This window comes from Felis catus, chromosome A3 (assembly GCF_018350175.1).
Source record: "Felis catus isolate Fca126 chromosome A3, F.catus_Fca126_mat1.0, whole genome shotgun sequence".
NCBI lineage: Eukaryota > Metazoa > Chordata > Mammalia > Carnivora > Felidae > Felis > Felis catus.
Window position 1 is genome coordinate 90,911,030 of NC_058370.1, and position 143,017 is coordinate 91,054,046.

General features: G+C 44.8%; 3 protein-coding genes across 7 annotated transcripts; all 3 read left to right on the top strand.

Moving 5' to 3' along the window:
* The first annotated feature begins 31,083 nt into the window (after window positions 1-31,083).
* On the top strand, window positions 31,084-93,617 carry HK2 (hexokinase 2). 3 transcript variants are annotated; one of them, XM_045054458.1, is made up of 19 exons: window positions 31,084-31,617; window positions 50,642-50,804; window positions 53,718-53,816; window positions 66,625-66,773; window positions 71,560-71,679; window positions 72,297-72,392; window positions 73,203-73,302; window positions 73,589-73,772; window positions 76,578-76,733; window positions 77,997-78,230; window positions 79,218-79,522; window positions 80,860-81,008; window positions 81,240-81,359; window positions 85,122-85,217; window positions 85,672-85,771; window positions 85,869-86,052; window positions 87,303-87,458; window positions 88,698-88,931; window positions 91,309-93,617. In XM_045054458.1, exons 1-19 carry the CDS (start codon window positions 31,555-31,557, stop codon window positions 91,451-91,453), a joined length of 2,853 nt encoding a protein of 950 aa, XP_044910393.1. In that variant the 5' UTR covers window positions 31,084-31,554; the 3' UTR covers window positions 91,454-93,617. The 3 variants fall into 3 exon arrangements, with proteins under 3 accessions (XP_044910393.1, XP_003984207.2, XP_044910394.1); XM_045054459.1 differs by lacking the exon at window positions 31,084-31,617 and adding an exon at window positions 31,987-32,150; XM_003984158.6 differs by lacking the exon at window positions 53,718-53,816 and having other exon boundaries at window positions 31,086-31,617.
* A 22,700-nt stretch (window positions 93,618-116,317) lies between these two features.
* LOC123384218 (60S ribosomal protein L12-like) lies at window positions 116,318-120,364 on the top strand. The gene has a single exon (XM_045053332.1). It carries the CDS (start codon window positions 116,628-116,630, stop codon window positions 117,123-117,125), a length of 498 nt encoding a protein of 165 aa, XP_044909267.1. The 5' UTR covers window positions 116,318-116,627; the 3' UTR covers window positions 117,126-120,364.
* A 6,316-nt stretch (window positions 120,365-126,680) lies between these two features.
* Window positions 126,681-138,921, top strand: POLE4 (DNA polymerase epsilon 4, accessory subunit). 3 transcript variants are annotated; one of them, XM_019827486.3, is made up of 5 exons: window positions 126,681-126,945; window positions 127,525-127,609; window positions 128,234-128,275; window positions 128,717-128,863; window positions 138,558-138,921. In XM_019827486.3, the coding sequence occupies exons 1-4, from the start codon at window positions 126,736-126,738 to the stop codon at window positions 128,818-128,820; spliced, it is 441 nt and encodes a 146-aa protein (XP_019683045.1). In that variant the 5' UTR covers window positions 126,681-126,735; the 3' UTR covers window positions 128,821-128,863; window positions 138,558-138,921. The 3 variants fall into 3 exon arrangements, with proteins under 3 accessions (XP_019683045.1, XP_019683046.1, XP_006930287.1); XM_019827487.3 differs by having other exon boundaries at window positions 128,721-128,863; XM_006930225.4 differs by lacking the exon at window positions 128,717-128,863 and having other exon boundaries at window positions 126,688-126,945.
* Window positions 138,922-143,017: the final 4,096 nt, after the last annotated feature.

Genomic DNA, 143,017 nt, shown 5'->3' on the forward strand with positions numbered 1-143,017 from the left:
TGCTGTGTTAATCCTCAGATCAGTTTTTTAGGTGTGCAGGATGGTTTAGTGTTGGTCTGGCCATATTTCATGGATGGGAGACACATAAAAAACTTCCATACTGTTCCGCTATCTTGGCTCCCTCCGAGAAGCATTTGTCTTTTTAAAACACTCTGAAACCAGATGTATTTATTACTGTGAATAGTCCCAAAGAATTAATCACTAATGACTGAATTCCAATATCTTTCGAAATATACAATAAAGGCAAGGTTACCCAAGACCCCATTCAGCTGCTGTTTGCTGGGACTGAGAGGAGATTTGGGAATATTACATCAGCAGGGTGGTTTTTAGTCTGAAACAGCAAGTTAAATCAGTAACTTCTGTTTCCTTGAAAGGAAAAACTTGGGGGCTGGGCACACTACCTGTCTTGTGGGGGGCGGGGAGAAGGAAGTGGCTCAAAGTGGCACACAGCAGACCCATGTCTAACACAGTCCACGCCTTCCTGTTTTCCCAAAGCTTGAAAACTTTTCTCAGCACTGGAAATTTGCATAATTAGAAATTCTTTTGCAGACTGGGTCTAGAAATGAAGACATTTTCAATTAATAATGGTGTCGCATGCAGCCAAGATCAGAAATTAGGAGTTTGGATAGAGAAGTGTTCTTTACTAACAATTCTACGTGTAATGAAACATGTTCCATCACTTGTACTGGTCCGGGCTCAATCAGGGAAGTTGAACAGGGTGAAGATTGTGGAGTAAGGACCTTGGAGAAAGTAGGTCTTTTCCAATTGTGGGAGATACTGGGAGAGCACGAGCCTGGAAAGGGGATTTGAGGTATCACAGAACAGTTCCTAACCAGCCCTAGTGCTGGTAGATGAGCTGAAACTTGCAGGGAAATCTGGAGGCAGGGCACACCCTGAAGCTGGAGTTACCCCATGGTGGAGGCTGGTGTAGGAGTGTGTGGAAGGTAGAGGGTTCAGCGTGGTTATTGCTGTGCGGGTTTGAAGCAAGGTGCCTGGTGGTGGGAGGTGGCATCACTACTGGTCCACAGGACTGGCAATAGGGACAGAGAGCTACAAGAGAAGCTGGTCGCGGAGTGGGAAAGCCGCCTGTACCTTTGTGGGTATCTCTCACCTCTTCTAAGAGATGAGGCAATGGCTGCTGCTTCTGCCCCTGAGACCCATGACCAGATCGTCAGGAAATTTTGTGATACAGAGTTCCCAGCACAGCCAGGTTGATGACAGAACAATCAAGTACATGTGTCACCAAATGTTATTATTCTTTAGAGTTCCTTTTTCTTTCAATCATTCAAATGTGTAAAAATTCTTAGCTTGCCTATAGCTGTACAAAAACAGGCAGCAGTTTGGGTTTGACTCATGTGCCATGGTTTGCTGACTTCTGCTTCAGATGATCCTCCATAAAGAGTAATTTTTAACTGATTAAGAAAGTGAAAGGTGAAGGGTTTGAGGTTAGTTTGGAGAACACTAGCTATAACTGCTATACTGCTAACCATGATTCCCATAACAGAAAGCCTTCAAAGTCTCCAGCTTACCAGAAGTGTCTTTCTGCTACTGTACTGTCCAAGCAGGTGTTCCTAATGAGTGGGCGGCTCTCCTCCAAAGGGTGACTCAGGGACTTGAGCTCTATCCATCTGGTGGCTCCACTCCCAGGCAGCAGATGGGGGAAGACAAGATGATGGTGCACTTCCTTCTCAACCACAACAGCCCAGAAGGGCACACACAACTGGGCCCCATTTAGACACAAAGGGTTGTGTGGGGGAATGCTGACAAAGACAGTGGCTTTGTCATTTGTCTGGCAATGGCGCTCTGTTGTGGAAGAGAGTGAGAGTCTGTGTTGGATTATTAGCAGACCCTGCCACATGGATGTTCTTGGGCAATATCTTGAGTGTAGATAGGGAAGCTGATTAAGGGTGATTCTGTGAGCCAAGCTGAGGACAGAGAGGACATTCTTCTATGAAAGTTAAAGCTACTAATCAGGCCATATGCCTGCCATACAGGGGGAGTCAAGATTCCCCTCCGAGAAGTACCCGCCCAGGACAGTCTCCACATGTAGGTGGAGTAAGCTTCAATGTTCTTCACACAAATGCATGACTGTAACATATTTTGTCTGGAAAAGCTTCAAAGAGATGTGACCAATTGCCTAATATAGCATTAAAAAAACATCAACAAAGAACTCAGGGAACTTATAATATTAAGTAATGAAATCTCCTGTTGAATCTCCCAAAATACAGTCATCTTAAAATGTATTTCCAGGTAAATCAAGGATTTTCCACGTTGGCACTCTTTACGTTTTGGGCCAGATAATTCTTTGTTGTGGGGGCTGTCCTGCTCACTGTGGATGTTAGTAGCTTCCCTGGTCTCTACATACTACATGCCGGTAGCATCCTCTGCCCTTCTCCCCACCTGTGACAGCTAAAAATGTCTGGACATTGTCAAGTGTCTCGGGGGGGGGGGGGCGCAAAATTGCCCTGGATTGAGAATCACTGAGTAACTGAATGATAGAACTTACTGAATACAATTATTGAAAATGAGCCAACTAAGTGTAGGAGTGCACATAAATGACAATGTTGATTCTGTTTGGGTCATACTCTCTGACAATAATTAGGAATTGGGCTGATTTGGTAAGACCTCTCTTGGTAAAAGATCAGCAGCATAGACAAGAATATGTTGCCTTCAATTCTCAGTAGCAGGAGGGCATTCAGCTACACATCCCAAAGTGGTTTTGTGTCAATAATTTAAAGTAAATAAAATAAAGGGTATGGAATTGGGGCTAAAATATGCCAGAATTAACTTGCTTAAAACTATCTTATACTCTAGGAATTTGTTCCTACCAACTCTGACCCTGGAGGTGGCTTTAAGTCACAGGTTCCAAATATATGAATACTGCCCAGAGCCCCTGACCTTTATGATTTTCTGGCTGCAATCTCAAAGGCCAAGATATGATTAATAAAGGCTGAAAGCTGAGTGCTATAGAATGATGGAGAATGCACTTAGCCTCATAGCTGAAACAAAATAAAAGTGGTTAGTTATCATTGTCATTATTATTATTATCATTATTGTGATAACAATGGCCAGTCACAGAGTGGCTTTGCCAAAAGCTTGCATGATGGATGTGTAGACTATCTCCCTCGTCTCGCCCTGCTCTTTCCCTGGCTCACTGAACTCCACCCCCTGGGCTTTGTCAAGCTCCCTCCAGTTTTGCTGATTTGGCTTCAGGAGGTTTGAGGTGGGTCCAGGAACAGGTACTTTTTTAGGGTCCCCCCATTGGTTCTGATGGGACCGACAGATCTGCAAGTTGTAAACACGAGTTGTGCTCGGCTCACACCTCACCTGGCTCCAAAGCCAGGCAACTGCTAAGTAAGGTAAAAAGCAGGTACCCTTTGAAGCCAGGACTTTCTGTCCACGGATGGGGAGGCTGGTGTTAAGTAGCAACACGGGCTAAGGTTGGAGTTGTTGAGTGAGGGAGGCAGACGGGACATGTCCCGGAAAGGCAGAATCTCTACTGGGCAAAGTGAAAAATGCAGTTTCCCCTCAGGACATCCCTCTCCTAATTGTGAAGGATGGGGTGAGCTCAAGGCACTGGCTCAAAGCCAGACACTCGGAGTAGGGAGGGGAGTGGAGTCTCATGGGTGGGGGGTGGTTAGCACTTAAAGTAAAACTTTCCTGCTGTGAAAACACCTTGATAAGGCTGTTGTAGGGATTAAAGAGAGAGTTAATAAATGTGAGGCTCTAAAGCTGTGCCTTACGCATAGTCAACTCTTTATGTGTGTCTTTTGGATTAAAATCCTTTGACCCATTTGACTCCCTCATTCCTTCTATAACCTTCTGGCATCACTGGTCCCCATCACAAACTCTCTTCCAGTTCCCTTTGGGGTTGCTTCCATCCATCCCCTGTTTCTTCTACTTCAGAACCTCCAGCCTTTGCTCGTATTGGGCCCTGGGAAGGCGCTGCCCCATCAGCCTCCCTCCAGTCTCCTGCTGCTTTAGTGGGGCTGGGGTGGAACCTGCTGCTGCTACTTGAGACCAGTGCATCTTGCACTTGCTTTTAGGCTTGAACTAGCCCAAAACTTGACCTGGAGAGCCCAGTGGGCAAATGCATGTTAGTAATGAAAGCAGGACTTTAGTGACTAAAAAGCCATAGGCGGGGGAAAGAAGAAAAGAAGGAAGGGAAGAAGGGATGAATTAGAAGTGTAGCTGAGGCTGTGGAAGAGGCTGGTGACAGTGGCAGAGATGCAGCGCTCAGAGGGCCTGGGAGCCAGCTCAGCCAGAGACTAAAGCAGGTCATTGCCACCCGATGTCCTCTGGGACCTTCTAGGACACGTCAAAGGAAGCTCAAATGGGGGTCTAAGGTGGGTGGGGAGGAAGCCCATTCTGCAGGGAGAATGATGAAAGATGTCCTAAGCTAGAAGGAGACCAAACACATAGTCACTGCTGCTCAGTGGGACCAAGAACCGTGTCTCACTCCTGACCTGGACACTTGTACTGCAGTGTGCTCTTGGAATTGGCACCTGGGAAGCTGTCAGCAGTGCAGAACCTCAGGCCCTGCTCAGACCTGCGGAATCACAAACTCTGGGGTGGGGCTCAGGAACCTGTTTTAACACACCCTCCGGTGACTCTGATGCTACTCCTGTCTGAGAGCTTCTCAAACAGCAAGTGAGGTGTATAGAAATGTAGGGCCATCTCTCGACTTCATGATTCTTAACCAGCGCCCGATAGCAAAATACAGAAAGAACAGTTGGGGAATGAATGAGCTGTTGAACAAAAATTACTGTATGATTTATTCATTTATTTAGCAAATGGTTATCGGGTCCGGCATTCTTTTAGCACTGTGTCAATAACTGTGAACAAAATAGACAAAAGTTTTTGCCTTAATAGAGCTTACATTCTTGTAGGGGGACTTAATCATTAAGATGAGAAATAAAATATGTAGTATTTAAAAGGTGAAACATGCTAAAGAGAAATAGCAGGGGAGAGAAATGGGCAGTATATGGTGGGGGCAGTGAGAGCATTTGCTATTTTAGACAAAGTGGCCAAAGAAGGCCTAAGTGCAAAGGAGCACTTGAATAAAATCTTCCAGGAAACAAGTGAGGAGCCATGCGTATACCTAGAGGAGGATCATTTCTGGCAGCAAGGAAGCAGCAGGTACTGTGTGTGCATGCCGAGGTGCTATCTGTGTGTCTGTCTGCTGGGAGGAGGCTGGGGGAAGGGAGCAGGGACATTTTATAAGTAGAACGGGGAGAAGAATGTATGACATTGTGACACCTTCACAGATCACCTGGACCCAAATCGCCTCGGGAGTGTTAAGGGCCTGCTGATAATCAGTTATCTTTAGCTCTGACTACCTTCATGACCATTTTTCCCCTATGACTCCAAAGCCTCTCCCCTGTCACAAGCTTATCCTTTCTCCTTGGTCTGTAAAAATACTAATGAGAGTTGCTTAAATCTATTGCATGCTTCCTCAATGTCACACCCTTAGAATTATCCACAGTGTACAGATAAAGAAACAGGTTTCTTGCCTCAGATTACTCACTGAGTGGGGGGATGGCTTCCAGGCCTCCAGCTCCAGGGTCCCTGGGGCCAGATGGTCCCCATAATTTCCCACCACCCCTTGCTACCTGGTAGTTTAATCGTGACCACCTATCAAGGTGAGGAGGAGAATGGTGGGAAGGAGAGAGGGACTGGCAACAGGGCACAGAGGTGACAAGGAGATAGTGTCTTGAAGGTGAGGATTTTGACCTCCCTGCAGTCTCTGCAGTGGGGACAGTGGGGACAGAGTGGGGGAGGGTACACTTCTTCTAGAGAAGAAACTGCTAGAAGTGGCAGAGAGTGTGTCTGTTGTTGCCAAGAGACCACTCCAGGAAATGGTCAACCATGCTGTGGTCACCACTGTGAGACCTTGGTAGGAAATGTTACCGTGGAAGAGCAGATTCTGGAGCCAGAAGACCAGAATTTGTCTTTTTTTTTTTTTTTTAAGTTTATTTATTTTGAGAGGAAGCAGAGAGAGAAGGAGAGAGAATCCCAAGACTCCATGCTCAGTGCAGAGCTGGATGCGGGTCTTGATCCCATGATCATGAGATCATGACCTGTGCCAAGTCAGATGCTTAACTGATGGAGCCACCCAGGCACCCCAGAATTTCAGTCTTGACTTCTATTTGTTAAACCTTGAGCAAGTCACGAACTGTCTCAGCAAATCCTTAACCCAAATAAGACAACATATGCTGAAGTGTTTTGTAAAATGCCACACAAGAACAAGACATTATTGCAAAAATTGGCAGACCTTCATTTAGGAGGGCAATCCTTGTGAAGTGAGAGAATGTCTTATACCACCTTTCCTGAGGCAATGGTGCTACTGCTTATGCTTGAGCATTTACAAGCAGGCACTTGAGAGATTTATTTGTAAGATTTGCTCCAAAGTAACTTGCTGGCAACTCAATTTTGTTTTCTTACCAGACATACCCAAAGGTCTGTGGCAGTTATCTCTGGGTACAGAATTAAGTTGATTCTTACTGTATTTTTATATGGTTCTGCATCTTTTAATGTTTATTTATTTATTGTGAGAGAGAGTGAGTGAGCAGGGGAGGGGAAGAGAGAGGAAGAGAGAGAGAATCCCAAGCAAGCTCCACACTCACAGCCTAGAGTCCATTGCAGGACTTGATCCCACAAACTGTGGGATCATGACCTGAACTGAAATCAAGAGTTGGACACTTAACTGACTGAGTTACCCAGGCGCCCCTATATGGTTCTGCATTTTATAAAACAAAGGCATAGACATCTGACATAGTGAAGAGGGTTTGGGTAACCAAAAGATGTCAGGTGTGGCTGGAAGGCAGGGTGTGTGGGGAAGTCATAGATGGGGCAGGAGCCTGATGATAAGAGACTGTGTTTGTAGAATCATTTTGCCAAAGGCCCTATACTGTTTTGCTCCCAGTTTAAAGCTGTCAGTCTCAAAGTGTGCTCCCCAGACCAGCAGCATTGACCTCACTTGGGAACTTGTTAGAAATGCAAATTCTTAGTCCCATCCCCCAGATATATTACATCAGAAACCCTGGGGATAGAGCCCAGCTCTGTTTTATTAACGTGCCAGGTGATTTTGGTGCATGTTGAAGCCTGAAAACCACTGGTTTAAAGTGGTCCCAAGTTGGGACAAAGCTCTCTGCCCCCAGTGATCTAGCAAAAAAGACCCAATTTCTTTGATTATTGATTAGCCTCTTGTGCGGGTCCCCTGGGTTGGTTGTCTAAGCCCTAGAGAGGTGCTTTTCCTTGGCATGGCAGCAGTGAGGTGAGGACTTGGCTCTGAGTGATTAGTTAAGGTCTTATTTACCGTCAGAGAAGCATCTGGGAGGAACAGGTTCACAGTGCTTGCTTAAATGAGTTGCTTCTCTCTTTGAGTTAAAAAGATCTAGAAGTTACCCAAAAGAGGTCCTCAGAAGGCACTGGGTCATCTGGTTCTGAGGTGTTACATTGTGTTTCCTGATGGTTCTCCAGACTCTGTGGCTGTTCTCTGCTTGTTCCCATTATCCAAGGACGTAGCCTCCCACCTGGCCTCCCACAGAACAAGGAGGCCAGCAGTGTTTTGAAGTGCTGACTCACTCAGGGACAGTCCCAAACTTTGGACTCTCAGATCCCTCACCTGGAAGGCATCTCTGCTTCACCTATACCTACTTTACTCCCAAACTACCTGGTATTATAACCATCTCTGTATGTCTTGTCTTCCTTATACTATGAAGTGCTTAGCAAATAATAAAAAGCTCATTAAATAATACTATTATTATTTTTGCTATTATTTTGTATTAAATAGGAGGAGAAGAAGGGAAGGGCATCCCAGACAGAGGGAACAGGGGTAGGCTATATAGTTTTCAGATCTTGGTGCAAAGTGAGAATGTGAGGTCTGGCTAGGGAGCTGGGAAATCAGTCTTTCCTTCCCATGGGCTCACTGGCCCACCCAATGTGTGATGGTGACCCCCTCCCCCCACTCTCAAGAGACTGTGATCTCTGCACAGGGCCATGTTTGAATCCTGGATCAAGGATAGGTGAGAGACCCCCACTGAGTTACCTGCCAAAACCCAGCCCAGGACAGGGAAGGCTGCTTCCATGTCCTGAAGGGATTATGCACCTGGGCCCTGGCCGAGGATGGGGGGCAATGGAGGAATGACTCAGTTGTCACCCAGGCAGAGGGCAGCAGCTGCCATGGAGTGGGAAGGGGGATATCAGACCTGAGGGGCAGAGAGCAGGTGGTCAGAGAGGTGGGATCACACATGAACTGAGGCTCTAAGCCCCTGGCGTACTTTTCATTGCCCCGTTTGGCTTCCCTTATAAATTCAGAGACAATTAAAAAATTTAAGGCAGCACTTATAGAGCATTACACTCCAAGCACAGGGCCCTCTGAGTGTGGAAACTTGTGTGACGACACTGGTCCACGTGCTCATGAAGACAGCCCTGGGGGCCAAAACATGTAAAGACATGGCATATTAGAAGAACTGCAAAATGACACTTTGCACGAAAACAGTAAGAGTTAATTCTGAGGTAAGGAGGGGTAGGCAGATAAGAACACAAAATTTAACAGGTAGGCAAAAGGAGAACTATAAAACTTTTATTTTCAATTTAAAAGAGTTATATATAATTGATACAGAAAAATTTGAAACATGGGACTGGATTAGTTTCCTAGGGCAGTCATTACAAATTACCACAAACTGGGGAGCCTAAAGCAATAGAAATTAATTCTCATAGTTCAGGAAAGCCAGAAGTCTGAATTCAAGGTGTGGGAAGGTTTGGCTCCTTCTGGAGTCGCTGAGGAAGAAACTGTCCGATGCCTTTCACCAAGACTTCCCAAGTCTCCTTGTTGCCTGCAAGGCTTGGCTTTTGTTGGCTTGTAGATGTGTCACTCCAATCTCTCTGCCTCTATTCGCATGACCTTTGACTTTGTGTCTCTGTCTCTATCTCTTTGGCCTACCCTAAACCCAGGATGATTTCATCTCAAGATCCTTAACTATTTACATCTGCCAAGACCTTTTTTCCAAATAAGGTCTCATTCTGAGGTTTTGGATAGACATGAATTGGGGAGGCAGGCATTATTCAAAGAATAAAATCGCAAAAGAATAAAATCTCCCATGCTTCTGCTACCTAAAGCTAACATTGGTGACTACTTTAGAGTATATCCTTCCAGTGCATTCTATGTATAGATTTAGCTTGCATATTTGTTTTGTTTAATGATGATCCAGTGTGCAGACTTTGCTGAGAGGAATTTTTAAGCAAGGAAGGTGATCTGCTCAGGTACAGTGGTGTGTTGGAGCAATTCATCCTGGCTCCCAAGAAAAGAATATGCCCATCTCGTCTCAATTTCCTTTTCAGTGAACTCATGTGGGTAGCTTGCAATCAGACATGGTGGGAGTATTTATACTACAGAAATAAGGAAAAGGTACAAGTCAGGCCTTATTTATTTTTAAGAGAGCCAATTTACTAGTACATCAGTAGATTCTCACCTGGCAGAGTAAAGAGAAGAACATTCTAGGCAGGAATTATGAGAGACAAAGCAGGTAGGTATGGAGGCACCGGCTTGTTTGGGAAAGCCAATCCTCTACTGTCCTACAGGGCTGACTAGTCAGTGGCAGGCACTGAGGCTGGATGGAAGGATGGGTGGCTGCATTGAGATGGGCCTTGTGAGTCATGCAAAGGTACTGGGGATTGTATTTCAGGAAGACAATAACTGGTAGGAAACTAGTTGGTGGATGAGCATGCAGTGGGACTGGTGGCAGGAAGACTGGTTAGGAGATACCTATGAGAGTTCACAGAGCCTCACCAAGTCTTTGCTTGTGTGGGTCAAGGCATGTCCAACAGCACGATTTCTCTTTGGACTCAAGCCTAACTAGTCCAATCAAGCCTCAGATGTCTGTTAGACTCAGAATTCAAGTCCCATTCCAACATATCTCTGGAACCCTTAGTTATGGTAAACAAACCTCCTTATGGCCCAAATCTCTTTAAAAACAAACAAAAACCTTCCCATGCTTCCCTGATATCTGGTTCTTTCTGGAGAGCACTGGGCTGTTCATTGACCAATTCCCATTTAGGCGGTGGAGGCAGGTTGTCAGAATTCTTCTAGTGTTTTGCTGCTTTTGCCCCCAAATTTTCCTCTGCCTTGTCTCAAACTCTCTGTCATTTGGCGAAGTACCAACCTGTTTTTCCTGCGTGGTCTGTGGATCTTCTGCCTAGTCCTCGAGGTCACAGTGTTTTCGCCCAGTTCAAGTTCTGTGTCATCCTGGAAAACTTTAACTATGCAGTTGATCTACCCTATATCTGGACTCAAAGTTCCCTGATCTCATGATTGATTTAATAGATCTATTTTAAATTTTGTATCTTACAGAGAATGTACTGTATTATCTGGCATTCCTGGGGGTATTTACTAGGAAGCAGAAGTTATCACTGTTCTTCAAACTCTTTCCTAACATAGCACTCCTCCATTGTCTCCTTTGTTTTTCAGAAACCAACTCTTTTTTTATTTCTTTTTATTAAAATTAAAAAAAAATTTTAATGTACATCCAAGTTAGTTACCATATAGTGCAATAACGATTTCAGGAGTAGATTCCAGTGATTCATCCCCTATGTATAACACCCAGTCCTCATCCCGACAAGTGTCTTCCTTAATGCCCCTTACCCATTTAGCCAAGTCACCCACCAACAACCCCTCCAGCAACCCTCAGTTTGTTCTCTATACTTAAGAGTCTCTTATGTTTTTTATGTTTATTTATTTTTGAGAGAGACAGAGACAGAGACAGCACAAGCAGGGGAGGGGCAGAGAGAGAGGGAGACAAAGGATCTGAAGCAGGCTCTGCACTGACAGCAGGGAGCCTGAGGTGGGGCTTGAACTCATGAAGTTCGACATCATGACCTGAACCAAAGTCGGACACTTAACCAACCGAGCCACCCAGATGTCACTAAAAATTTTTTAAAAGTAATCTGTGTTTCTAATGTGGGGCTCAAACTCACATTCCCAAGATCAAGAGTTGTGTGCTTTTCTGACTGAGCTAGCCAGGGGCTCCAGAAACCAACTCTTTTGAGGATCATGCCATCTGATTCTGCCACTTTGTCTCATCACTGACATCAGTGTGACCTGGGTAGTCACCCAGGGCTCCACACTCAGAAGAGTCCCCCAATTGGTTTAATGATCTACTGTTGCTATCTTGAAGCTTTTGTTTTTGTTTTTGTTTTTGTTTTAAGCAGGCTTTACATCCAATGTGGGTCTTGAACTCCCAACCCCGAGATCGAGAGTCACATGCTCTACTGAATGAGCTAGCCAGGCACCCCATCTTGAAGTTCTTAATAATTTTGTCTTTGAACTTGTGTTTAGCAAGTGAAGTCCAATATGTGAACATGCAACCTGTGGGTCTGCCATTCCTCACTGCCCCATATGTATTGCACTCATGGTGCCACATAAAAAAGGAATTTGGGGGACACATGATGTGTGGGAGTTCTGTGAGACTTAAAATGAATACTAGGTAAGTCTGTTATTTCTGTGTCTGAATAAGTGGGATTTTTATAGCCCCACAGGCCACACTTCCTGTTACACTAGAACTTGCTTCAAATGCAGGAAGAAGGTACTTTAGGGAACAAAAACAGTCAAGGACCCCTAATCATATCCTTTCTTATTGTATCAGCCAGCCACTTATTCTGCAAATGATGACGCAGAAGGAAAGGGAAAGATCAGGAGACCCACAGTTCCTTTTCTTTCCAGTCCTTCTTTACTCCTTGGGAAGACTAAGGTAGAGAATGTTGATAGATTGATATGTACATTAAGAAGTAAAATAAAAATGGGTAAGTTACTTTTATTCTGGTAAGAATGTGTTTGTGGGAGGGTTTGTGTCAGGAAGGACGCATGGCAGAACAGGGAGAGCAATGAATACAAACTTAAGTAGTTTGGACCAGATTTTGTGGGTAGTGAGTCTTGATCAGAACAATGATATGGTTAAAGCAAGCAAGCAAGCAAACAAACAAACAAACAACTTCAGGTGATATGAGTGTGGGAACAGTGGCTCACATTAGGACTTCTGAGGGTGGGGGAGTAGGGCACTATCATGAAGGGCTTTGAGTGATAAACTAAAGGTTTTAAGTGTTATCTTTTCAGCTAGCGTTTTTTTTCAAAAGGTTGTAAAGCAGTAGAACCCTTTTTACTAAAATAATCTTAGCAGAAGTCCAACATATCAAGCAGACACAAGCAGCCACCAGGTTTGCCTGTCTTGGAAGCCACTGGTGGAGGTGACGGGGATCCAGACTGGAGGGGGAGAAGGCAGAAGAGCTGGGGTCAGGGTTAGAAAGAGATGACGAGGGGTGCCTGGGTGGCTCAGTTGGTTGAGCATCCAACTCTCAATTTCGGCTCAGGTCATGATCCCAGGGTTGTGGGATCAAGTCCTGAGTCAGGCTCTGCACTGAGCATGGAGCTTGCTTGAGATTATCTCCCTCTCTGCCCCCTCCCCTGCTTGCATGCACTCACATGTGCATGCTCTCTCTCTAAAAGAAAGAAAGAAGGAAAGAGAAAGAAAGAAAGAGAGAGAGATACTGGCTTATGGAGGAGGCAGCAGAGATGAAGGGAACAAGGTGGACTTGAAGAACTTAGCAGGGAGAAGCAATAGGCAGGGGAGGGGAGAACCCAACCTCAGGCAGGATGGAGGAAGGAGGGGTTTTGGTGTGGTGGGATGTGGCTCTTGGCTGCCACCAGGGAGCAAGACTTAGAAAATATCTGGTCCAGCTGTGTGACCACTGTCACAGATAGTCATTCCTGCCCGTACCCCTAACTTTGTTCAGTGCTGGGACTTTTTTGACGAATTTGTGGAATAAACTTTCAAATTTAGAGTCTTATGAGAATTGTAATACTATGTTCATGCAGTCTGACAATCTGCAGAAGTAAAAGGATCCCTCCACTTGGGCTGTTGGGGAGTTGGAAGATCCAACTGGCCTTGAGTCCTATTACATACACCATGGGTGCCTGACTGTCAAGAATTGTGAAGGGTTTGAGATTTTACTTTACCTGCAAGCTAATAAGCCTGCCTCATGGATGCTGGCAGAAGACACAAGATTCCTGTGTCAGAGATAAAGCACAGCTTATTACTTATAGCAAGAGCAGTAACTCAAGTAACATCACTTTTGCATTTGTTCCTCAAACCTCAGTTTCCATAGGGTAATACATGAAAGGACCAGGTAATGCTTGCGCAGGTAGGGGACTACATTATAAGAGAGGAATCCCAAGTTTGGGGAACTTGAATATTTTATAACAGACACTAAGCCTACCTGAACTTTGCCCTGAAGGGAGATGCTATCTTTATTACACCAAACAGTAAACAAACTTGCCAGTGCTCTAGAGGGAGACATTATCTCTGTCTTCCAAGGTGGTTTGCTATACCAACATCCTTGAAAAGATAGTCTCAAATAAAGTCAGGTAGTCCTCTGACCCCAAGATATGCAGAAATGCCAGAAAACTGTGGAGAGTTATTTCCTAAAATGACAAGGCTCTGATAATGATGACCTGGAGGGATGACAACATCCCTTCACTCCCTATCTCTTTCCTCCTGGACACTATTAGGCAGTTGAAGAGAATAACCTTCCTTTAGGAAGGTTTAGGTTTAAAAGGTCCTTCTTTTTTTTAAAAAATTTTTTAATGTTTATTTATTTTTGAGACTGAGAGAGACAGAGCGTGAACGGGGAAGGGTCAGAGAGAGAGGGAGACACAGAATCCGAAGCAGGTTCCAGGCTCTGAGCTGTCAGCACCGATGCGGGGCTCAAACTCACAGACTGTGAGATCATGACCTGAGCTGAAGTCGGAAGCTCAACCGACTGAGCCACCCAGGTGCCCCTAAAAGGTCCTTCTAACCACCAGTCTTGTTCCTTTATAACCTAGCCAGACTGAAGATTCATACTTTGGCACTTTCAGATGAGGATGAATTGTGGCAATAGCCTGCAAGATGGGACCTGGAACTGTAGTTACTTCAAGCCAGTTCTCTAAAGGGTATATTCTCAGCTCCTTCAGAAGCTGGAAGACTCAAACAGAGGCTGCATTTGTTGTAGTGGTTCAGGCCTGTACACTGAGGGAAACTAACCTCATTTCCATCACAGTGACTGGCTGCAATGGGGATCATTATCCATTACTATAGGCAACTAGGTATAGATTGGATGTCATGGAGCTCAACTTATGGCAGGTTGACTAGAGAAAAACTTAGCTCAGGACCCATATTGGGTGTGACAAACCAGCCCAAACAAATCCTCTCTATTGAAGAGTATGAATGTCATATCCACAGACGGATGCTGGCATACCCTTGGTAAGCAAAGCTATGGGTCATCCAAGTCCAGGATTCACTGGAACCCAGGAAAACTAAAGAGTTAAGGATAAACAGATCTTGCATGCCCTCACATTCCCTTGTACCGTCATCTCTGTTTCTGATCTATCCTTGAAATTTTGTACTGTAATATCATGTCCTAAGATAATTAAAAGGCCTTTTAATCAGTGTGTGACTAGACCCAGAGTCAGAGGTAGGGAATAAATGAAGGATTCCTACATGTGAATGAGCAGAGATGCTGGGAATGAGGCATTATGCTCTAGCCAGGACACCACAAATACTGAGTTGATCAAGCATCTGCTGGTAAGGAGAGAAGTTAGCTTCACTGTCTGCACTGTTAGAGACAAAGGTGAAGACTTGTTGCTAGCTGCTCCTGAAAAACTACGTGGTGTGGTCCTCAATGTATGGGAGACCTTGAAAAATTTTCAAGCACATTAGAAAATAAAACTCCTTTGTGCATACTCCCTCACTAGGGGATCTCACCCTTTCCCAAGGCTTTAAATGCAACCTTATATTGGAGTACCTGAGTGGCTCAGTTGGTTAAGCGTCTGACTTTGGTTCAGGTCATGATCTCATGGTCTGTGAGTGCAGAGCCTGCTTCAGATCCTCTGTCTCCCTCTCTCTGCTCCTCCCCTACTAGCACACACACTCTCTCTCTCTCAAAAATTAATAAACTTATTTAAAAAATAAAATAAATGCAACCTTATGCTAACAACTCCCAAATGTATCTCCAACCATATTTCTGATATGAACACAAACTCATAAAACTGGTTACTTGCCATCTCTACTTAGATTACCATAATTATTTCAGTTTAGCGTGTCCAAAATGGAACTCGGGATCTACCCACTAATCCACTCTTCCCCATGTTCCCCTGTCTCAATAAGTGGTACTGCCCATTTGCTTAAGTGAGAAACCTGGAGTCATTCTTCGCCTCTCACATCCAGCCTACTAGCAAGTGTTCTCACTTCTATCTCCAAAACGTCTCTCTACTCCATCTATTTGTCTCTCTTTCTGCAGCTATCTTTGACCAAGCCACTTTCATTGTTGGCCTGGTTGACTCAATGGCCCCCTAACTGGGTACCCACTTCTACTCTTTTCCAACCCATGCTCCAGATGGTAGCCAGAGTGGCTTACAAACCATATACATTGAACCATGTCACTCATCTGCTTAGTATTCTTTAGAGTCTTCCCACTCAATTTAGAATAAAAATTCCACTTTCCTCTCATGGTCTCCCGTATTCTCCATGAATCTGAGGCTCATCTCATGCCTCCCTTCCCCTATGCTGCCCTCATCAGTACTTCTTGCAGTGGCTTGTGCTTGCCAAAATGTTTCCTATTCTCATGCCAGTGAGTATGCTTTCCCCTCTCCTGCAAGGCTTTTTGGTCCCAGTCTGCGTGGTTGATATCTGGGGATGCCAGTGTTTTCCATGTGCAATGTCCCCTAGAACTGTACATCAAGGCAGCCCTCTTTCCTGACCACACAATTATATTGGGCTGCCAGCTTCTCACTCTCAGAGCACATTTTTTACCCTCATAGCATATGTCATAATTTGTATCACATACTTATTTGGATTTTGCTTTTGAACTGTCCATTTCCTCCCCAAACTGTAAGCTCCATGAAGGTAGGGATCATGTTTGTCATGTTAACCACTATCTCTCTGGGCTTGATACAGTGCTTGATGTTGAATGAATAAATGAATGAATGAATGAATGAATGAATGAATGCGAGTCTATAGGAAAAGTGGCACAGGGTGATAGGGGGCTGGGTAAAGACAAATCAAGCAGCAGCACGGCACCAATACTGAGGGAAACTTGAAGCTAGGGGGCACGGTATGCTGAGTGCTGCTCTGAGAGTCCTATCCCTGAAAGCTCTTAGAACTGTGTGCTGATCGTTTTCTAAGTGGGGATAAATATTAACATGCTATCATTACCCTGAATGTGAACTCAAGCTGTGCAGTGCTAGTTGAAGGCTTTATCTCATGACATGATCATCAAACACACAAAATGAAGAGAGATCGGTAGTCTCTGCCTCAGTCACATTGAACCCTTGCCTTTTCACCCACTCCTTACGCCCCCACTCCAAACCCTGATATTCTTTGCCTTCTCAAGCCACTGTGTTCTGTCTCTGCTTTTTATCTATCTTTTTTTTTTTTTTTTTTTTTTTTTGGTGCTCCCTTCTCAATGCCCAGAAGGCTACCCTTTCTTTTAAGTAAACTATATTCCATAGGGGTCTCAGGCATTCTGGACCTTGACTTGTTGTTGAGTCGATAGCCTCTATGCTCCCATCTTTCCCTTTGGTCTAGCCAATTATCTTGGCTAGAGAGCCCCTGCTGTCTGCCTGCCCCCACTAATCAGCACGGACTCTCACTGATCCCTGTGTCATGTTGGCAATCTGACACCTTCTCTCAGAGGCTACACATAGCGATCTCTCAGGAGGGAGGGAGAGCCACTCCTCATGCTCCTGTGGTTTGAGAACATTACTTCATTAGTAAATACCTAGAAAAACCAAATTTCTGGTTTAAAACAGACCCTTTCTCTACAGTTTCTTTCTACTTCCTTTTAAACTTCCTTTTTTATTTGTTTGTATATATAGTCCACAGATGTAAGAACCAAAACATTTCTGCTGAAAAAACGTAGCATTTGATATATTTATTTGTTATTGTTATTTAAAATTTTATTACATTTTATAATGATGCCCATGCTATAAAATTGAATTGGTATGAAAGGTAAACACAAATGTTAAGTTTCCCTCCCATGTCTGCACTGCCCCACTTCCCTCTAAGTTTCTTTCTTAGCCTCCTGGAGATCTTACATGCACTTACAAGCAGGCATGTGTTTTCACTCTCCTCCTACCCCCACTCTACATTGTTCTGTATCTTGCTCTCTTCTCTAAATGCCGTGTTCTGCATCAATAATCCAAAATCTCCACCACTTTTTATAGCTGTGTAGTATTCCATTACTTGGACAAATCATAATTTACATTAATAAAATACACATATGATGCCACATATATTCAAGTATACTTGTGAACACATTCCTAAAAGTCAAAGGACATTTTTAATTTGATAAAGGTTTTCAAATGATCCTCTGGAGAAATTGGTGAAGACACCTCTTTCCATACATCTTGTCAGCTTAGTTTCTAAATCTTGCAATGTTGTCAGTCTGTGAGTTGAAGAATGCATTGCCATTGTGATTATCATTTTTCTTTTTGTAAGTGATCTCAAGTATTTTTTCATATATTTAGAGCACTTATGTATTTTTTTCTATGAACTCTTCATATTCTTGCCCCCTCCTTTTTTTTTCAAATAGGAGGATGGTCTTTTTCTTATTGATTTGTGATTTATTATTTATGTTCTAAGGAAGTTTATTTATGGTGGGTTTGTCTTGAGGAATTAAAATTTTTTTAATGTACCTAAATCCATCTTTCTTTTGAGGTATCTGGTTTTTTGTGTGATGCTTTTAAGCTTTAATTGGTGATTATCACAAACATTTTCCCAAGATTTTTTTCTAATAATTTAATTTTTTAACATACAAATCTTTGCTTCATCTGGAATTTATTTTGCTATAAGCAGTAAGATAAGAATCCAAATTAATTTGTCTGCCCAGATGGTCACCCTGATGTTGAACATTTACTAGTTAATCCATCTTTTCCTTGCTAATTTGAAAAACCACCCTTAGCATATGACACCCTTCGATGTCTCTGGGTCTGTTTCTGGGCTTTTTACTTTGCCCACTGGGGTCTGTCTGTCTAATCAAGTCTGGCTGCGTGTTTTAAGCCTTTTTACTTCTATCTTTATATCAAAGGGGTTGCAACAATATTTTAGGCTAGTGTTAGGGGTGTTATTCATATCTGGCAAAACTAACTGGGCCATATGGAGACTGAATCCTTAATCCTGGCCTAAATCACTCTTTATTTAGTCCATTGCCAACTATAACAAAAGAGGTTCTGACATTAAGGGGCAACGGGCCTGGGAAGTCTAGACGCCACATTTTGTTCTCAGTTAAGCCTCACAACCACCCTCATGAAGTAAGGTGTTCCTTAGGTTATTTTGGTTGCAAGAACTGGGGCTGGTTCAAATAATAAGGGATGCTTTATTTTCCTATATAAATAAGAGGGACATAAATGTCAGCCACCTCCTCAGGAGAAGCCACACCATAAGACCTTATAGGAAGCTCTTTTATTTTGTTTTTTTTTCCTGTTTCTTTCTCTCTTTTTTTGATAAGTTGCTTATCATTTTTGTGATTTAAAAACATAAGCATACAAGACTCATTTTACAAGGTTGAATGCATGCATATTTAAGGACCTATGTCAAACATATTAGAGTGCTGACTTATGACAAGGATTGGGGAAGAAAAAGAAATCAGTATCAAGGTTGAAGGGTTACAAAAAATGAAAACAAAAAGAAATAAACCACGAGTAGAGGGGCATTTAATGGGCTGATGAGAGTGTGCTATGCAGTGAAGATCAGTGAACCATTTGCATTTGAGATACTTTAAAAACTTAAAAGTCAAAATGTAAGACTCCAGGCAGAACTCATAGTTGTGTGGACTCCCTGAGACAGGGCTCGGGTTGTTGGGTAGGTTCCGAGGGGACTGAAGAGAGCTCGGAGAGGCAGTGGCGGGCTCTTCTCAGAGGAAGATTAGGAAGCACAGGACAGCCACATCTCATGGACACTTCACTCATGTGACTCACAGTGAGGTCCAGGGGCATGGCCATTGCCTGGCAGCTAGTCAGAAATGCAGAAACTCAGGTCTGACACCAGATCCACTTAATCAGAGTCTGACTTTTCACAGGATCCCCAGGTGATTAGACTAAATCATTAAATTTTGAGAACCTCTGCTCTAGGACATTGTTTGGGAAGTGGAAGGTTGCTTCGGATCCAGTGCAGTTCAACCTCCTGAGCCACCTCACTGTCCCTCCACGGTGGCCATCACAGTTTTGACTGCAGAGTGGAAGCAGTCCTCAGTGGTGACAAGGTTTAGGATGTAACCTCAGAGCACAAAGAGGGTGGAGACCACTGGACTTGGAAAAGTCAGGAAGCTGGTGAGGCTAGGGCATTTTGTAATTGTCCCTAGGGTCACTGAAGTCTCCCAGGATTCTGTAGGACTTGGAGAAGAGAGGAAAACTATGATCCAGGCACCCAAAAGGGCAGTGAAAGAGGAGGAGTGACCAGAATGTGAATTTCACAATGAAATGTGAAAAGGCCTGGGGTGATCCAGCTGGTGGCCATGAGTCTTACAGGAATGGACCTTTTTCTTAAGGATAAAAGCAGCATTGACACTGGGAATACCAATATCACCTCCCAACCCTCAGGTCTGAGGTGTGGGAGAGGAGAAGCCTCTAGAGGAGAGCCAGGGTTCAGGTAAGGCCCAGAGGTGAAGGGCACACTCTGTGGAGAAGCTAAGGATGCAGGGTAATTTGTTTGGTGCAAATCTGGGGCTCCAGAAGGCACACTGTATTGGGATGTGAAAAGAGAAATAGAAAGTTTGGTTCGAGAAATACAGGGAGGAGATGGAGGACACAAATGACTGGACAGGGGTCAACATGTGGGGAATTGTATCAGTCAGTATACAATAGGCTATCCTGCTTCAACAAATGACCCCAAATCTAAGCGGCTGAAAGCTACAAAGGTTATTTCTTGCTTATACTACTTGTCCATTATAGGTTGATGTGGAATCTGCTCCATGTCATCCTCATTTAGGGATCCAGGATGACGGAGGCTGTGTGTCTGTTCTTCCATGATAGCCAAAGCTCAATTCTTTTGTGTGTGGGCTTGTTGGAGTTTTCATTGACCAAAGCAAGTCACGTGACCACATCTAAATTTAAAGGGACAGGATTGTGCAAGTCCATCCTATCATGGACTTAGAGGGAGAACTAGAAATATTGGGTGGCTAGAATTAATGATTACCACAGGTAGTGACTAACTTATAGGGATGTGAGACATAGGGTGAATTAACCTGACTTTAAGTTTCAGAAGACAACTCTGGGATAGTTATGTTGGCGTGCAGACCTGCTGCTGTCCACTGGAGGGTGACTGAGTCCTGATGACACCAGAAATCTGTGCCCATTCCATGGGCATGAATTAGTTCTCAGTATATTTCCAGAGGCTTAGTAATCGGAAATCTACACACATATATACGGTTCTTGGGATGGCATGTCAACCCTGCTCTTTGCTCTAAAAAGTTGGTCTTTGTAATTAATGGTTTTGTTTTCAAGCCAAAGAGATATTGGATAAATAATTGTCTCAGCAAAAAACAAAGAACAGGGATATATTGTTCTTCTGGGTATTTTAGCTGATACTTTAATCTTGACTCCCTGAACTCCCATGTCTCCTTCAGATACCAACCAATGTTGTGAAAGGGAGCAGCCAGCCTCACATTTTTCCTGATTGCTAAAATCCATCTGAAAAGATTTAGAAAAGTTCATTTAGAATGTTCTTCGATTGGCCAGTGAGCAAGTATCCTGTGGCCATTTTGAGTGCCTAGCCTTCTAGTTCTGCAGAAACATGCATATTAAATCAAGAATGTTAGGGGTATATGGCAGTGGGTGAAAAGGGTGAAGAAAGTCAAAAGGTACAGACTTCCAGTTATAAAATAAATATCATGAGGATGTCATAAACAGCATGGTGAAATACGTAATAATATTGTATTATATTTTGAAAGTTGCTAAGAGAGTAGATCTCATCACAAGGGAAGAAATTGTGTGGTGGTGGGTGTTAACTAAACTTATTGTGATGATCATTTTTTTTTTTTTGCAATATACACAAATATTGAATCATTGTGTTGTGCACCTGAAGCTAATATAATGCAGGAAGTCTATGCTCGACCGCAATACCTATGAAGCAGCAATGTAAGGAAGATTGTTAGCTGCCTAGCACATCCTCTCTTCTCCCTAAAAAAAACCCTGATATTGTTTGTGAGCCATCAAATGACTAAGGGAAGGGGACCCCATCCTCAGCTCTAGGGCTGGGCCCTGATTAGTCTCAGCCAGGCTGTTTCAGTCCTGGCAATACTGACATTTGAGCCTGGTAATTCTTTGTTGTGAGGGCTGTCATGTGTGTGTTATAGGATGTCGAGCAGCATTTCTGCCAGTAGCACCCTGACTACAGTTGATACAAGAAAAGTGTCTCCAGACCTTGTCAAATATCTCCTGGGAGGAAAAACCACCCCTAATTGAGAACCACTGGTGTGAGCCAACCATGATAATCCTATTCTTCTTTCTAGATAACTAGTGTAAGAGTGGGTGTGTGACCAGGCGCCTGGATGGCTCATTTGGTTAAGCATCTGACTCTTGGTTTCGGCTCCAGTCATGATCTTAGTTTGTGGGATCAAGCCCCGCTGTTAGCACAGAGCCTGCTTGAGATTCTCTCTCTCCTTCTCTCTGTGCCTCCTCTGCTTATGCTCTCTCTCTCCAAATAAATAAACTTTAAAAAAAAATGGGTATGTGACCATTTGGCTAATGAGATTGGGGGAAGGAAAGCTGCTAAGGGTGGTGGGTTGAGGAAATATTTTCTTCCTTACAAAAAAAGACTCAAGAGGAGATAATCCCTTTCCCTTTCTCTGGACTTGTAGTTTGTGGCTGAAACCCGGACATGTTTGTAGCCGTCTTACTACCAGCATGAAGATGAAGCCAACTCAGGAAGTGAGGCAGAGCCAAGAGATTCTCAGAGAAGTATGGCCAGAGCCTTGATGCACCCAGCCAGGAGTCCAGTCCACCATTGGGGTGGCTTTTCATTTGACCAACAAATATGTTTTTGTTGGAGTCAGAGTGTTCTGTTCCTTGCACCTGAAACCATCCAACTGGCAGAGAGAGAGGTAGGGCCCTCACTCATTCCTGCTGGGACAAGGGCTCTCTTAAAAGTAATACATTTCCCATCACTGAAGTGACAGGAGGTTAGGAATTTAATTGGGTTTTGGCAAGTTGATAAGAAGAAAACTGAGCTCCTACTGTCTAGAGGGGAGGAAATGAGGCATCTATAAAGATAAGGACCAGATACCACGGGGCCAGGAAGGAACAGATAAAAAGATCAGAGAAGTAAGTGCAAAGAGATAGTGCTTAGTAGGTGGAGGAGTCAGATTTAGATGCAAAACTGATATAGGTTCAGGAGATGTTCCAAGCACTGAGACTAAAATACCCAGAGCCACGATGCAGTCATGGTTTTTGCGATTGGCTGCACATTGGAATCACCTGGGGAGCTTTAAAAAATACTGATGCCTGGGTGCCACCCCCGGACATCCTGATATAATTGGACTAGGGTGTGGCCTGGGCATTATTTTTTTAAGTTAAAATTTTTAATTTTTTGGTGGGTTCAGGTGTCTCGCCCCATGTCATTTTTACTCTATTGTTTTGACTTTGATGCAGGCTGGCTGGGTCTGAGGACCTAGAGTGCAGTCTCACAGAACCAGCCAAGAGGGTCCTCGGCTTCATGCAGGATAGAAATCAAACTCAAGCCAAGAGGAAGTGAGAGCAGAGTTTATTGAATACATAGAGAGAGCTGATGCAGACAGGACATCTGGGAGACTCAGAAAGGAGAGTGAGTCTCATCTCTGCTTTGGGTCTGGGGTTTTTATTGAGGACTGTGGTCCAGTTCGTGTGTCTTCTCAGGCATCCAGGGACACAGATGAGTATTTAGGTGTCCTCCATAAGTCACTTATGCTCTGGAGCCAGGGGTCTTGGTGAGTCAGTGGTCTAGGAAAATGTTCCTGACAACCCTGCCTGGTCACTCCTTAGATGTTATCTATTGTGCTGGAAGCCTCCAAAGAAATCATTAACCCTTTGATGTTTACAAGGAGGACATACATTACCTGTTTCATAAGGTGTGTGTAAGGCAGGGGTGCAGGTCCTAGGAAGAACAGAATCAGGAAAAGGAGAAAAAAAAGCAGTTTTTCATGATGTCCCTTTATTTTATTTTTTTTAAGGTTTATGTATTTATTTTGAGAGAGAGAGAGAGACAGACAGACAGACAGAGAATCCCAAGCAGGCTCTACACTGTCAGCATAGAGGCTGATACGGGGCTCCATCCCACGAACCCAAGAGATCATGACCTGCACCGAGATTAAGAATAGGACACGCAACCAACTGAGCCACCCAGATGCCCCTCATGGGGTCCCTTTAGTTTCCCAGTAGATTCTTTTCTTAATTTCATCCCATTTTTTTGTGAATACTTGTACCTGGTACAGATGACTACTACACAATACAGTCTTCTCCCATGCTTGTCTTCCAGTCATTCAGTTCCTCTACCTGAGGATAGTTTAGAACTAACACAGATAATACGTTTATTTTATTTCCTATTCCTTTTTATCTGAAAGGACTTTGTATGCACACTTTTCTACATCTTCCATTTTGACTTAACTGTATCTTACAGATTATTCCATTTTAATACTTAGGGAGTATCTTTTTCTTTTCTTAATGTGCAGCCAAGTTATTCTATTATCTGGATGTGCTTTACTCTACTTAACCAGTCTTCAAATGATAGGATTTAAGTTGGTCCCAGTCTTGTTTTGACAAATGATGCCCCAGTGAATAACCTTACACAGCATGTGTAGGTATAGTTGTAAGAAAAATGGGCTCTCAGGGTCAATGGGCAGGTGTACTTGCAGTTGGAGAGTGTCAAGCAGACCTTATGGAGGCCGTGTTTTTCCATTAATAATGTGCTGGGTGAAACGGCATCTCTTTCCTCATTGTAAGGTGTATTATCATTATTTGATTTTTGCCAAGCTGATGGGCGAAAAATGGTCTAGCAGTATGTTTTAACTGTGTATTTTCACCATTTGGAGTGAAGTTTATACTTTTTTCATATGTCAAATAGCCATGTATTCCTTTCCTGTGAACTCTGTCTGTATTCTTTACCCAAGGGTTTTTTAAAATTTTTCTTTTTCTTATTAATTTGAAGAAGCTCTTTATACAGTAGAAAAATAAGCCTTTTGTATCTGATATGTATTTTTGTCTTGGTTGTCTTTTGACTTTACTCAATAGATACTCTTTTATGGGTCTTTTCTCTCATGACATTTAGATTTTCAGCCTTTCTCAGGAAGGACTTCACTACTCTGACATTAAAAAAGCAAATGAACAAGCTTCTTCCTGTGGTTTCCAGAATTTGGAGGATAGTTTTGTTTATGTTTCCATATGATGCTAGAATAAGCCTGTTTATTTTTTTAAAATCCATTACTTTCAGTTGGATCACATTTAAAGGCTACAAGTTTACCAGAGGAATTGAAATCCAGGGAAGCAACATTAAGCCTCCCTACCTGTTCTAGGCATCCTGAATTCCTTGTAATTTTAACTCCTAGACTTTTTGCCTTTTTGTTTACTATTACGACAGAGGAAAAGTTGCCATTAACATCTGTTGATTGTTTATATGGCATCAGGATTTGTAAAAGCTCTCCAGAGGATTCCAATAGAGTGGATATATAAGGGCAGGAAGAGGGGTTGCAGGGAGGGCGGTTAGCTGTAATCAGGAAGGCATACTTTGTCACTGCCATTGTTTAGAATTGCCAGCCCATGGAGATAATAAAAACCCAGACAGGCTAAAGGTTTATTATTATTTATACACTCTCTACAGCAAGGTACCCCTTGTTGTCTGTCCCCAGGGCCAACGGCCCCCACCCCTCAGTATACCATTCTTCCAGAGAGCAGCCAAGAGTGAGAATCGCCATTTTAGAGTCTTTCTTGTCCCCACCCCTTGCATTCAGTTATCTCTCATGTTCTATTTGAGCTACCTCTTACTTTTCTCACTTCTTTCACTTCCCCAACCTTTTGCCATAAACAGCGTAGAGGCTTTCAGCATCTTTCCTCAGGACTCTGGTCTCACTCTTCACCATCTGTCCTCCATGTTGCTTCTAGGCCAGGTGCTCTGACTTTGAGTGCCAACAGGATTCTAATATTTTCCTTTTTGTGGAACACTCCTTGCCTACCTGCCCAACCTTCCTCCTGTCATTCCCCACTGAGATCAGCTCTTTAGACCAGAGTGCTACATACCATTTGGAACAAACCAATCTCTCCCATGTCCCAGAGACTCTGCATTCACTATTCTTGACGTCTGGATTTGTTTTTTTAATGTTTGTTTGTTTATTTTTAAAAATATTTATTTACTTTAAAATACTTATTTACTTATTTATTTTGAGAGAAATAGAAAGAGAGAGAGAGGAGGGGTAGAGGGGCAGAGAGAGAGAGGGAGAGTGAGAATCCCACTGTCCAGGCAGAGCCTGGTGTGGGGCTCGAACTCATAAAACATGAGATCATGACCTGAGCCGAAGTCGGATGCTTAACCAACTGAGCCACCCAGGTGCCTCTGGAATATTTATTTATTTATTTATTTATTTAAACGTTTATTCATTTTTGAGAGAGAGAGAGAGAGAGAGAGAGAGAGAGAGAGAGAGCATGAGCAGGGAAGGAGCAGAGAGAGGGAGACACAGAATTCGAAGCAGGCTCCAGACTCTGAGCTGTCAGCACAGAGCCCAATGCCGGGCTTGAACTCACAAACTGTGAGATCATGACCTGAGCCAAAGTCAGACACTCAACTGACTGAGCCACCCTGGCGCCCCGCCCCTGGGATTTTTTTAATCATTGAACTCTTCTTGCGTAGAAGACTTGATTATTATGAGTGATGTGTTTAAGAAACTGGTATTCAGGATCTACTGTGTATCAGTTTCTGAACTAGAGTCTTTGCATATTCTATCTCTTGATTTCCACTTTGCATATGAGGAAACTGGGACTCAGAAAGGTCCAAGGCCACACAGTGTTGTCATGCGAGCCTCAGCATGTCCCCATGCTCTTCTCAAACTGTTTGGGGGATATATAGCTCTATGGCTTTCAAGATGAGAGCATCAGACTCCATAGCTCTCATGTTTGGGATGGCACTGGAGGGGGGCCTCCTGGCAATATTTCCTATTTTCCTTATTTGCTGGGACACTGAATACATCTGTGGGCAGGGACTGAGTTACAGAATGTGTGTGGAGAGGGTGAATTATCCAGCACGTGTCAATTTATTTATAATTGTTTTCCTGGTGCCATTTGGCCTACTACCTATTTTCTGTCTAGTTTAACTCCCGTCCAGTACAGATGTTCCATTTTTTAATTGTTTTGATATATTTTGGACTTTTAGGAAGCCAATTTCTCGAAGGGTCCTCTAAACTCTATCATGTAGCATATTCAGTGACTGCTGGGTGTGGTGGATGTTTATAAAGCTTTGGGCCCATCCAGCCCTTTTCTCAAAGTTAAGATTCCTGACCCTCAGGGCTGCTTTCCCAGCTTCCCTTGCAGCTAGGGCATGGGCATGTGGCTCAAGCTCTGACAACCAGCTGCAAGATGTCAATTTGGATGCAAATTGCACCAGAAAGGAGGTGCTGTGCAGAATTCCTTCTAGCAAGGATGCTGAGGGACAGACATTCAATTGTCAAAGATGGCTGTGGCCTGTCCTGGCTAATCCTGTGCCCAGCATCAGGGGTGTGGGCAGAGATGCCTGAGCCCAGTGGCCAGAGCAAGAACATTTCCACTAGCAGAGTCTGATGATATAATTTGGGCATCACTCTTGAATGGCAAGAGCTTGATTCTCTGGCCCTCCAGAAGATCCTGAAAGGGGCTAAATATACATCAGTTAACTATTTTTCTGCTTAAACTAGCTTGACTAGGTCCTTTTTGTAGATCTGACTGATAAAATGAGGTAGTTGTGTATCTTGTGGCTTACATTTTTCTGTTTTAACTGCTTTCAATGCCTTTTTTCCTCAATCTCCCAAATTCATACATTATAACTACGAAACTATGAACTATGAAACACAAGCGATTATGGAAATAATTAGGGCCCAAAGTTAAAGACAACACAATGCAAGTTTCCAAGTATTTACATTCAGGGAAGGACCACCCTCAGTCTTAAAATCCTCTGCATAACCTCATCACTTATAACTTGCTGCAAACTTGATAAATCCTAATAAGAAAAAGAAATATTTGGGAGATAGAGATCTTTTGGCAAAGAGGTCCCTTCCCAGGACGGCTCCCTAAAGGCTGATGGCCAGGCTCGGGTCAGTCCTATGTGAGGCCTGATATAAAAGCTGACATTTGTGTCCATCATACCACCCTTGGCTGACTCTGTCTCTGTATTGCAGCTCTGTCTCTTCCTCTTCTGAAACTCATATAGAAACACATACATGTTTAGCTCTCAGCAATCAACCTTTCCATTCTGCACTAATTGTTTTATGTGTTGGTTTTATATCTCTGATTAAACAATTAATCCCTCAGGGGCAAGGACCATGTCTTGTGTTTCTTTTATATTTATTACAGCATTGAACAGACTGTCCTGAACATTATAAGGGTTTGCTTAATAAATATTTGCTGATTGATTTCTCTCTTGGAGCTGTGGAGTGTAAATTAATGGATATCTCATGATTCTAAAATGTCTGTGAGTGTATGTGTGTGTGTCTGTGTGCGTGAGAAGGGGAGAGAGAGAAAGAGAGAGAGGGGTCTGAGAGTTAATAAATCATAAACTCAAGGCATGGATTTTGGAGCTAGAAAAGTCAAAGACACAAGTCTTAGCCTTGTGAGCAAACCACCATTAGTTTGTCATGTATAAATTGCGGCTTATAACAATACCTACCTTAACTACCTCCTGAGATTGTGGGCTTCAGAAGAGATAGTTTGTATTTGAGACACCCTGTGATTATTACCTGGTCCACATGAAGTGGGACCAGAGAGGGGAGTTGAGAAGAGGCTCTAAAGTTAGTGTACAGAGAAGGGATCAGAGCTGACTTGACCCACTGGGTTTAGTCCCACTTGCCTGGGGCTAACAGGTTTTATAACACTGGACTATTGGGTTTCCAAGTATTTCCAGGTAGCAGGCATCCTCCTCTTTATCCTCCACTTCTAGCCAAAGGCATCAATTCTACCTCAGACTTTAAAACATCTAAACCTGTAGCCTGTTACCTTGTATCACTCCCACCTTGGTTCAGGCCCTGGTCCTACCTTACAGCTTAGGGCTCTTTCTGCCTCTGGTCTCTAACCTCCTCCCCCATGGCCCCCACATGGAGGACAGTTATTGGCCTAAAAAAGCAAATCTGATCACATCACTTCTCTATGAAGCTTTGTTGGATGTCTAAACCTATTTTTTTTTTTTTTTTGTTATTTCTATATCTAAAGAGGGAAGCCCAGTTATGAGGCTGTTTCAGTCAGGTGAGAGATGTTGGGTATGTGAACTAGGAAAGATCTAGAGGTAGAAAAGATTAGACAAATAAATATTTAAAACTATAAACCCTTTCTGTGTATGCATGTGTGTACTGTTATATAAAACATGAACAATGGTTATTTCTAAAATTTCTTCTATTCATTTAGATATTCAACAAATATTTATTGTGTGCCCACCATGTGCTGGGAACTATTCTAGGCACTGCAGATATGAGGGAACAACATAGATACAGGTCTTGCCTTCTAACAGCTCACTGTCTAGTTAGTAAAGAAAGAACACACAGAAAATCAATAGGAAATCCATCAGGACCATGTGAGTGTGACTGGGGGAACCACTTGAGATAAATTGGTCAGGAGAAAGTCCTCTGAAGAGGTGATATTTAAGCTGAACTTCAATGAGGAGCAAGAGTCAGCTAAACACAGATCTGGAGAAGGATATTCCAGATAGAAGAAAAACAAAGAGTAAAGGCCCTTGGATGGGAAAAGAGTTTGGCATTTTTGAGGACAACATGCCCGTGTGAATGCCAGGCAGTGTGCTGGGGCAAGTAGTATGGGATGGGGTGAAAAGGGAGCCGGGGGCTATATCATACCATTGTCAGGATTTTGAATTTTATTCTAGGGTTAGAATCCATTAGATGGCTTTGAGCCAGGGAGGGAGAGACACAGAATGGTTTATCCTTTAAACAGGTCACTCTGGTCCCTGAGTAAGAAGACTGTGTAGGGGTCATGATGGAGGCAGGCATAAATGGAAGCTGCGACAAAATTGGCTGATGTAGTGTTGGCACTGGCTGGGTTGTTGATGGCTTGGCTAGGAGGTATCCAAGGACATGGAGAGAAGCGATCAATTACAGGGTTTATTTTATAGGTCAGACTGACTGCTTGCTGATGGACTGACTGGATATGAGGGTGAGTGGCAGGAAGGAATTAAGGATGACTTAGGGTGGATGGTGATGTCATTTGCTGAGACAACTGGGAAAGGCATAGATTAGGGGAAAATAGTTGTGTTTGGCTTTGGACATGTTAAGTGTGAGATGTAAGTCATTCAGTGGAGGTGACAAATGGTTGTTGGAGAAATGTCTGGAGCTCCTGGAGAGCTATAGATTTATATCTGTGAGTTACCAGCATGTAGATAATGTAACAGTCATGAGGCTGGGAGGGATCACCCCGGGAGAGAGCATAACCAGATCAGAGGGTGGAGGACAGCCCTGGAATATTCCAGCATTCACCAGTAGAGAAAACAGGGTCTGAGGAGCTGGAGGAACACCAGGAGGGTGGAGCTTCCTGAACTCCCACAGAGGAAGGTGTGTCCAGATATCTGGAGGATGTGGTCAACTATGCACAGGTATCACAAGAAGTGCAGTAAGACAAGGGTAGAAGTGAGATAAGAACACAGGATTTGGCAACATGCGGGTCGTTATGATGAGAATGACAAAAGCACTTTGGGACCCAGGCCTGAAGTTGGCAAGGGTACATAGCTTTTAAGAAGTTTTGCTGAGAGGATGGATCATGGATGTTTTTGTTATTTCTGTCTCTGTATTCCAACCATGAACATTTAATACCTACATAATACTACAATAATACATACTTTGCAGATAGCACCCCACTCTTTGGGAGAAGGAGAAACTCCTCAGTACAACACGGAAGCCCTTCATCTCCCCTCCCTTGCTACCTCTCCAACCCCAGGCTCACTATTCTCCACAAGCACCAATCTGCTGTCTGCAGCAGTCTATATTTCATTCTCCCTAGCTGCCACCGCGTATATGACCTCCCACTCCTCTCAGCATCTGTAAGCCACCCCATCCCGCCCCACACACGGATTCGGTTACACCCACCCAGTTTCACCCACACGTCCGTCCCACAGATGCAGATAAAGCTCCTTTCCTGCTTTCTCCTTCCCCAGGCCCCTTAGAGAGGCAGGATAGGAAACTAGGGAAGAGAATTGGGCCTCAAAGTCAGGCGGGTGTGGGTTCCTTCCTGCATCTGCCACTTACTAGCTGTCTGACTTTGGGCAAGTCTCTTAACGGCTCGTGCCTCAGTCTTCTCATCTGTAAAATGAGGTTAGTAAAAAACACACCCTATCCGTTTTGCGATGCCTGAGCAGCAGCTACGGTGCCAGCTACGGTGCCTCATTTTGCTTCACCGTTGCTCCCTGTTGAGCCACAACAGGTGAGGACTGAGATGCTTCAGAAATGTGACCCGGCAATGGGGGCCCCTCACATGACCCCGAGATACCAGAGGTGTCTCTCTCCCCGAACAAGGCACGTGCGGGCCGGGTGACCTGTCTTTCCAGTAGGCCCACACTCTGGATCTGTGATCACGCGCCCCCCACCCATAGCTGAGCCTGACGCGGCGGTGGCTCATGCGCCTTTCCGCCCCAGCCTCTAGCCACGGACCACACGTCCCATCCCTGCCGCCCGGCCCCGCCCCCTGCCCCGGGCGCGCCCCTCCAGTTTGCCGGCTCGGGTGTCGGAGGGGCCGCGCCCGCGGGCCGCGGGCGCGGATTGGCTGCGCCGCGGCGGCGGGCGGCCCGTGGGCGCACACACCCTCCCCGTGCAGCCAATGGGAGTGCGCGCGTCACTGACCGGGAGGCCCGCGAGCCGGCAGCCCCTCAATAAGCCACATTGTTGCACGAAACTCCGGAGCAGGAGTCCCGGGCCGCCGCTAGCGCCGCCGTGTCATCAAGCGAAGATCCGTGGGCAAGAGCAGCACGCGTGTTGAGCCGGAGAGGTCCGCTCGCTCAAGTGAGGCCGGACTGAGATTCTTCCCAAGTTGAGCCTTTGGTGATTCTGTGGTGAAGTTAGCGCCTTGGCGGCGGGGCCACCCCGACACGTCGCCAGGAGTGATTTTTGGGCGCCTTCTGGGAATTCGGACTCCCCAAACCTGTTTCTGGAGACCCTAGACTCTCCTGCCAGGCGTGCCATCGCCTTCTTTTTGTGCCGCCCGGATTCACTGCTCCCGGCCGGGCCGCCAAGCCCGGATACAAAGCGGTCGGACCGCGCTGCCCTCCGCCCCCGCACGCGCTCCAGCCTCGGTTTCCCAACTCGGCGCCGACGGGCCGCGGCAGGATGATCGCCTCACATCTGCTCGCCTACTTCTTCACGGAGCTCAACCATGACCAAGTGCAGAAGGTAGGCAAGCGCGTGCAGGGGCGGCTGGCTCGCTTCTGACAAAGTTGTGCGGTCCCCGGCCGGCCGCGGACTCTCCGTCTTGACCCTGCGGGGGACCGCTTCCACCCCATTCGGGGCCGTGGGTGCGGAAAAAGTCAGGGCTACCGGGAAACTCCAGGGCGCGAGGAGCCACGTCCGCTAGGCACCGGCAGGCGTGTGCGCGCGTGCGAGGCGCCTGGGCTCGCGCTCCGCGCGGCTCTCCGCCTTCCTGACACCCTGCGCGCGCTCGCGCTTTTTTCTTTTCTTTCTTTCTTTTTTTTTTTTTTTTTCCGCTGGAGGGGCGGGTCAGCCAGCACGTAGTCTGAGACTGCGGAGTCCACGTGGGTGGAGCCCCCCTTCGGCCGCCGGAGTTCCGGCGAGAGCACGTGTGGAGAATCTTGGCTGCGGTGGGGGAGGCTCCTCTGCCACGTGGGACTGCCAGGGGGCTCCCGCGCCGAACGAGCGCGTCTTGTGGACGTGCAGTTCCCCTCGGCGTTCCTCATGGCCTCGCGCAGGTGGGCTTGGGGAGAGGCCCCCTCCCCCGCCAGAGGGAGTTGGGACGGGGGCCAAGTAACTCCGCCCGCCGCACCCCCTCCCCGGAACTGAGGCCCCGCGAGGGGCGTACATCCCCCACCGATCGGCCTCTGGACCGCCAGGCCTGGAGTGGCCGGGGCCCGCCTCCAAGAAGAGGGCGAACTTTGGTTGATACTTCTGGTGCTCCTAAAACTTGCTCGAGGAGGATCTCCCCCCCCCCCCCCCCCCACTTTTCCGTCTTTTTAAGAAAAGTTTTTGTTATGTAAACGAGCTTATTCCTGCCTTAGGCTCCGACACGTCTGCCTACCTAGTTCTCGGCAGGTTCATATTCTCTCTCTTTTCTCTCTCTCTCTCTCCCCCCCCCCCCCCCCCCCCCCCCCGGTCTCTCGCCAGGTCATTTCCATAAGAAAGAGCTTCTGGCCCTGCCGGGACCAAGCTCTAGGTGCTTCGGGATAGGGGGTGGGGGTGGGGCCCGGCCCAAGGTGCAATCACTCTAGGGAGAATTGAGTTTCTGAAATCCTGGGGATTTCTGGATTGGCACCTGACCATGCACCTCAGCTGGGACTTGAGAAGAGGGGATGGGCTGAGGCGGAGGTAGGGGTGTCCAGACCTGTGAGGCAATGACAGTGTTGCTCAATTGCATACTTGAAGCTTCTGTGTCTTACAGGGAACACAATTTTGGGAGAATGTCTTGACATAAATTCGGTGCGGGGACCTGCTCTTACTCCCATTCTGGGGATTGTGAGAGCAAAGGTGGGCTGCCGTTATGGTGCTTTCAGAGCAGAGACACATGAACCCCCATATAAAACATGGCCATACTCAGCCTCAGACTGGAGTAGCAAGCAGCGGGAGGCTGGTTTAGTTGAGTTTTACTCTGCTTATAAAACGGCTGTTGCTCTCTCATTCCTGGGATGTAGCTCTGCTCTGCACTTTAATGCAGTTTATTTAAGAATGTGTCTGTGAGCCGGCAGGATCTTGGCAACTTCTTTCGGCTTCTCTGCCCAAGAAGTGAGTTAACCCTTGGGGAAGACTCATCCCTTGGCAAATTCTAAAGCAGGAAGCTGGAGGATTATTAATCCAGGGGAGGTCTTCTTGGATGTGTGAATATCAGACCAGGACATTTTAATTCTTTTACAAATTGTCTCCTACTCCAGGGGAGGGAGGCTAAGACCTGAACCGTGTCATGGAATGGATTGGGGGCCATCTCTTTGGTCCCAGAGTGGAGAGATTACTAGCCAGGGTATCTGGAAATGAGTTCTAATCTCTGTTTTATGGTTTATTAACCTCAGGACCTGAGCAAGTCACTTTGCCTCTTTGGCCTGCTGATTTCTTTTTGTGTCTTCAGCAGGCTCCACGCTCAGTGCGGAGCCTGACATCATGACCTGAGCCAAAATAGAGTTGGAAGCTTTAACTGACTGAGCCATCCAGGTGCCCCTGGTTTCTCTTGGTAAAAGGGGAATGACAGCAGTGGTCCTGTCCACTTTATAGAGTTGTGATGATTAAGCACAGTAATGTAGAAATGTCTTTCTTGTAGGTTACTCTTACCTGCACTCACAACTTCTTTTACCCTGTGAAGTATCTGGGGGGAGACAGGTGTATTTCCTCTAAATTACCAATGGGGGCAGAATAGAGTCAGGCCCTTAACTTACCAGGTGTCAGAACCTGGGGCTTGGCCTCCTGGCTTAGGTGAGCAAAGCTGTTTGATTCCAGCTGCAATTAGATGGGAAGTAGGAAGAGGATCAGAATATTTTGGAAGCATCTTTTCAAGTTGCTGCTACAAGGTTGAGTTAGGAAAGAAGGATGAAGCTTGAGTTTAATTTTAGAGTCTTTTGAAAAGGTCTTGATTTGGACTCTTCTGAAATCCCCATTATCTTACATATTCTGGGTTGTGGTCTGAGGCATGGAAAACATAGATTCACCTGCCCAGAACTGTCACCCGCCTCCCTTCCCCCACCCCCCGCCTCCAATTTGTATCCTGATGGACAAGCCCAAAGTTTTGTACCATTAGGAGGAGAGTAAGCGTCGTTTGCTCACTTTTGCCGATTAATGCTTTGAAACTCAAGAGCAAATACTTATAGCATCTACTGTGTACCAGGCATTGGTTTAAGCTCTTTACATTTGTTAGCTTATTAACATTCATAACAACCTCACAAAGTAGATGCAGTTATTGACAGCATTCCTGTTTTATTGGTGAGGAACGAAGGCACAGTAACTTGTCCAGGGTCACTAGCTTTTTTGTAAAACGTGGGAATTAAAGCCTTGCAGTTGGGCTCCAGAGTCCCATGCTCTTGACCACATTCACCTGCTTCTGGGAACAATATTGGACTCCATCCTAGCCTGTGTCTGCATTCACTCTTGGATGCTGGCAGCACCCTCACTTAGCATGCCCAGAAATGCAACTAGCTCTTCTCTTGGTTGCATTAATGGCACCAGTACCCTCTGGCCATTCTGGCTGGGAGCTTTGGACTCATTTCATTGACTTTCCTTTCTGATTGCTACACATTTGTCAACCGGTGTCTGGCTTACTTCAGAGGCCTCCTAGGGTTTCTCTGTTTCCACTCTCTTTCTGGAGCCAGACTGGAACATTTCAGAAGCCTTTTAACATCGCATGCTGAATGCCCCCTGACTCCTTCATATTCTGTATCTTCACTCCCCAAGGACTTGCCTGGCCATTCCTTTGAATGCCACACTCTTCACACTAGGGGCTTTTGCCTTATCATGGCATTTTTATCATCCCACTATGCATCAGAGTTGGTAGTTTTCAGTTCCAGTTCCTTCCTCAGGACAGGGAGAATCCTGGCTGTTCATCTTTGTAGCCACAGTTTCTGGCTACTGATGTACTCAATGAGTGTGAGGATGAGGGAGGGGACCTTCCTGGAGACAGCAGCTCAGCAAGGGCTGTGGGAAGGGGAGGAGGGTGAGAGGCAGATTGGGGGATGGCTAGTTCTGGGCTGAAGGGATGGGTGGATGGGGAGACATTAAGAGAGAAAGGCAGTGGGCTCTTCCTTCGTCAAGACCCAAGGTTGATCCTGAGAAAAGGTGGGGGGCTGGGGGGCACGGGGAAAAAGGCAGAGAGTAAGGGTGTTTCCTGTCTTCCAGCAATCAAGGCTTTATGCTCTGTCTGTGGAGAGATAGAGGATTCTTTTTATTAATTGTGGTATAATTAATATTCAAGATACAGGGTTTTTGCCGCTTGGGAATGAGAATCAGTTTTAACCATGGAAGTGAAATGAAGTGTGCATGCCTGCCTTTAGCCATTGGCCAAATTATTTAACATGCACAGACTGGTGACATATTTTCACTCCAGTTATGGCATATAGATAGCTCATTCGGGCTTCTTTCTGTGTGAGTGAAGGGTGGCTTTCAACTCTGGACTTAAGAGTGGGAGGAATATCTTGGAAGCAGAAAATTCAGCAGAGCCCCTAAGAGTCAAGATAGACAAGAGTTTTAATGTTTTCTGAGAACTTATTGTGGGTACCAAGCCCTCTGGCTCCTACGTGGGAAACTGAAACTAAGACCCCTTTCACTTGTCTGGTGAGATAAGTTAGTAGTGAAGAGAGGGTGCCTTACCATGGGGTGAGGAGTTAGAGACCTCCAGAGAACCTTGATGAGTATGCCTTGAGCACCTGCTATGTGCCACTAATCTTCAGATAAGGGGTTAAAATACCAGGAGTTCAGTACTGATCACAACCTCACTGAGATTAGTTTTGGCTGAGTTAACTGACATTCACAGGTACAGTTTTGCGTTTGTTCAGCTTGTATGTACTACTTAGCATCCTAATACTGTCTCTTCCCTGCTCAGGAGCAGTTGATGGTGGTAGGAATATTTTGTAACTTTTGCTAATAATCCATTTTTTTTTGTATCACCAAATTTCTATTTCAGAGAGCTCCGGGAAGCACTTTTCTTTACCATTGAACTAATTAAAATTCCCTTTGAGGCTCCTCAGATAAAGCCAACTTTTTTTTTTTTTTTTTTTTTAACATCACTTTACAAAGTTGAACTTTTCCAGCACTGTGAGGAGGGTGAGGGCAGTTAGGGGCCCTTTTCCAAGGGGAATCAAAACAACACAAACTGCAACAGTTTTCTCAAAATCTGGCAGCCAGAGTAAGGAGATCTGATGTACTAAAAGACCTCAGGAACCCCAGAAAACTGGCTTCCTTTGTTCAGATACTTCTTTAAAAGACGACTCTAGATAATGGGTTCCTCATTATCATTGTTGAGTTTTGCAGTCAGCAAGTTTGGTTTGTTTTCCAACACTGTGTGTTGTCTGTCTTTTCCTTTCCAAAGCAGTGGGGGGCTGGGGGTTGAACAGATCAGATCCCAGAGTTCATTGGCTGAGTCTTAATATCGCACACCACAGATCACAGGCTATGCTTTCTTGTACTGGAGTGGTTGTTTCTGCTTGCTTCTCAAGCAGGTCTTTCAACTGAAGTGCTGTTGGCATTTTGGGCCATGCAGTCTTTTGTGAGGGGTGATCCCAATCTATAGTAAAGAGCAAGGATTCCCACTGTACCCAAGTTGACAGGGGCAAAGCCTGTGTTTTATTTGTTTCTTTGTTTGGTTTTGTTTTTGTTACTACTTCTTTTGAACCATAGTTTTCAACTATTGGTGATTTTGCCCTCCAGTGGACTTTGGTAATGTTTGGAGACATTTTTGTCTGTCACAGGTTAGGTAGGTGAGGATACGTTATTGCATCTAGTAGGTAGAAGCAAGGGAGGTGCTCAATCCTACAACACACAGGACAGTCCCCTTGCAACAAAGACTTTTTTGGCCCCAGATATCTGTAGGTTGAGAAGCTGTGTTAGAAGAGCATAGTTCATCCCCTCCTTCAGTTTTATAGTGCATTGTTCATGGTCATAGAGCTACTTAATAGCATCTGTAACTAGGACCTTGGCTGTCAGCTCTCAGGGTGCCAGGACATGGGACAGTCATGGTAGGAAGTGGTCTTTTACAAAAGTTGAATTTGAGGTGAAGCCTGCAGACCATGGCAGTCAGCAGATGTCCATGACCCCTGGATAATGGGTAGGTTACCTGGGTTACTGTTTTTCTGTATTTAACCAGAAGAATGTGGGCAATGTAAGCACTCCAGGAAGCCCATGGGAGAGAAGTCTGCTCAGTTATCCACAAGAGAATCTCACTCTGGTTGTTGCTGGGATTTTCATGGAGGCCAGGCATCCATCAGTCTTCTGAACAAAGCAGGTGGATGAGCTGACAGAACATGAGTAAAGGAGCTACTATAGCTGGGGGCAGAAGAGAGAGGCCAGTGATACCCACCAAGGGCCAGTCCAGCAGTCATATTGGGAGAAGCTGTGTGGTGAGTGATAGAGCCAGTCTCCTAGGGTTGAGTCCTGGCTTATGTAACCAGCTTTGTGAACTTGGGCCAGTTAATTTAACCTTTGTAGGGCACTGTTTCTTCCTCTTGTAAAATGGAGAGTTTTGGAATTAATGCCTTAATAGGGTTATTGTAGGGATTAAAGAGAGTTCATATATAGGAAGCTCTTGGAGCTGTGCCTGACACATAGTCAGTTCTTCATGTTTTAAATATTAGTACATAGAGAACTACAAGCATATAGTACCACACTCTTAGATATCCTACTGTGCTGTCATCTGGGCAGGAGCAAAAGAGGCCCTTTTTCTTTTTTCCCCGAGGGCTTTTAGGGCATATGGATTCTGGAACATTGGTGCTTTCTGTCAGATGTTGGGTTGGAGTAGAAGATAGGGAGGGCAGAAGGATAGGAAGTCCCTAAATATGAGGACTAAGATGCCCTCTCTGCCATCTAAAACTGTGTCTTTCCTGGGCATAGGAGAACCATCCTTAAGTTCTTTGTCTAACTTGCTTTCCTCTGGGAAGTAGCATCTCCACTGGAGGGTCTTGGGGATGCCATGGCCACTGGTGTACCACAGCTTGAAGCAACCTCCGTGGAAGGCATGACTGATCACAGCATCAGTTCCACCCTTTTCACTGTAGAAACCTAGTCCCCTCCTCTTTAGTCCCTCCCCCATAGGGCAGAGGCTCCCGGGGCAGTTGCTGAGACCACTTATGCTGCAGTTGGCCAATGAGATGCTTGTTTACCCTTCCTTACATCTGCCCCAGACTCTGACTTCCCACTGGGAAACCGCTTGGGGTGGGGGATGCCTTGGGCTGTTGAGTCATGGTAGGTTTTGGTCCCACTGATCCCTGGAGTTTCACTGAAAGGAACCATCAATCTCATGTTATTTTGGCACATCGGGTAGAGGATCTGTGGCCATCTTGGGTCTCAGCAGAGAGCTCTTTGCCCCTCATATACAGACTCTGGACTGTCTAGTGTGGCCCTTCCTGACACTTGGGTACCCAGGGCCCTTTCTTGACAAAGCCCAAGGCAACCTTCTTTGTGGAACCCACACTTGCCTTCCCCGATCCCTGTATAGGCTTTGTCTTGTCCAAACCCAGTTGGGAGTCTTGGCTTTGTTGCCCTGAAATGCTGCTCTCTTTTAAGGATGGCCATGCTTTTTGCACTTTTGTCTATGGGTCTCTAAGCATTTCCTTGATGTTCCTTCCTAGGAGTGACCTTGGTTAAAACTTACCTTGGAGTTAACCAAGAGAGTGAGTCAGGGCTGAGACCTTGGTCCTTGGTGCCCACCCATCCAGCCTTCCTGCCTCTTCTCACCTGAGCTCAGTGACTCCACCCTGGAGGTGGTTCATGTGCTTCAAAGGCCTTATTCCCAGATTCTTCCTTCTGGCATCTCATATTGTCTGATAGAGGAGTTAAGACAGATAAGCCATCAGGGTTAAATGAGGGCATGTGAAGCTATACTTTTCCTTTTTCCCATTTGAGAGACTTCCTCCTCCTGCTTCCTCCCAAATTTTCCTGTCTCAATCCCTTCCAGGGAAGCTTTCTAGCCACGTCTCATCAGTTCCTCCATCAATACCTATAGCTCTTAAAATAAGAAACATTTCTAAGTGCTGGGCTTTGTCTATGCACTCACACTCAGGCCATCCTGAAGCAGCCCTCTCAGGTAGACATTATTATTACCTATTGTTGAGATAAAGACAGTAGGGTCCAGAAAGGGACAGCACCTTCCTTGTTCAAGGGCCAGCCAGAATTCAAACCCAGGCAGCCTGACCCCAGAACCCAGACCCTTAAGCCCAGCCTGGGGCTGCCTGGAACAACTGGAGATGGCCACTTGTGTTTCAGTTTCATGGGGCTGTGAGTCAGGTGTCATTTGGGACCTTTGGATCATCTAGTTCCAGTTCTTCATTTTATAGATGAGGAAACCAGGTGCTGTGTGTGTACCGAGTGACCAGCCCAAGTTTATATAGGACAAGCCCCAGAGCAAGAACCCAGTTTCTTGGTCCCTGTTTCCCTTTTGGCACCAGTTGTGCAGCATGAGCTCTTCCCATCAGTCAGGCGTGGGCTCCTCAAGAACAGAGGCAGGATTTGCCTTGCGGCCTGTACCTAGAGTAACCCTGTAATTTATTGTCCAAACTGGGCCACTTTGGGTAAAAGGGGACACTGTTAATACTTACGCTGCTACCTCAGTGTAAACTGAGCTCGTTCTAGGCTAACTGGACATATGGTTGCCCTGTCCGTGGTGGCTGTGATTGTGGGGTGGGCGGGCAGACTGGGAAGGTCTGGGGCAGGACATGGTGCGCAGGGACAGATCCACAGGGGCTCAGTGCAGCAGGTGGACACCTGGCAGCAGGCAGGAGTAGGTCATTCAGACACGAGGCTCAGGGGTAGACTCAGGTCCCTGGCATGGGGCTATCCAGGGAAGGCAGAATCTGACACTTCGGGGACCTGGGGGACTGACCAGGGCAGCCAGGTAGCTGTAGAGGAAACCATGCTACCGCCAGGGTCATGTGCCGTCAGGGCTCAGGTGAAAAACAGGGTTAGGCTCTGAGCCCCTAGGTATTCTAGAATGGCTAGCTCTCCTCTTTAACCCAGGTTACTCTCCCACTGCTTCGTCACACTGTAGCCCCTTGTATGTGACTGTGACATATGATTTGAACACCTAGTGTATCTCAGTACTGAGATAACTGTTGGCATCACAAGTGTGAAGTTGGGAACCTGTGTGAGTGCCCTTAGTCCTCTGGGACCAGTGAGGGTGGAAAGACACAAGGTATCAAAAGTGTTTTGGCAGCTGGGAATTTGGGGAGACGCCATTTGTTCTGGGCCCTGAAGGGCAAGTGGGAGTTTGTTAGACCAGAGGAGGAGAACATTCTAGGTGTGGGGTCAACATGTATACCTTTGTAACCTTTTTGAGGCACTCCTTAGAATTCTATTGATGTGTGCATGATTTAAGGGATTGTAAATCTGTATTTTATTACGGTGAAAGGAACTGCCTACTATCTGCCCTTACTTTCAGTTTGTAATTACTTGCTGACATATTTGCCTCCTACCAATCGACTGAACCCCTTGCAGGCAAATACTGGGGTCTCCTTTCCCCTGGCGTCCTCTGCCCCTAGCACACTCCATTTAGCACTCAATTAATGTGTGTAAATAACTGTGCCAGGGTCATGTACACCTGGGACATATCATCACCATTCTGCCCAACAGCTGGAACAGAATGTCTGAGGACAGGAAGGTCCCGAGACCCATCCATGTCCCAAATCCCATCTCCTGGACCCCTGACGGGTGCTGTTGCCTGAGGTCTGTCTGTCTGTAACTCCAGGCAGCTGAGGCAAGAACTGGAAGAACAGGAAACCCTGTGACTCACGGAGGTGCAGCAGGATCCCGGAGGAGTGGCCTATAAGCCTCTAGGTCAGCTCCACACTTAGCCTGGCGCCCCAGGCTTGTGAGTGCGTGGTGCGTCAGCTGGAATCTCCCTGAGGTGGCATGGTGGCCCCAGTGAGGTTCTGCCTTGTCCCATCCTGAAGAAAGTGTTCTGGCAGATCTGTTACTTTTGGTTGGCTGCCTTTCAGACGAAGGAGCCTTAAAGAATCCAGGATCTGCTGTGTCTTTGCCTCCTCAGTTTATCTTTTTTTCTTTTCTTTTCTTTTCTTTTCTTTTCTTTTCTTTTCTTTTCTTTTCTTTTCTTTTCTTTTCTTTTCTCTTCTCTTCTCTTCTCTTCTCTTCTCTTCTCTTCTCTTCTCTTCTCTTCTCTTTTCTTTTCTTTTCTTTCTTTTTTTATCAGAAACATCTGGCCTTGGCTTGGCAACATTACAGGATAGACTTGCTGCTCTTTGCACAGCCTTGGTCCTCCCAGGAGAAATTTGTGAAGGCATTATTATTAATGAGGTCACTGACAGTAGTTACCTGGGTTTCCCAGGATGGGCACACCTGTGCCCTAGGTTAGGGCACTCAGCTGACCACTGGATGTTGTGGGGCCTGCCAGGGACTTGGCCTGTGGTTTGGGGAAGCTTCTCCAAGCCTTGGTTTCCTTGTCAAAGATTTGAGGTAACACTGGCAAAGGAATAATGCAAAATAAATTCTTTTGAAACTAAGTTGCAAGCCTGTGTCAGCCTGTAGAGTCACTGGAAGGCTGTGTGTGGCTGCATTTAGATTATGGCTCCCCCCTCTGGTCTGACCTCTTACAGACTTCTTTGATCTTCTTGGGCCCTCTTGACCATGAGTAGGGGGTAGACCAGGGCCTTGACCTTTATTCCTCTGTATTTTAAAATTAAAGTATAATATACACAAGAAACTGAAAACACCAGGTAACCACCACCCAGATACAGTAACCGATCATTACCAGCACTAAGTGTAATCGCTGTCCTACCTTCTGTCAGCATAGATCTGTTTCTGTACTTCATATAAATGGACTCATAAGGTATGTCCCTTTCAGTGTCTAGCTTCTTTCGCCCAACTTTATTATTTTTTATTTCTTATTACAAAAAATTTTTTAAATGTTTATTTTTGAGAAAGAGAGAGAGAGAGAGAGAGAGAGAGCTCGAGTTGGGGAGGGGCAGAGAGAGAGAGAGGGAGACACAGAATCTGAAGCAGGCTCCAGGCTCTGAACAGTCAGCACAGAGCCTGACACGGGCCCAAACCCGAGAACCGAGAGATGATGACCTAAGCTGAAGTTGGATGCTTAACCGACTGAACCACCCAGGCACCTCTCTTTCACCCAACCTTATATTGTGAGATTCATCTATGTATGTTGCTATATGTGTGGTAGGTGGTGTTTTTTGTTTTTGATTTTTTAATTTAAATCCAAGTTAGTTAATATATAGTGTGATAATGATGTCAGGAATAGAATTTAGTGATTCATCACTTACGTATAACACCCAGTGGGTAGGTGGTGGTTCTTAACAATTGCTGTATAGTATCCCTTCTCCTCTACCCCCAACCCTGTTTCAACTGTCTGATTTAAAGCAGGTGAGACCAGTCAGAGCCCTTCAAGAGGGTGCAGACTTTCTGAAATTTCTTTTCAGAAACTTGTATATATACAAATATACAGGTCATCTGTGTAGATGGCCTGATTATATCTTTGGGACAAGAGCGTGAGTGCTAGGAAAGTTAAAATTCAATCAGTTGGTCTGCTTGGGGTCTGGAAGAGGCTAAAGAGTAGCAGTCAGCTGCTGTCCCTCCAGCACCTCCTGGAGCCTGGGGACAGAATGTCCAGCAGTGCTTCCGGGTGGCCCTGACGTTACATGCTTGTGGAGTTGCTTTCTTATTCAGTTTATTCATTTGAATTCACACTTCTGTTGAAGAGGATGTGTCCTGTAGGGATGGCTGATGAGCATTTGTTTGATCATGTATTATTTATTATTTCTGCTTACTAAAAGGATTAGGTGATCTAGTTCAGCTTTCAGTAAAAGGAATAGACAAGGGTGACTACCAACACGCATGGAACCAGGGACGGTTCACTGGAGTGGAGAGCAGAGCTCTGAGTTTCCCGGCAGTCTGGGCAAAAAGGACAGCTGTCCTTGAAGCAGTTGTTTCCATTTCACTGGCCTGTGGCAGGAAGCAGTGACTCTGGGCAGCCAGACTTTCTCCTGGCACCAAACCCTACAGAAATGTAAATGGTCAGTAAATAACACAGCAACTTTACACAGTGGGGTGACCTTTATGATCCTTCCTTCCCGTGATCCCATGACTAAAAGTGGTAGGTTTAAATCATACTAATATGAAGACATTGTAGTAGGGAGTTAGTGTAATACAGTGAGGTGAGTAGTTTTCTGGTCCTAGAATTCATAATGTCTTTCCAAGATCTTGGCCCACACCTTCTGAGCCTTTTCACATAATATCCCTACTCTCCAGGTCAACATCTATCCACTGAAATGTATGTTGGATATATGTTCTTAGCCCAGAACAGTCTCCCCTGCATGCCAGTCTCACCAGCCACTTACTCACACCTGTGACACTTCTGGGGCTGCCTTGCATTGTGCTCCCTTTGTTATCTACTGGGATCCATCCTCCATTCATTTCAGAGACATTCATTTGTTGGGTCTAAAATACGATTTGAGTTCTGTGCTATCTTGTAAAGTCTTAGAGAATAGGAATCTTGAGTTCCTTTAAAAAATTTTTGTTTGTGTGTGTATATATGTAATGTACCATACAGTGGCATTCAGTACATTCACGTTGTCGTACAACCATCATTACTATTCATTTCCAGAATTGATTTCTTCTATTAATTAATTTATTTTTTAAAAATTTTTATTCATTTTTGAGAAAGAGAGAGACAGAACATTAGTTGGGGAGGGGCAGAGAGAGAGGGAGACACAGAATCCAAAGCAGGCTCCAGGCTCTGAGCTGGCAGCACAGACCCTGACGTGGGGCTCGAACTCAGCGAACTGTGAGGTCATGACCTGAGCTGAAGTCAGACGCTTAACCGACCAAGCCACCCAGGTGCCCCTGATTTCTTTTAAAATCATGTTCCTGTACACTGTAGTGCTTTGCATGTAACTGGTTTTCATCACAGGCTATACAATGGGAGAAACTGGGGTTGAAGCAATGGCCAGAGTTCTGGGGTTGAATGATACAAATCTTACAGAGACAGATGTTGAAATTTAAGGTTTCTTCCACACTTCCCTCTGAAACCTCTTAAGGTATTCAACTTAGGATTTGTAATACTTTGTATAATCAACTGTCAAAATTAGAATATTGTTGTCTTCTGGATCTGACCAGTTTGGTCAGGATTGTTTTCCCACTGGGATCAGACAGGGCGGCTTTAGGATGTAGTCAGTGGCCACCAGCCATTCAGTTGGAATTGGCCTGCGAGATGACATGGGCCCTTGTGGACCAGCAGCAGGATTGTCATTTATTGTTTTTGACAATAGAAGAAGGTGTCTGGGTGATTCAGATCATAGTCTCAGCTGTGTGACCTTGGTCAAGTCTGCCCCCTTGGCCTCAGTCTTTCCAAGGTCCCTTTCTGGCTTCCACCTGTAGGCCTTTCCTTTCAGGACTTCCCCATGCCTGGCCGGGGCTGTGTCTCCTCCACCCAGGACACTGCACACTTTTTGGTGGATCTTTTGTGAGGGTGACCTGCTCTCTCCATTCTCTGCATCATTGCTGTGCCATAATTTCCCCTCCTTTTAGGGCTAGTCTGGAGGAAAATGTGGACACTGAAGGAGACAGGCTTCTCATTTAGGGTGTTACCTCATTTCATAAAGAGTATGGTATTAATTTCTCTTTAGAACTTCTCCTGCCTCTACTCACAATCCTCTAGAGGAAACAGGGATGTTGGACTGGTGTGTTAGCAGAAGAAACTGACCAAAATTGCCCAATGAGGAAGTTCTAGTCTCAAGATTGCTAAAGAGATGTCATTTAAAACTGCTATCAGGGCGCCTGGGTGGCTCAGTTGGTTAAGCATCTGACTTCAGCTCGGGTCACGATCTTGCAGTTTGTGGGTTCAAGTCCCACGTTGGGCTCTGTGCTGACAGCTTAGAGCCTGGAGCCTGCTAAGGATTCTGTGTCTCCCTCTCTCTCTGCCCCTCCCCTGCCCGTGCTCTGTCTCTCTCTCTCTCTTTCTCTCTCTCTCTCTCTCAAAAATAAATAGACATTAAAAAATTTTTTAAACTGTTACCACTTTTTCTTTAACACACGTGCTTGCCTCCAGGCAGGCAGGTGGCCTTCTAATACTTCAGCCAGGCTTTGCTTTCAGCCTGCCTCTGTTTCCCCAGTTTCTTCTTTCCCTCTTTCTCCCTGCTAGAGTTTTAAAGAGAAGCAGCCCAGTGTTGTAGGTCACACATCCACCACAGAAAGAGAAGGAACAGTTTGGGGAAACAGCCTCTCCTTTTGTTAACCCTGAATGTGACTAAGGTAGGGTTAAGAAGTGTCACTGATCCGCTGATGGTGCCACTGGCCAGTGGGGAGTCTAGGAGAAAAAGAGAACGGTTAGATAGAGCTTTAGGTCCATCGTAAAGCCATTTATGCCAGTGACTGCTGTGTGGCACATTCATCCCATTTTACAGGGAGGAAACTGGGTCTCAGAGGGTGACTCATCCAGTGTTACATACCTGTACATATGCTACAGCCAGGATTTGAATGATTTTTCTGATGCCACAGCTTGGCTAGACCATCTCTAACTATGAAATGAGGGTTGGCCTGAGTGATTCTGCTTTGATAGTTTCCAACCACCTGAATGTTTCCAACAAGTATACAGGGTTTAATCTTTCCAATTCCCAGCACCCAGGATCAACACAGGATTATTTCACACTTGGCCTAATGTCTTATTAACTACTGACTTCCAAAGACTGCAGGTAGAAAAATGGTAGAAATGACCTTAGGCAGTGTTGACCGGAATATAGCCCACCATTCTCACATTATTGGCATGGTGGTACCAGCCTAAGGAGAGGGGAAGATGTTTGAACTTCTAAAGGTATCAGTCAGTTTGGTCAGTCTGGAATGAATCTCTGGAATTCTTAATGTTTTTAAAAAGCTCCTCATGTCAGTCATGCTGATGTGTCACCGAGTTTGGGAACTCTTATCCCAAGTGGTAGAATGGAGACTAGACAGAAGTTCTCAGAAAGTAGATTTCTCTCAAATTGAGGAAACATTTTTTAACACCTAGAGCTGACCAATAGTAGCAGCTAACCACCTTAGAGTACTGAGCCTGTCATGCTTGGAAGCATTCAAACCTAGGCCTGATGGTTGTTGGGGTAAGAGAGACAAACCTGCAAACTAGACAAAACAACAACAACAACAACAACAAAAACCACGTGATGCCCCAAGGGCATTTTTAAGGGTACTTTTTAGTTGCAGTCCTACTGCCCTGCGTCCATCTGATACCTCTTAAATGACTTTGTCCGTGATTTTGGGCCTGGTGCTCCCTCCCTTTGGCTGCACAGTGGGAGAGGTTGGCAGGATCTTGCAAAGTTGCATTCACTTTCTTCCCAATCTAGGAAAATCATCTTTGTATGGAAGCTGTTTTTTTTTTTTTTTTCTTCTTTTTTTTTTTTTTAAACGTTTTTTATTTATTTTTGGGACAGAGAGAGACAGAGCATGAACGGGGGAGGGGCAGAGAGAGAGGGAGACACAGAATCAGAAACAGGCTCCAGGCTCCGAGCCATCAGCCCAGAGCCTGACGTGGGGCTCGAACTCACCGACCGTGAGATCGTGACCTGGCTGAAGTCGGACGCTTAACCGACTGCGCCACCCAGGCACCCCTGGAAGCTGTTTCTTGTTTCTGGCTCTTAGCTTCCCTCGGCCACCCTTCACCCAACCCAGCAGTGCCAGCCAAGGCTGGGCGGTCCCCGCAGAGTGTTTAGGAAGCTGTAACTTTAGGCGATTAAGCATTCCTTCCTACTAAACTCAGGGTGGCCATATCATCGTGCTGTGAAGAAGGGGAAGTTCGGGCCAAGGTGCTCTTGTTGCATTTTTCAGAGCTGTCCCATATCCTTTCTTTGGTCTCCTGTGTTAGAGAGGAAATCAAGACCCCAGGGTCATCCAAGAAACCACAGGACAGGTGAAGTAAAGGTGGTGGTCCCAAGTGCCCAGCTTTAGAGTCAGATGCACCTCAGTTTGAATCCTAGCTCTGCCCCTCACCATCAAGTGGCTTGTAAAACAGGGGTGTAGAAGTTTTACAAAAGGGCAATGGCAGTCAAGTCAGTAAAGTCGTAGGATGGTGTCTGGCAGGTAAGAAATATTCGGTACGTGTTTAGCTACTGTAACAATCATCGTCATTGTTTTCGTCTGTCACTGGACACTAAAAGATGACTATACTCTTAGGTAAAAGGCAGTGTGACTTGAATTAAGGCTGTTTACTTGTTAGTCTTTGAGGGTTAAGGATGAGAAGTATAGACTGGATTTCCAAGCAGCCTGTCACAGCTGAAGCATCAAAGTTAAATGAACAATGGCCGCTGTAGAACTGTGGCCAGTCCACCTTTGCTCTTTCGTGTACATGACCTCGCCCTCCGAGGTCGTGGCCATGCAGCCTCTTAATAAAGCAGTACAGGCTTTGCTTTCCTGGCTGGCTTCCTTTGTAACACCCAGAGCCATCCGTGCTGGCGGTGGGGCCAGCCGGGGCGGGGTGGGGAGTAGGGGAGTGGGTCGCAGTGAAGCTTCTGACACTCTACTTCTCTCTTTGCAAAAGTAGTAATATGGGAGCTCCAGTTTTATCATGTGGCAAACTCATGACAATGTCCAGAGACATGTCTGCTGCCTCTACTGCCCTCTGATCTGCCAGACCATTCCCCTGGGCCATGCTCTTTGCTGTTTGACCTTTGTATCTGCATCAGGGGATGACTGAATAGAAGATGGCCTTTTTAGTGGGCATGGCACTGTAGTGCCATTTGGCCTGTATAGTCTAGTCCCAGCCTAGCCCTTTGCGTCTCTGTGACTGGGCACATTGCTATCCCTTTCTGGTAGAGTGGAGGTGATAACATTGCCTACCTCACAGGGTTGCTGTGAGGGTTACATGAATTCATGAATGTAAAACCTTGAGAACAGCGTCTGTGCCACGTATGGGTTTACTGTTATTACTCAGGCTGCTCTTGGACATGGCCTGGCGTTGGTCCGTGGTCTGGTGGCCCTGGGTTATGTACATTAGCTTTATCAGCCAGGAGGCAGTGTTCTGGGCCAGCCCAGGTGTCCCCGTATCTGGAGCAGGAGGCCTCTGGGGTGATTAAAGTTGCCCTGGGCCCAGGGTCACCGGGGATTTGCCTCCCACCAACAGGGAGGGGACTTGAATGGTGTAGGGCTGAGGTTGTGCCCTTTTACCTCCTGGGGAGCCTCAAACATTGTGAGGGAGGCCAGGTATCTCAGGAGCACTCTGGCTGTCCAGTGTTATAGGATACCCGGATCAGTGGTGGGGGTGGTGTCCACACAGCCCTGAGAGGCTGAGGCTGATGGTGGGCTCATGGCAAATGACGTGCCAGGGGCCTGAGGTCAGCAAACAGAATGGGCGATTGGGTTCTTCCTGATTTAGACCAATACGCTTGGATAGTCTGTGGTGGCTTTTCAATAAATGCTGGCCACAAGCATGTTCAGGGAAATCCTCATTTCTGCAAATTTGAAACCCAGCCTGACAAGCTCAGTTTCTCTCTGTTGGCTGGGGAGGGAGAGAAGTGGCTGACTGCTGTTCTCTACTCCTACCTTGCTCTTGCCCACCCTGTGTAGGCAAGGGTCGCGTCTCAGTGTTGTGTTTTAACCACACGGTGGTTGTGGGGCAAGGTGGGCTGACTCACCAGAGACTCTTGGCCTGGCTTGTGGCTATTTTTAGCGTTTTACTCCACACTCTGATCTTTCACCTTTGGGGATTTTATTTATTTTTAATTTGTCACCTTTTGGGATTTTTGAAGAATGATCAAAGATGAGTCTTGAGCAGGATATTTGAAATGATCCAAGGAGGGCCAATCTTTTTGTTCTACAGGGGCAGAAAGAGGCCCAAAGGGGAGGATGTGCCCCAGACCCCATAGGGAGTTAGGATATAGCCTGGAATAGAGAAGACGTGAGTAGGGGGACTGTCTCTGCTGAACAGACTGAGTTCTTTTCTCAAAGGATTAAGCACCTTTTGCTGTTCCTCTGGAAATCTTAGGCTGCAAGTTTGGTTAAAAAAGAAATTCTAGACGGCCCAACAAAAAAGGCTGGAAACTGTAACAGGCTATAATGCTAACAAGCACATTTGTCTGGAAACTCTAATTATAAAAATGTGTGCTTCTTTGTCAAAGTTGAGCAAGGGCAGGGGCAGGCGGGTGCTTACTTGTCTCCCACAGGAATAACAGGGGCAGTGGTCATCAGCCAAGCTTTGCCCTTGGGGACCCTGACATTTCAGAGCAGGGCATAGCAGGGTTGCTTGAAGTCTCTCAGTTTGCTGATGATGCTGAGAGGACCGTAACCTTCACCCCTTGAGGGGGCAGCTGGGGCTTGATCTGAGGTCCCTGATTGTGTCTGGTCTACCCTTCCATGGCCAGCAGTGTCACCTGTCCTGGACACTGCTGAGGATAAGGGTATTGCGGAAACTTGTGTGCCTCCTTGGATGGAAGTCTATCAGACCTTTTCCTGATAAGAGAAAACTGGGACCAACCATGGCCAAGGCAGACTAGAACTTCCAAGGAGGAAACTGTGAGAGGGACTCCTAATGCCTCTTTGAGTAGTAAATCAAGTACATGTAGCTTTATGTTGGGAATAAGATCAATGACATAAATAGGGAGAGCTGTCTCTGCCTCTGAGGACAGGAGAGCTTGTGTTGCTATTTATGTAGAGGCTCTATTCTGTGTCAGCCACATGCCAGGGATGCAGGGGTGAACACACAGATGTGGTTCTTCTTGGCCTTGGTGCTTATGGTTTGGACACCAAGAAATTCATATTATGGATGGTGTTGTGAAGGGAAAATTCTGAGTTTTTGGAATAATGGGAGGCCTGACTGTTTCATTAGAAGGATGGGAGGCCTCCATGGAGAGAGGTCTGGAGGGGGCTGAAGAAATGGGATGGAACAAAGAGCTGTGAGGGCCCCTGTGCATGGGTTCCGAGGCAGGGAAGGACTGAACCAACGGTAGGGTTTGCACAAGGAGTGCAGAGACATGCAATGAGCTTAGGAGGTGGCGAGAGGCCAGATCTTGTGGGGCCTTGGAAGGATTTCAGGTTTGGTTCTCATCGGAAGCCACTGGAAGGTTCAAGCAGGGGAATGGTTAGAGTCTGGCTGGGGGTAGAAATTAGATGAAAGAGGTAAAGGCAGAATTGGGGATTGTGTAAGTGAGGCAAGAGGAGCCGGCTGCTCGGCCTAGGGTGGGGAATAATAGGATTGCCATGACTGGCCTTGAGGTGTGTGGGGGTCAGTAAAGAACCCCAGCTCCCAGGATATTGTCACAGACCTTTAAACTCAGCCTTTCTGGAAAGAACTCTTCCTCTTCCCCAGTGTGCCTTTCCCCTCAACTTCACCACTCTCCAGAAATAAAGTTAAACCTATTTTTTTCATTTGAGAAATTTGAGTTTAGTATTTTTTTTTAACAGTCTTGTCAAATAGATTCCAAGTAAATGGTCTTTAATAATAATTTTCTGTACATAATAGACTTTATTCTTTCGAAGGACTGAGTGATGTTCTACCACATAGATGGCTGTACCAACTGATTTAAACTACAGGTCTGTACTCTTGTTTCCCCCTTTGCAGGTCGACCAGTATCTCTACCACATGCGTCTTTCTGATGAGAACCTTCTGGAGATCTCTCAGCGGTTCCGCAAGGAGATGGAAAAAGGGCTTGGAGCCACCACCCACCCCACTGCTTCAGTGAAAATGCTGCCCACCTTTGTGAGGTCTACTCCAGATGGGACAGGTACTGCCCTGGGGTAGGGGGTGTTGGCTCTGGGTGCTCCATTGCTTGGGGAAGATTTGGGTGGCCTGGCTCAGGGTCCCAAAGAGCAATGTATCAGTGAAGGTTCTTTGGTTTCACCCATCAGAAACTAGACCTGGCTAGGTTAAGCATACAGGAAATTTAGTGAAGTCTGTAGGGTGGGGTAGACAGGAAAATGGGGCAAGCAGGCAACCATTTGTTTCCTGTCCATGTGCTGAGACAGGCTGATTGGCACACTCTGTCCTCAGGGTGATGGAGGACAAAAACATTTAAGGGGGTCACAGCCATGGGCCAGGGCAGTCACTCTACGTGGCACATTCCACAGCCTTGCTGGAGAAACAGTACAGTACAGTACAGATTGTCCTAGATTGTTTCTTGAACTCTGTGAGAAAAGAATACTTGAGGTCCACATACACTTGGGACAACGTGAAGAGCCACAGTGCAGCTTAAGGTATTAAGGGCTCTGAAGGTGTGCGCATGACCCCGCCAGGCTTTGTTTAATCCCCTTATTTGGATATAGACCCTAGCTTTCATGATGCAGTATCCAGGAAACCAGAGTAAAAGATCATGGTGAAGGTAGAAGTTGGAAGGTAGGTTGGGCTAGATCACAGAAAGCCTTGCGTGCACACCTGAAACCGTGAGTCTTTCTTCAGTGAGCACTAGGGAGTAACCAAGTTCTCGCGGGGTGTGGGCAGAACGGCAGCAGCAGCAGTGGATGACGGGCAGCTGGTAGAGACAGAGTGTGGCCCTGGTGGGATGTGCTGGGCAGACACAGAGGACTCGGAGGTGATGCTGGGATGTCGAACCCTGCTGTCTAGGGGCGGCAGCATCCTCAGAGAGGGGACGCAACTCAGTTGTGTCAGCACATCCACACAGCTTGTTTCACTTACTGCTCACAGTATCTGTTCATTTTAGGGATGAGGTACCTGTGGGGGCCGCGAGGGGTGAGCAGTGTAGGATAACTACCCACATGTGGAGGGTTGGGAGAAAGAGCCCCAGGGGCAGCTGCCAGGGCAGTGGAGGAACCAGCAAGCACAGATTCCCGAGAGCCTGAGGGAGGAGAGGCTTATACATGCACCATATGCCTTCAGATTTTCTATCCCATGTGGGCCCTTGAGGCTAACCTGCCTGAGAGCCTCTGGGGGCCTGGTTTGTCTGACAAGACTTTGTACCTTCCTACGATTTGTAAAACAAGTATGTTTGCCCTGGGACTCAGCCTGGACCCGGCACCGAGGGTGTGACCTTGTTCAGGGTTGTTCTGAGTATATGTCTCAGCTCTTCCATGAGTTCCTTGAGGTGAGTGGCCTCCTCCAGTTCTTGGGTATCCCTCGTATACCCTCCAGATTGGCACTGTTTACTGTACCTGCCCCTCCCTCTGACCTGCAGCCACACCCGCTTCTATTGTTTTATTTGACATTCTGATAAATTTACTAGCTCCTTCAGGCCAGGGACATTGTTTTATTTCAGATAACACCACAAGGAAAGTACCCTGAATATTTACTAAATTTTTGTGGGCTAAGAGCTTTTCTGAGCACCTACATGCAGTAACTCATTTACTTTTGATAAAACCCTATAAGGTAAGTCCAAATTTTGTCTACTTTTTTTTTTTTTTTTTTTTTTTTAAGAGGAGGAATTTGATGCTTGGATGGTCAAATAACTTGCCTAAGGTCACACAGCTAATGAGAGGCTGAGTCAGGATTCAAACTCATATATGCCAAAGGTCAGGCATCAAGACTGCACCCAGCCCATTGTGTGTGTGCGTGCACGCGTGAGCCTGTGCACTCAGCACCAGAGAACACAAGCGCAGCTGAAATTGTTTGAAATGTGGTTGGGGCTGGATGTCTGGCTTAAGTATAAGTAGGTGAATAAATTTGCTGAGGAGAACTAGGTTTGAGACCGGCGTTTAAAATTCTCACTGCTTTCCTGAGCTTGGAGGCCGGGACACCTCCCTCTGCCTCAGAGTTTGCATCGATTACTGTGCTATGTGGTCACTGACTCTTCTTCCCTGACCTCAGGCTGGAGTCCTGGGAGTCCCTTCTGCGTGCCAGGCCGAAGCAGCAAGCATGTACTTAGCCTCCGTGAACGTGAGGTGCCTGGACTGAGGATAAGAGTCAGAGGCTGACTCTCGCAGCCTTCTGGAGCAGAAGGATCTAGGGCAAGATCCTTTTTGCCTGACCTCCTTTCCACACGGAAATGGAGATTTTACGTGACTTTTGTGATACACAGAGTGCCTCTTGATAATGTCAAACTCTACAGGGTAAATGGGGATGACGTGTATTGGAATGTTTTATTCACTTAAGCAGAAGCAAGTTCCACCTAAGAGTGCTGTAGACCAGACTGTAGAAACCCCAGCCCTCAGCCCCTTCGTTTCTCACTTGCTGGGGTCCTTGGGCCAGCTCCTCACCTTAGCTCTCCAGGACTCGGCTTTTTCTCCTTTGTAAAATTAAATGGTGGATCTGGCAGTCCCAATCTGTTCTACATTTGTACTAGAACCAGTGTGCTAGTTATCGATGCGCAAAAAAAGTTCTCTGAAGTAGTGTGATTGGGGAAAACCCCTTAGTGTCCCTCAGTTGGGCTCTGGTCAATTCATGCAGAAAATAGTCCTTTGCATCCATTATAAAGCATGAGATAGACTTACCTATATTCATACTCTGTAAACTCACATATATTTATGTGTGTGTGTACAGGTACATAAAGTCCCAAGGACGCACACTGAACTATTAATAGTAGTTTTCCTGGTACACGAGGTTGGCAATAACTAGTCAAGTTGACGGTATGTGTATTTGGTAACTCAGTAATACTATGTCCAACTATATTGTCACTTGAACAGACTTCCATATGAACCCAAGGAGGCATGTTCAAGAATGTTCCTAATACTGTTGCTTATAATGACAGCATATTGGAAACAGTTTATGGAATATCCCTGTGGATGGAATAACTATGTGGCATGTTACATAAATGAACATACATTAATACAGATACTTCTAAAAAACGGTGAGTGAAACATTGGGGAAGGACACATACCTCCTCCTAGTTGGATGTAACTTTAAAAAAATCCCTCAATGTCGTGCATTGCTTATGGACAGACACACATCGTGAAATTATTAGGCTGTAATATGGAATATATACACAAGATGAATGATAGGGGTTGCTTTTGGAAATCAAGAAAGGAAAATGAAATTGGGGAGGGGAACATGAGAGAATGCAATTTAAAATGGTCAACATCAAGGTTTTATGCTTTGTTAGTGCTGGCTCAGAGTTATGGAATGTGGCATTAAGGACTGACTTCTTCAGTAGGTAAAGCCTATCAAAAATGAAATTTCTGGGGGTGCCTGGGTGGCTCAGTTGGTTAAGCATCGACTTCAGCTCACATGATCTCATGGTTCGTGAGTTTGAGCCCCACGTCAGGCTCTGTGCCTGACAGCTCAGAACCTGGAGCCTGCTTCAGATTCTGTGTCTTCCTCTATGTCTGCCTCTCCCCCGCTCATGCTTTCTCTTTCTCTCAGAAATAAATAAACATTAAAAAAATATTTAAACAATGAAATTTCTGCTTTGTTATTGGCACCCCAGTGAAGGGCTGAGAGGGGAGACCTTGGGGTCAGTTGTTTATAGGGATCTCTGCCTCTCCCCTAGATTGGTCACACAGCCCATGGGGCCTTGCTGCTGTGTTTGCTTCCTGGCCCAGGACACAGCCTGGGTTCTGTTGCTGCTACTGGTGGTTGTGTGTCTCTCCCACAGAAGGCTAGGGGCTTTACTCAAGTGATGACTTTTCCACAATGTCTTTCCACAGCCTGTTCCTTGCCAGTATTATTTTTTGAATCTGGGTGATTAAACCTGGAATCTAAATCTCTGATCTAGAAGGACCTAATCTTTAAGTCAGTGGCTGTCTAACTTTTCTGGACTACAGGCTCATACCAAGAAACACATATGTATAATTATTTGTGTACAGCTGGAACAAGTTTCAGGGGCCAATGTCTGTTGCTAAGTGTGATGTAGTCAGATACATTGCAGTCCATTCTTTAAAAAAAGCTGCTAGTCAGGAGCTGCTGAGTTTTTTCCAGCTTGCAGTTTGAAAGCTACTGCCTTAAAGGCTCCTCACCCAGTCTTGTCCTAGACTGGCATTTGTAAAATTGACTACTTGGTGGGGAGGGAGGTGGTTTCAGGGCACTGTGTCATGAGGGGTGAGGATAGAATTCTAGTTTAAATGGGGTTGAATTCAAGCTGTGTGCTTTAGAGCAGCTTAGAACAGGTTAGAGCAGTGTGTGCCCTGGTCCTCCATTTTCTCACTTGTAAAAAGAACCATCAGGGGGTTGGTGATCCATGAATTAAGGGGGAATTGGATATGTGACCATCTCATGTTCTGTAAACACGATTCTGTGTGGCCACAACCCACCTCTGTGAGGCATGGCCAGCACCAAGTTCACTGAGAGAGGGCCCTGCATTTTGGAGCGAGGACCAGGTTCCAACTCTTGTTTGTATGGGCCCGAGCTGTCTAACGGTAGTGAAACTCATGGTAGAAAGTGTGGGAGAGACTTCAGGAAGTTTCAGGCCATCCATTTATGATGGAGGCCTCCATTAACACTAAAGAAAAATGAACCTCCAAGTCATGGTTTGAATTCTGTGTGAGAAGGAAGGGAATGCCAGTGGCCAATGAGCCCGTGGGGACTGATACTAAAACGTCTACACTTCATAGATTGTGTGGACCATGCAATGCAAAGAAACATAGTTGGCACAGATAAAGATGAAATATATGTAGATGGGCCAAGAATATCTTATTCACATGACTGTCAGTCAGGGTATATAAAAAAAATTCTCTCTCTTCCTCTGCCTCTCCTTCCCCCTCCCCACCCCCACCTCCCATAAATAGTTGAAAGATTTCTATAACAGACATCTATATACGGACTATCTAGATTCTTCTATGTTGGTATTTTACTAGATTTGCTTTACCAAACTCCTCAGTCCTAACCCATCAGTCCCTCTTGTTTTATTTGATGCATTTGCAAAGTAAATGACAGAAATCAGTTTATTTTCAACCCTAAAACTTCAATATGCACATTACTAACTAGATTTCAATATTTGTTGTTTTTAATGTAAAATTTACATACAATGAAATGACAAATTGTAAGTATCATCTGATGAGTTGACAAATACATAATACTTGTAATACAGTGTATATATATCTAATACAACCTCCACTGAGATAGTGGGTATTACCATCAGCCCCGAAAGTTCCCTCGTGTTCCTTCCCAGGCAATCCCTGTCCTTGACCCCAGAAGCAATAACGTTAAAATTTTCCATGTGTATTAGTTTTGCCTATTGAACAACTCTCCATAAATGTAGCCATTCGGTATTTACTCTTTGTGCAAGGCTTCATTTATCCATTATAATGTCGGCTTTATCCATGTTGTGTAAATCAGTATTTCATTCCTTTTGGTTGCTGATTTCATGGTATGATTGGAATCCTATATGACATGCATACTGATGGACACATGGGCTGTTTCCAGGTTTCGCCTATTAGAACTAAAGCAGCTGTGGACATTTTTGCACGAGCCTCTTTGTGGACTCACGTTTTCATTTTCTTAGGTCAAAAACTAGCAGTGGGATTTCTGGGTCGTAAAGTTTGGTGTATATTTAAGAAACTGCAAGACCTTCCCCAAAGTGGTTGAACCCCATTCCATTTTATATTTTACACTCCTACCAACAATGTGAGAGTTCTGCTTTTCCCTTATCCTTACCAATATTTGTTTTCTATACCCTTCCCCTCCCTTCTTTTGTTTTTTGCAGTACAGCATTGAATAAAGAAAGCATTCATTTGTATCTGCCAGGGACCCCATCATCTCTGACGTCTCTGGAGGCAGCCCTAACCTAAACTATGGCTGTGCTTGTGTTGTGGTGCAGCCCCACCCACAGTCCTGTCGGGGGGCCTACTGCATACATCACAGGGATGTGGCTTTCAGAGGACAGTTCCATCTTAAGAGTTAACGTAAGAATAATTGATACCATTTAATGAATATCCACAATGTCTGTGATAGGCTATTCACATAAATAATCAGTTTTATTCTCCATGCAAACTCTGTCAGAGAGACATTCCAATTTAAAAATAAGGCAACTGAGGCTAAAAGAAGGTTGGTGATTGCCAAGGTCACACATGGCCAGTGAATGGCAGAGGTGAAGAGTTTGGGTTTAAAGATTTAAGCAGATGTAGTCCTCACTCCATGCCCATTAGGTTCATAATTTACATCAGCTCATGTTGCTGAACAAAAGTTTCTAGAGCAAATTGGACTAGCATCTTTGTAAATACATCATAAATACAGGTTGGCTTTGTACCATCAAAATAAGAAGCTCAAGTACAACCCACACGAGAATCTACGAATTTTTCAGATGCAAGTCCCAATTTAGAAATAAAATATCTTTGTAGTGTTTTTATTACCCTCTTGTTAGGCAAGATTGTTTAGATATAAAAATGCCTTGTAAGGCAGAGTGAGTTGAAGGCTTTGCTGTATTGATCATCTGATAATTCCCTACTTCCCTAAATTGTTAATTATTTTCACAGGTGACTACATCTTTACTATCTAGCCAGATTTAACTCCTTGGAGAGTAGGGGATGATGATGATGATGATGATGATGATGATGATGATGATGGTGATGGTGATATTACAACTGTAGGCTTATTAAATGCCAACTACTGTGCTAAGCACTGTATTTGAGCAATCCCATTAATTCTGACAGTGACCCAGTGGGAGGCACTATGAACCCCATTATATGGAAAAAGAAACCAGATTTGTTTGATTAGCCAACTTGCCCAAAGTCACATAGGGAGCAAATGGAAGGGTTTGATTTTAAGCCAGCCAGCTGTGTGCCAATGCTTGGGTACTTAGGCACATCCCAAGCAGTGCATTTTATGCTTATCTGCCACCTTCACCCTCCACCCCCTGCTAGCACAGTGCATTCATTTTCCTAGTAACTCAGGTCTACCTCTTCAGTTTGGCTCCAAAGAGTCCCCACCGAGTCTGGTCCTCTGTGAGGCAGCGCTGTGCTAAGCTGCCTTGTGCCCTGCCTCTGAAGAGTGAAAATCGTCCTTGGAGAGGTAAGGCTTACACAGATGAAATGATTATAGAATGATACTCAGTCATGTAATGCAAGCACATGATATGATAAAAACTAGGCTGCTGATAGGTTGCACAGAGGCTGTTAAAACCCGAAAGGAGTCCTTATCTTGGTTGCTCAGCGTTATATCAACAGGCGTGCAGTGGAGTCAGATCAACCAGCACACAACACAAGTTAGTGGATTTTTATGGTGCCTGGAATAAGCCAAAGATTGTATTGATAAGAGGCCTTCATATAATATAGTAGCTAGAGTTTATTAAACATTTACATGTGGCCGGCATTGTGCCAAACACCTCACACGTCCATTGCATTGAATCTTGGCCCAAAACTGTGTGTGTGTGTGTGTGTGTGTGTGTGTGTGTGTGTGTGCGCGCACGCGCACATCCCTGTGCCTTGGGGAGTGGAGAGGTGGTGCTGGCTAGAGAGAAGGTTATTGCTATTCCATTTTAACAGATGATGAGGGGCGCCTGGGTGGCGCAGTCGGTTAAGCGTCCGACTTCAGCCAGGTCACAATCTCGCGGTCTGTGAGATCGAGCCCCGCGTCAGGCTCTGGGCTGATGGCTCAGAGCCTGGAGCCTGTTTCCGATTCTGTGTCTCCCTCTCTCTCTGCCCCTTCCCGTTCATGCTCTGTCTCTCTCTGTCCCCCAAAAAAATAAACGTTGAAAAAAAAAATTTAACAGATGATGAAACTTGAGTGTCAGGTTTCTAATAATTTACTTGAAATTGTATGACTAATATACGTTAAAACCGGATTTGAACCCCTGGTCTGCCTGCCTGAAAATCTTAACACACTCAAAGCCTACAAAGTATTGAAACATATTTTAATCCTTTGAAGGGTGGTTTCACATCTATGGAGTGAATGCAACACTTCTGTGACTGGAACATATTTCGAGCTTAAGAAACGTTTCCTGAGTATCAAAACACCAGGATGGTGCTTTCCGGTGGTGTTCTGGGAGGTTTGGGGGGCACCTAATGTGTTTATGTCCTCCAACCCCTTTCCTTTAATTGGTGCAGCTCTGTTTTTCTCCAGTTTTACATTTTGGCATTTGGCATCTTATTGCTTAAATGATTAGAAGACCAATGGCGTAGAAGATCAGATTACCCCATTCCTTGATTCCTGTAGACCCAGCATTGACTGTGTCATTTGATACCTTTAATAACATGGAGTTACTTTATTTCTGAGCTATTGAGTGGGGTCCAGCATTGTATGGTAATGGGGTAGCAGGGATCTTGGGGCTTAAAAAAAGGCTGCCAGATGTGGTAGTGGCTGTGGTGGTTCCAGGTACATGGGAAATAACATGCCTCAAAACCTGTGTCTGCCAAAGATAGTTTTGCTGGATTACCTATCCAGGACCTGGGTTGGAGACCATGCCATACATTCTTAGAGCAGTCTATTGCCCTTGAAAACTAAAGAATAAACAGGATCTCCAACCCAGGGCTAGTCCATGGAAGAAGATTGAATGTTCAGTGCAGTCATCTGGGGCCCCTGGAGGTGTTCTTGCTATGGCAGGGCAGGCAGGAGCTACTCCCTTTTGGGGCATTGAATTATGAAAGGGCCATTTCAGGGACTGGATGTGAAAGTGTGGATATGTGTCTTTGACCTACCTCATGGTTCAAGGCTGCATGTGTCTGGCATTAGATGACAAGAGGGGATGACCTTATGGTTGGATATAACATGGCCCTGGGGTGACCAGCCATCCTGGTGTGCCTGGCACGCTCCCAGTTTTAGCACTGAAAGTCCCATGTCAATCTTGAGCAAACAGAGGTGGTTGACTATTGTACATAGTCCTGGAAACCAGGGCTTCATCATTGCTTGGCCCAAGAGTCTTGTGGCATCCTCCTCACCAGCTCTGGTTCTAGACCCGTCGTCCACAGTGCTACTGAAGACCTCTTGAAAACAAAGCTAAACCTGTGCTTAAAATCTGGCGTTCTTAGCATTGGCATTTGCTACATGTATGTAGCCATGCTGTAGGATCCCTATGTTGCAACCACTCCTGATGTGCCATTCCCTGAACACACCATCAACTTCCGCACCCTTATGTATGTCCCCCTTTCCATGTCTGGCAACTTCATCCCATCCTCTCAGACCTGGCTGTCTTGTGTTGCTTCCCAAGAAGCCAATCCAAGCAACCAATCATTCCTTCTTATTGGTGCTCCTACCATGTACTAGCCACAGTGCATCTAACTACTTCCTTTCTCCCCGTCCGGTCAGGTACTGGGTTGCACACAGCACCAGGTAGCCGAGAAGCGGTGAGTGTTGTGTTCAGTGCCCAGTGTTGAAATAGCTAATTGCAGACTGGGAGGCACTTTGTTGGCAGGGCCTAGAATAGATTTTCAGTGTTTGACTCTCAACATAGTGATTTTTTAAATGTTGGTTTTAGTAGTGGACCCCATTCCCAACCTTAAACAAAATGAAATCTTATGTAGAAGCCCATATCTAAGACAGTGAAAGTAGAAGAAAGAGATATAATTGGAAGTGAGGAGGTGGGGGGTGAGGTTGTACCTTGATTGTCCTTCCTTGACCCACTGAGGCCAGACTTCACCACCTTCAAGGATCCCAGAACTCTGGGAATGCTGCGTAAAAGCCGCTTATTCAGAAAGAGGCTTCTGGAGCTTGTGGTTCTGAAGAAGCTCTGGGGTGAGGGGACTGGGCTCTGGCTCCAACCATAACCCTGCAGGGCACTGCCCCTTCTAAACGAATGTGGTTGCCTTTGACGAAGGTCACTGTTGCTTCAAAAGACAAAACCAAACCAAAGCTGTTTGTAAGTCACTGTTAGAGCACTGGTGGGCGCAGTGCTGCAAGTGCTGCTGGGAGGAACAGGTGGTGGAGCTATTTTAATTAGTGACAAGTACTTAATGATTGAAAATAGATCCTGTTGGAAAATTCAGTTGGCCCTTGCCTTTCGTTCCTCAAAAATTGTGTGGACATTGCCAGGTACAGGCCACGTATTTGTGTGCTGTTAACAATGAGGGAGTTACGGCCTGCTCCGACACATTCTGGTGTCTGATCCACCAACCTGATGGGGACTGTCACGTTCAGGTGGCCAGTCTAATGCCATTTTAGTTTTCCTCAGCCTTTCCCTGAGACAGGTGAGTTCCCAGGAGAAATTGAAACCCTTTTATCTTGCTGACCTTATGTATTTGATAAGAGCCTCACTGCAAGTGGGCAGAATGGTAGTCCAGGATGGGAAATGAGTCAGCAAACACACTCTGCCAGACAGAACACCTCGGATCTTAACTGTTGGGCAATTTGATGGGGATTGGAGGGTGGTGTGACTTAATGCCCCTGTCGCCAGTTTCTCTTCACTGGGTGCCAGCAGCTCTTCTTTGAGTCCTTGTTTTCTTTCAGAAGAGGGTTGGTATCTCTTCTCTTGTCTGCTTTGGAGGGAAATGCTTTTAATTAGGAGGACCTTCAGCAGAGAGGGCCTGGTGGGAACAGAGTTTCTATGTGATTGTCTGAGATGGCAGCAACTTGTGGCTACAAAAAAGCCTGCATCAACAAGCTTTGGAAGGTTCTGGGCTCCTGGGGGAGAAGGACGCTTCACCTCTGGCCAGAGGATGTGTGTCTGCCAGCTCCCATTCAAGTCTGAGAGCACTTGGCCATCCAGTAGGCCTAGGGGTGGGGGGTGGAGATGGACTGCAGTCACTGATAAAAGATTAGGGTGTCTTTGCTTTCTTTTTCAGGCTTTCTGAGGCTTATTTGCCTCATCCTGGATTCTGTGCCAGGTCCTCCTCAGCTTCCAGGAACGAGAGACATGGGTATGGTGCAGTGGGATAGGCACGGGCTCTGAGGTCAGATGGACCCAGCAGTCATTTATCCCTGCGTGACCTTAATCAAATGACTCAATTTATGAACTACAGTATCACTTCCTCTGACACCCAGGCCAGCTTGGAGGTTGCTGGTGACCTCTGGCATTATATACTTTTGGCATTATTAAAGAAGAATTCCTTATTTGAGGATTTACAACTTTCCCATGAAGGAACCTCCTTGCTCATCACAATAGAAAACTTTGCTAGAGAACCAGACCTGAATTATGTATGAATCTTGGTTTCAGTTACTTGACCTGAGTCTTGGTTTTTTCATCAGGAAAATTGGGATTTTAATGCCCCATAGGGTTGCTGAGGTAATTAATGAGCTAATGCTTATAAACAAAGTGACCATCACTTAACAAATGTTAGTTTATCTTCCATTAAAAACACCTACGTGTTGGGCTCTCAGTCAACTCAATCTCCCTTATACCTGCCTCTGCCTTTCCATTGTTTCATTACCACAGTCATCCAGATGCCAATGATGAAGTCTGAACTCTGTCCCAGGGACGAGAGAGATGAAGATGGGGTTCTGTCTTCATTTTGCTATAAAATCACCTTAAAAAAAATAGAGCGGGAGCTGAGAAATTAGCTCAAATGGTAGAGTGCTTGCTTAGCATCTGAGAAGTAGTGGGATCAATGCCCACATTCTCCACAGCTGAATTTTATGAAGGGGGTTCTCCCACCTGGGCCAATTTAACGAAAATGGTGGCCAAGGGAAAATGGTGGCCATGTGGCGAGCAGCTGGGTGCCCCTAGCAATGTGCCTACTGTGAGCGATGGATGGGGTGGGGGAGCTTCAACAACAACAACAACAACAACAACAACAACAACAACAACAACAAAGAAATACAGAAGATTAATTTGATCTTTCAAATAAACCTCAAGTGGAACTTCACTTCCTTTATTTTAGCAGCGGTGGTGGCCACATTTAGGAGGAGTTGGGGGGTGTTAGAAAGGGAGGGCTACTACTGTAATCTTCAGAATTTCTATGGACAAAACCTAAAACCCAGAAACCACAAATACTTTGACAACATAAAAATTAAAAAGTTCCTGCATGCCAAAAATGCTGCAAATAAAATGAAAAGACAGATATCCAACTGGAAAAAATAATTATAAATATACAACCAAAAAACTATTTTATTTAATATACAAAGAGCTCTTTTAGGCTATTAAGAAAATAATGAATGTATTTTAAAAAAAGGCAAAAGATGTGACTAGAAAGTTCACAGAACAAGGAATTCCAAAGGCCAGTTAACAATTCAAAAAGTGTAACCTTACACAAAAGAAGGAAACCAAGTTTAAAAAAGGAGATACCACTTAGACCAAAGAAGTTGGCAAAGATTAATTGCCACATAACATGAGACCCTGGCGAGAACAAAACTTAGCTGTTGGTTTGTGTGGAAATTGTTGAGAACTTTTAGGCATGAACTTGTAGGCAATGTCTTCCAAATTAAAAACACAACATCCTTAGAACCAGCAATTCCAACCCCTTTCTTTGAATGTGTCTGTTAACAGCCTCCACTGTCTTTATAAAATAAATGTACCTAAGGACACCCAAGAAACATTAATAGTGATTATTTGGAGAAGAAAAGAGATTTGCTTTTTGTTTTTCCCACTTTTGTACTGTTTGAGCTTTTTTAGAAAAAAAATCAGATGTTCATATTTTATTATTTTTAGAAAGTTAAATTGCTTTCCAGACATAACAGCATGCTCAACAATGAAAGAAACCTTACCTCTGACCTGATGGTCTCATGTATAAACCGGTTGGTATTCAGACATTTTGTTTAACAAATGAACCATCAACGAGCAAATGCAATAGGAGATGTTTTCTTAATATGTTGCCTCAAATATGTTACCAGCTATAATTCAGCAGAATGATTTCTCTGGACCTTATTGGGTCCTCTGTCACATGGCTGTGCACTTTAAGAAACCTACTGTGGGCATGTTTTCTGGCCCTAGAGCCTTGCTCCCACCCCCACCCTGTCTAGTCTGACGGTGCCAGGCCCATAGATGTGATGCTCCTTCATGCTCCATCATACACTCCTCTGTCTGCTCTCGACTTCTGGAATGTCCTAGAAGGTTCACAGTGGAGGTGGGACTTGAGCCACTTGAGTGGGTGTAGGTAGGGATTGGAGGGCCTGAGAAGAACTACGTAATCAACAAAAGAATAGAACAGTAGTTTTATTGATGGTTTACTGTGAACCTACATATTTGTGCATAGTGTGTTTGGTATTTCATGTCCGCCTCACAACCCCTGGGAGAAGTCAGCATTAGGGGCCATGTTCTGTAGGTGAGGTGACATGCTCAGAGGCCATGTAGGTAGTGAGGAAGCTGAGCTGGAATTCAAAACAAAGCCTGTCTGCCCATCTCTGAAAGCCCAGCCCTTCACCACTGCTCTGTGGGAGCCTCTCACGCATGGTGTGGGGTGAGCACTAGGAAGGGTCTGTCCACTGTCCCACGAGGTCACCTTAGGATTTAGCTCCAGGAGTCCTGGTGCTGGGTCTGCCTCAGAGACATTAGACCCTGGAAGGAGTACAGTCCTTGGCTGTGGTAGTTGTGATCCCATGTGTTTGCAGAAGGGGTGCCGGGGAGGAGGGATGCAGAGGAATGTCTGTTCCGGCAGAGTCTGAAAAGAAAGCAAGGGATGACATTCTTTCCTGGGAACAGAGGCTGGGCTGGCCTTGAATCATGACCCCCGTGGTCGCCGATTCAGCGCATTGCATGCATCCTAGGCTACAGAGTGCTGATGCAGGCAGTTCATCTTTGATTTTCCTTTTCATCCCCCATGACAACCACCACATAGCTTTTCCTGCAGTCTGGCTGGGTTCCCACTACCAGGGGAGGCTCAGAACTGGAGTGCCTGGAAAAGTCGCCCATGGCCACGAGAGGGGTAGAGTCACCCCAGGTGGGGTTGATGTTGCCCCAGCTATTTAACAGCTGTAGCTGGTGGGGTTGGGAGGCTCTCCAGATGCCAGAGAGGGGACTGAAAAGTAGCGCCCCAGAGGAGGAATGCTGAAGTCACTGGGGCAGGTTCCAATGGCTTTTCTTGGACAGGTTCCTTCTGTCCCCGCTGGTGAGGGTGATTTAGCTTTTCAGTCTGAGAGGCAGCCTTAACAGTGGGCCTGGGGGATGCCGGTGTGGGGGTTGGGCAGTGTGTGGAGGCCTGGATGGAAAGTTTCTAGTACTTATGGAGTGTGTCCTAAGTTCTCGGCACTGTGCTGGGTGTTTAAGGCACAGTGTCTAGTTTTTCCCCTCATAACAACCACCTGAACTATGATGTTCCCATTTCAGAGATGAGGCAGTTGAAGCTCAGGGACTTGCCATGGCCAACATGGCCAGAGTTCTAACACAGGTAACATGGGCTTCAGAGCCAGGCTCTGTATGTTGCTACTCCCAGACCACAGTTGTGTGCTCTTAGGCTGTGGGTTGTGCCCTCAGGGAGCCGGGCAGAAGTAGCTTTTCTCAGGGCCAAACAGTTATTGCTGCTGAGAGGGCCTGGGCGCAGATTGGATCCATGTTGGCTCATTCAGTCAGAGCTTTTCCCTGCCCCTCCCAATCCATTCTGCTGTACTTAAGTGGCTGTCACCCACCTGGAAATGGGCTGAGTGTTGACAAATATGCCAATAAGTGAATTCCCTAGGAAATAATTCTGTTTCCTTCGAGAAGGTGTGGGGCAGGGCAGTGGAAGACTGGTGGAACCACTGCTTGTGGGGGAGGCTGCTGAGGGAGTGAGCCCACCTCCCCCAGCCCTTGCCTGCCCTGCCAGCCCCCAGCCCTGGCTCTGGCCTCCGCGCCTCTTCAGCACTTTTGTTCTGTGCCATACAATGGAGCATGTCCCTGCAACCAGCTGTATTATTGTCTGGAATCTGGATGTTTCCTGTCGACACTGCTCGTTTCCTGGGGAGGAGGGACTGTGCCTTCCTGGTGACACCTGAAGATCTTGACCCACTTGTGTTTGTGGAGTCTCCCTGTCCCCCTTTATCCCCGCTCTGTAGCCTGCCTGCGTGGATCAGCTGAGTGGCCTGACTCTTGTCTTACATACCCTTGGGTCAGCATTCTCTCACATTCTAATAAGCCTGGGATCTTTTTGGGGGGCACCTGATTGGCTGGTTTGCTAGGCCTCTTAATTTATAGCCATTGGATCCCATTCGCGTCATCACATGACCCTCTTATCCTGCCATAGGATATTGCTATCATTGTATTCAAACATTAAAAAGTAAATTTTGTATGGGGACCACAATTTGGCTGAAGACCCAGGGGCCCATAGGCCTATAGCAGTGTGCTGGGTGTCCTGGGGCACGAAGAGCAAAACTGAGGCGTAGACTCCTGGTACGGAGCTTGATGGGCCCCTTGAGCTTGATGGGGACTTGGCTGAAAGTCCCTGGGAAATAGTTAGCTCTTGTGAGGGAGTGGGTACCCTATCATTGGATGTGAGGCTGTGTCATTGTGTGAATTTTTATTTTTTATTTTTTAATGTTTATTTTATTTTTGAGAGAGAGAGAGAGACAGCGCAAGTGGAGGAGGCTCAGAGAGAAAGGGAGACACAGAATCCAAGCAGGCTCCAGGCTCTGAGCTGTCAACATGGAGCCTGATGCGGGGCTTGAACTCTCGAACCTCGAGATCCCAACCTGAGCCGAAGTCAGACACCTAACCGACTGATCCACCCAGCCACCCCTCATTGTGTGAATTCTAAAAGTAATATAAAGGTGCATTAAGAAAAAGAATCAGATCATCATAATTGTTTATGGAAAAAAGTAAGACTCCTTGGCCACTCCATCACTGGGAGATGACCAGTGTTTATGGAGGGACTCATGGGTTTTGAGTCTTGGTCTCTGTGAAGATCTTGTCTTTCCTAAACTAATAGTGGCCTTTCCTCTCTCTATAGAACATGGAGAGTTTCTGGCTCTGGACCTTGGGGGGACCAACTTCCGTGTGCTTCGTGTAAGAGTAACAGACAATGGGCTCCAGAAGGTCGAGATGGAGAACCAGATCTATGCCATCCCTGAGGACCTCATGCGAGGCAGCGGCACCCAGGTATGACCCTTCTCTCAGAGCGGCCACTGGGACTCTGGGCCCCACGGGAGCAGACTCTATTCTTCCTCTGTCTGGGGGAAGGAGACCCTGACTAAGGTTCAGGTTTCCTGGCGTATGTCTGCCTGGTGATCCCTTTCTATGCCTGGAGGTTGAGTGGGGCGCCTCCATCAGGAGAGGTGCATGCGGGCCAGAGAGCAGGGAACATGTGAATGAGGCCCCGGGGTCCGGATGTACCATAGCAGGTGGTGTTTTGATTTGCCATGTCTTTTGAGGTCTGCTTGCGTGGGCTGGTTACCGATGAAAGTCTGCTGCCAGGACGCTGGGCCCACGCTGCCGGACGCCTGTGATTGACAGTGGTTGTCACTGTGATTGCCGCTGAATAGCAAGTCAGAAGACACAGTTGTGGTTTGACACCGCCACCTGCCACTGTGGTCATTCTGCAGCCCTCTTTGGTGTATACTTGCTACCGTAGCATCACATGAAAATGGAAGTTGGCCCTTTACCTTTGTGGTTATTTGCTCTTTCTCTTCTTGACTGTCTAAAACAGAAGAGGTTTTGCACACAGGGATGGAAGCCTATTGAGAAAGCATCAAAATCCAGTCTGTCCCACCTGGCACTGCAGTGGACATATTGCCCCAAATCCTGCTTGGTCATCCCCATATCTTTGTGGCTTCTAGAGCATCTAAACAATTAAAGGAGTGAATGCAGAAGAAATGTGAAATCCAAGAAAGAATCCTCTCAGTAACAGCCAGAAAAAAAGGAGCAAGGATGGAATTGCCACTGTGATAGTCTCCAAACATATATTGAGCTTCTACTATGCATTGGGCAGTGATCCTTGCTGGGAATTAAAGTCCTGGCCTCTCCCCTCCGGGGCTTACAGCACAGCTGGACCACCAGGTCACACACCCCACCCCTCACAGAAGGTCATAAGTGGGTTGAAGTGGATGAGTGACTGTCAGGAGGAGGAGGAGCTGACACATGATGACCCATTGTGTGTCAGGCTGAGCAAAAGCTTTTTGTATGCATTTCCTCTTTTTGTCCTCATGCTGGCCCTGTGAGGCTGAGTGTTCATGTAATCTGCTTTATAGATGTGGAATTGCGTTTTAAAAGATTGAGTGAATGACTTGGCTTTAGATCATAGGGGTGGTTGGGGCCAGAGGCACAACACAAAGCCCGATTGATGACATTAGAACCTGCATCTGCACAACTCTAGGGGGCTCTGTCCACTTGGTAGGCCACACGATGTGGTCCATGTGAGTGGTGCTTCCTGGAATTAGGCAACATGGTGGTCCTAGATCCCGACTACCTGCCCTGCTTCCAGAGTAGGAGGTGCCCCCTGAAGGGGCTGGTGCTCCTACAGACAAGAAATCTTGTGGGGCAGGCCCTTTGGGGGCTGTCCCTCCCAAGAGTTCCCCCAGGGGATCCCTTCTAGAGAGGGGACTCTCACTGCCACCACACCAGAAGTATCTGGCCAGGTGGTGGGTATCAGCCACGGGTCCAGCATTATTCTCTGCTCTTGGGTGTCCAGGGAACCTGGTCTCCCCTTTCAGCTGCTCTGCAAGAACCTTCCTTGGGGTGTTTTCCTGCTCCTTCAACTTCTTTCAGTCCAATCACTGAAGACATTCCTGGATGATAGCACTGCTATAGGGATCACTCTCAGCTTGAGCAGTGGTTATTCCTGTTGTATTTTCTACCCAGTGTGTACGCAATAAAAGAGTGAATGGAGGAAATGAAATCCAATAAGATGCCCTTCCAGTGTGGTCACCTTTTCTTAGGCCTTAGAGTTTAGAAGAGGTGGGGCCTAGTGTATGGTTCTCACCACACTGGGCCACCTCCTCAGAAGGAAATTTCAGACCACAAGTAGTAGATCATGTGGGGGAGATACTTTTAGACTCTTTATTTGTCCCTGGGTACAGCTCTGAGGGTAAATCTGCTTTCCTTGTTTTAATGCTGGGGTTGGACAAGGGAGGCAAAGTCCTTGAGACTGAGATTTGAGCTCTCACATAGCTCCAGGACATACAGACAATGTTTAGTCCAAATTTGAAAAAAAAACAAAAAAACAAAAAAACAACAAACCTGAGATCCACCGGGAAGAAATATAAAGCTATTGTGATATTTTAAAAGTTTTGAATAAATGGAAAAGTGCTAAATAAAAATGAAACCAAAGAAAATTAGAAGAAAATATAGGTGTTTGTTTCACCCTAAGGAAGGGAAAGAATACTATATGCCTAAAGCAGAAACCAGTTGGTAAGAAAATTGGAACGAAATTTATAGTGGATATTTTAGTGGTGGAATTGCTGGTGCTTTTTTTCCTCCCTATATTTTCCTTTTCCTTTTTTTTTTGGATGGTAGGTGTCAGTCTTTTAATTGGGAGGAGAACAAATGGATTTTAAACGTAAAGTTTCATTAAAACCAAGACCAAATCACCAAACCCTAAACTTGCAAAGGTTTCTGAGGATCTGTGAACCTGGACAGTGTGGGTTCCTGGATAAAATCTGTCTTCAGGCACATGAACTTGCACTTGAGAGCAGTGAATTGCAAATTGTAATAGTGGCCACTTTAGATTTTTAAAGTGTATCTTATGGGAAGGGGAGTGAACAGATTCTGAGACCAATAAGGAAAAGGAAACCATTCTAACCTTATGAAATGATGCCCTTTGAGACTTTTTATGGCAGGAAGGTATTAGCTCTTTCTCCCAGTATCTTATCCTTAGATCATCAGCTAATAGAAAAGGAGATAGTCTTCCAATTAAGGAAGCTGATGGTCTGCTCTTTCTTGTTTAACCAAGTGCTGTCTAGTAGAACTTTTTGCAATGGTAGAACTGTTCTGTATCTGCCCTGTGCAATATCGAAGCCACTAGCTAGCTACTAGTGGCATTGAGCACTTGAAATATGGCTAGTGTTGTGACTCAAGAAGTAACTATTAAATTTTTTAACATTTTAAGTGATTAAGATAACATGTGGCTAGTGGCTACTGTATCAGGCAGCATATAATTTAGTGCCTCTTCACTGCCTTTCCTCGTTGGCAACACAGTTGGAAAGGGAGCAGTGGATCGGGGCTGGATGAGGGAAACCATTTTGCTTTTCCCCCCTTCTAAAGCTCCCCCTCTTCATCTCTGATGACTAGAGTACCAGGAAGAAGGTGCTGGGAGTTGGTGATTTGTAAATTTTGTCTCTGATCAACTTCCCAACAGAAAATCAGAACTTGTTGAGTATCTATCTAAAAACCCTATGTCATATTAAAATACTTGGCTTCTGCTCAAGGTAATTAGCACTTGTGCATTGGTGATCCTCTTCGTGAGAGAGCTTTGTCATTGCCCAATCTTTTTGCTCTTGAGAATGTTTTGGTTTGGAGATTGAGAGTTTCAGCATCAGCTGAGGTTAATTTTGCATGTGATTAGACAGAGGGGCAGGATCAATGCAGGACATTGTTAGAGCTGGCCACCTTCTAGATGGGGTTGGCCTGTCTTCCTGGATCACTCCCACTGAGCATACCCCAGACATCTGGGGAGCCAGTGGGCCTCTCAGCCTACCCTGCCACCTGCAACCTCTTAATTCCTTTGTAAATGCAAATACTTTTTGGGGTTTAGGGCAGTGGTTCTCAAACCTGCTTCAGGATTACCTGGAGGGCCTCACCCCTGCAGTTTTTGATTCAGTGGGTTTAGGTTTGGGCTTCAGAATTTACATTTAGAGTATGATGGTGGTGGTGTTGCTGGTCTAGGACCACATTTTGGGAACTTCTGATTTAGTGGGATCTTCCTTGCTTCTGTCTGGAAAGGAAAAGGTATATTTTCATCCATCCCCCTTGGCTTTTAGATTTTGCCATCTGGTCAACCTGGCCCATGGCACCTATTTAGTCTCTTTGGCCTCTGCTTACTTTTTGTACCAGAATGCCCCTGGCCTCAGCCTCTAAGCATCTGGAGGGAGTCACTGCCTCTCTTTGAGGATGCTCAGTGGGCAAGAAGGAAGCTATGGGGCTATGGGCCTTGGGACTGATCGAAAGCCTGGATAATTGTAAATACAGCTTTTTCTTAGAAGCTGTGGGTCCTGCTTGGCATGGTCACAGTTGTGAGGCTGCCCATCCATAAAACCCTATACATTCTTCAGTGCTCTTCATGGACTTACTGGGTTTTTCATTTTGAAGTTAAAAAACAAAGATACTTCTTTGAAATGTTCCTAGGAAATTATTTTTCTAGAATGGAAGAAAAATATGGGTTATTGTTGTTGTTGTTGTTATTATTATTATTATTATTATTATTATTATTTTGTTAAGTTCATTCTATGAATGCCAACCAGAGAATGTCCCATTCCCTCCCCAGTCACAAGAGACAGGGATGCTAGAATACTTCTTGGCAGTAAGATGGGCTGTCCTTTCTGAGACAGTCAGCTGTGCACCCATGACAAGGAGTGTTCTGGCAGAGCCACCAAAGGATGTTCTGTTCCCAGGGTATGTGATGACTTTCTGACTAGCTTTAGCTATGATTTCCCCTGCCTCACAGGGTTATTTTGACAGTGGTTTGGATAAATAGTTTGAGTGGAAGACAGTATTTAATCAGCACTAACTGCTGTGAAGTCCTTATATGTGTGACTCATTTAATCCCTGTGGTAACGCTGAGGGCAGGTACAGTTGTCACCCTCATTCTATAGGTGAGCAAATTAAGACTTCAGAAGGGATACGTATCTTGCACACATTCAGCTAGTTCCTTGCCGAGCCCAATGTGTATGTATGCTTTTAATCTCCGTGTTATTCTCCCTCCCTCTCATCTTCTTGTGTTGTGTGCCCTTAGCTGTTTGACCACATTGCTGAATGCCTGGCTAACTTCATGGATAAGCTACAAATCAAAGACAAGAAGCTCCCCTTGGGTTTTACTTTCTCATTCCCCTGTGTCCAAACGAAGCTAGATGAGGTAAGATGAGTTCTTTAGACCCTTGTTGCTTCATTCATTGGGCTGGGAGGTCTGGGATGAACTTTGAGCCAGTTGCTGCTGTGGTTTTAGAGGCGGCTCTGATGGTTGTTTGGATGAGGTTTGAGTATTAAGAGTTCTGTCCTTCTGGGTGAGTGTATGTAGGTCTGGGGGGTGGGGGATGGTGAAGTATCAGAAGTGCGGGGGGGGGGGAGGGTCTTTATCACTCTTCCCTCAAAGAACAATATGAAGTACATTATCTTTATCCCTTGTAGGGAAACAGGAATGAGAAATTAGGAACTCCTTTGATCTAGAGTATCATAATAAAGATCCTTGGAAGAAAGATGCCTGGGGAGTTAATGATGAGAGTATCTGATTTTGGCATTTCTATAGCCTGTTCTTTTCAGTTCTTGGGGGCAGTAGGTCATGAAGGAATCATTCATTTAATCTTCTTTCTGGGTCTTTGATGAGGCCCCAGTTTCTTTTTCCTAGGCTAGTCAGGAAGCAGTACAAATATTTAAGCACGGTTGTAATTTAGCTTAGCTCCATGGCAGAGGTCTCCACTCACTAATGGCTGTTTGAGTAGTGTGGTCAGTGTTCATTCCTTGGTCCTTTTCCAGAGTTTCCTGGTGTCCTGGACCAAGGGGTTCAAGTCCAGTGGCGTGGAAGGCAAAGACGTGGTTACTCTGATCCGGAAGGCCATCCAGAGGAGAGGGGTGAGTTGGGGAGGCAGGAGCTTGGGGTCTGGAGGCTCTTTACATTCTTATGGGTCCACTCTGAAATCTTTCCTAGTCTGTTCCCAAATCAGCATGAGAACCTTTTTGTGGTTCTTAAGGAGAGGTTTTCTCTTCCTTCTCTGCTAGGTTTACCTAATAAGATTTAATTTTTTTCCAGTTTTATTGAGATATAGTTTACATACAGCTAAATTTAAGACATGCCTCATAATGATTTGGCATCCATATACTGCAAAATGATTGCCACACTGATAATCTTACATATAATCAGATGCTTCTGGGTCTTCAGATTATCACGATGGCTAAATAATCTTAGCCTCAGTACAGGAAAAACCCTTCAGTCTTTAACCTGAAGAAGACTTGAATATCATTTTCAATTAAGAAGGTCGGGATGATGTTGGCATTAGGATGGAATGAGGCAGAGAGAGAACAAGATAAAGGCCTGGTCACAGAAGTTAGGAGGGAGGGAGGGAGAGACAGAAAAGAAGAGAGAGAAGGAGAAGGGGACAACAATGACAAAGTGGGCTCTTGTGAGTGCAGTGGTGTCTGTAAACTAGACTGCAGGGCGGTGGCTTCCATGGTGAGGACATGCAGGGTGGGGAGTGAGTTGCTGCTGTCAGACTGCATCTGAGCCCAATTCCCAGCTCTAACCTTCTTTGGCTTCAAGTAGGGTCAGTAAGGAGGCAGCCCTAATGCACTTGAGCTCTGTGCCTTGCTGCTCTTTATCTCCATCTTCACAATTGCAACCTTTCTGTGATGGTGAAGGTCAGAGCTCCGCTTTTATCCCTATAGGACTTTGATATTGATATTGTGGCCGTGGTGAATGACACAGTTGGGACCATGATGACCTGTGGTTATGATGACCAGAATTGTGAGATTGGTCTCATTGTGGGTGAGTGAACAATGGGTGTGGGGGCTGGAAAGGGAGGAGGGCTCCATGGCCTGATGACTCTTTGTAATTCATATTAGAAGAGAGTGGTACAGTCACTTCAGAGGGCTGAGCCAGGATTTGTGGGTCGGAGGTGGTTGTGGACTGGACCATGTTGGGATACTCCAGGAGCCTGCACTGGGGAATCCCAACCACCCTAGGTGGTCTCAAGATGGGGGAGTAAGAGGGAGCTGGGGGCTGGAGAGAGGCTGGTGTAGGTGGGTGCTGAGCAGTCCCTTGTTTTGACCAGGCACGGGCAGCAATGCCTGCTACATGGAAGAGATGCGCCACATTGACATGGTGGAGGGCGACGAGGGGCGGATGTGTATCAACATGGAGTGGGGGGCCTTTGGGGACGACGGCACGCTTGATGACTTCCGCACTGAGTTTGATCAGGAGATCGACATGGGCTCCCTGAACCCTGGGAAGCAACTGTGAGCAGCACCCCTTGTGTGTGGCGGGCTTGTGGGGGGTGTGTGGGCTCAGGAGCTGAGGTGGGATCCGGCCAGGGCTGGGGTGGGGGTGGTTCTCACTTTTGCTTTAGTCTTATATCCCCAAAAGGTTGCTGGGGCAGCCACTGGTTATGGGAATGGTGTGCTCATCACAAGCATTGTGACTATAAATTGCTGAGAGGGCTCTAAAACAGATAAAACAAGTAGACAAACCAGAGTGTAGGTAATAATTTGTCTATGTCCTTTAGAGCTTTCATTTTAGAAGGTCCTTTTCTAAGTGTTGGCCCTGCTTTTCTTTCTGCCACCTTAAATTTGTAAGTTGTCCATAGAAACAGTCTGTGAGTCACAGAAGAAAAGTCATGTTGAGGTGGCCAGGGGGAGGGTCTCTGAATGCTGTTGTCGTAGCTTCCACCTCTGCCATTGCCCAGAGTAGGAGGCCAGACGGTTGTCTCCTCAACACTGGCTGAGGCTCTGAACTCAGACATATGGTAGAGTTGCCTGCGGGCTGAGCTGGGCCCCATGGAGACCTAGGGCCTCCGGTCCCAGCTCTAGGCAAACCCAAGGCCTGTGGAAAAGCCAGCTAAGGAGCCTCCTTGGCCTAGACCTGTGGCCCAGCAGGCATTCTTGGGTGGACAGGACCAGGAGGGCCTCCAACATTTTGCACCCTGAGTGTTATACTCTCCAGCCTGGCTAGACTTGATTTTTAGTTTCTTTTGACTGTTACGAAATATTATTTCACTCTCATTATTACACCAACATTGGCCCAATGTCCCCTATTAGCAATCTTGAAACAGGGATTGCTGTAAACTCCGAAGGCAATTACAAAATGTTTTGAGCAATTCAGGCCCCCTCTGGTCTATGCTATGTTGCTATGACTATTGCAGGAAAGCCGCTGGCATAGATCTCTGCTCGGGGAGGAAAGCCCAATTCTATAAGCCAGCTCGGCAACGGGGACCCTTTTTCTTTACAGGGAGAGTCCTTACTTCTTCAAAGCGTGGTTTATTTAACTCATAAGCTTCTCCCATGTATCCAAGCATGAGTCCACTTACTTGCAATTTTCATAGGCACACACTGGCTGTGTCTGCCATGGCCGGTGAAAATTTATGGACCCAAAAGTCATTTATTCAATGTCTGCCTCTAAGAACAAGGCACACCCAAGCCATTCTGAGGAGCCATATGCCCTTTAAAGGGTCAGAAGACAGAATTGCCAGCCCGGTCTTGGGAGCACACCACTGTCTCAGACTTAGACAAATCAAAGGTTGGGCTAACCTACCAGAATGTCAGCTAAGGTAGCCCTGAGGTCATTATTGGGCTCCAGTAGGAACTTTTCTCACTCTTTATGTGTTTCTAAACAAATCTTTTTCTTTTTTTTTTTAAAGTTTATTTATTTTTGAGAGAGAGAGCGCGCGTGTGCACGCACAAGTGAGGGAGGGGCAGAGAGAGAGGGAGACACAGAATCCGAAGCAGGCTCCAGGCTCCGAGCTGTCAGCACAGAGCCGACCCGGGGTTCCAACCCACGAACCGTGAGATCATGACCAGAGCTGAAGTCGGGTGTTTAACCGACTGAGCCACCCTGGCACCCCTAAACAAACATTTTTCTAAATGTTGATTGAAACAAAGTGTTTTTAAAAAGCTGGACTGAAAGCTTTTATAAATCACTCACACTTCGGAGCCCCACTGGACCCCTCCCGTATCTCTATTTCCTAGCTATTTTGGAAAAGGTGTCGAGGCAGACAGACACACGAGGTCCTTAGTGTTAGAGCCAGGCTGCCTCCCCAGGCAGTGTGCCTGTGCTGGTGCTTGAATCCTCTGCTCAAACAATGTTGTGAGCTCTGCACTTAGCTCCAGTTCTGCTCTACGTACCTTGTCCTGGGTCTTCAGCCAGTCATTTCCTGAGGGCCGTACCAGGTGGGTTGTACCAGGTGACTTCAGAGTCCCTTCCACACTCTTGCTCTGGGTTTCCTCACTAGAGCCCAGCTTAGTTAGTGTCTGCTGGCCCTGGGGGCCACCTCTCTGGGCTCCGGATCATTAGATGCCAAGGAAGGGCCTTCTTTGCCACAAAGAATGGTGAAGCTTCAGTTTCTCTGACACAATTTGAGCCGGAAAGACTGGCTTCTAAAGAAAACAGCATCACCTAGTGTTGAAAAAATAAGTTAGCCGATTGCTTGGGGGCGGGCCTCTGCCTTTCTAAAACATGCGTTTATCTGGTCCCCTCCCTGCTCAGAGACTTCCAAAATGTCCCACTCCCAGATTCCCAGACCATCTGACATTTAAAGCTCCTAATCTGGCTCAACCTGCCCATTACCCCACCCCTGGGGTTGTGGGTTGTTTTCCAGAAATCCACAAACGATCTTGCAAAAGGAGGACAGTATGAGACGTTGAGTTGCTGGGCCTGCACCCCTGATTTAATCTATTGACCTTTTTTTCCTCTTGTATGTAAATATTGAGGTTCTATACAAAGTTTCATCTTAGAAAAGTATTTCCTGGCTAGAGAAAAAAAAAATGTAAAGTCACTTTTACTGCATGTAACTTACTTTATTTAAAATTCAGGCTGTCCCAGAATATGTCGCACATCCCCTGGATGTTTAGTTTGGCTGCTAAAGGCCTTTTTTCTCCATAGTTCAAGGCCCCCCCGGCCTACAGAGATGGCCCAGACGTCCCTGATCCTGCAGCCTCCCCTGAGCTGTCACCTGTCTGCACATCTTACTCCCAGCAGCGCCATCAAGTTAACATGTCATTGTGCCTCCGCTTACATGTACTTATTGTTTGGTCTGTATCTCCCTGCAGATTTGAGAAGATGATCAGTGGGATGTATATGGGTGAACTGGTGAGACTTATCCTGGTGAAGATGGCCAAGGAGGAGCTGCTTTTTGGGGGGAAGCTCAGCCCAGGGCTCCTCGCCACTGGCCACTTTGAGACCAAAGACGTTTCAGATATTGAAGGGTAAGCTTCCTGGTCCTTCTCTCTCTGTTCACTGGATCCCCAGAAGAGTGGACAGGCTGTTGGGGAATGAGTAAGGGGCACTGACCCTTGACCCTTCAGATTTGGACAGCAGGAGGGCCTTGCTCAACATGGGCCATGGCGGGCCTGTAGCTTGACTTCACTTTCCAGATAGTCTCCACTCTTGTGCACTACCTAAGTGGCTCATGGTGTTGCATGGGTGGGGGTCGGGCCGGGCTGAATGCTGGAGGCTCCCAGGGAGCCCCCTGATGACTCCTATGCATCTACTTTCTTTCCCTTCAGAAGCTCTGACATTTATTTCTTTGTTGGTGATTCTCCAAAAAGGCTCTCTCTTGACACCTTCTTCATAACAGAAGGAGAGGTCCCTGTTTAGAGCCCTGCTCTAAAATTTACCCACTTAGTTCCAATAGGTAGATCTGAGGCCTCCATTTCCCAGAGCGACATGGCTGGGAGTGAGGGTGGCCTGATTTTTGTTTTTTCAGTTAACAGTATCCAAAGAGTTGGGTCTACTTTTCTGTTCTAGAGACTTCCACTTGTTGCTTGAGCTGGCCCTGTCGTTTCAGGGACCAAATGATGGAGAGGTGGGGATTTGGGTGCTAAAGGGAGAAGTGAAACAGTTTCCTATACCTTCAGATGGAAACTCTTGAGCGGATTGTGCCTGCTTGTTAAGCCCTGAGGGGATGGAAGGATGTATACTGGTGAGGCACTTAGTTCCCCTGAGGAGAGTGCTAAGCTCACTGCAGCAGACTCTAGCACAGTCTCTTGCATAGATTAGAGCAGTGCCTGCTCCCTCGTGAAAGGCAATGAACTGGCTGCTTCACAGAGAGAAAATGGGGTGGGCTCCACTGCGGGACACTGTTCCGTCTACCCCTAGGTAAGCAAACACAGCATGCACTCACACACACACACACACACACACACACACCCCTTGATGTGTGAAGCCATGAGAGCAAGGCCTTGTCCTTACATCATGTACCCATAAAAAATAAAAAATATTAGTTTTTCTCAGTGGGAAAAAGGGGCACTTGAGCAGTGTGGTGTGTGTGTGTGTGTGTGTGTGTGTGTGTGTGTGTGTGTGTGTGTGATGAGCCTCATGTTGGGTCTGTTGTGTTTTCCCCTTTCTCTACCCTCACTGGGAGATGGTATTGGCTGGAGATGAACCGTTTCCTTGTCAGCTGACATACCCCCTCCCCCTGGCCACAGTGGGTTGGACACAGGCCCACACACTGTCCTTCTGTTTCCTAGGGAGAAGGATGGCATCCGGAAGGCCCGTGAGGTGCTAGTGCGGCTGGGCATAGACCCGACGCAGGAGGACTGCGTGGCCACTCACCGGGTGTGCCAGATCGTGTCCACACGCTCAGCCAGCCTGTGTGCAGCCACCCTGGCAGCCGTGCTGCGGCGCATCAAGGAGAACAAGGGCGAGGAGAGGCTGCGCTCCACCATTGGGGTTGATGGTTCTGTCTACAAGAAGCACCCTCAGTGAGTCAGCGTGCTGGGACCCATAGTGACAGGGCCCCCAGAGCACTTGGAGATCACTGACAGGCCTGAGAGAGACCCTAGTGACTGCCCAGCCAACTCTGGTTTGCATTCTGGCACAGTGGGGAGGGACGCGGAGTTGAGGAGCTCTGTAGAATTAGCTCCCAGCTGGGCATGTGAGGATCAGGAAGGTGTGTCCCTGGCAGGGGTGCAAGCCATCTCTGAAGGCTCTCGATGACTGCAGCTCTATCCAGGGCCCCCCTGGCTGGCGGTGGGGGGCGGGGGAGGGGGAGTGCTCTTTCTGCCACCCTCCTGTTTAGGAGTTAGGGTTTCTCTGTACTTGTTTCTTTGACTCTGTCATGATTCTGGGTGGGCTCTGCAGGTACTGTGTCTTCTGCCAGGGGACACCCTAGTTCAGCCTCTCTGGCTGATCTGGGTATTGAATTCATCCTGCCCTTCCCTCCATGTTTGGATCCCTTGGGTCCAAGATATTCAAATTTCAGTTGGGACCTGGCCATCTCTCTATTGTACTTACTCATTATCTAATCATTTTTATCTAATAGGAGCGCCGGGTCAACGGGCCTTCATTAACTGAATGGTTGATGCAGAAGGTCTCAGGCCTAGCATTCCCTGGTTTTCTAGTCTAGTGCACATGAATCACCTGAGGATCTTGTTAAGAGGCAGATTCTGATTCAGAAGGGTTCGGCCTGAGATACAGGGTCTTACTACATTACTTACTGTGATTGTGTGCAGTGGGTAGTGACTTCCTACAACAGTCCTTCCCTTCACCCAGCAAGGGCGGTCACAGTTGCATAGCTGAGCTTTAATTAACACGGTGATGACCCTGACTTGGGAGAGTGGGGAGAGGATGATCAGGGTGGCATCTGCTCCTGCAGGTGCCTCCCGGCCTTTGAGCTGAGGCGGTGAGCCCTTTGCACCATTGACCCTAACCGCGGACACCCATGTCTTACCCCGTCTTGGTGACTGCAGTTTCGCCAAGCGTCTTCACAAGACGGTTCGGCGCCTGGTGCCCGACTGCGACGTCCGTTTCCTGCGTTCCGAGGATGGCAGTGGCAAGGGGGCAGCCATGGTGACGGCAGTGGCCTACCGGCTGGCTGACCAACACAGAGCCCGCCAGAATACCCTGGAGTCTCTGAAGCTGAACCGTGAGCAGCTGCTAGAGGTTAAGAAGAGGATGAAGGTAGAAATGGAGCGAGGTCTGAGCAAGGAGACCCACGCCATTGCCCCCGTCAAGATGCTGCCCACCTACGTGTGTGCCACCCCTGATGGCACAGGTATGTGGCAGGCTGCCTCCCGGCTCGCGGTGCTGGGCCCGTTTCATGGTGTTGATGCCCAGGAGGACTCCTTAGCCATGGCGTTGGATATTTGGACCAGAACATGTTTCTTCAGCTCTAGCACTAGGCAATTCTAGTGTTCAGTAAGCTCAGGCAAGGCATTCCCCTGCTACAAACTGAATAGTAATAATGATAAACACTTACTGAATGCTTACTATGTGTCAGACACTTCTGTAAGCGCTTTACACATATAAACTTAATTTTTAACTGTTAACAGCAATTAGTAATTAATTTTGTTAACAAACTAATATGCTTGGCACAAAACTGAGACACTGAAAAATTAAGAAACCTGCCCAAGTTCACACAGCTAGAAAATGGCAGAGCTGGGATTCAAACCCAGGAGTTTTTGGTTCCAGGGCCAGTTCTTATAAATCCTAGGTCAGGGGTTGGCAAACTAACGCCCATGAGCTACATCTGGCCCACTGCCTATTTTTTTAAATAAAGTTTTCCTAATACACAGCCATGCCCATTTGTCCACATATTATTTATGGCTGCTCTGCACCACCATGACAAAGTTGTGTGGTTGCAGCAGGGACTGTGGCTCACAAGACCTGAAATGTTTACTGCCCAACCCTTTGTAGAAAAAGATTGCTGACCTGTGGTTTAGGTCTTACAAATTAAGAAATGGAGATCTTTTCCCAATTCGGAGAGAACTGACGTTGAGTAAGCCAGCGTAGCAGTTGGGCCAAGACTGGGCCTTGGTCCCTGCTCTACCCTCTTCTGGCTCTGTGGGCCTGAGTGAGTGACTCAGCCTAGGTCAGCCAGGTCTCCCTCCTCCATCAGAGGGAAATGCAGTGCCTCTTTCTCATGGCTGCCTGAGGGCTGCGTGAGGAGTATGTTTGAGGCACGTAGCACCTTATGATTGCCCAACAAAGGAGGGTTTTCTCATGTGAAAAGATTTCCCTTCAATTTCCTTTAAAGAGTTGAACTCTGCTATTTTTTACTCTATTCTAGAAGCTAACATAAGGTGGCCTTTGATTTAGCACAAATGACATGTTTAGATATTTTTGAGTATACTGTATCACAATTTCTGGTTTCCTGCAGAGCTCATTGTGACCTCTGGGACCCACCTGAACTCATCTGAGGACCGCTAAGGAGACAGCACGGCTCTGGCCCTCAGGGGTCTTACTTTTCTTTCCTGTTAGGTGGAGCGCACAGTCCATCATCCCTGAGGGTGTTGAGGGGCTGCCAGGAGAGCTCCCCATTAGGGGAAAGTGCTTTAGACTGTCATCCTCTGCTGTGCCCCAGTGCGTCATCTTCCCGGGTTTATTTTGCAGAGAAAGGTGACTTCCTGGCCTTGGACCTTGGGGGTACCAATTTCCGGGTCCTGCTGGTGCGTGTGAGGAATGGGAAGAGGCGCGGAGTGGAGATGCACAACAAGATCTACTCTATCCCACAGGAGGTCATGCATGGCACAGGGGATGAGGTGAGTCAAGGTGGCTTCTGGGAGGGGACCCCAGCAGACGTTCACTTCTCACCCTGGAGGACAGTGCTTTCTCTGCTCAGCCATGGTCCCAGGGAAGGCTAGGTGGGCCAGGGCCCTGGCCTTGTCTTCACTCATGTTAGTGCCTGAGCTTGCATTTCTCCTGAGAGGAGCTGCTGGGGGCAGCCTGCCCTGGCCAGGGCCCCTCCCTCAGAGCCTGTCTTCTCCCTGCAGCTCTTTGACCACATCGTCCAGTGCATCGCCGACTTCCTTGAGTACATGGGCATGAAGGGCGTGTCCCTGCCTCTGGGTTTCACCTTCTCCTTCCCCTGCCAGCAGAACAGCCTGGATGAGGTAACCGCCTTCCCAGAGGGCTTGCCTGTGGGCTTTACAGACTCTCCACCAGCCAGAGTTTGGAGCGGGGCAGAAAGTTGAGCTGAGAGGAGGAAAAGAAGGGCATGAGTAAGCAGTTATGATGAGGGGCCTGTTGATGGGAATGATTCAGTTGGAACTAGTAAGAGGTAAAGTAGGTAACAATGTTAGGGATGATGATGATGCTGACCAAATATTAGCAACGAACATTTTTAAAGTACTATCTGCCAGGCACTGTGCTAGGCTGCCTATGTGCATTATCTTAACGCTCACAGCAACTGTGTAAGATAGGTGTTCATATGCTCATTTTGCAGAAAGGAAAACAAAGTCTATAGAGATGCCAAGTATCTTGCTTCAGATCAGAAGGCTTGGGAATAGCCAAGACAAGATTTGAATTCTGGCTTCCCGATACCCAAAGCCATGTTTTCAGTGATGCTCACCTGCTCCTGAGACCTGTTTTGGGCTTGGGACATTTTCATTAATCTTCTGTTGTTTAGATGCTCTGGTGCTTCTCTAGTCTTAGCTTTGCTTTTCATTCCCTTTCAACTTGCCATGCAGGAATGAAGCAGGTGGGCAAAGAGCTGGTGCTCTCACATATCCTGGACATGGTGTGTTGAGAATGTAGGAGAACTGAGTAGGTCATGCTTGGGCTTATTCTGCATTGATTATCAGCATATTAGATGTCAGAATACTGTTGTCTAAGCAGTCGTTCCTCTGTCTCCATTGGTCTTCTAGAAGCTCACATGCATATTCACAACTGGTCAGTATGTGGTAGACAGAGTGGCCAGGGTACAAAAGGCATGATTCCTACTTGAGGTGCTTACAAACAAACTGTGATGTAAGCAAGCTCAGGAAGGCATGAGCTGCTGTTTGGAACGTGGTGCTGATGGGGTTCCGAGGCCCCGAGGATGCGCAGTGTGATGTTACCCGAGCACATACCTGGAAGGCATGAAAAATACTTGGATCATCTTCCAAGTCCAAAGCATGAGTTGATGGGGAAGAAAGGCAGGCAGGCCTGGCAGTGTGGAGGAGGGCACGTAGGTGGGAAATGTCACAGGTGCAGGGAGGTTGGTCCAGTAGGGAAGAAAGGCCAGCATTTCCCACAGGATCCCCAGAATAGCAACCCTCCTGTTGCTCAGCTGAGTTTTGTAAATGCTTCCTCCTCCTCCCTTCTGAGTTAAATTCATGTGCACCAGTACAGTGAAGGTTTTAGGATGTCGTGCAATAAAAACCCTTGCCTAATCCAGTATTTCCCAACATGTGTCACCATTTGTCCAGTGTTAGGGGTGCAGTGTTGCTTTTCACTTTTCTGTTCCTTTCCAGTTTTATTGAGATATTAACATGCACACTGTATAAGTTTAAGGTGTACAGCACAGTGATTTGACTTACATATGTTGTGAAATGATCACCACAAATAAGTTTACATCTGTCATCTCCTACAGATACAAAAAAAGAAAAAGAATAAAAGTGGTTCGTTTTCCTTGTGATGAGAACTCTTAGGATCTACTCTTAACTCTCTAATATACCCTATGGCAGTGCTTGCTGTTGCCATCAGGATGTTCATTCCATCCTGAGTACTCACTTACCCTGTCACTGGAAGCTTATACCAATTCCCTCTCCCCAGTTTTTCTGATTCCTTTGTCTTTTCACATTATGTTTCTCAGTGTCAATGCCCCGGATTTTCAAAGGCTTCTCCATTTACATCAGTTTACCAAAGGGAATTACCAAACGTGCAGATAAATACTTACATGTTTCTTTTTTTTTTTTTAATTTTTTTTTTCAATGTTTATTTATTTTTGGGACAGAGAGAGACAGAGCATGAATGGGGGAGGGGCAGAGAGAGAGGGAGACACAGAATGGGAAACAGGCTCCAGGCTCTGAGCCATCAGCCCAGAGCCCGACGCGGGGCTCGAACTCACGGACCACGAGATCGTGACCTGGCTGAAGTTGGACGCTTAACCGACTGCGCCACCCAGGCGCCCCTACTTACATGTTTCTTAATGAAACATTGCTTATTATAATGAAAACATTAGAAACTAACCCAATTGTTCAACAGTTGGGAAATAGTTAATAAGTTCTGAGCCATTCACTGCCGGGTATCAGCAACGAATGTTTTTGGAAGAAATTTCAATGATGTGGGAAAAAACTGGTGGTAAGACTAACAAAAATGTTTTTAAGAAAAAGATAATCTCTATAGTATAGAAACCCACAAAAAATACCTTCATCATCAGAAGATGAGAACATAGGACTCCAGTGTGTTTGCTTCTAGGATTTTCCTGCTGAAATATTTTTAAATAGACATGCCTTACTTTTCATGCCAGCATGTATCTATCTTTAAGAGTTTATCAGGTAACCCAACAACATATTCACTGTTTCTACCTGCATGGTAAGATTCCAGGTCATTGTGTTAGATTTCATTCTTTACGTTCTAAGTTTCTGTAGGGAGTACGTGTTCCATCTAGCACTGTGAAAATTAAGAGCAGATCAAACAGAGGCTGCGTTCTCTCTGTTGTTCAATCGGTCTGTGAGCCGGGATCTGCTCTGGTAAGATTATCTTATTGAGTGGAAAATCAGCAGGTGCTGAGGCCCAGAGGCCCCAAGCTGCCTTGACCACCTCGTGGCCCTGGGCAAGTCTCCCCAGCTTCACGGGCCTCTCTGCGTGTCTTATTATTAAGGACCACCTGAAATAATGTTATTTGATCATTCTGTAAACTTGAAAGTGCTAAATATAAAATTTCATTAGAGATGTGAAGCTAATTTGTAGGCAAGACAGCTAGAGATGAGCACACAGTTGTTTGGATGTAGGTATGTAAGCCAAGACACTGCTGGGATCATGTCTTATTTTTCCAAATCTCCTGGGATCTGAACACAGCGTGACACATCCAGGTTGACTTGTGACTCTAAACTCCTGGGCCATGAAATGCCAAGCAGGGGTGAGGCTGAGCAAGGCCTGGAGAAACCATGAAAAAGGGTGGGTAGTGAGCACACAGTCCATTTATGGATTCTGGCCTTGCAGGGAGGTGGCCCAATAGTTCTTGATGCTGTTTTCCGATGGGTTCCAGCAGCAAAGAGGAAACCAGGGGACAATAACCGAAACACTTCTCCCATATGTAAAATCTCCATGTGTGTATTCCCCAGAGGGCCCTGTGACACGGCAGACGGCCACATTAAAGACGAGTGGCTTATGGGTGACTCTGAAGAGCCTAGAGTGCTTCCCTCACTGGGATGACGTGAAGCCTAGCTGTCACCCAACTGTCACCCAAGCAGGGCACTTGTTCACACCATCCTGGAATTTGACAATGAAGAGACAGACTCTGACCCTTCTGATGTGAATATAGGACAGGGCAGAGCAAACTGCTTTTCCCAGCAAAAGAAGCACTTGTGTAGAACTTAGCTCCCTGCTGGGACAGTGATGTGGTACTTAGGGGCCCATGGCGTCAACTGGCCTGAGGGTGAGTCCCGCTCCTCTCCCCTAAGCTTCAGGCCTTGGGCAAGTTACTCCAGAGCCAGAGTTACCTAGAAAATGGGCACAATAATGATAACTATGTCACCAGTTTGCTGTGAGGATTAAACAATGGAACACACGCATAGGGGGTATGCAATCATTTGTGAGAGGGATGATTGGTCATTAAAGGGAATCTGTACTACCTGGTGAGGTTGAGAACGAGAGGCACAGCCGGGCCCCAGGAATGACACAGGAACCCTCCTCTGCTGTCCTCATCTGTGCTCTTATGTGACTTTTAGAGCATCCTCCTCAAGTGGACTAAAGGCTTCAAGGCATCGGGCTGCGAGGGAGAGGATGTGGTCACCCTGCTGAAGGAAGCCATTCACCGGCGAGAGGTGGGAGAGGCGTGCCACGAGGCCCAGAATGACCCGTGTTCGGAAAGTGGGGAAGTGTTGGGTGTGGTTGCGTGGGTTAGGGGGAGAATTAGCGTGGTCCTTCGGTGGTGACCGAGTGTCCACTGCGTGTCGAGCCCTGCTCTTGGCACTGGGGCTTCAGGAATGACCACAACAAACTCTGGTACTATAAACAAACCCATGAGCTAATGTCAGGTGCCTTAGAGCTGTGAAGAGACATGAAGTCAGGTGAGGACAGAGTGAGTGGGCTGGAGAAGGGCACTCCTAAATAGCACAACCGGGGAAGGTCTCTGAGGAGGTGACATTTGAACAAAAAGTGAGAATGAGCCAGGCTGTATCAAATACACTTTCTATACATATCAGTCTCCCTTGCAAGGGTCTGAAAGAACATGTTGTGGTTCTTTGGTGGACTGGGGATCTGCTTTTGCCCTCTCAGGAGTTTGACCTGGATGTGGTCGCCGTGGTGAATGACACAGTTGGGACGATGATGACCTGTGGCTATGAAGACCCTCACTGTGAAATCGGCCTCATTGTTGGTAAAGCCCCAGCAGTCCTTCCTGCGCTGTGACCCATGGCCTCAGACGGGTGTGGGGACGGTGCAGAGTGAGGCCCTGACGTGTTTGTGGTTGGCAGGCACGGGCAGCAACGCCTGCTACATGGAGGAGATGCGGAACGTGGAGCTGGTGGAAGGGGAGGAGGGCCGGATGTGTGTCAACATGGAGTGGGGGGCCTTCGGGGACAACGGGTGCCTGGACGACTTCCGCACGGAATTTGATGTGGCTGTGGATGAGCTTTCTCTCAACCCTGGCAAACAGAGGTAGGTACCCCAGTGCCTGCGAGTCCTGGTACATGTACCCCAATTGCACTGTAGCAAGTGGTCAGATCCTCTGCAACAGCAAGTCCCAGGACACCTGTTTCTGAGACGTCAATAGAAGAAATTTCCTTGGCAAGGGTTTTCAAATAACATCCGGGAAGTACTACCGCTTGGACTATGACACCTTCAAAATCCAGTTGGGAAAACAAGAGTTGTGTTTTGAGGAGCATTTCTTAAAGGGAACTGGTGACACAGGTTTTAGAAGGATGAAAAGATGTAAAGGGGATACTGAGGAACACAGAACTAGGAAATGTCAGAGGCGGCCTTCCTACCACTGCCTGTGAGAACAGGAAGGGATGGTGTTAAAACCTAGGTCTGGGACTGTGAGGAAAGACAGTTGAGTCATCTGCTGATAGTAGGGTAAAGAAGCTGGTGTAACAGAGAGGAACAGGAAGCAAACAGGAGTCTCTTCCTCCTCATCCATTCATTATGTAACATCCTCTATAGTCAGGACTGGACAAGGGCCAGCCCTAGCCTCACAAAGCATGATGGGGAGGTGCTCTGAGCTGCAAGCACACTTCCCATTGGGAAGATGTTGTGTGTAGTGTTTCCTAATTGGATTAATCAGGGACCATAGTTCTGCAGAATATACTTTGGTCAAGAGTACAACTCACAGACGAAAATGCCTCTAGGGGCCAGATAAGTGTCATTAATGAAAGAAAGGGTGGGACAAGATGGAGTGGGGATGGGGGTCTTGGTTGCAACTGGGGGCCTCAGCTTTTTTAAAGGCACTATTGAGGGCCAAAAGGCCCTCAAGCCACCGAGCTGTCACATCAGTTCTGGTGGCCAAGACAGGGCTTCTCCAGTTGGCACTCAAGTAAAGTGATCATGATTAGTTTGGAGAGAAAACATGCTGAATGTCTGATGAAGTTAAGGATTAGGACTCAGCATCCTGCCGTTTTCTTGGAGATGGGGTTTGAGTGTGTTTTCCTTCTTGGAGTTGGGAGTAAGCACCAGAAGGGAGATGAGCCCAGAAGATGGAGATGATCCCAGGGAACCCCATGGGCCTCAGGCACTGTAGTCAGTTTTGCCGAAGGCTGTGGGTCAATGTATGCAGATACCAGGAATCCTGCCCAAGTGAATCAAATAGCACTTCCTTTCCCACCAGGGGGAACCTGCATGCCCTCTACTTTCTAATGTGCTGGGCATCTCACCTTCCTGCTTAACCTCCATGCACATTATCTGCATTGCAGGTTTGAGAAAATGATCAGTGGCATGTATTTGGGCGAGATTGTCCGTAACATCCTCATCGATTTCACCAAGCGTGGGCTGCTCTTCCGTGGCCGCATCTCAGAACGACTCAAGACAAGAGGAATCTTTGAAACCAAGTTCCTGTCTCAGATTGAGAGGTGAGAATTTAGGGCCCGGGGTAGGGTGGGACCGTATCCTCCTTCTCATGGACAGACAAGCTGAAGGATTTCCGTAGCTCAAGTAAGGTCGGGGCACAGCTTACATAAAGGTCAGTTTAGTAGCAAACACATTTGTTGTCTATAGTGTTTATTTAAAGTTATGGATAGTTGGCATTTTAAGGGTAAATATATAACATTCTCATGAAAAATCCTGCTGAGCTGGCACAAGGCACCCCCCTCCCCCCATGCAAAGTAATGTGGGTGGGTTTTAGATCAACTATCAAAGGTAGAAAGATACCTGCTCATAGGATATAAACTGGAATGCACAAAGGAAGCTAGCCTATTAAAGTGCTTGCACCTGGTGGGAGGGTGCTTCTTAACTGCTGCTGTGGTAATAAGGCAGCCAGGATCGAGAGAAGATTGGCATGCCAGGCAATGGCAACGCAGAAGAAATCAGGCCATGTGGTGGCTCATTAAAGCAAAACCCCCCTCCTCCAGTCTAATGGAAGCAAAGACCGTTCCAAATTACCATAGTGAATTTCGGAGCCCTTTAATAATTAATGCTATGCATTACTGTCAGGTGTATGGGAAAACAGGAACTGGATGACTGGCATGAGTGGGGCCCCAGGACATCTGTACCAGTGAATAGAAAGAATATGTTCTAGTGTGCATGTCTGTCTGTGTGCAGGAAGCTGATTCCAGGGTTCTAAAACAGCTCCCTCTATATAATATTTATTTTCTTACAATTGTATTTACATTTGTTTCCTGAGCTGCGAGTAGTTATCAGACCACCCCGGGTGGGGGAGCAGAGACAGAACAGGATCTCTGCTGGCAGGTGATGCTTGTCTTGCTGACCTGTGAACAGCAACAAGAAAATGGATAAGAAAGAGCTGAAAATGCCAACTACAAGCCTTGTCACTGTCTTTATTCTTTCCAAATGAGTGGAATACATAGATGGTGAATTTCCTTGTTTCTTGAGTGCCAGTTGTATGGTAGCAGTGCCCCGCCTCGCCTGGGCAAACTGGAATAGGAGCCCGTTTCTTTACGTTCCCGTCACGCTCACGTGGGCTCTGTGTGGTCCAGTGGGATGAGCATGGGTTCCTGAACTGAGTTCAAGAACAGGATCCACCTCTCAGGGAGCTCCTACATGACCAGTCCCCTGGAGTGGTGGGTGGACCACCAGCCCCTGGTGTATGTGACTGACCACTCCCTGTCTTCCCCCCCCCCCCACCCCCCCAGTGACTGCCTAGCCCTGCTGCAGGTCCGCGCCATCCTGCACCACCTGGGGCTCGAGAGCACCTGTGACGACAGCATCATCGTCAAAGAGGTGTGCACGGTGGTGGCACGGCGGGCGGCCCAGCTCTGTGGTGCGGGCATGGCCGCCGTGGTGGACAAAATACGAGAAAACCGTGGGTTGGACACCCTCAAAGTGACAGTAGGCGTGGATGGGACCCTCTACAAGCTACATCCTCAGTGAGTGCCTGACCTCCACTCTCCTTGTCCAACTTTCTTTCTCCATCTGTTCTTTCCTTGCTTTTCCTTCCTTCCTCTCTCTTCTTAGTTTATAGCAAAGCACCTGACATTCCAAATGAGTGTCTATAATATATATGCTTTACTTTAAAGGTTAAGAACCAGAAGTAGGTCTGTGTTTTACCACCCAGCTTGGAAGACACAGGCGCTATGCCCCTGTCCCCTGCCAGGGAAGGTACTCTGGTGACTTAGTCCCTTGCTTCCTTTCCCTGCTTATCTGTGTATGCATCGCTATGGTTCCATTTTACTTAATTTTGAACCTGCCATAAGGGGAGTCCTATGGCATCTCCTCTTTTGTGACTGGCTTTCCCCACACAGCATTTATAGCTTTGAGACGCATCCACATGGAAGAATGCAATTGCAGTTCATTAATTTTCAGGGCTGCGTAGCATACCTTTGAATGAGTATACTATAGTTTACTGTTCTGCTAATGGATATTGGGTTATTTCTAGATTTTGTCTGTTACAAACACAGCTCCTGTGAACATTCTAGGAAATGTAGGGGAACTCTGGAGCGAGATATTTTCTGCAGTTTGGTGTGGGGGCTGGTAGATTATAGCCATGACTGTTTTTGTAAACACGAGCCATGCCCGCTCATGTATATGTTGTCTCTGGCTGCTTTCACTCTACAATGGCAGAGTAGTTACCACAAAGCTGAAAGTGGATCTACTGTCTTGCCCTTAAATTTTTCTTTTTTTGAGAGAGAGAGAGAGAGAGAGAGAGACAGAGAGAGAGAGCGAGCATGCACAAGCATAGCATGGGGGAGGGGCAGAGGGAGAGAGAGAGAATCTCAAAACAGGCTCCGCACTCAGTGTAGAGCTCTTGGCAGGGCTCGATCTCAGGACCCTGGGATCACGACCTGAGCTGAAATCAAGAGTCTGGATAGTTCAACTGACTGAGCTACCCAGCCTCCCCTGTCTGGCCCTTTTTATAAAGCGTGTCCTTCAAACTCCCCCAATGTGGAAGCACTGAATTTTCTTTTCTTTCTACGCTTTTTCCTGTTTCTCCATCTCTCTTCTTCTCTCATCAGCCATTGTTCCTCTCCCTTCTTCACTCATTTGCATTTGTTTTGAATGAATCATTTTTAATTTAGGAAGTACCCCAATCCCTTCCCCCCGCCCCTCCCCCCTACAAGCTTTTTAGCTCAAAGTTAAAAGAACAGAGCTGTTACCCTGGTCTGGGCAGTAGGTGAGGCAGAGTGAGGAAAGAGAGACGCCTCTATTGAAATGTTGCCTGCTCGCAGCATGACTGTTTCTCGAGGAGTTGAGAGACTACACAGATAGTTAAAAGAGGGAAACTTGAGAGGTCGCACGTCCCTTGTCTTGATGGTCAATGTCACTGAAGAGTAGGAATCTTGGTCCCAGAGGAGAGTTGGGAGGGGGACAGAAGCCAAGCCACTGGCACTGAGGCTTGCTTCATAGATGAGGAGGCCTTCCTGACCCTGCTATGTTGGGGTACATGGTGACCATCTCTTTCTCTAGTCCCATATTGAAAGGCTCTGTGATCACCGTAATGGGCCTACAGCCACCCATGAACCTGCTCCTTTTATCTTTAGTGTCATTTTGGATTACATGTGGATCTGATGTAAGTCCATACCCCTGGAAAATGAAGTATCAAGTGCATGGGGCTTTATCTTCCAGAATTTAGGGACAAGATATGCCCTTCTGCAGGGTATACTTGTGATGCCTGTGACTGTTGAACTTCTCTTCCACTGATTACTTTTTTTTTAATTTAAATTTATTTTTATTTGTTGTGTTTTTAATTTTTTTATTTTATCTTTTTATTTGTAAAAATTTACATCCAAATTAGCATATAAAATATTTTTAATGTTTATTTTTTGAAGGAGGGAGAGAGACAGTATGTGAGCAGGGGAGGGGCAGAGAGAGAGACACACACACAGAATCCGAAGCAGGCTCCAGGCTCTGAGCTGTCAGCACGGAGCCCAATGCGGGGCTTGAGCTCACGAACCTCGAAATCATGACCTGAGCCGAAGTCGGATGCTTAACCGACTGAGCCCCCAGGCGCCCCTGATTACTTTCAAGAACACAGCTTCCAGAATCTCCGATGATTGTCTTACAAGGATCTCTGCTCCCCACTTGCCTGCTATGAGATAGAATTTGGGCATGTTGCCAGCCTTCACAAGCCTTGGTTTTCAGATACACAATACAGAGTGTTTAATACATGGTAGCTGTCGTCCTCTTGCTCATCTTAATAATTCTTGGGTTTCCAGCATAACTTCTTAGGGTCTCATCTCTGAGGACACAAATCAATCATGACTAAGGAAGTTTTTTTTTCCTGTGTCTTCCTCCCCACATTTACAGCTTTGCCAAAGTCATGCATGAGACGGTGAAAGACCTGGCTCCGAAATGTGATGTGTCCTTCCTGGAGTCAGAGGATGGCAGCGGGAAGGGGGCGGCTCTCATCACTGCTGTGGCCTGCCGCATCCGTGAGGCTGGACAGCGATAGAGTCCCTGAAATTGGAAGGGACTTCCTGGAGTTCCCTCTCTTCCCTCCTTTAAATTATAAGATGTCATCCCCTGTGTCAGAGACAGACCCCTTGGGTTTTCTTTGGCAGAGGAAGACCCGTCGGACTGGGTGTTGTCTCTATGTGTACTCACTGCAGAGTTCAGCGCCCAAGACTTAGCCCTCCTGAGATAAATAGGTTTTGAAGTAAGGACTTGTTCATACTTGTCACAACTCTTCCTATTGGTTCTTTGAAAACTTAAGAAGGCAAATTTTAACCTTTAGTAATCCTCCTGGCCAAATTCCATGTCCCTGTATAATCTGACAGAATGGGGACACTAATGAAAAGATACGGTTGCTTCACCATGGACCCTGAACGTGACATTTCTAGGTAAAGAGCATTCCCCAGTATGGAGGTGGATGTCGTTTCTGCTCTGAGATCTGTGGGGATCTCCAATAACTTGAGCCTGATCCTCCACAGGCAGAAGTGGCGGGGTGGGAGAAGAGGCAGCGATGGAGGGAAATCCATGGATAGCCATGTGATGGCCCCTCTTTAACCTCACTTTTCAAGCCTGATGGGTTCCAGCGATGCTCTTCCTGGAATTAAAGCATCCCGAATCTGAGCAAGCAAAATCACAGCCATGAGTTGACACATCCTGCAAGTGGGCTTGTCTTATCTCCTTGTGGGTTCCTGAGTCATCCATGAGCAATGGACCTTTGGGGGGATGGGGAGACTTTTTTGGTCTGTTTTTAAAATTTTTCCTGCAGAAGTGGAAACAACCCTACTTTCATTTTAATTTATGTTTGAAATTTATTTACTTCATGAAGTACATCTGCTCCTTTATCTTGACACTGTATGTAACGATGGGCTGTATGTAATGTATTTATATGTCAATTTGTTATGTGTATAAATACACAGGGTGTCTTCAGACTTGGCCTCTGTAGTAGATGAGCGTAATTTCAGGATGGAAGGTGAAGATACTGACAGGTTACTAGAAATACCTCATTCGCCTGCGGGAAGAGAAGGGAAGCCTCTTCAAGGTGAGTGAATGGCCAAGTAGCTCCTTCCCGGCTCCTTTTTAACCTGCAGACTCAGAAACGTGGAAGGCAGGGAACAGTGAGGGAAGCTGGGTCTATGGACTGAAAAAAACCATAGTGACTGGCTGCTCTGTCTAGACCTTCCTGGGGCAATATTACCCAGGCTCTTAACCAAAGGAAACAGGAATCATTTCAGACAGACTCACTGCTTAGGAATTGTCATTCTTAGGGCAGTCAGTAGTATTTTTTAAGCTCTCCAAGAAGATAAAGGAAGCCACCAAAAACATTTTAAAAAAAGTATCTGGTAATGGCAAACCAAAACTGAACAATGAAACAATCAAACAAAGAAAACCTCAGGGACAACACTTTTGGTGGATTTGTGCCCTCCTAGCAAAATCGGTTTGTTTCATAAATGTTTTATGAGAGGCATCGTCCAAGGGCTTCTCTAGGCTGAGCTGTTTTTATACACAATATTTATTTCAAACTGTTGGTGCGGTTGGGGGGAGTGGGGTGGCATAAAATCTTGTATACTCTTACTTTTCAGGAGTGCAGTTAATTCTGAGTCCAAAAGCCCATTTCTTCCCTAAAATATGCACCCACACACACTGCAACTACATGGTAAAGAGGGAATGGCCCCATAACACTATTGAGTAGGAATCAAGGATCAAAACAAGGAAGGAAAGACACGACTCAGTAGCACCCAGTTTTTGCACATCTCTCACACTTGTACTGAGAACAATGTTTAAGTTTGTGTATCACTAAAGAATGCCCAAGAAGTAGAGATGATTTTTAACTTTTAAACTTGAAAATTAGGCACTGTGTATGAAATTGCACCTTTTTTAAAGGTAGAGCTGTGTGTGTGGCTATTACACATGTGTTGTTGGTTTCCAAAAAGGAATGCTGGAATATGCATTTTGAATGTTTGTGTTCCCACAGTTAGGTGACAGTTCCTTGCTGATGCTGCTTTGCCTGATGTAAATATGGTGAATCTCAATCTTTGACCGGGATGTGTTGAATCTCAAATTATTGAGCACTCAGTCTAGTAAAGATGTTGTCATGTATAATAAGGAACTAGTTGAATTAACTATGTGATGTTAACTATTAATAAATTTTAACATTTTTCAAAATATTCAGTGTGTGATTCCTGAGAATTTTGAAGAATGTACTCATCTGTTGGGCATATGAGGATGTTCTAACTGGTGTGGGTAATTAATGAGTATCTTGATTTTGACTGTATGTGCTTGCTTGACAGGCATGTGGCCAAGACTTGGTCTTGACCCCAGATATTTCTCTTCTTAGAAACTCCGTTCCAATGGAACTGGAAGATAGATGACCTTTCCTAGGCCGTTTTTGAGCCTATAACTTTCAAGCATCGGTGAAGAACCATGACTGGTGCAGCAGAATACTGTTTAGGGAGTTTGGCCGAGATATTAGCAGAGCCTTCAGGGGCCTGTGGCTGGTCTCTGTAGGCATGTGATTCACATTCAGGATATAAAGCCCTTACTTACGTGAACATCTAAAAAACATGCGCGTCTATTCTCTCCTTACCTTTCCTCTCTCTCCAATAAACAAAATACAGACCTGGGCAATCCATTCCTCACAAGACCCCGCTGACACCTACTGACATGGCCCTCCCTGATTGACAGTGAAATTATGGAAGCATCCCGTACACTCTTGTTACAAGTGCTAACTGGTACAACCATTTAGGGGGAAACAGGCAATATACAACAAAAGCATGTTTTGTGTAATTTTCTAGAAATTTGTGCAGAGGAAATGGATAGTTAGAGACCAAGATTTCACTTCGAGGGTATTGGCTACTGTATGATTTATAATAAAAAAACGTTCACTCCATACAATGGGTCTGCCCACCCTGTGTGAGGGTCTGGTCAGGAAGACAATCTATTCCAGTTGGTTATACAGGTGATGAAAGAGCTGAGGAGCCAGAGTATGGAGAAGCAACCCAGAGATTAGCAATGTCCAAAAGATCCATTTCCATCCCACTGGCTGGACCAAGTCCAAAAGCTGGGGGGGGGGGGGGGTTGGGGGGGCGGCGGTACAGGAGCTGGAACCACAGACTAGGGAGGAAGTCAGTTAGAAATACCCTGGCTTCTCCCTCCCATCTTCTACTTTTTTGCAGTGTCTCCACTGGCTGAACCCGACAAGGAGCCAGCTGGAAAGGGAGACTGTGACCAGTGGAGGGTGGGGCCTGGATCTGAGCAATAAGTAACTTGCATGGACCCCATAAAACCATGACAGTGTTGTAGAAGGGTATATAATATCATAGAAAATGTTGACAACATGCCGTTTCATGATGCAAGTGTGTTACACAACAATATATTATGATCCTGTTTTTGTTAGGAAATTATTATCTACAACAGGATTAATGTGTTACCCTGAATGTCCCCTCTGCCTTGCTGGACAGTGGACACAAATGAGGCCTCCACCTCTGTGGTAACAGCTGTAGCACCCCCTCAGCTGGCCCTCCACCCCTCTGGGGTTTGGGCATCTCCACTTGGAGACCTCAGCAGTCCCCACCCCTGTGCTCACGCTGCTTCTCTGCCCAGCTCCCGCCTCTCCTCCAGGGGGTCCCTCGCAGCCACCCGGGAAAACCATTTCCTTCAAACAATGGACAGTCTGCACCCAAGTTGCTTGAAGCTGGGAAATAGCTTTTCCAGCTTCTGTCAAGCCCATTGCACCTTTTTTTTTCTTTCTTTCTTTGCTGCTTTGTTTTCTGTAGGCCCCAGGTGCAGAAGGCTAAATTACTCATACTCCTCCTCACTTCAGCGCATTTATTTTCTAGGCTTTGCAAGGACTTAGCTTTTTAAAAAATCTTAGTCCCCTTTATCCTCATTTCTCTTTCCCATTCTCCACTCATGACCAGCGATCGTGTTATTGTGTTGATGTGCACCTTACTTGTGTGTCTTTATGTAGCATCTATTGCTTTGTGAGCATGCTTTCTAATTTAAAAATGTTGGCTGTAAGTCTTTTTTTGCTTTCCACTAGGCATCACGCTTTTAAAGACCCATAGATGCTGCTGTGCATACAGCTAATCCATTACTTATAGTTACTGCACCACCTCCCATGTGCGCATGCACCGTTTTCCCACCCAGCCTCCCAGTGCTGGGCGTGTGGCTCGACCCCGTTCTGGCAGCACAATCATCACTGCGGGGATCATCTTTACACATGTCCCCTTAATCATCTTTGGACGATCTCTTTGGGCACATCCGCAGGAGCAGGCTAGCGGGATCACAGGTGGTGCATTTGCTTAATCTGATCCCATATTGCCAGGCTCCTCTCCTGAAAGGCTGCCTCAGCCTCCAATCCCCCAACAGCGAATCTCCCACAACCCTTGGCATTATCCAGCTTCCTAATTTTTATTAATGTGCTGAATGTAAAGTGAGATTGTAAGGTTGTTTTAATTTACATTTCTCTACGATAAGGGTGAGCATCTCTTTATATCTTTCTTGGCATCTTATGTTCTTTCTCAGTTAACTGCCTGTTCATTCTCTGCTGATTTTTTACCCAGGGTTTTTTTTTTTTTTCCCTCCTGATTTACCAGAGTCCCTTGTTTAATGTAGATATTAGTCTGTTGTTGCTTTAGGTGTTACATATATCTTCTCCCAGTATGCTATGTTTGTACACAGCATCCTTTGGTGATAGGAGTCCCTCTCTTTTGGTGTAAGCAAATCCACCCATCCGTTTTGCTGTATGGCTGGTACTTCTGACCTTTCTCACCCTTAGCCCACTAACATTGTCTTCTGTTAATTTTATGTATAGTTTTACTTTTTACCTAAAAGGGTTAATGTAAAAAAAAACCCCTGTGGTCATCCATCTTCCCTGTGGTATCAGGTAGGTTCCAGTTTTGTTTGGGTTTGGTTTTTCATGCCATTAGTGTTTGTCTGCCCTTCCCCACTGATTTGTGGCAGCTTTTCTGAAGTGCGTGAAGTTTGCAAGGGTCAGTCTCTGAGTGCTCCTTTTTTTTTTTTTTTTAATTTTTTTTTCAACGTTTTTATTTATTTTTGGGACAGAGAGAGACAGAGCATGAACGGGGGAAGGGCAGAGAGAGAGGGAGACACAGAATCGGAAACAGGCTCCAGGCTCCAAGCCATCAGCCCAGAGCCTGACACGGGGCTCGAACTCACAGACCGCGAGATCGTGACCTGGCTGAAGTCGGATGCTCAACCGACTGCGCCACCCAGGCGCCCCATCTGAGTGCTCCTTTCTGCCCCATCGATCTCTTTTGTTTGTTCTGGAGCCAGTAACACTTTTTACTACCATGACTTTCTAGCGTGTCTTAATATCTAGCAAACCAGTCTCTCCCTCTTTTCTTTTTCAGACTCGACTGTGCTAGTCATGGTCCTTTATTCCTCCACGTAAATTTTAGAATAAGCTTATCAAATCTCTGAAGAAAAATCGGCTCAACGTTTGATTAGGGTTACAATGAATTTAGTGATTTTCAGAGTGGAACTGACCTTTTTGCACGTTCACAGGAGCATAGAATGTCTCTGCGTATTCATCGAATCTTTTCTGCCTTTTCTAAGAGTTTCAAAGTTTTCTCTATAGTAGTTTTGTGAATTCTTTGTGAAATTAATCCCCAGACAGTTTATACTTGCTGGGCGTGGTCCTTGATTTTCATTATATTTTCTGGCTGGTTATCGCAGAGTGTCTCAGCCTCAGCACTATGACATTTGGGGCTGGATGATCCTTCGTTGTGAAGACGGTCCTGTGCGTTGTAGGATGCTAGCAGCATTCCTGCCTTTCACTCATCAGGTGCCAGTAGCACCCTTTCCCCAGTTGTGCCAAAATGTCCTCAGACATTGCCAAATGTCCTCTGGGGATGGGGCTGTCACATAAATAACTGACACCCAGTATTTTATCCCCAATATTGCATGGGCATGTCTTACTACGTAATTATTTATTGCTTATCTGAAATTCAAATTTAACTGAGTGTCCTTTTAAATTTTACTTGGTAAATTTGTCAACCCTACCTGAGAGGCACAATCGCTCCTCATTGAGAACCACTGGTGTCGATAAGCATTAGAAATTTGTGTAGGTTGATCTTGTTTCCGATAACCTTGCTCAGTTTTATTAATTATAATAGGTTCTTTATTCTTTTGGTTTTTCTATGTAGATGACCATATATTTTATAAATAATTGAAATTTTATCTTTCCTTTCAAATTGCTCTACCTCTTTTTTTCTCTTCTTACCACATTAGTTAGGATCTCCAGCACTGTTTGTTAAACAGTAGCAGTAATAGTATATATTTGTCTCATTCCTAGTCTTCAAAGGAACATGCCTAAATTTTCTCCATTAAGAAAAATGTTTGGGGTGCCTGGGTGGCTCAGTTGGTTGAGTGTCAGACTTTGGCTGAGGTCATGATCTCACTATTCATGGGTTCGAGCCCCACTTGGGCTCTGTGCTGACAGCTCAGAGCCTGGAGCCTACTTTGGATTCTGTGTCTCCCTCTCCCTCTGTCCCTCACCCGCTTGTGCTGTCTCTCTCTCTCTCAAAAATAAATAAACATTAAAACATGTAATAAAAAAAAAGGAAAAATGTTTGATGTAGGTGTTGGGTATCGATTTAAGGAACTTACTTTTTCTATTCCTAGTTTGTAAGATTTTTAATTATGAAATCTTAAATAGATGTATACACTAAATGCTTTTTCTGTATCTATTGAAAAAGATGCATGGTTTTTCTCCTTTGGTCTTTACTGTGATGAATAACATCAATGCATTTGCTGGCAAATCTTTTACTGCTGGGATAAAGTATATCTTTTTCCATCATTGTTGGATCAGTGCAGTTGGTATCTTATTTTTTGCATTCTCATTCATAAGTGAAAGAGGTCTGTCATTTTTTACCCTTTGTATCATCCTGATCTGGTTTTGACTCGAGGTTAGATTAATTTTGCAAAAAAAGCTGGGCGGTCTTCTCTCTTTTCATTTACTGGAACAATCTGTGATGGGATAAAGATTATCTGTCTCTGGAAAGTTGAGTGGAGCACATTACTTATAGGTCTAGTCAAGTATTCTATATCTTGACGTTCATATTTCCCAAGAAATTTATCAATAATGTCTAGATTGTTACACTGTTTAGAGAACACATGTCCATAATGCTTTAAAGACTTTTAAAAAATATTTTTAAAGATTTTATTTTTAAGCAATTTCTACACTCAACATGGGGCTTGAACTCACAACCCTGAGATCAAGAATTGCAAGCTCCACAGACTGAGCCAGACAGGCACCCCTATTTTTGAAACTTTCAAACATATTCAAAAGTAGAAGGATTACTGGATCCTTTGTGCTTCAATACTTATCAACTCCTGGCCAACCTTTTTTCGCCTATAACCCCCCACTCAGCCCCTCATATTAATGGGAGGCCAACATCTGACACTGTTATCATGAAAAGTGCAGATGCTCCCATATAAATCTTCAAAAGACAATGACTCTTTTTTCAACCGATCCATGATGCCATCACCTCCTCTCAGAAATTAATAAATAATTTCTCAACATCAAGAAATTGCCAGTGTTTAAACTTCCAGTTGTTTCATAAATGTCATTTAAAAAATTTAAATCAGGGGGCACCTGGGTGGCTCAGTTGGTTTATCGTCTGACTTCAGCTCAAGTTGTGATCTTAGGGCTCAGGTTGTGATCTCATGGTTCATGAGTTCCAGCCCTGCGTTGGGGCTCTGTGCTCACAGCTCAAAGCCTGGAGCCTGCTTCAGATTTTGTGTCTCCCTCTCTCTCTGCTCCTCCCCTGCTTGCGCTCTGTCTCTGTCTCTGTCTCTGTCTCTCTCTCTCAAAAACAAAAAGAAACATTAAAAAAAAATTAAATCAGAATCAAAGCAAAGTCTATGTATTGCACTTGATTGACCTGTCTTCTAATCTCTCCATAACAGGCTGCTCCCTCTGCTCTCTGTTTTCCTCTCATCTGAAAAAATCATGTCATTTGTCTAGTTTCCTATGATTGCCTCTCTGGTCTGTCATGTTTTCCTGTCCTCTGCATTCCTGTAAATTGGTGATGTAATCTCAACTCTTGATTGGATGTACATATGACATGTTAGCAAGCCTACTTCAAAGAGGTCATTGCATTATTCTTTACCTTTGTTGTGTCTGGACTTATGCCTTCCCTTCCTTGTATATTTGTTTATTTCAGTGGATAATTTCTCTTCCTCAGTCTTGCCAGAATGTTATTTCATTAATCTTTTCAAAGAATTAGCTTATGAAAAAAAAAAAGAATCAGGTTATGAGTTCTGTTAATTTTTTTTTCTCTCTCCCCTTCATTAATGTTTGCCCTTTTGTATTTCTTCCTTGTTTCTTGAGCTTGCTTTGCTGCTCCTGTTCCAGCTTTTTAAGTAAGTTGTGTAGTTTGTCTTTGAAGTTAAGTTTCCCTCTGCCTACATACTGCATTGAAATTTCTTTTTTAAAATGTTTATTTATTTTTGAGAGAGAGGGAGAAACAGAGTATGAGTGGGGGAGCACAGAACCTGAGTGGGGCTCGAACTCATGAACCGTGAGATCATGACATGAGCCAGTTGGATGCTTAACCAACTGAGCACCCAACCCAGGCACCCCTACTGCATTGGAATTTCTAAGTAATTAGTAATTTGGCAAATGGGGTTTTTTTTCCAACTTTTAAAATTTAATATTCTTTTCTTTAGTTTCCAGTAATATATTTTTTTAAACTATCACTTTGTTACTTGTTTCTGATTTTTTGGGATGATGGTCTGAGAAATGGTCTGTTTAATACTGAGTCTTTAGAATTATTAAATCATCCTTTGTGGCGTACTATGTGGGCAATGCCATAAGCTCTCTAGATGTGTCTAAGAAGTTTTCGTTCTCTGGTGCTGGGCACAGAATTAGTGAGAGGGAGACATAAACATGGACATATTCTACAGCATTAACAGAAGTCACTTTTGAGCTTCTTGGTGGAAGTACAGCTTTATTTTCTTCCTCTTGGACAGCAGTTGTTTTTGTTTGCCTGTGTTTCCAAATGTTCTTGAAATCGATGTCAAAGATTTCACACACTTCCCCCCCACCCTCAGGTAAGGGCACTGATAGGGACAAAGGGTGACATTTGCCCCTGTACATCATGTGGGTGGCTCACGTATCCTTCCTGGCCTGCCATCTTGGTCTGTAAAATGAAAGAATTTAAGCTCCCACCCAGCTTGAACATTTATGCTGTGTTGTTTGTAAGCTCCATCTGCTGCTGGCGTGGTTACCTGAAAATCCTGGCACCATGGTCCAGGCTCAGATGCCAGCATGGCTGGAAACCTCACGAACCTGGCCCTCGAGGGAGAGCATGATCCCACCCGCAGGCGAGGGATGAGGCCTTCCTCACTGCAATATCAGGAGATGATGTGGCCTTTTCCCTTCTTTCACTTAGTGATAAACGTGTTTCTTTCTTCATCATGTTCTTTGTTTTCCAGGCTGCAAGCCCGTTTTCAGGAAAAAGAGGCACGAAAGATGCCATTCAGAATGCTGAAATAAATAGCTATCAGCACCCTTGGCAGTGCTAGGACTTCAGGCCTGCTGAGGGACAAATGTGTGCTCTCTGTTTTATTAAATGTATTCCTTCTTAATAAGCAGTGGGAAATGTCAGAATGATCCGCAGCCGTCTGCTGACCCTGGGGACTGAGGAGGGTGCTAGTAGGCCTCTGAGCTTCTATTTTTCTACTTAACTCAGTCAGGCCAGGCAGGAATGTCCTCACCTTGGGATTCCAGAATTGCCCCAGGGGTCAGCTCCTCCTTCTATCAGCAAAACCAAGCCACCCTTCCTGGGAAAATTTCTACACATCTACAAGCCCCAGATGCTGCCCTAAGTCCATTTTCTCATGCTCCATAGAGTGAATGTGTGTGTGTGTGTGGGGGGGCAGTTTGTGCACATGGGTATTATTCAGTTTATATACGTTATACATGAAGAGCTTATGACTTTGCTTCACGACACTTGGATGCAAGAAATGTCACAGCACTGAAATTAGCTCTGAGCCTTCCCTCACCGAGAGGATGATAAGTCTGATATTGGGTATTATTGGGGTGCCCTTCCCCCCTGCCAGGATGGAGAGGGAGTCCCTGGAGACGACACAGTCCAGAAACACCTGAGAAAGGGGCTTCAGTTTTGAGCACATAGAGCACCCCTGCTTTCCAAGCCCAGGTGACCTGTTGGAGAAGCCTTAGTGCCCGCCATCCTGCCAGGGCACCTGCAGAAGTATCCACCTCACTTGGCACCAGAGGCTGGCCCAGAGCCTGCTGAGGGGATGGCACCCCTGGAGGCAGCACCCATGTGCCATTTAGCAAATACCCATCCTTGCGCTGTCAGCAGCTCTGCCTCAGAGGCGCCCTCGTGTGGTCATGAAGGGGAACATTTCCCCGCCCCCAAGGGACCACCAGAGAGTCTGTGTCTTGGTTGTCCTGGTCCCCAGACTCCTCTCTGGGTCTGCTACTCACCTTAAAGGCTGAAGGTTGCTCCAGCCTTAGACACTGGATGAGTATTTAGATTCCCTCCCAAACCAGCAGATTATTTTATTTTTTATTTTGTTTTTAAGTTTGTTTATTTTGAGAGAGAGGGGGCAAGCAAGCATGGGGGAAGGGGCAGAGAGAGAGGGGGAGAGAGGATCCCAAGCAAGCTCTGCACAGTCAGCGCAGAGCCCAACGTGGGGCTCAAACTCGCAAACCATGAGATCATGATCTGAGCAAAAATCAAGGGTCAGACACTCAGTGGACTGAGCCACCCAGGTGCTCCCAAGCAGATTATTTTAAAATCATGCATGTTTCCTTTGTGTCCATATAGACAATATTTCAAAGGAGGAGAGGAAAGAAAAAGGAGGAGGATGGAGAAATCGGTAAGAAGGCTTGAACACTCCAGAAGATGGACTGGTAGGTAGGGATGAGGGTGGTGAGGTCTGAGGAGAACAGGCATTCAGAGCCCTGTCCATCCCCACCTCGCTCCACCGTTACCCCAGTACTTCTGGGTCCCTGTCTTGCAGGTTCTCATCCTGCACAGCTGGCCTTTACAGCACGAGTCCATGACTAGAGAGAGCTGATTGTCTTAAAGAGATAGTCAGACTTCCCAAGGCAAGTGGTCTACCTTGGACAGTCTAAAAGAAAAGTCAGTTATTTACTGTAAATCAACAATGTAGTAAATTCATATTCAGTTAGGTTTATTGTAAATCAATACTTTAAATTTCCCACCTGAATGCTGTGGTGGGAGTTGAGAGCAGGCTGGCTATGGAGAAGTGCGCTCAGAGAAATTCGCATCTGCACGGCCCTGGGCCTCTCACTGGGACACTTCCAAGGGCCTCGCCAGCTTTGTTTGACATCTAGCCAACACGGACACTTCTGGGCTCTCTTGCTCTCTGGTGTTTATGGAAATGCAGGAGTGTTTATTTTTTCTCTGGCTCACACTGTTTCTGTTGTCTTTGTAGCATTGTTTCTTCCAGCTCTCTGGAATAATTTTTTTTTCTTATGGTTCAGTGCTGAATCCTGACTTGTCTGTAGTTTGGATGAGGGATACTTTTGTAGAAGACCACGAAGGGACATTTTAATCAGAGAGTCTGGGACAGTGGAGAGCTCTGTGTTCTTTCCCGTTAGCAACACCTCACCAAGTAGAGTGAGATCAGGAACGACGCCACAGCCACCAAAGGCTAAAGCAGAGGTCTCCAGGCCCCTCCCTGCACAAGTTCACTGTCAGTGGGCAGAGACACCCGATAGAGGCGAGAGTCAAATCTTCTGTCCATTAGCTCCAGCATCTTCCCTGCTTAGGGGCAGTGGGAAAGTGGACCCCACCCTGGAGGCCTTCCCTCAGATCTGCAGTTTCCCCAACATCCTCAGATCTGCAGTTTCATTCTCTGGTCTAACCCTTCATTCCTGCCACTTCTCAACCAGCAAATTACCCCAGATGCCCAACCTTATCCGCAGATGTTCCCTCCTCTCTCCTGCCTTAATTCACTCATTCAAAAATATTGACTGAACAATTATTAGGACCATTGTTTTTGATACTGAGGATACAGCCATGGGCAAAATACATAAACTCCTGCCTTACATCCTTGTAGCAAGAGAGTGAGCACCTAACATATATTATGTCACATGTGGTTGGTGCTATGAAGAAAAATACAGCAGGGTTAGTGGATCGAGAATGATGGTGTGGGGCAGTGTGACTATTCTATACAGAGGAGAGAAGAAAGCCTTTTAAATAAAGGGGGAGCCACGTGCATGTGTGGGGAAAGAGCTTCCCACACAGAGGCAATGGCAAGAGCTGTTGAGGAGCATCGGAGGGGCCAGTGTGGCTGGCAGAGTGCATGGACAGGCGAGTGGCAGGGGACACGGTAAGATGGTAACTGGAAGCCAGGTCAGGTGAGGCCTTGAAACCATTATAAGCCTCGTGGAGTTTGTTCCAAGTGAAACAAGAAGTCATTGGAATGGTTTTGAGCAAAGCAATGCCAAAATCTGAGTTATGTTTTTTCTTTTTTTTTTTTAATTTTTTAATCTTTATTTTTGAGAGAGAGAGACAGAGACAGAGTGTGAGCAGGGGAGGGGCAGAGAGAGAGGGAGACAGAATCCAAAGCAGGCTCCAGGCTCTGAGCTGTCAGCACAGAGCCCAATGCGGGGTTTGAACTCACGAACCATGAGATCATGACCTGAGCCAAAGTCAGACGCTTAACTGACTGAGCCACCCAGGCGCCCCAAGAGTTATGTTTTCAAAAAGAGCACATTAGCTGCCATTCGGAGAATAGGCAGACATGGAAAAACCAGCTATAAGTCTACTGCAGTAAACCAGGTGAGAGATGATGGACCAGGCAGGCAGCAGCACCAGTGGTGACAGCTGTCAAGCTGGATATGTTCTTTTTTTAAAAAAATATTTTTACTGTTTATTTATTTTTGAGAGAGAGAGAGAGAGAGGGGAAGGGCCAGAGAGAGAGGGAGACACAGAATCTGAAGTAGGCTCCAGGCTGTCAGCACAGAGCCCAATGCGGGGCTCGAACTCATGAACTGTGAGATCATGACCTGAGCCGAAGTCGGATGCTTAACCAACTGAGCCACCCAGGTGCCCCAAGCTGGATATGTTCTGAAGATAAAGTCAATAAACTTGTTAACAGAATGGATAGGGGGTGTGAAGGGAAGAGAAGAAGAGAAGATCAAAGCTGACTCCAAGGTTTTTGGCTTGAGTAACTCAAAGAATGGAGTTGTCACCCACGACCCCCGGGACAGGGGTTGGTTTTGAAGAGCAAAATCAAGAGGTCTATTTTAAATCAACTCAGGAGCAACAGATTGTGGTCTTGAAATACCATGTTCCAGGTTTGCTGGTCCCAGATCTGGGGCAGGAAATTCAACACACGATTCCAGAGCATCTTAAAATACCAGAAAGCAAGGAATAGCAAAGATAATTCAGGGCCTGTCAAAAGGAGTAAGCCACGTGCTAAAGGTGGGATAATGTGAGCACCAATAAAGATAAAACTGCAATGGACTGAAACAGCCTCAAAAATGTTTACATCCAAAAGTTTATGGTGACAGTAAATTTGGTCACTTCATTGGTCTCTGGTGGAGAATGGTAAGGAGCCAACTCATTATTTTGAAAACTGGTTAATACAGGAAAAAAGTGAAGCATTTATACTGCCTTTCCTATGCAAACGATACCTTGGAATAACCAAATAGTAGATGAGGGGACATCTCTCTCTACAGAAGTATTCCAGCTAATGAACAAAGAATTATAGAACTTAAAATTCACCATTTGGCAATCCTAATGAAGTAATAGACCCAGACAGTGAGCATAAACTTTGAATATGACAAAAAGAGAGAGAAACAGACATTATGTGCCTTCTGATGGAAAACTATACCACCATATACAGAATCTCAGTACCAATTTGTAGGTAATACACAGGTGGGACGTTCAGCAAAATCCTAAATTAAGGAAATTAAGGAAATTAAGGAAATCCTAAATTGAGGGTTAGGGTTAGGATTAGGGTTAGGGTTAGGAAAAATCTTAAATTAAGGAAACCCTGTAGGACAAATGGTCTTATTTTAATAAGTACATTGAAAAGGAAAAAGAGGGAGGGAGAAACTATAGATTAAAAGAGACTTAAAAGGTATATCAAACAATTACACTGTAGATCTTTTTGGGATCCTGATTCAAACAAGCAATCTTACAAAAAATTGAGACCATTGAAAATTGGAACAGTGACTGGGTATCAGATGATATTAAGGAGTTGTTATTTTCTGTGATTGCAATAATGATATGATGGTCATGTTTAAAAATGGGGTCTTATCAGGGCGCCTGGGTGGCTCAGTCAGTTAAGCGTTTGACTCTTGATTTCGGCTTGTCATGATATCACGGGTTCTCGGACTGAACCCTGCATTGGGCTCTGTGCTGACAACACAGAGCCTGCTTGGGATTCTCTCTCCCTCTCTCTCTGCCCCTCCCCTGCTCCTGTGGACACTTTCTGTCTCTCTCTCTCTCTCAAAATGAATAAACATTTAAAAAAATTAAAATGATGTCTTATCTTTTAGAGACACACACTGAAATATGCACAGATAAAATGATGCAGCCTGTATGTCTGGGACTGGCTTCAAAATAATGCAAGGTTCAAGGGGAAGAGAAGCAAGATTGGCCATGAGTTAGTCATGTTGAATCTGTGTGATGGGTATATGGGAATTCATTAGACCAATCTATCAATTTTGTAGGTGTTTGAAATTTCCCATTATAAGTAAAAGAGAGGGCATATTTAAAAAGAAAGTGAGGAACAGAGGAAGGTAAGGGAGAAGGGAAGGAGAGAGTTGTGTTTTGGGCATGTGAAGTTGGAGCTGCTAATCTGATGTCCTGACAGAAACATCAAGTTGGTAGTTGGGTATGTGGGCCTGAAGTTCAGGACAATATTAAAGTTTGAGACAAAAAAAAATTAAGGAGTCCTAAATTTATATATGTGTGAAAATCATGGAACTGGTTGGGATCACCTTAAAAATGAATATGAATAAGAGAAAAGAGATGTTACAGACTAAATCTTGAGGATTTTCGAAATTGAGGGTCTGGAAGAGGAGGCAGAAAAGGAGGTGCTCTGCTGAACGTTGCATTTGGCAGAGGGTGGCCATCACTGACCTGGACCAGAGCAGTTTGGGGAAAGTTGCAGTGATTTCTGGAAGGCAGAGAAGGAGACCAGAGGCAGTGAGCATGGTTGAATCTTTAGAGGAATTTTGCAAGAGAGCAGCAAAAAATTACACAGATATGTGAGCAGGGGTACAGCGATGACAGGTTAGTTTTCAAGGTGGGAGGAGTTACAGTATGTTTTTATTCTGGTGGGAATCATGAATAGACAGAATAAATAATGATGAAGGGAGGAGGCAGTTACCAGCAGGATGTCCTGAATCACCCCTGTGGGTCTGAAACAGGTTCATGATCAGGTTAACTACAATGCATTTGGTGTTATGCACAGACACTTCACTGTCTGAAGCCTGAATATCAGCCCATGGCCTTCCCAGGGGCTCCGTAAAAGTGCTGATGTAGCTTTGATGCTCATATAGCCATTCTGGAGCTGAGTCCACAGTGGGGGCATGAAGTTGGGGGCCTCCCAAGCGTAGGACTCAAGGATCAGCACAGGGTGCTTTGTGAGGTTCTGCATCAGCCCAGGTTGAGTACATTTGGAGATACTTTCTTGGGCAACCTGTACACATTCTTAGCAAAGTCCTTTACTCCTGCAAACTGGGTGGAACTGCGAAGGAATTGATGACTTTTGATTCCAATTAGGCTGTGTCCTTGCTGTGCTGCTCCTTGTGGCTGTCTGTGATGCAGGACACTGTGATGAGGCATGGCCAGGCCATGTGCTGCAGAAAGACCTGGGGAGAGTCAGCTGGTCAGCACTACAGTCCATGCTGAGGCCAGGCTCTGCTGGCACAGGAAGTCGAGATCCTGCTTCTGGGTCTGAGGAGGAAGCTGGAGGTAAGGCTGGGGTTTACCTCTGAAAGCTGAGCTGAGACCAGAGCAGGTGCTGGGGATGAAGTCACTGGAGGAGCTCTAGCCCTTGTGGATTTTTTGGCAACACACCTTTCCCCCATAAACACTTGTATTAAGTCTTCTTTTATTAGACTTATTTATTACCTTACTGGAAGGGTCTGAGAAGAGAGGGGGCGTGTTTAAAAGAATCACTCAGGTGATTCTCTGTGCTGAGAATAGACTAAGGGGAGCAAGGGCAGAAGCAGAAAGTTCAGTAAAGAAGCTATCGCAATGATCCAGGTGAAGGATGTGGGTGCCTTGGCGGAGGTGTTCGAAGAGGTCAGACTGGATGATTTTGAAAGTAAGGCCAGGACTACTGGTGGATGGCAAGTGCAGTGCTGGGGAGGAGAGGGCTGGGGGAGAGTGGGGGCTGTGCATGGTATTTGGGCTGTTTTCTTTTTTTGGCACATAGATTTGCATTTTCACCTGTTGCATTTTCAAGCCACACGACTTGCTTTGGACAACAAGATATGAGCAGAAGAGAAGTGTATGGCATTGAAGTGTGAGAGCGAGACCTTGCAACATGCCTTCTCCTGCCTCAAAGACTGTGGAAATATTTGGTCGGGTCCCTAAGTGAACATGAGGTGTAGAGCTCCGACGAACTTAGGCTAGACATGAGCAACAAAATAAACATTTGTTGTGTTTGCCCCTGAGATTTGGGGGTCTTTGTTATTGCAGCATAACCGAATGTATCCTGACAAATTCAGATAACAGGATGTGTTCTGAGCAACCGCAAGATGAGTTTTTCATTTCTTGAGATAAGAGGGAGTGTGGGAGGAGTGGGTTTTGAGGGGAGAGTTCTGAGCTTCTTTTTGGATACAATGAGTTTGAACTTCATATCCTGCATCAGGCATCCAAGTGCAGACGTTGAATCAGCAGTTGGATACACAGATCTGATTTCTGGGGAAAAGTCAGGCTGGACATTTAATACACTCGGGAGTTGTGAGCAGGAGGCCAGGTAAGATCACTAGGAAGTGAGTGCAGGTAGAGAAAAGTGTAGACAGCTTTAAGCCACCAAAGGAAGACTCACAACTGTGTCGGATGCTGCTGACAGGTCACCAAGGTAAGAACTCTCAACTGACTTGAGATTGCAATGTGGAGTGATTAGTAACCTCAACAAGAGCAATTCTGGTGGCATCAGGGGAATGAAACTGATTGAAGTGGGTTCAAGAAAGATTAGGAGGAGGGAAAGTGCAGTCTGAGTATAAACTCTTTTGAAGAGAATTGATGTAATAGAATGATGGCTGTGGGAGAAGTTTCGGGTCAAAGGAATTTTTAAATTAAAAACTTTTTTCCAGATGGAAAAAATTATAGTACATACACATGTTTTGGGAACACGTGCATGTTTCCTTCAGTAGAAAAAGAGAGAGAAAAAATTGTTCACGTAGTGCGAGAGGAGCCAATGGATGAAGTGGTGTCTCATAAGGCTGCTGATCCTGCAGACGCTTGCACTTCGGAAGGTTCAGGGCCCCTGCCTTCTGGCGGGCGGGGTTAGGGTGGAGGGGTGGAGGGGTGGAGGGGAAGGAGGAGGTGGCTCAGACTCCCGTGCATTGATTCAGTGCCCGAATGGAAGGCAGAACAGGGGGTTGTTCTGGATGAGCAATAAGGTTTTTTGCAGGTCTAACAACTTATTATCTCAAAAGCGAACTTTTCCTAATAATCTAGCCATCAGCTCTTTGCTGTTCTTCATCTTGCAGACTGGACAGTCATTATGTAGTGTTGATTGCCCCCACTGAGCGGGAATTGGCTCTAGCCCTCCGCTCCCTGGCGCAGCTGACTCTGCTCGCAGCCATAGAAGAGTTCAAGCCCCGCAGCCGGCCCATGAGCTGGAACCTAGCTTCAGGGCAGCCGGCACTTGACGGATACCTGTTTTTGCCCAGTGGTAAAATTGGAATAATAATAGTACTTACCCCATTGATGCATTTAGAGGGTGCCAAGTGCTCAGCTGTTTCTCGGCACCTGAGAGTTTGAGCTGCTAGTATCCTCACCTGCCCTCTCTTCTGCGTTTCGCGCTGAGCTTTCCACCGCGCAGGTCTCTGCTGTAGAACCTTGGGTGGTCCCTGTTGCCCTCTGGCTCTGAACCGAACTTCTTCACTCATCAGATGGAGCCCTTCACGATCTGGCTCCAAACTCCTTTTCTAGCTCCGTGTCTCAGCACTTCCCTTCCACCCTCCTTGTAGTTCAGACACAGAAACTTGCCACTCTCCAACCCATGTCTTTTCTTTTTGCTTCCACAATTTCACAAAAGATACCCCGCCTTCACCTCCCTGAGAAATTCTGCCCATTCTTTAAAATTCAAGTTAAGTAATACGTTTTCCTGGAGGATGTCCCTGACCTCACTCTGCACACCTCTGATCCTGGGCCGGCTCATTCTTTTTTACTTTGTTAAAAAAATTTTTTTAGAGCTTATTTATTTTTGAGATAGAGCACAAGCAGGAGAGGGGCAGAAAGACAGGGAGACACAGAATCCGAAGCAGGCTCCAGGCTCTGAGCTGTCAGCACAGCTCATTCTTAGGTCTGTCCCCTACCTCTAAGTTTGCCTGTCTGTCCCTCCCGCGATGAGCTCCTCATGAGCAGGAGCTTGTTTTGTTCCTTTATTTTTAGTGCCTTGAACGGCCTCTGGCACTAATAAACACCTTGGGGATGGCCAGTTCGGTTATTCCCTCCTTTGTATCTATCTCTTTCCAGCCCTTAGTGATGCACATTGAATTATTTGTTGGGGGTCTGTCTTCTCCATTAAGCCACAAATGTCGTGGGAGACGAGACGTTAGCTTTTTACTACCCATGTTATCACAGTCTAACACACAACAGTGGCTCAACTAAAAAAAAAAAAAAAAAAAAAGGATAAAATTGAAGGCATGGACTCTGCCACCTTCCCAAGTGCCTGAAGCATCCCCGCATTTCTTGAGACGGCCTCCAGGTGGCGCCCGCCGCCCAGAGGAGCGGGCACTTGGGGCGAGGCCAGGTCCCCGCCTCTGGGTGGCCACGCTGCCTTTTCTCCACAAAAGTGCCGCCTGTGTCAGAGGTGCATGGCCTCCCTGTGCATTTGGGCCTCCTTGCAGATATTTTAGGAATGTTAACTAGGGAGGGAGGAAGGGGCTGCTGCCTTCCGGTGCCTCTTGGGTGTTATCTAAGCCTCCGGTGTAAGCAAGTGACGGAGGCACATCTCTGCCCGTGGCTAACAGCTGCAACATGCACACACGCAAAATGTTATTTATTGGTCAAAATAATGATAACAAGTGCATGACTTGTCCACCACACTTGCTAGGTGTCAAGCACTGTTCTAAGTACTTTATATACATTAATTCAAAGGCTCATTATAAGATTAAAAAAGTTAAAATTTACATTTTGTAGTGAGGAAACTCAGGTATAAGAGGTTAAATAACTTGGCCAAGATTGCTCATTTAACAAGTAGCCCAGGTAGGGTTAGAACCCCGGCCGACTGGTACCAGAATATGCAGGCTTTTCACTCTGCAAGCCGGCTTCTCTCTCACTATTGAGCTGAGTGGCCATCTAGCTGTCCAACTATCTAATGCCCAGCCAACCAGACTGCATTTATTCTCAGCACCTACCATGTGCCAAGTATTTCCTTTGCCTTAGGGCTAAGCGGGTGAATGAAACAGAGCATCTGCCTTTCAGGAGCCTCCTGCTGTCAAGGGAGACCAAAGTGTTGGGAGGGGGATGTGCCAAGTAGGTACCCAGGGACACGTAGCGGAAATGGAGATGCCAGCCTTTTCCCTGTCTTCCCAGGCAGCTTGCCTGGCTTTTTTTCTGGTGTCCCATTACTATTATTGGGTTTTTTTGTTTTTTTTTTTGGTCCATCAATCTTGGCACTGAAAACCTGTTGGGGCTCAGGCATTCCCCTCCCCAGTTTTGTCCCAGAACACTTGCATAGTGCTGGGCCCTCCGTGCTTACTGATTAACTTCCCCAGAGCTGCCTGCTGCCTAGACTTCTGGATATCAAGGACTCTGCTGCACTTGATTATTATACAACCAACTGACACACTGCCCCCATTCTCCCCACACTTTCCCATCACCATCCTGACCCCATCATCTACAGCTGCAGCTTGCCTGGTCCTCCACTAAGCTCTGCTTTCTGAGGCCACAGCCCAGCCATACCATCTGCTCCACCTCTGAAATCTTTAAGCCCCAGCTTGAGTGCTAGGTAGGTTTTATTATCAGTAAATAATAAAATCACTCGTTCTGGTCAGTCACACTTCTACTTCAGTCCAATTAGTGGTGTCTATAAGACCTGCAGACTCTAGACTCTTCCCTTTTCTTCTTCCCTTTTTTTAAAAACAATTTTAATGTTTATTCATTTTTGAGAGACAGAGACAGAGCACGAGCAGGGGAGGGGCAGAGAGAGAGAGGGAGACACAGAATCCATAGCAGACTCCACGCTCTGAGCTGTCAGCACAGAGCCTGACGTGGGGCTCGAACTCACAAACCGTGAGATCATGACCTGAGCCAAAGTCATACGCTCGACTGACTGAACCACCGTGGCGCCCCACTTTCCTTTTCTTCTAATACATCAGTCCCCTGCTGGCTTTGCTTCCTTCCCCACCCATCCTAGATGTCATGGGTGATCACTGGAACCCTGTGATGGTCCCTCAACTTTTCTGTCTCCTCGTCAACACCTGCTCTCCAAGTCTGCCAGGCTGGATCAGCTGGAGTCTGCTTTCTCTCTTCCCTGGGGATGCTGCAGGAGTTCACACATCTGGAAGGTTGGTGGCAGGTAGGACTGGCCACCTGATTTGTGCAAAATGAACATGTGGGGTCCCTGTTAAGATTTTTAACAATTCCAAGATGGTGACAGCAAAGCATTAAATCAAGTGCAGGCCCTTCCAAGCACAGGACTGGGTGAGACTGTACAGGTCACACCCCGTTGAAGCTCTGTGCTAGGTCTTAGACATAGCTCCCCGCTTTGCAGAGCTTCCAGGGCTATCCGATCACCCTGATGCCTCAGATCTGCTGCCTCTCCTGCCCTTTCCATTGGCCAGCCACCATTGCTGTCCTCAGCTATCCCATAACATCCCAGTCCCAGACGACATTTCTCCAGCCTCGCTTGCATTCTGGAAGGTTTTCTTGAGTGGAGGAGAAAGGCTGGAGTTCCCACCTGTGTGAAAGCCATCTGGACCACACGGCCTGGTAGACAAAGACGTGAGAATCTCTGTCACAGTGAGCCCTCTGAGAGCCTGGCCTCCTTAGCTACCTGTGTGACTGCATCTAGACATCAACGGAAAAAAGACAGAGGATGGGGAAGAACTGACAGGTGGCTGTGCTCTCCCTGGCTAAGGGTTGATGAGGCATTTCACCTGTGTTCCTGGATCTATTCCTTTATGGGCCTTTTATGTTCTAAGATAAGGGAATAGGCTCAGAAAGGTTAAGTAGTTGCTCCAGGTCACACAGCTGGTAACTGGCACACCTCTAAGCCTAGGTTGGTGCGAGGACAAAGTCTACATGCTTTTCCCTTTATGTCTCCCTCTCCAAAGGGGCAGTGTTAGGTCTTGACACTTATTCACTAACCAAATCCAACACTTCTTTCTGCCCTGTCTCCTCCCCAGCACATTGGTTACCTCCTGAGGAAATTCAGTTTTATCCTCCGAACCTGCCAAGATGACACTTATACACTTCTCTTCACTGATAATAAAAACTACCCAGCATTCAAGGAGAAAAATTCACTTGGTTATTCTCTCACAACCCTTTTTTCCTCAAGTCCCCCACCACCCCCCTTTCCCCCATTGGGCTGGGAAGGAATGGGGGAGAATTCCATCTCCCTCTGCTCGATACTCACCTATGGTCCTCATGCGACATCTCTCACCATTTCCTCCCCCATTCAAACCTTTGGCACCCACGTGGTCTGGGCCATGGCCAGGTCCACTGCTGTCCTGTCACAGATTGCTCTTCTCCCAGTGCCCTTCCCAAAGCACCATGAGTGGTACTTAGTAGATATGGAAATGAGAACACTGGCTGCATATTTGATGATGTTAAGGTGTTTTCTAAAATCTAGATGTGGTAAGAGCATCGAGGTCATATTTTTTTAAAGGATCATTTTTAAGAGACATACACTGAAATATTTATTGATGAAATCAAACTTGGGCTTGCCTCAATATAGGAGGGGAGATATAGGTGGGAGTTTGGCCAGAATAAGATTGACTCTGAGCTGATGGTACTGAGCTTTGATGAAGGGCACATGGCGGGGGGTGGGGGGGGGTGGGGGGAGGGAGGGTGTTCACTGTACTCTTCCATCTGCTTCTACATTTATCTGAATTTCTCCTTAGGAAAAGGTTTAAATAAAGAAATGTATTAGGTATTAAAATGAAGGGTAGTAAACTCAAGACGTCTGAGTATAGGAGAGGGGATGGTGGTGGGCAGAGCTGGGAAGAAGCCTAAAATTAACGAGTGCAACAAGGTGAAGAAACATCACATTTGGGCTTTTCTAGAATTAATATGTAACCAGCTCTCTCTTCCCCTGCCCCCCTCCTGCCCCTATCATCAGCCAAGAGAGGGCAGGGGGCCCAGTGTTCATCTCTGGAAGCCTGCCTCCTTCACATGTGTTGCTGGAACACTGGGGGCCTGTGCAAGTCTGAGCAGAGCTCCCCCAGGCTTCTGTCTAAGCAAATGGTGCCCTGGCCAGCCTGCAAGCTGCAGCCATTCTTGCCTTCTCCGCCACAGGATGCTGCTATAGAGCACTGGCCCCATACCCTGACTTCTGTTGCTTCTCGAACTGGCTAAGGAGTGCTTATTTGGGTGGGGACTCCAGAAGGCTGGCTGTATGGTGACCCCCAAAAAGGAATGGACATTCCTTATGTGAACGAGACTGTTTTTTCTTGCTCTTTCCATGTCTCCCTGCCTTTCCTCCCTGTTGGTAGTGGTACGTGGAAGCAGGAGTACAGGCAACCCTGGCTTCTAAACATGCAGTGATTATGGTCTGAGGAATTAAAGAGAATATGTGGTTTGAAGACATGTTGTTCTATGTTAATACTGTAAAATTCCAATCAGAAAATTTAACATAATCAGAAAATGGATTATCATTCATATTTTCCTGCATTTTCTGGGTAAGGCTTGCATTATTTGGTCTTCATCAATGAAGCACAGAAATAGCCTTTGATAGAGTGGTTGGAAGCCAGCATGCACAGCTGCCATGATGGATGATGCAACGTCATAAGTAATGAGGCAATCAGCATTAAATAAATGGTATCAGAGAACTGCAGAGGCACAAAAGAAAAACAAACAGTCCAAATCCCAAACCATCTTGTTTCAATACAAACAGGTTTCAAAGCATGACACTGTGAGCAGTAACAGTGTTGCTGTCTTTTTCTTGCTGGAAGAGATAGAACATTAGCCAAAAGAGCACAAAGAGATGTTTCCTGCATCTGAACAGAACCACTTGGTGCCTGGACTCTATGAAAAATCTTCACATGTAGTGATAGAACAGTAAACAAATATGTAAATGCCTCTTTGCTACTGATGATTCTAAATCTTCATTGATTGATGTCAACATCTCACATGAGCCAATACATTTTGAAATACATTTTAAAGTCAAATTGTTTAGATAGACAAGGACCCTGACAAAATGCTTTTCCAGGGCTCTGCACAGCAGGGGTGCCCTTGGTCACTGGTGGTCTTGAAAATTCTTGCAGTGGACTGGTGGCAATAAATACCTCATTGGAGTAAGTGCAAGAGGGACTGAGAAGACAAAAATTGGAGACAATGAATATAGACTAAGTTTTAAAAAGACTTTTGCTGTAAATAAGAGCAAAGAGACGAGGCAGAAGTTGGAGGGGTGTGTGGGGTGAAGAGTTGCCTTTTTTTTTTTAAGTGTATGCTGAAAGGAATGGTTCAGCAGAGGGAGGAAAAGTTGATGTTGTAGGAGCGAGAGCAGTTTCCTCGAGTAGGAAAGAAGGGATGGGAATCTAATAGAGAGAGGTTGTGGGGCTGGCCATGGAGAGGGGCATGGGCATCTCAGCCTGGTAGCAGGTAGGAAGGCAGAGTATGTGGGTACAGGTGCTACCCGGTGTGTAGGTGTGGTGGTGAGTTGGCAGAAGCTCTCTTCTCAGTGCTTCTATTTTCTCCATGAAACAGGAAGTGAGGTCAGTGGCACAGTGAGTGTATGGTGAGAAGGTGATACGAATTTGAGGAGATGAGAGTGAGGAATCACCATCTGGCTGAGGAGGTGAGGGAGCAGGCCAGGGAAATGTGGTAGGATTGCTGGCTGCCCTGACACCCACTTGAGACTGACAAGACTAGTGAGACCAGTCAGTTTGGTTTTTGTTATTGATACTGTTTTCTCTATTCACACATAACTGCATGAGTGTCAGCGTAGCATAGGCATGGGATTCGATCTAACCAGGGTTAATGTGCTGTTATTAGTCTGTTGCCTCTCAGCTCCAAATCCAACTTCACTACTTGATGGTGATGTTGGCACGTTCCTCCTTAGCCAGATGATAGGATGTTATGCTTCATTAGTAGAGGGAACTAGAGGAAAAAGGGGGCATTTCCTGGTTCCTATGAGCTTTTTTTGGAGGAGGCTTTTGTAGCATACAGTGGCGGGGCAGTGTGCAACACTTCTTCAAAGGCATCTTCCCAAAGCACCCAAAAGGTGAGTTGCCAGCAAGTCTTTCCAGCAGACACGTCAATGACTTCACTGCTCATTGAGTCATAGGTCTGCACCCTGTCCAACAAGGTTTCAATTTCAGGTCCAGTGGTAAGGGTGGTGTCCCATGTTCGTTCCACCCTTGGGTTTTTTTATCTAGCCCTGGGGGTAGTGACTCCTCCCTATACATGCAATTCGTCTATTCTTTACACTTTCCTTTTTTTTTTTTTTTTTTTTTTAAAGTAGGCTTCATGCCCAGTGCAGAGCCCAATGCGGGGCTTGAACTTGCGATCCTGAGATCAAGACCTGAGCTGAGATCAAGAGTTGGAGGCTTAACCGACACAGCCACCCAGGGAGCCCTAGATTTCTCTTTACTCCTTAATAGTCAATCCCCATTAGAGTTAGTAATTTTTTTATAGTAAGCTTTCCTTTCCATTCTTCCCTGGTACTATCTTAGTTTCAGAAACAAAGAAAAGCACTTTTGACTTTTGTCTCAGAGGAGGTGAGGGTGCAACAGTCTTTGCTTGTCCTGAATCTAGGTGTATCCTACACCAGTGGCCTCCACCATGCCGCCTAAGCTCGACCCCAATGCAATCAAAGTTGTATACCTGAGGTGCACCGATGGCGAAGTGGGTGCCACATCTGTCCTGGCCCCAAAGATTGTCCCATTGTGTCTGTCTCCAAAAAAGATTGGTGATGATATCGCCAAAGCAACTGGTGATTGGCAGGGTCTGAGGATTACAGTGAAACTGATCATTCGGAACAGACAGCTCCAGACTGAAGTGGTATCTCTTGCTTCTGCCCTGATTATCAAAGTCCTCAAGGAACTTCCAAGAGACAGAAAGAAGCAGAAAAACATTAAACACAGTGGAAATATCACTTTTGATGAGATTGTCAACATTGCCTGGCAGATGTGGCACCGATTTTTAGCCAGAGGACTATCTGGAAACATTAAAGAGATTCTGGGGACCACCCAGTCTGTGGGCTATAATGTTGATGTCTGCCACCCTCATGACATCATAGATGACATCAATAGTGGTTCAGTGGAATGCCTAGCTAGTTAAGAACTACAAAGGAGAATATTTCAATACAGGATCATTTGACAGCAATAAAACAATAAAAAAAAAAGGAAATAAAAGCAAGAAAAAAATCCAAGATTTCATTATATTTTCAAAACTTTGAGTCTCACTCATTTAATTCCTAGTTCCCAAGGAGGTGGTAGTCATATGGACAGTAAGGGGAGTGCATTAACAACGAAGGGACAGCCATGGTGGAGAGAAAGGCTGATCCACATGAGGACTTTGAGAGTCCTGGTATATCAGGGCAGGCCTTAAGGAGCGTTGTTTACTTGAGTAAATTGATGGAGAGGATATTGATACTAAGGTTGGACCCTAAAACACTAGTGTATTCGTTTGCTAGGGCTGCCATAACAAAGTGCCATAGACTGGGTCTGGAGGCTAGACATCTGAAATCAAGGTGTAGCTACGGTGGATTCAGTTGGTATTAATAATGTGTGTCCTCCCAAATGTATATGTTGAAGTCCTAACCCCTAGTACCTCAAAATATGACCTTATTTGGATATAGAATCTTTATAGAGGTGACTATATTTGGAGACGGGGTCTTTAACAGAAGTAATTAAGGTGAAAGGAAGTCATAAGAGTGGGGCCCTGATCCGATAGGATTAGTGTCCTTATAAGACAAAACACCAAAGAGCTCTCTCTGTGCATGCACAAATAAGAGGTAATGTGCACACACAGTGAAAAGGTTGCTGTCTATAGGCCCAGAAGAGAGCTCTCAGTAGGAAACAAATAAACCAACATCTTGATTTTGGATTTCACAGCCTCCAGAACTGTGAGAAATAAATTTTTGTTGTTTAAGCCACCTAATCTATGGTATTTTGTTATGGCAGCCTAGTCAGACCAACACAACTGGTTTAAATTATGTCTGCCCCGTTAGAAGCCAATTTCCCCAGTACCATCTCTATTTCCCCAATATCACCAGTGCCTGGCATGGTGCCTCTCACATAGTGGGCACTCAATAAATATTTGTTGAATGAATGATTAGTAAGTCAATAAGAAGTGTTATTATCCTCATTTTATAGTGGAGAAAATTGACAGATATGAAAAGATACTTAATAATCACAACCCAGAGATACAAATGGCATTTTGTTGATCAAAATTAACTAAAAAATCAAATAACATGTTCAGGCACCGATTACATTAGGAGTTGCTTTAGCTGGTTAGTGAAAAGGGTCGTTTTTGCTCTGAATTCACTCTAGTATCCTTTCTCTAATCAGGATCAGAGATCTACCAATCCACATCTGGTTCCTTCCCTATAAATCAATGCTCTCAGAGTCACCAGACAGATACAAATCTTAGAGGAATTTCATTGCAAAGGCAATGCAGGGATATAAGAGGGTGAGTATTTGGTCATCTCCCAAGATACCTCACAGGGTGGCATTCCCTCTGCCAAGGGTCTGGTCCACACCCCACTGGTTTAGAAACTGGATCTGTCAACACACTGAGTGTGGATCCACCTCATTGTTCTCTTTTTAATTAAGCTCAGAGCTGATGCATGAAACCAGAATGTCTACTTATCAATTCACAAGAGGATTAGAACCACTTCTGTGTCTGGAATATTTGTCTCCACATGGCTGGCAGGTTCTTTCACTGAAGACAGACCTCTGAGGAAGGCAAATTATCAGCAGGTTGCTTCGTGAGCATGGAATCCAAATGAGGGGAACAAGTTAGATGATTGAAATTTATAGGGGCATTAAGCCGAGAAAGCCTGACACGGTCATTTTTTACTGTAAGTATGGCCATACCTATGGCACCAGAATATTTACAACCATTAGCTGAGAGGCCATCTCTAGTGGGCATTTCTTAAAAGGGCTCTGCTGATGTTTACCATCATGATGCCCCTTTTTCTATGCTTTCATTGCCAACCAGTCCTGCTTTGATGACCCTTTAAATCTTTTTCTTTGCTTAAACTTTCAGACTTATTCTTTTTCCTTAAGATGACTTTATATCTGTTCTGATCTGTTTTGTGTAGTTGTAGGGTTTAATTCTCTACAAATAAAGCATAACTTTATTTCTTTAACTTACACGTACTTGAGGGAGGCCTCACCTCACCAAATTCCTCCATAACCAAATAAGTATTTTCTGTTCTTATAATTTTACCTTACCTTACTTCATTCAAAATATATATTTGGGGGAACTTCTTATCAGACACTGTTTGTCCCATCTTTGTACGAGGTCAAATTACTTATTTTCTCATTTGTAGATAATTTTCATCTTAATTACTACTTATTGATTTATTAATTGGGTCACTGATTATTTCTTCCTTGTCACATGATTACACAAGAATAGTGTAAATAGCAATAAAAGCAATCCTGAGACATAGTGCTTTTCTTTCCATAATGATAAATCTTTGCTAAAGTCACCTTTAAGTTACATAGAAAATACATAAACACATGGCCTTATTCACAAAACAGGTGGCAGGCTGGACTTGGCCCACAGACCATAGATTGCTGGGCTCTGATGTGTATTATCATCTTGGCCCAGGAAGGCACATGGGTTCACAATGTTTAGTATAGTGGAGGCAAACCTTATAGATGCAGGTTGCAAGCTTAGCATAGTTGTGTAAGGTGCTGCTTGTATGGATTTTCAACTGCACAGGGGGATCGGTGCCTCTAACCCCCGTGCTGTTTGAGAGTCAATAGTGCTAGTACCCTTGGTAGACATTTCCAAATAACAATTCTTTCTCCGGGTTCTGACATGCTTTCTTAGGGGCTGGCAATTCCAGATGAGCCACAGTTAGTGATTCATTCATTCACTAAATATTTATTAAGCACCCACTAAGTGCTAGGTATTGTACCACAGACTCAATGAACAAAAGTGGACAGAGACACTCCCTTAAAGGAGCTTATTGTGGAGGATGGGGGGAAGAGAGAAGTCAAATGTTGATCAAATAATCGCATAGGTAAATGCAGAATTGCAACCTGTGATCAATACTATGAAGGACAGGTGTTCAGTGGTATGTGTAACTTAACCTCTTCTGTGGGAAGATGAGTTGATAGGGGAAGACTTTTGCAATTTGAAGGAAGATGAGAAAAACTTTCATGGCAGAATTGCTATAGACTGGAAACAAAATCTGTATGGCTTGAGCACACAGATGAAATGGGACTAGAAAGGTTAGAAGAACCTAAATATGGAAAGTTTTGTAGACAACATTGAGTTTTTATTATTTCTTTGTTTTGTTTTGTTTTTGTTTTCATTTTTTTTAATGTCTATTTATTTTTGAGAGAGAGAAAGAGTGTGAGGGAGGGAGGAGCAGAGAGAGAGAGGGAGACACAGAATCCGAAGCAGCTCCAGGCTCCGAGCTTTCAACACAGAGCCTGACGTGGGGCTCGAACTCACGGACTGCAAGATCACGACCTGAGCTGAAGTTGGACGCTTAACCGACTGAGGCACCCAGGTGCCCCAATGTTCATCTGTTTTGTATCTTGAATTCTACATATGAACGAAATCATATAATATTTGTCTTTCTCTGACTGACTTACCTGGCTTAGCATTATGCACTCTAGTTCCATCCACGTTGTTGTAAATGACAAGATTTCATTCTTTTTCATCGCCGAGTAATATCCCATTGTGTATTTATGTGTGTGTGTGTGTGTGTGTACACATACATCACATCTTCTTTATCCATTCATAAGTTGATGGACATTTGGGCTCTTTCCATACTCTTTCCAAGCTGTTGTTAATAGTGCTGCTATAAATATTGGCGTGCATGTGCCTCTTCGAATCAGCACTCCTGTATCCTTTGGATAAATACCTAATGGTGCAATTGCTGGGTCATAGGGTAGGGTTTTAATTTTTTGAGGAACCTCCATACTGTTTTCCAGAGTGGCTAAACCAGTTTGCATTCCCACCAGTGATGCAAAAGGGTTCTTCTTTCACTGCTTCCTTGCCAACATCTGTTGTTACCTGAGTTGTTAAGCTTAGCCATTCTGACAGGTGTGAGGTGTGGTATCTCATTGTGGTTTTGATTTGTATTTCCCTGATGATGACCAATGTTGAACACTTTTTCATGTGTCTGTTAGCCATCTGGATGTCTTTGGAAAAATGTCTGTTCATGTCTTTTGCCCATTTTTTCACTGGGTTATTTGTTTACTGGGTGTTGAGTTTGATAAGTTCATAGATTTTGGATACTAACCCTTTATATGATATGTTGTTTGCAAATATCTTCTCCCATTCTGTCAATTGCCTTTAGTTTTGCTGATTGTTTCCTTCTCTGTGCAGAAGTTTTTTATTTTGATGAGGACTCAATAGTTCATTTTTGCCTTTGTTTCCCTTGCCTCCAGAAACATGTTGAGTAAGAAATTGCTGCAGCCAAGGTCAAAGAGGTTTTTGCCTGCTTTCTCCTAGAGGATTTTGATGGCTTCCTGTCTTACATTGAGGTCTTTTATCCATTTTGAGTTTATTTTTGTGTGTGGTGTAAGAAAGTGGTCCAGGTTCATTTTTCTGCATGTCACTGTCCAGTTTTCCCAGCACCACTTGCTGAAGAGACTGTCTTTATTCCATTGGATATTCTTTCCTGCTTTGTCAAAGATTAGTTGGCCATACATTTGTGGGTCCATTTCTGGATTCTCTATTCTGTTCCATTGATCTGTTTTTTTTTTTTTTTTTTTTTTTTTTTTTTTTTTGTGTGTGTGCCAGTACCCTACTGTCTTGATGATTACAGCTTTGTAATACAGCTTGAGGTCTGGGATTGTGATGCCTCCAGATTTGGTTTTCTTTTTCAAGACTGCTTTGGGTATTCAGGGTCTTTTCTGGTTCCATACAAATTTCAGGATTGTTTGTTCTAGCTCTGTGAAGAATGCTTGTGTTATTTTGATAGGGATTGCATTGACTATGTAGTTTGCTTTGGGTAGTATTGACATTTTAATAATATTTGTTCTTCCTATCCAGGAGCATGGAATATTTTTCCAGGTTTTTTTTTTTTTTTGTGTGTGAATGTCTTCTTCAATTTCTTTCATAACCTTTCTATAGTTTTCAGCGTATAGACTTTTCACCTCTTTGGTTAGATTTATTCCTAGGTATTTTATGGGTTTTGGTCCAATTGTAAATGGGATCAATTCCTTGATTTCTCTTTCTGTTGCTTCATTATTGGTATATAGGAATGTAACTGATTTCTGTGCATTGGTTTTATATCCTGTGACTGCTGAATTCATGGATCAGTTCTAGCCGTTTTTTGGTGGACTCTTTTGGGTTTTTCATGTAGAGTATCATGTCACCTGTGAAGAGTGAAAGTTTGACTTCCTCCTGGTCGATTTGGGTGCTTTTTATTCCTTTGTGTTTTCTGATTGCTGAGGCTAAGACTTTCAGTACTATGTTGAATAACAGTGGTGAGAGTGGACATACCTGTCTTGTTCCTAACCTTAGGGGGAAAGCTCTCATTTTTTTCCCCATTGAGGATATTAGTGTTGGGTCTTTCATATATGGCTTTTATGATCTTGAGGTATGATCCTTCTATCCCTACTTCCTTGAGGGTTTTTATCAAAAAAGAATGCTGTATTTTGTCAAATGCTTTCTCTGCATCTATTGAGAGGATCATGTGGTTCTTGTCCTTTCTTTTATTGATGTGATGTATCACACTGATTGTTTTGCAGATATTGAACCAGTCCTGCATCCCAGGTATAGATCCCACTTGGTCATGGTGGGATTATTAAAATTATAAAATTATTAAAAGAATAATTCTTTTAATGTGTGGTTGGATCTGGTTGGCTAGTATCTTGTTGAGGATTTTTGTATTCATATTCATCAGGGAAATTGGTCTGTAGTTCTCCTTTTTAGTGGGGTCTTTGGTTTTGGAATCAAGGTACTGCTGGCTTCATTGAAAGAGTTTGGAAGTTTTCCTTTCTCTTCCTCTGTCCTCTCTCCACAAAACAGTTCCCTACCCTCCACGGCTTTTCTCTTCCCCAGTTCACCTCTCAGAACTGTGCACTTGTGAAGTTCTGTGGCTCAAATTATGCAGATGTTTGTGTTAATCCTCAGATCAATTTCCTATGTATTCAAAATGGTTTAGTGCTGATCTAGCTGCATTTCAGGGATGAGACAAACTCAGGGTCTCCATGCTGATCCACCACCTTAACTCCCCTCCAAATTATTATCATTTCAATCAAAGTTAGAAGGGAAGGATTGGGAACACTGCCTAAACAATATCTTTAAATACTGAATTAAGAGCAAACTATTCCTTTGTATCTTTTAAAGATTTAATACACTTAAAAAATTTTTTTTGACATTTATTCATCTTTGAGAGACAGAGTGTGAGTGGGGGAGAGGCAGAGAGAGAGGAAGACACAGGCTCCAGGCTTGAGCTGTCAGCACGGAGCCCGATGCAGGGCTCGAACTCATGGACTGCGAGATCATGACTGGAGCCGAAGTCGGACGCCCAACCGACTGAGCCATCCAGGCGCCCCAAAACACGTTTCCTTTTATTTCTTTCTTTTCTTTTCCTCCATATGCTTTCTCTTTCTGATGAGTTGACTTTCAAGTGCTTAAGCGATTCCTGCATCCCAAGGTTTCCATGGCCAGGTTCATGATATTTTTTTCTTTCTCTTTAAAACAGTCCTATGGATTTTTTTACCTTGTGTTCCCTATGGTTTACTTAACATTTGACCCTACAGAAGTGTGTGTGTGTGTGTGTGTGTGTGTGTGTACACATACATATACGTAAAATACATATATGTATATGTTAAAGCAACCAGATTAGGTCCAGGATGGAGTTGCTCATGCTAAGCCCCATGTCATCAAGTCAAAACTTAACTAGTTTCTATGTTCCGTTCTTCTAGAAAAGGAGGGCTTTTCTAGAAGCCCATCAATGCTTGCCTGCTGAACACAAGTTTTCTAACCTGGCTCTAAGACTTCTCTCTGCTCCATATAGGGAAACTAACCCTACTTTAACCAATCAGCAAATGTCCAGTATAACTTCCTTACTCCTGTTCACTTTGGTCTGTAAAAATCTCTCGCCTTGTACAGATCTTCAGAGCTGCTTTCTATCTGCTAGGTTGGATGCTACCCAATTCATGAGTTGCTGAATAAACCCAGTAAGATCTTTAAAATGTACTCAACTGAGTTTTAACCACATACAACACACATGCAATTATTTTATTTTTATAGTTTATTTTGAGAGACAGAGAGAATCCTAAGCAGGTTCTGCGTTGTCAGTGCAGAGTCCAATGCGGGGCTCGAACTCATGAACTGTGAGATCATGACCTGAGCTGAAGTTGGATGCTTAACTGACTGAGCCACCCAGGTGTCCCAATATGAAATTATTTAAAAAAAATAATTCATAAATGAAATGTATTTCCACAAAATATATATCTAATGGATACAACTCTTATCCGAGGAGGGTAGATGATAACTTGTCTTAAATCATTAGTTTATCACATAAAATGTTCACATAATATTTCCTTTTTGCATTAATTTTCTTCTTGTAGCCTTTAAAGATAATTTTAGCCTTTCGTCCTATATGGTTGAAATGCAAACCTTTTTGTGTGTGTGTGTGTGTGTGGCTTTTTTGACCCGTTTTCCTGTTTCCTCCGCGCTTTTACCACTAAAATTCAAGGACAGTAAAACACGATTCCCCTTGTAACACGACATAGTGCCTTTCAACACTCATAGTCATGAACTGCTGTGTGGTCTAAATAAACGTCTTCTTATTGTGATGGTAAAACCAAGGAAAGGAGAATGGAACTAGGCCAAGTGGACAACTGATTGGGGGGGGGGGTGGAAAGGAACTAGGGCAAGAAAGGGAAAGGAAGAGGAGGAAGTGGAAGAAGGTAGGGAAAATATGGATAACAGAGAAAACTGGGAAGAAAGAGGGGCTAAAGAGAATCCTCCAAAAGCCAATTTGCCTCTACCCTTCAGGAAGTCTGAAATAATTCCTGTCCCCACAGTGGTCAATTTATTATGTTAACTCAGAATTTAGGCAGCCATTAGTATTTAACTACTTTGACATAGTTAGAATATTGCTCCATGGAGTGTCCCACTGTAAGGGGACACAAGAATCTGGCTGTGCTTTTACGAATTTTGTGTGGAGCTTTCCCTGTGCGGGAGTGTCCATAAATGTAATCTGAAGGTGGACTCTGGACTGAGATCCTAAAGGAGATTGTAGTGAAATTTTCAGTGCCAGAGACTCCTTTCTGAAGGTTTTAATCTTGCCCAGCCTCTTGCTCTGCTTTATTGGAGCCTCTGCTAATCCAGTCATGTAGCATTTACTACATCACTGATGAATGCAGACACTAGATATTCTTTAATTCAACTGTATCTTGGTTTGACTACATTCTGCAGTGGATAAATTAGCCACTTTGTGTTTTAACTTCCTCAACTGTAAAATAAAGATTAAAATATCACCTACTTCAAAAAGGGGATTACAAAAATCGTTACTCGATAAACACATAAATGTAAAGCACTTTGAACGATGCACATAGTAACTGCTGAAAAATGTGAGCTATTGTAACAACAGACTTAGGTTAAAACTGTTATTGCAAACGTGAACTGATCTTTTATGCCAGATTTCAAACTTTGGTGTGGGGACTAATGGGGGGGTGGTGTGTGTTCTGAGAGTCTCTCTGCAGGTGTCTGTGACGTCAAAACTATTTTCTTAATAATACTAAGATGCTATTTGCCCTTTTCATTCTCATTTTCTCAAGAAGATGCAGAGGAGTTTCCAGATCTATGTGAAAAGTGATAACGTTAACATACAGAAGCAGCTGGAGAATCCAACTGTTTTCTATTAAAGCCATACATTCAAGAGATTTTCCTCATTAAACTTTTTTTTTTGAAGCACTTTGTGCTTGTCATAAAAATTGTTCACTTGTCATGAAAAACACTGTGTTAACGTGTAATGTATTAAATATTCTAAAACTGCTTTAATTTCGAATACAATAAATATCAATATAACCTACAGAAACAAAAGCTCTTTGCGATCCTTAGTAACTTCTAAGAGTGTAAACGGAGCCTGTGAACAAAAACTTTGAAAGCCAACACTGTGGTGCAACTCGCGATTGAACAGGCTTGTGATCGCCACAACTTCATACTTTCCAGCCTCTGTGCTTTTTTCTTATGGTTTCCAGTCAGGACTGAAACTCTCCCATTTCTGCCTGCCAAGGTCCTACCTCCTTTTAGGGCATTTTGTTCTCCTTGACACTGGTCCAGATTTCGCGCCCTTCTCGGTACCCTTTTTCCCCAGTCCACTGCGCCCTCCGGAAAGCCCAGGCCTCGCAGGGGCACCTGCCCTTCTCAGCTTTGGCTCACTTGCTTATCACTTGACTGAGACATTCTTGCGGGCCAGGTCTGGGTTTCTCCAGACCAAGGATGCTCCTCCCCCGCACTAGCCGGGCCCAACCACATTAGACCAGTAAGGGACGGTGCCTGGGCCCAACTAGGCCCCACAGGTTCACCGGTACCGGGAAATGAGTCCGCGGTAGCGCCGTAGCGACGGCGCAGGGAGAGCCGCCACGCCCAGCCGGGAGTCCCGGGAGCTTCCAGCCGCGTAAGGGGCGGAGCCACGCGCCCACCGGGGGCGTGGCCTTCGGCGCGCGCGGGAAAGGGGCCGGCGTCGCATGCGCGCGCACAGTCGGCGGCCGCGCGCAGCACGCTTGGGGCCCGGATGGCGGCGGCGGCGGCTGGAAATGGGACACCCCGCGAGGAGGAGGGGCCCAGTGGGGAGGCAGCGGCCCCGCCGCCGCAGGCCCCGACAAGTGTGCCCGGAGCTCGTCTCTCGAGGTTGCCGTTAGCGCGAGTGAAGGCCTTGGTGAAGGCGGACCCCGACGTGACCCTCGCGGGACAGGAAGCCATCTTCATTCTGGCACGAGCAGCGGTGCGGCGGGAGCGCGAAGGCCACACGGGGCTGCGGGGCGGGGAGGTGGCGAGGGGCGGGGCCGTGGCGAGGGGCGGGGCCTGGGGGGGAACCTTCCTGGGGGCGGGGCTTAGCGGCGTCTTGGGAGGCTTGGGGAGAGGGGGAAGCCGGGGTGGAAGAGGGTCTGGACTGGGTGTGCGAAGAATGCGGAGGTGAGGGGCCGGGGCCAGATTCTGAGATAAAAGTCTAAGAGGGAACGCTAGGGGAAAGAGACACATACTTTCAGTAGTTGTATTGGTTTGTTAACACACCTGTCTCTTCATTAGGGCACGGACAACGACTTTAAATTGCTTTTACAATACCTGACACAGCTTGTGGGAATCTCAAGTGAATGAGTCTGGAGAATTTACAAGTGAGGGAGCAGGAACGTGTCACGTCCTACTGGGGTAGAGGGAATGGGAGCAGATCGTCATGAAGTCCAGACTGAGAACCTTTCCATGCACCTGAGCACCCCTCACCTCCTTCCCACCACTCAGATAGAAGAGCTCACAAGAATTGTGCTAGAACCCATTGCTACAACTCTCCCCTTGTGCCTCACAGGAATTATTTGTGGAGACCATTGCAAAAGATGCCTACTGCTGTGCTCAACAAGGAAAGAGGAAAACTCTTCAGAGGAGAGATTTGGGTAGAGTGTCACTGTGGTATTTGGTATCTGGGGGCAAAGAAGGGAGGGCTGGGGGAACCCACCTCTGTAAGATGAAAGGTGCCACATCCCTTTGGACTGCCATAGTGATAGAAAGTCCTACCTTTAGGGTCCCAGTGCTTTGGGTGGCTGTATAGGTGGTGGGGTAGGGAATGAAAGGAGTCCATGTGTTCTAAAGCTGATTATACCCCTTTATGCTGTCTGCTATGTTGAATCAGACTTGACACTTCTTTTTCCCATAGAAACTGGGGGTTTGATTTGTTTCTTTTTAGTTGGTAACCCTTGTACATGTGTAAACTTTTGTGTACCTTAATTCCACTTTCCCTTCATTTTGCCAGACTCTTCTTTGATGACTTTCAGAGCAAAGGGTTTCCCCTTACCGAACAGTGTTTACCTAGGCTTTTCTACTCTTGTAGAGAGGCAGCTGATATGTAAGATTTAGTGGTGGAGTAGAAATGGATTCACAAAAGCAAGGGACAAATTTTATAAATGCCCTCATTTGCATAAAGCCTCACGCCCTTCACTATGTGGGTTGTGGTTTTTTTTTAAGAGGTTGGTGTCCAAATGACCAGAGTTAGTCAGGTGTCCCTTTACATTGTGTTTCAGATAATGCAATAGAAGCCGTGGATGAATTTGCTTTTCTGGAAGGTGAGTTCTCTATGGATGGATAATCATTTCCACCTGTCTTTCCCATGCTAATGAGCTGAGTTCAAAATCTTATAAAACTGCTATTTGGTTCTTCCTTGTCTGTAGAGTGATAATTCTTTCTACTTCCCATTAAGATGGGAAAAACTAATATGTTAAATCTGGTGAGATCTAGCAATTCTAATTCTCTTGGGTCATTAGAACTTTTTCCTGAAAATTGCTAATTATAAAAAATGAGAGGCAATATAAGGACTCCAGTGGAGTTAGGTGCATTGAAAAGTTTGATTCATACTTTAATCTCCATTCCTAGATATAATCTTCCCTGTATCATAATGCTAGAGATCAGAAACAATTGCCAACATTTAAAGGGTTGCTTCTTGTTCTTTTTTCTTCTTCAGTCTGTATAACATTATTTAAAAAAATTTTTTTAATGTTTATTTTGAGAGAGAGCTCGCATGCTTGAGCGAGAGGGGCAGAGAGAGGGGGAAAGAGAGAGAATCCCAGGAATCCAGTACTGTCAGCTCAACGCGGGGTTCATCATGAGCTGAGCCGAAATCAAGAGTTGGACTCTTAACCGACTGAGCCACCCAGGTGCCCTATAGTTATTATTTTGCCACTGGGAGATTATGTACTTGCCTGTTTGTTGTTAAGAATTTTGGATTAACTTGTGTACTAAGTCTTGTCATTGAAATAGAAAATATTTGAGATACCTTATTTTAGCTATCTTCTTTCAGGGCTATTTCTCCTATTTAATTACTATATCTGATCAGCTTATTGTTCCCTGCACAAATTCTGCTTGAATATGTGAAAGCCGTGCACTTGCAGTTCATTCTTGCCCTTACAATACCAGGGTGTTCTCATTATCTCTTTCAAGCCTCATTATCTCCACAAATCCTTTGTGTCTTTATTTATTTCACTAGTTTTCTCTTTTGTTCTGTGTCACATATATCACTATTTTTCTCTTTTGTTCTGCATCATATCAATCTGGGCCTCTCACCCTTTTGATACATTCTTTTAAATGTGTTTCAAGATACATTTCCATAGCCAGCTTTAAGTCTAGATTATTGAGTATTCTTTCAGTTTGTAGGTCTGTCTTAACCCTTTTTTTGCTTACTCATTTTTCTTAGTAACTTGTTACCTGCCTACCTAAGGAAGGCAACTTCTTGTGACAGACTTCCCATCAGTTCTCCAAAAATGTTCAGAGCCTGCTTTACCAGCTCACTTTTAGTGACCAGTTTTTCAGAGTATATAATAAGATACATATTTTAAAGAGATAACACTACAGACCTGTGGATGATGAATTGGAGGGTACCACAGAATAGAAGTGGAGAGATCTTATGTAGTTTTCCCCTCTATCCTCTTCCATGGCATAGTACTTAGCTTGGATTTTTATTTTTATTATTAATTTATTTGTTTATTTAAGTTTATTTATTTATTTTGAGAGACAGAGTGTGAGAGCACGTGCACAAGCGGGGCAGGGGCAGAGAGAGAATTCCAAGCACTGTCAGTGCAGAGCCTGCCTTGGCTGGTGGGGGGGTGGGGTGGGGGGCTTGAACTCAACAAACCTCCAGGTTATGACCTGAGCTTAAATCGAGTCAGGGCCCTTAACCAGCTGAGCCACCCAGGTGCCCCTTAGGTTGGATTTTTCATAAATGGTCATTTATTGAGTGGTGGATGTATTCATTTTCATCTTCTGACCCAATAATCTCAGTAGTTGCATTCGTCTGTTCTCTCTACATTAATATATCTGAATTTTGGCCATTTTAGCATTTGTAGATTGAGTATTCTCTTATTTTGTACTTGGTAAAATAAATGTTCTTATATCCTTAGATGTATATGTTCTAAGTAGAAAATTATTTTTTTTTCTTTTTTAATCAAGGTGATATATATCCATGCTTGAAAATCAAATATCTAATGTCTTACAATGAAATGCAGCTGCTGCTCCATGCCCTTTTGTTGTTTCTGTTTTTTAGCTTTTTAAGTGGTCACTTACATTTCTAAATAATATGCTTCATCTTTGGTTTTTCAACTATACATGTTATCTGTTAACTTCCTGCTGTGATAAATGAAGATTTGGGTAACCTGTACTGCTCCATAAATCCCTCTTCCCCCCTTCTGATTTTCGGTAGTTATGTCATTATTTTTATAATGTTGGACATTATAAAAGGAACAGATTGTTCCTTTGTTACCTTTACAGTTTACATAACACTAAAATATCTATTTTTTTGGTTAACTCTCCACTTTGGAAGGTATGACTATCTGTGAGCCTATCTCTTCCTTTCCCATTTTTTAACCCACTCTTAACTCTCACTTAGTGTCATTTATACTTATACTTTGACATTGTCAAGGCTAATAACATATCTTCTTGTCATAGTTAAATCTCCCATGCTTTACCTGTAGGTCAAGTAGTTGAAAAACAGTAATGTGGACACTACCACTACCCTTCCTGTCCTTTAATCCCTCTTAGACATGTCTTCCCTGCAGGCAACTGTTATTAGTTTCTTGGGTAATTTTCTGTATGTTATATGCAAAGGTATTGATATATGTATATTCTAAGCCTTTCCTTATGAACACAGATAACAAATGTAAAGGCAATAAATAACAAAATGAACACCATTGTAACCACCAGCTAGGTTAAGAGATAGAATAGCATCAGCCCCCAGAAGTTCCATATATATTCCTTCTTTGTCATAGATCTTCTTTCCATCCCCTTTGCTGACTTAACAGTATCCTGACTTGGGGCGCCTGGGTGGCGCAGTCGGTTAAGCGTCCGACTTCAGCCAGGTCACGATCTCGCGGTCCGTGAGTTCGAGCCCTGCGTCAGGCTCTGGGCTGATGGCTCCGAGCCTGGAGCCTGTTTCCGATTCTGTGTCTCCCTCTCTCTCTGCCCCTCCGCCATTCATGCTCTCTCTCTCTGTCCCAAAAATAAATAAACGTTGAAAAAAAAAAATTAAAAAAACAAAAAAACAAAAAAAAAAGTATCCTGACTTTTTGGTAATTACTTACTTGATTTTTCTTTATAGTTTTAGCACATAAGCATGTATCCTTTAACAGTGGGATTTAGTTTTATATTTTTTTGAAATTTTAAAAATGTAGCCAAATCATCTATGTGGTTGTACATATCTCTTGTTTGTTTTTTGTGCTGTATGGCATAAGATTGTGTGGCAGTATTACAATTGGGCCTTTAAAAAATTTTTTTTTTTCAACATTTATTTATTTTTTGGGGGGAGAGAGAGACAGAGCATGAACGGGGGAGGGGCAGAGAGAGAGGGAGACACAGAATCGGGAACAGGCTCCAGGCTCTGAGCCATCAGCCCAGAGCCTGACGCGGGGCTCGAACTCACGGACCGCGAGATCGTGACCTGGCTGAAGTCGGACGCTTAACCGACTGCGCCACCCAGGCGCCCCCCAAAAAATTTCTTTTTAATATTTATTTTTGAGAGAGAAAGAGAGAGAGAATGCAAGGGGGGGTAGGGCAGAGAGAGGGAGTCACAGAATCCAAAGCAGGCTTCCAGACTCTAGGCTGTCAGCACAGAGCCCAATGCGGGGCTCGAACTCATGAACTGCAAGATCATGACCTAGCTGAAGTTGGATGCATAACCAACTGAGCCACCCAGGTGCCCCACAGTTGAACCATTTTAATGTGGATATTTGGATAACTTTTTTTCTGTTATAAACAATTCACTATGAACATTCTTACACGTTTCTCCAGGTGTGTGTGTGTGTGTGTGTGTGTGTGTGTGTTTATATATGTATGTATGTATGTGGGTATAGATAAAATTGCTGGGATATAGGATATGTATAACTCCATCTTTTGTAGATACTGCTAATAGATACTGTTGTGTCTATTCCCATGCACATACTTCCTGCATTCCTGATTGACATTTCTACCAAGAGCATATGATAATTCCCATTGTTCCTCATTCTCACCGACACTTGGGATTTAATTTCTGCCAGTCTGGTGGGGATGTTAATGATAATTGCATAGTACTTTTAATTTGCATTGCCCTGATTACTGGTGACATCTTCTCATACGTGTGCCCCTTTTTTGGGGGTGAGGTGGCGTCTTATTTTTATCTTGGATATTTTGTCTTTTTCCTTATTGATTTGTAACTGTAACTGCAATTATATATGTATATGCTTTTTCTTTTTCTTTTTCTTTTTTCTGGATATGAATCTTTTTCAGCATATGGGAAGCAGGTATCTTTTCCTGGTTTAGACTTGGCTTTTCACTGTTTAGAGTGCTTTTTGATAAATGAGGTTATTTTTTTAAGTTTATTTATTTTGAGAGAGAGAGAGAGAGGGCATGCACAAGTGGGAGGGGGCAGAGAGAGAGAGAGAGAGAGAGAGAGAGAGAGAGAATCTTAAACAGGCTCCACCCTGTCAGCACCGAGCCTGATGTGGGGCTTGCCCTCACTAACCATGAGATCATGGCCTGAACTGAAATCAAGAGTAGGATGCTTAACTGACTGAGCCACCCAGCCACCCCAATAAATGAGTTCTTAATTAAAGATAGTCAAATGTGGGGGACCTGGGTGGCTCTGTTGGTTGAGCATCTGACTCAGGCTTAGGGCATGATCTCATGGTTAGTGAGTTCAGGCCCCATGTCAGGCTCGCTGCTGTCAGCACAGAGCACACTTCAGATCTAATGTCCCCATCTCTCTGCCCTCCCTTGTGCTCTGTCAAAAATAATTAAAACATTAACAAAAATAAAGATAGTCAAATGTATTAATGTTTTTCTTTATAGGTAATGCTCTTTGTTTTCCTGTTTAAGACTTTTTTCCCATCCCATGTCATGAAGACATTCTCCTATATGCTAAAATTTTTGTAGTTTTCTTGTCTTTCATAAAACTTTAGTTGACTTTTTGTGTATCAGACTGAAGTGAGGGTCAATTTATTTTTTTTCTTATTATTTAGATAGATACTTTTCAATATTATTTTCTTTGCAGTGCTACTTTTGTTAGAAATCAGGGCTTTTTCTGGGCTTTCTGTTGTGTCTATTCCCATGCCCATCGCACACAGTCTGAATTATAGTTGCTTTATTTGAAAGAACAAATCTTCCCACCTTTAAGTGTCTTGACTATTTTAAGTTCTTTGCACTTTCATGCGTATTTTAAGATCTGCTTGTCAAATTCCATGTAAAAAGCATATCGGTGGGGATTGTATTGAATCTGTAGATTATTTAGGGGGAGAAACTATATTTTTACAATAGTGAATCTTTCAGTCCATGAACATGGTATATTTCTCCATTTATTTAGATCTTTAATGTTTAAAAACCTTTTTTTTTTTAATTCATTTTTGAGAGAGACAGAGACAGCGTGAGTGGGGGAGAAGCAGGAAGAGGGAGATAGAATCCCAAGCAGCCTCCACACTGTCAGTGCAGAGGCTGATGTGGGACTTGTACTTATGAAACCATGAGATCATGACCTGAGCCAAAACCAAGAGTCAGATGCTTAACTGACTGAGCCACCCAAGTGCCCCTTTAATGTTTCATAAATTAAGGTTTTTTATTTTCTGGGAAGAAATCTTGATGTATTTTGTTAGATGCTTTTCTTTAAGTATTTAATAATTTTGATGCTCTTGTTACTGGTATCTTTCTAAGAAAAAATTAATTTTCTGAATGTTGATAGTATAGAAATATAATTGGTTTTCTGTGTTAATTTTGTGCCTAGCATCTGTTTAACTCTAATGATTTCTGTTCATTCTTTTGGATTTCCTTAGTTACACAGTAATATCCACTAGTAGTGACAATTTTGTGAAATTTTCCCAATCCTTTTCTTTTTAATTTCTTCTTGCCCTAGAATCTCCAGTCTAATGTTGAATAGATGTGCTGATAGCAGTCATCTTTATTTCAAAGGGGAAGCTTTCAGTGTTTCCCCATTAATTATACTTAACTCTAAGGTTTTTTGTAGTTTAATTTTAATAGATTGCAAATGCTCTATCAATGTTTATAAAGAGAGATTGGAGATTTTTTTCATATCGAATGTGAGCCTCATACAAATTAGTTGGAGAGTATGTATATCTTTTTGATCTGTTCTCTAGAAAATTTGTAAGATTGGAATTATTTCTTATTTGAATGGTATAATTCATCAGTGAAGCCATCTGAGCCTAGAATTTTCCTTGTGGGAAGATTTTTGATTGATGTTTTTGGATGGCATTGGGACCATTCTGATTTTATTTTATTTTCTTGAGGTCGTCTTGCCTGCTTCCCCCCATAAGAGTTGTAGTTTTTCTAGGAATTTTACATTTTATCTAAATTTTCAAGTTTGTTGGCATAAAGTTCTTCATAGTACAGCTGACCCTTGAATAGCACAGGTTTTTTGTTTGTTTTAAATTTATTTTGAGAGAGAGAGCATGTATGTGCAGGAAGGGCAGAGGGAGATGGAGAGAGAATCCCAACCAGACTCTTGAGTGCTGTCAGCACAGAGCCTGATGTGTGGCTTGAACCCACAAACCTGTGAGATTATAACCTGAGCTGAAATCAAGATTTGGATGCTTAACCTAGTGAGCCACCCAGGTGCCTCTGTTTGTTTTTAAAGTTTATTTTTCTTTTTCTTTAGTACTTTCTGTACCCAGCATGGGGCTTGAACTCACAACCCTAAGATCAAGAGCCATCTGCTCTTCTGACTGAGCCGGCCAGGCACCCCAAGTGGGGATTTTTTTTTTTTTAAGTAGGCTGCATGACGAGTGTGGAGCTTGAACTCATGACCCTGAGATTAAGAGTCACATGCTGTATTGACCGAGCCAACCAGGTACCCTAAATGGTACAGGTTCGAGCTGCTTCAGTATATGTGGATTTTTTTTACAGTACAGCCCTATAAATGTATTTTTCCTTCCTTATTTTATTATTAACATTTTTTTCTAGGTGACTATATTGTAATAATACAGTATAGTAATGCATATGATATACAAAATATGTGCTAATCAACTGTGTTATTGGTCAGCAGTAGGCTATTAGTTAAGTGTTTGAACATTTTATATTTATAAATTGATCATTGTTACTTTTGTTTGTGCTTTTTGCCTTAAAGATTATTTTGTTTAATATTTTTAAAACTTACAAGCTTTCTTTTGTTAGTATTTGAATGGTGTGTATTTTTCTCGTTTAAAAAATTTTTACCTTTCTGTATTTATAAACGGTATAATTGGATTATTTTTAAAACTTTAGGCTGACAGTCTTTGCAGCACTTAGTTCATTTATGTTTAATGCAATTAGTGATATATATATATATATATATGGGTTTAAATCTACCATATTATTTTGTGTTTCCCATTTGTCCTATTTTATGTTTTTTTTTTTTTTCAGTTTTTTGCCCTTGTTTTAAGTATAATTTGTTATTTCATTTTTCCCTCTATCTGGAAAGTATATACTCTCTCTTTTTTTTTAAAGTTATTTATTTTTTTTGAGAGAGAGAAAGAGCAGGTGAGCATAGCGCAGGGAGAGGCAGAGAGAGAGGGAGAGAATTCCCAGCAGGCTCTGCCCTGTCAGCGCAGAGCCAGAGCGAGACCTAGAGCCAGATTTGGGGTTTGAATTCCTCTAGTTCAATTCCACATTGTTGCAAATGGCAAGATTTTATTCTTTTTCATCACTGAGTAATACTCCATTGTATATATATACCACATCTTCTTTATCCATTCATCAGTCGATGGACATTTGGGCTCTTTCCATACTTAGGCTATTGTCAATAGTGCTGCTATAAACATTGGGATGCATATGCCCCTTTGAAACAGCACACCCGTATTCCTTGGTAATGCCTAATAGTGCAATTGCTGGGTCGTAGGGTAGTTCTATTTTTAATTTTTTGAGGAACCTTCATAGTGTTTTCCAGAGTGCCTGCATTCCTATATTTTACTTTGGTTTTTAAAGGCATCTTGCTGAATATAGAATTTTAGGTGGAAAGTTAATTTTATAGTGTTGAAGATCTCATCCTGTGTTTTGACTTCCATTGTTTCTGTTTAGAAATCACTGTTAATCTGTTAATTGTTTGAAGCTAATTTGTCCCTGTTTTGGATACTTTTAAGATTTTTATATTTGTCTTTGATATTTTTGTAGTTTTACTTGGATGTATCTGGGTGCTGATTTCCCTCTATGTATCTGCTGCTTAGGCTTCTTAAATCTAGGGATTGGTGTCTTTTATCAGTCTTGGAGAAATCTCAGCTTGTATCTTTTCAGATAATGGCTCTGCTTTGTTCTTTCTCCTTTCTCATTAAGATTTCCATTAAATGTATGTTAAACCTCAGTCATAATTTTGCCTCTCTGTGCTGCATTCTGTGTAGTTTTTTTCTGATCTCCCAGTTTATTAATTCTCTCTCCAGTGAATTGTCTCCTTTAAACTTTTCTGTTAATTTTTTAGTTTGTTTTTGTATTTTCAGTTCTGTGAATTCCATTTGCCTGTTTGTTATTTGTATTTGCTCCAGGTGTTTTGAAGCTAGTCTTTTATTTGTTTAAACAAAGTAAGTGTAGTTGTTTTATAGTCTCCAGTCTAATTAATATCCAAAGCATTTTTGAGGCCGATTTATTTTATTTTTTTTCCTGACTTGTTTCTGTTGATATTGTTTCATAGTCTTTTTAACTCTTTATGCCTAGCTTTCTTGATGTATTGGTCAATGTACTTGAATAAATTATTTTTTGGATAGTTTGAGGCTTGTATGATGAAACCTTTCTCCAAAGAAGATTTTCATTTGCTGCTGCAAGGCACCTAGGGGAATGTATTAATCTCCTTAATCCAGATCCAAGACTTGAGGATTCTTGGTTCTCTGTGGTAATCTATGTGAACCCTGATGGCAAGTCTGCGAAGGGGCTGATTTAATTCTAGTGCAGTGTTACTCTGAGGGTGCCGCTTTTTGGGACTGTAGCTTTTTAAAAAATCAGACCTTCTCTCTTGGGCACACTCTTAGATTTGACTCTTGATTTGCTCAGCCAAAATTTCTCAGCTCTATCTTTTGGACGGCAAATGATCTTAGGGCAAAAACAGGTTTGGAGGCTGGGTTTACTTTGTGTTCTTGCCTTCTCTAGATTTTAGATTTCACTTTTATTGGTGCCTCTTCAGTGCTTGAAGGATTTTCTTTTTAAAAATATTTCAATCAGGTTTATCAGTTGATCTCAGCAGGAATTTGCCTTTATCACAGAGGCTATTTCTTTTTTTCTTTTTTAACTTAGAGGTATTTTTGCTTGGTTTTCTTGTGTTCTTTTCTGAATTATCTGTTTTATTCTAGGGTTTTTGTTTTTTTTTTAATAAATGTTAATTTTTCCTTTCTCTCTAGTCTGCCCAGTAATTTCCATTCCGTTTAGGAATGAGGTAGTTAAGAAGTCTGTTTGGAAGCTGTGTGTGTGTATGGGAAGGTGGTTTTTGCCTGGCACTTTTACTTTAGGGTGGGCTGGGGTGGGACCAGATGTTAAGCTGGGGTCCGGAAAGCCTTACTTTGGGGAGCTGGCATTTTCAGAGGCTCCTGTAGTTCTTCAGGTAATTCATTTAGTTTATTAGAAGAGAACCCCTGATTTTTTCCCATTTTGTTTTCTGGTAATGCTCCATGCTGGAAGGGTTGTAGGGAGATGGGGCCAGCTGTTTCTTATGTAGACCCTCAGGTCACTAACCATTTCTGACCTGTTTCTTTCTCTGTCATTCCTGGTGTCTGAGTCTGGCTGGAACTTCCCCAAGGGTCTCCTAGGCGATGGGCTCCCACCTCTGTTGCCCCCGTCTATTCATTCTAGGCTGATTTGTTTTTCTATTTATAAACATACTTCAATCAGATTTCTATTCAGCTTTTTGTTGAAATCTCTTAACTGCTGATGGGCCCCATTCTTTATTGTGGATTTATACCTTTTTAAAACCTTTTATTTCTTTTGAATGGAATCTTGGAAGGGAGGGCATACAAATTTGTGAGCTCAGTCTCCCATCTTGAACTGGAAGTTTCTCAAAAGGTTATGAACTTTTTGCTTAGAAAACTTTTCTCCTTTATTCTGTATTGATCACACTTTGTATGGAATCCCCAAATGCTCATTAACTAACACAACAACTTCTTTGCTCTGTTCCCCACATCTCATTCTAACTCTCTAGACCTGTGTGCTTAACTCTCAGCTGCCCACTTTCTGTAGTGACATGTTCTTTCTCTGAGATCTTTTGGATGGATATTCCCCCAAATGAGTAATTTGATCTTAGAGAATTGCCAGTACCAGAGCAGCTTCTACTCTAACTTTGCCCAGTTTGTGACACTCATCCAGTTCTTGAGGCACCTTGCTTTACATGTTGCTCTTTGTTTTTGTTTTGTTTTTGTTTTTGTTTTAAAGGAACTTTGGATTGATTGCTGAGCTGGGCAGTTTTGTGAGCCTTTGGATTGATTGCTGAGCTGGGCAGTTTTGTGAGCCTTCACCTGCGTCCTTCGGACAGCCCCTCTCCTGCAGGCCTCATCTTTGAAGAACGGAGTATTTGGAATATTGTACTTATATGCTTTTCCTGTCCTACCTTCACCTAAGCCGAGATAAGCAGAGATCTCACATGTTAGCTTTTCTCTACAAGGTCTTCCACCTACTGTGTCTTCCATTTAGGCTTGGATGCAGCCTATGCTGTTTGAGGCAGAGAAAAAGAAAATGATTTGTGTAGGTTGCTTAATGAATGATGAGGAACATAATAAAGGTTTCTGATCAATTTCAACATAGTGTGTTTTATAATCTTGCCTTTGTCCTTGTCGCTGTGACCAGAGGACCACCATGCCCAGTTACAGATCTTTCTGATCTTCCTTGCCAGCTGTTCTAAACCTCATTCCTTTGATTTATTTGCTTCTTTTTCCCCCAGTATGTCACCAGAATGTGATTCCAGGATTTATGGGATGCCACTTAAGTTCTTCAGAAGTTTAAATAAATGTGATCATAGTTTTAAAATCAGTTAAAATTTTAACAGCTTTATTGAGATATAATGTACATACTGTACCATTCACCCATTTAAAGTGTACATTTTAGTAGTTTTTAGTACATTCACAGATATGTGCAGCTATCACCACACTCAATTTTAAAATATCTTCATACTGATGGAATCATATGATTTATGGTATTTTGTGTCTGGCATCTTTCACTTAGATAATGTTTTCAGGGTTTGTTTATATTATAGTATGTATCAGTACCCATTCCTTTTTTTATTTTTTAAATTGTGGCAAAATACACATCACGTGACATTTATTGTTTTAACTATTTTTAAGTGTACAGTTTTGTGGTATTAAGTATATTCACACTGTAGTGCAACTATCACCACCATCCATTTTCAAAACATTTTTCATACTCTGAAACTGCAACTGTAGCCATTAAATAATAACTGCTCATTCTCCCCTCCCTTAGGTCCTGCTAAATTTTGGTTTTTAAGGGAAGGCTTGGGTGATCTAGCAGGAAGGAGGCAAAGTACTTGGAGAGTAGTGGTTAAAGAGAGCAGCAGGAAGCTGATTTAAACACTTGATCGTTTTTCAGATTCATCTGTGGCATTTGTTTAAAATGCCCATTTCTAGGACCCCTAGGCCTAATAAATTAGAATCTCAGGGGGTGGAGCTCCAAGAATCTCTCTTATTATTTTTTTTCAAACAAATTCCCCAAGAAATTTTCTTCCCACCACTGGTTCACAGACTAGTCTACAGGAAAATGTAAATCTCCCTCCTAAGGGCAGGGGGAGATGAAGTATGTAGAATGTCTAGAATAGAGAGGAAGTGAAGGAAAACAACCACCACTCTTTAAGAAGTAAGGGGTAGGGGGGACCTGGATGGCTTAGTCTCTTATGCCTCTAACTTGGTTTCGGCTCAGGTCGTGATCTCAAGGTTGTGAGATCAAGGCCTGCGGTGTTGGACTCCTTGCTGGATGTGGACCCTGCTTGAGATTCTCTCCCTTTTCCGTCCCTCCCCAGCTCGTGCTACCTCTGTCTCCACCCCCCCCCCCAAAAAAAAAAAAAAACAAAACAAAAAGTGAGAGAGGAACAACAGATATTGTAGGTCACCTGGTGAAGGTCCTGTATCACGGAAAGGACTGGGCACACAAAGGTGCAGAGAAAGATTCAAACCAAAGGAGGGCCCCAGTGAGACAGTCTGCAAAGCTGTTTGTTGAATCTATTGAATGTATTGGTGATCTCTAGTATATCAACACTTCTTGTCTATACAGTACTCACGATGCGCAATACCTGGCCCATGAGTCCCACATGCATATCTTTTGAACTGATTCATCATTTATAAAATAGCCAGTGTCATGGTAAGAAGTGGTCTTGGAATGCTGCCATAAAGCCTGCAGGTGACCTAGGAATTCAGAGGCTCCTACATTCCTGGGCCATAACCAGTAGGAGGAGGCTGACTCCCTGAGCCCTTGTTAAAGGCTGCCACCATTAGACCACCATTTGGTAGATGTGTTCTCTTCTGCCAGATGAGGTTAAGGTTGTGACAGTTTTAGGAATTTTCCTTGGAGTTTCCTGAGAAATGACAGTTACACTTTACCTCTGGATTCTGGTCCAGAAGCCTCCAGACGCTAAATAGTGTATCAATTGCAATATAGAATTCTTGCTGCTCTTTCACTGCAAGCTACCTGAACCTCAGGCATGTGTTGTCCCTGTATGCAAGATCTGGTGAAATGCAAAGGAAACAAGTATGAGGCTCTGCTCAGAAGTGCATGATCAAAGCCGTTTGCTCATAATAATATGCTCCAGTATGTGAGTGATGGTAGATCTCCCCAGGAATTTGGAAATAAGCTAGGAGGATTACCTTTTGAAAGTGGAACCTCTAAGGCTTTTCAGAGGCTAAATGGCTCCCAGACTCAGACCTGATCAAATACATCAAGAAGAATCTGCCAGTCAGTAGAGGGCACTGGTTAGTTATGAACAACAAGAAGGAGTCCCAGGGACAAATTGATAGGGCTCATTCTCCACTAGGTAGGGTAGCTTGAACCTTAGTGCTCCGAGCTGTTGACCAACTGTGTCATCCTGTCCCATTCAGGTGCCTTCAAACACTGTAGTCATCTCCAATGTCCATGGGGTCATTGTGGGATCTAGGCTCCTTCCATCCAATTGCTTTGTCAGTCCCTTCTATGTTGTACTGTCCAAGAGAACTTTCTGTGATAATGGAAATGTTCTGTACCCATGCTGTAGCCACCTACCAGCAACATGTGGCTACCACACATGTGGTTAGCGTGACTGAGGAACTAAATTTTTAATTTAATTTTTAATTTATTTAAGTTTTTATTTTGTTATGTATGTATTGTCAAGTTAGCTAACATACAGTGTAGTCTGGGCTTCAGGAATAGATTTCCGTGATTCATCACTTTCATACCATAGCCAGTGCTCATCCCAACACGTGCCCTCCTCAATGCTCATCACCCATTTTCACCACCCCCACAACCCCCCACCCCCATAACCTTCAGTTTGTTCTCTGTATTTAAGAGACTCTTATGGTTTGCCTCCCTTTCTGTATCTTATTTTTCCTTCCCGTCCCCATGATTATCTAAAACTCCACATATGAGTGAAATCATATATCTGTCTTTTTCTGACTTATTTTGCTTAGCATAAAATACCCTCCAGTTCCATCCATCTTGTTTCAGATGGCAGGATTTCATTCTTTTTCATTGCTGAGTAGTATTCCATTGTGTATATATACCACATCTTCTTTATCCATTCATTAGTTGATGGACGTTTGGGCTCTTTCCATACTTTGACTATTGTGGATAGTGCTGCTATAAACATTGGGGTGCATGTGCCCCTTCGAATCAGCACTCCTGTATCCTTTGGATAAATACCTAGTAGTGCAGTTGCTGGGTTGTAGGGTAGTTATTTTTAATTTTTTGTAGAACCTCCACATTGTTTTCCAGAGTGGCTGTACCAGTTTGCATTCCCATCAACAGTGCAAGAGGGTTCCCCTTTCTCCACATCTTCACCAACATCTGTTGTTTCCTGAGTTGTTCATTTTAGCCACTCTGACCAGTGTGAGGTTGTCTCATTGTGGTTTTGATTTGTATTTCCCTGATGATGAATGATGTTGAGCATCTTTTCGTGTGTCTGTTTTCCATCTGAATGTCTTCTTTGGAAAAGTGTTTGTTCATGTCTTCTGCCCATTTTTTCACTGAATTATTTGTTTTTTGGGTGTTGAGTTTGGTTAAGTTCTTTATAGATTTTTGATACTAACCCTTTATCTGATATGTCATTTGCAAATATCTTCTCCCATTCTGTTGGTTGCATTTTAGTTTTGTTGATGGTTCCCTTTGCTGTGCAGAAGCTTTTTATCTTGATGAGGTCCCAATAGTTCATGTTTGCTTTTGTTTCCCTTGCCTCTGGAGACATGTCAAGTACGAAGTTGCTGTATCTGAAATCAAAGAGGTTACTGCCTGTTTTCTCCTGTAGGATTTTGATGGTTTCCTGTCTCACATTTAGGTCTTTCATCCATTTTGAATTTATTTTTGTGTATGGTATAAGAAAGTGGTCCAGTTTCATTCTTCTGCATGTTGCTGTCCAGTTCTTCCAGTACCATTTGCTAAAGAGACTGTCTTTTTTCCATTGGATGTTCTTTCCTGCTTTGTCAAAGATTAGTTGGCCATCCATTCTTGATCCATTTCTGAGTTCTCTATTCTATTCCATTGGTCTATGTGTCTGTTTTTGTGCCAATACCATGCTGTCTTCATGATTACAGCTTTATAATACGGCTAAAGTCCAGGATTGTGATGCCTCCAGCTTCATTTTTGTTTTTGTTTTTTTTTCAACATTGACTGTTTGGGGTCTTTTGTGGTCCCATACAAATTTT

What these genes read in the sequence shown, in the direction of transcription:
- HK2 (XM_045054458.1), top strand. Translation starts at nt 31,555, where the DNA reads ATGATCGCCTCACATCTGCTCGCCTACTTCTTCACGGAGCTCAACCAT. An exon ending in GTCTACTCCAGATGGGACAG is followed by an intron (nt 50,805 to 53,717) that starts GTACTGCCCTGG and finishes TTATAATGACAG; the next exon opens with CATATTGGAAACAGTTTATG. An exon ending in TTCCTGTCTCAGATTGAGAG is followed by an intron (nt 87,459 to 88,697) that starts GTGAGAATTTAG and finishes CCACCCCCCCAG; the next exon opens with TGACTGCCTAGCCCTGCTGC.
- LOC123384218 (XM_045053332.1), top strand. Translation starts at nt 116,628, where the DNA reads ATGCCGCCTAAGCTCGACCCCAATGCAATCAAAGTTGTATACCTGAGG.
- POLE4 (XM_019827486.3), top strand. Translation starts at nt 126,736, where the DNA reads ATGGCGGCGGCGGCGGCTGGAAATGGGACACCCCGCGAGGAGGAGGGG. An exon ending in TCATTCTGGCACGAGCAGCG is followed by an intron (nt 126,946 to 127,524) that starts GTGCGGCGGGAG and finishes TGTGCCTCACAG; the next exon opens with GAATTATTTGTGGAGACCAT. An exon ending in TCTTCAGAGGAGAGATTTGG is followed by an intron (nt 127,610 to 128,233) that starts GTAGAGTGTCAC and finishes ATTGTGTTTCAG; the next exon opens with ATAATGCAATAGAAGCCGTG.